Source organism: Thunnus albacares, chromosome 16 (genome assembly GCF_914725855.1).
Source record: "Thunnus albacares chromosome 16, fThuAlb1.1, whole genome shotgun sequence".
Lineage (NCBI taxonomy): Eukaryota > Metazoa > Chordata > Actinopteri > Scombriformes > Scombridae > Thunnus > Thunnus albacares.
Genome location: NC_058121.1, coordinates 14378319 through 14496388, shown reverse-complemented (window position 1 = coordinate 14496388; position 118070 = coordinate 14378319). Strand labels below are relative to the sequence as shown.

The 118070-nt window shown below is 40.0% G+C and overlaps 2 protein-coding genes across 4 annotated transcripts; one reads left to right on the top strand and one right to left on the bottom strand.

The window, feature by feature from the left end:
* Positions 1-7405: 7405 nt before the first annotated feature.
* On the bottom strand, positions 7406-106302 carry esrrgb (estrogen-related receptor gamma b). 3 transcript variants are annotated; one of them, XM_044376913.1, is made up of 8 exons: positions 105868-106302; positions 100136-100311; positions 41809-42224; positions 37195-37311; positions 23254-23364; positions 22611-22772; positions 14455-14724; positions 7406-11563 (listed from the first exon to the last, which is right to left on the bottom strand). In XM_044376913.1, the coding sequence occupies exons 3-8, from the start codon at positions 42209-42211 to the stop codon at positions 11319-11321; spliced, it is 1308 nt and encodes a 435-aa protein (XP_044232848.1). In that variant the 5' UTR covers positions 42212-42224; positions 100136-100311; positions 105868-106302; the 3' UTR covers positions 7406-11318. The 3 variants fall into 3 exon arrangements, with proteins under 3 accessions (XP_044232848.1, XP_044232849.1, XP_044232847.1); XM_044376914.1 differs by lacking the exon at positions 105868-106302 and adding an exon at positions 101205-101452; XM_044376912.1 differs by lacking the exons at positions 100136-100311; positions 105868-106302 and adding an exon at positions 54219-54746.
* Positions 98901-112556, top strand: LOC122999734 (transforming growth factor beta-3 proprotein-like). The gene is made up of 7 exons (XM_044376916.1): positions 98901-99833; positions 104193-104356; positions 107398-107527; positions 107744-107851; positions 108441-108606; positions 108912-109065; positions 110036-112556. The coding sequence occupies exons 1-7, from the start codon at positions 99488-99490 to the stop codon at positions 110192-110194; spliced, it is 1227 nt and encodes a 408-aa protein (XP_044232851.1). The 5' UTR covers positions 98901-99487; the 3' UTR covers positions 110195-112556.
* The last annotated feature ends 5514 nt before the right edge of the window (positions 112557-118070 follow it).

The window sequence follows — 118070 nt, the reverse complement described above, 5'->3', positions numbered from 1 at the left end:
CAAGAATTGACCACTCATCTTTGGACCCAACCCCTACAAATTTCAAGATCTTGACGTCCCACTGACAGGATCCAAACCATTCATCTTTGGACCCAACCCCTACACATTTCAAGATCTTGACATCCCACTGACAGGATCCAAACCTCTGTGTGCCGAATGTATTGACAGCCATCAATGTGAGACTTGATCAAATGCTACCGCACCAGTCAGAGGCCATCAGTGGTCAAGGCATCCTCATCGGCAGGATCTATCGTCTCTATTTACACTGTCCATCCTCTTTAAACTGTGCTATTGATCTTGGCCTAGGTCATGGAGGTTTGGCATCAAGGTAGAGGAGAGGGGAGGGGGGGCTTGGATGGGGGAGTAAGGACAGAGAAGGAAGAGAATAAGGACACAGAGGAGGAGGCTTCCCCTGGGTGTCCCCAGTGCCAGTTTCTTCTTATTTAGCATTTGACCCTGGTCTTGGCTTTACTGCTCAATGCGGCAGCCTTATTTTCAGCATATAGTCGATGGCTGCCAATATTTTCAATGAGGACTTGTCACTGCTCTTCAACAAAAGCTTAAAAATACTCAAAGCAAACTAACTTGATCTATCTAGGGTCAAAGGTTTGAGTTTGGCTATTCTTTTCCCCAAAATACCTTTTCTTGATTTTTGCAAACTCAATATTTGAGAACATCAAGCAACAACCCAGTTTGGTTTTTTTTTGACAGGTGCTCTTTACCTCCACACTTGCTGTTCAATTATGGTCATTTCTTGCTGTCGCCTGTTGCTGTCGTTATTTTACAGCTCCATGCTTCAGTCCATTAGCAACACTGCCACCCGAGCAGAGCCGATAAACCATCTGGCCAGGCCCCTGAAACAGATAGTAGCCTCTTAATGGAGTGAAAAAGTAAAAGCAATTAATGTCACATTAGCACATCACTAATAAGGCCTGCCCTCCAGTATGCTGTAGCGAGAATAATCGGTTGGTTCAGACTGAGATGCATCCCAACAACCCTTCACTGTTGGCGCTGAGAGTCCGGAACAAAGCCGTATTAGGAGAAACAAACAAATGAAACAGTTGCAGGTCACCTGATCACAAAGCATACATTTTACAATATTTTTTAAACCTGCATTAACTGTTTTTTTGGCCAAATGGTGGCAGCAGAAAAAAAGTGTAAACACAACACTGACATATTATCACCTTTTAAGTTGATGTTGGCTAACAGTTGCCTATTTAAACATCTGGAATTTACGAAGCAACTTTATCATTCATTTGGAGTCGTGTTTCTGTCCACCTGGTGAATGTAAGTCGAATATTCACTCTCTTTTAGCTCTGTTTTGATCTCCTCCAACTCCTGAGAAAAAAATTCTGGCTCTTTAGCTGTTAAATGCTCCAGTTAGCTAGTGGCTACTTTGTCTGCCATTTGATGCTAGCAGGTAGTGTAAAGTGGGTTTATCAGAGCAAGATCATCAGTTAAAAGACATTGAAACTTTAACATTAACCATTGTTAATATAAAAATATTGATTATAGCCACTTTAAAATAGATAAAGTGAAACACAATTATGAAATCTTGAATTACAGCAGCATATTGCTGCAAAATTTCTTTTGTATAAAACAAGGACAGATGTAGTTTTATTTTTGTTTTTTGTCTCTGTGCTGGCAGTACACAGCCACTAATCTGTACTGAAAACCTGAAATCTCAAGATCCAAGCACTCATCTTTTCTGCTCAGCACCAACAGCAGAAATATTGTTACGAAATTTACAATATATGTCGCCTGGCTCTCTGAAACAAACATGGTGTCCACAGCAGCTGCGCATGAGTCTTCTGGCCTCCCTGAATACCCGACATTGCTGTCATGACCTCCCTCACTTTCAGCTCGTGTCTTTGAGCTGTAATTCAAACTTCACACGACAGCAGCCCCCCGTCTCGAGAGCTTTTCCAAAACAATACATGTCCTCTCTGGCTTGAATGAGACTGGGGGGTTTCAAGATCTGGCTTAATTGTTGTCTTTTCCAGTGTTTAATTATAAAAACACCAAAGCGCTGTCATCGCTGCTGTCTAATTCCATAATGTTCCGCTAATTATGTTGTGTTAATAGAGGTTTTTCTGTTGCGGCGTCACACTCATTAACTTGGCAGTGACACTGCCCTTAATTGGATAAGAGGCCATTAAGTCACTTTTCTTTGATTAGAATTATTGCTTCCTTATAAACATCAACCCTGACACTAACTGGTTCAAAGCACATGAAACGCTGTAGCTTTACTAACTGCTTTATGCTGCCATTTGTGTTGGTTATACCTTTTTGAAAGACATTAGTGAGATGCGAGAAGTCCACATTAGGAAATATATCATAAATCTGCAAATACTAACATGAAGAAGTATCTGCACACAATGACTCCTTCCACATCAGGGGAGATGTGTGACTTCTGCTGTGTACTCTTGTTGCAGATTCAACACAGCTGTATAGGTTTAATAAGGATCAGTCTGAAAAGGAGAAGCTCCACAAACCTCCAAAAAATGTCAGACACTGCAGTATCACCACTCAGTAAATGGGCTTCTTTCTCCAGCTTCTCCCTTTGTCTTTTTTTGTTGTGATCCTCCTGGGTCCAGTGCACAGCGCGGTGCCGGGAACTGATATGCAATTATTTAAAGCAGCTTGTAAAACACAAGCTCGCGGGTCAACTAACGGAGCAAACTGATGTCTACTTCTCTTTCTGCAGTTCTTTTTTTTTTGCACCATTTGATTGAAATTCACCACAGTTCATTTATGTAGAACTCAAGTTATTCCATTTTTAAGGCTCAAAACCCACCACAGTTGACCATTTTTGTATAGCACTGACTACGACAATGTTTAAACGTCTCAAAGTTAATATCAAGCAATTTAACATAAGGCCCAATATAGACAGAAAACAGACTGACACCAGCACCACTTTCCAATCCCCAGCAACCCTGTTCCCACACCCACACATGCCCTCAATTACCCTATGAGCACCACATGTGCAACATCATTAATAAGATCCACTAATAATGGTGGCGAGCTCCATTGGCCGTGAGTGAGATTTGACTAATTACTGTAATTGTATTGGAGTCATGCTCATTAAATATGAAAATTGTGTTCTGTGAAATGAATGGGTTTTCATGATCAGCCTTGTATGGACAGGCAAGAAATAAATTAGAGAACAGTTTCTTGTTGTGCAATTAACTACAGCACACACAGCTACCTGCCACACCCCCCAGTCTGGTAATATAATGTGTATGTGTATGTGTGTGTGTGAGTGCATATGGCGTGTGGGTGATTTTTTGTGGATGTTTGCCAATTTGCTATTACTTGTTGCTTATGCATCTCCTTACACATATCGTATGCATGACCTGCTTGCCCATGAAATGTGGAAATGTTAATATTGCACAGAGCATAAAATTGCAATTGTAATGTGTTTTTCTTTATATTTTTTTTATAAAGAAGTTTCTCAGCTACATTTAATTCATTTTTTCACTTGATTTGATATAACTAGTAGCTTATATCAAGTGTTTTTTTTCCCTTTTCTAGTATGGTTATGAATAAAAGTCAGATATTTTCAACATTTACATAGACTAAAATCCGTCTAATGCAATATTTAATTATTTTTCAACCACTTATGGCAACCTTGAAATGTTGAACTTGTTTTTTTAAATGGCTTTGCAAACACATTGTGTAATCATTGTCATAGTTGAAAAAAAGCAAACCCGTTTGCAAACATGTACTGATATTTCACACACCTAAAAATATATACTATATGACAGTTAGTGGTGAACAACTTTGAATCCAAACCCCCTAAAACAACAGGACGTGCTCATGACTCTTTACTGTAACTTTTGTTCATTCTTCTTTCTATCATCTCCTGGGATTTAAGCAGCTGTCAGGACTCCAGAGCTTAGATGACAACGTCTGGGAGTGGCTACGTCCCCGAGGAACAGAGCATCTTTTTTTTTTTTTTTCCTCTCCTCGTTTCTGCATGCTCAAGTTGTTTGAGAAATCTTGCAATGCAAATGTAGCACTTACCTTTAACGCCCGGTAACAAAAACTGTGTCACAGTCAGAGGCTTCTGCGAAAGCCCTGATTTTGTCTGAGGAGATATAGAGGTGAGGAGAGGCAGGTAAACAAAGCATAATGTGGAGGTCAAATGCTAATGAGTGCTCCATTTGTTACGTCTGGCTCCCTCCAAAGGCAAAGTAACAACGTCAGAGGCACCCAGACATAATAAATCATCCAAATATATAATAAACTTTAAGATTCAGAGAAGACTTCGTGGTATTCATTGTGCTGCCTGGAATGAATTTACAGCCAAGTCCTGATTTCTTTCATGTGGCCTTATTTAAATTGTCCCATTTAAAGCTGCCTGCTTGAGACAGAAAGATGCTTGCAAGTCCATTTCCAGGCCTAACGCTCTATCATATAATTTCCATCTGCTCACTGGTTAATAGGGTAAGACCAGAGAGAACCCCACTATGAACTGTAATGCAACTTGCTTTACTTGGGATACAGACCATAATGCTGCGAGACTTGAACAGATGCAATGCCATGCGGGGTTTGCAGCTGTTGCGAGGCCTTAGAAAACCCACAGCTGTCCCCTCTCTGTCTGAGTCCCCAAGTAAAAGGAGACTGAAAGACGGACGTGACTGATGAGGTGATGAAATACTAAAAGAGGCTGTTGGATGAAGAATATCACAGGTAGGCTAAGTGCTCCATTTTAATGCTTATCTGATCGTTTGTTTCTTTCTTCCCTCCCCTCGCTCCCTGCGCTCTCTGTACACCAGTCACTGTGGCGACCTATAGATGGCGCTCGATTCATTTTGAAAAACACCAGCCTTTTCTTACAGGGCTGTCCATCACAAAGTGCCACAGACTGCACAGTGGGGATGAGCTGCTAGGAAAGGCACCCTTACCTGTCCTTGAGCCAGGCGAGAGAGGGAAAAAAAAGAGTAGATTCAGCATGTATGTATGCAGTAGCCGTGAGCCATAAATCATGACCTTCTTCAATTTACACAGGGAGCATATTGATGGTTTCCTATCTCCTTCACTCACTTTCACCTAGTTACATTGTCTAAGACAACACCACTCTGGGTAACCATGACTGACACTTTACAGCCTATTCTCAGTGGACTCTCACCTCAGCTGCTGAATAATCCTCACTGAAGGTAGAGGAAGCAGTGTACGATAGTGGAGCTAAACCCAGTGGTGACAGTACAAGGTTGCACTAACAGTGTGATCATAGATTTTCTGAAAGAGGTAGGCAACAAGGTTGCCTGATTAACAGACCGCAGTGTGACAGTGTCAATGCCCCTTCTTAAGTACAGACAGGCCTGACAACTGGTGACAATTTAAGGAGGATAAAAAAATGGTTTACACGATGGAAAGTCACTCTGAGGACAGTGGGCCATGCCCTAATTCTCTTTTACATGACTGAAAACAGAGAGAAAAATAAAAAGAGCGGCAATCATGAGGGAAGTTCATTAGATAGATTGTGTTTTCCTCAGTTTTTAAGTTTCATTGACTTTTTTTAATAGCATCAGTTATTTCTCAGCAGTCCTTAAGTGCACCTATTCATTGACTACTGATATATGGGTAATAATACTGTGCAGAACAATCCACAACTTAATACACAGTTGTTATTTCCAGCAATAATATGGAGTGGCGGGCGTAGCCGTGCCAAGAGAATAAATAAAAAATGAAAACGTGACAAGCCCATTTATTTGTTTAATTCAATCTTCTGTTGAGAGATCTTTTCGCCGGACATCATAGTTGATTTTGTTTAGGGGAATGGTTTGTGGCAGGCTGATTAAACATAGACTTACTCCCCAACCCCCATATTGGCTGAAGTTGAAAGCCCAGTAAATTAAATGACTTCCACAGGATTGCACCACAAAGGAAGGGAGTGTGTCAGATGTGCATTCAGCCACTAGCGTAGCCAACGCAAGGTCAAACGGGACATTGTGTAGACGGCTAACCAACTGACAGTTGGGGCAGGAGGATGCCGTTACACCCCAAGGCACCGTCTTGCAAAAACATACAAGTGCACATACAGAAGCTCACATACATGATTGGTCATGCTTAGCGCTGTCTGACTGTACATTTCTTATCCGTGGTGTGAGATCAGGACCAGTCTGTTTCTGCTCAAAGACCACACGACTCACTCGATTATTGATGCTTCTAATGACAGCATAAAATTAATATTCACTATCATTTTGTTTATATCCATTGAATGACAACCTGACTGTTCACCGAGACTTGTTGATGATATAAAATAGCGAAAGTACATTATGGCAGATAATAAATAAAATTACAGTATATTACATACAGGTGGACAAAACAACAGCCTGTCTTGCTTTTTGTCAAAGGGAAGGACAAGAGTATTGCCTGTTTATGAAACCCTTTACAATAAATATAATTTTTAGAAAGTTACAAGTCACAATGACTTAAAATCTAACATGAAAAGTGAATGAGTGGAGGTGAGTGTGTCTTGCTGTAAATTCTATTTCACTTTAGTTTCACATTATCTTTTGTAGATAATGGTAAAACTGTGCCTTTTTTCACTATGTTAAGGGTGAAATCCTCTCTCTCTCTCTCTCTCTCTCTCTCTCTCTCTCTCTCTCTACATATGAATTATATTACATTGTATAGCAAAATATCAATATCAACATTGTATGGTGAAAACCTCTTCTTTCCAAAATTATCAACTTACTGAAAACTAAGAACAACAGTATTTTATAGCTTCACATATTAAAGATTTATCAAACTAGTGCATACACATCCTGAAAACCTTTGTAGGTGCAGCACAGAGTAACAGTGTGCACAAAAAAAAGCTATAAGAAAAAACATGCACATTGTTATCTTGTTCCTAATTCTTCTTTCAATGTACATGGACATAGAAATTATTGTAACCACTAATGATCTTCCTCAGATCTGACGGTTAGAGTTGACGAAGGCCATTGTGGTTGAAAGTTTATGTCTATGTGGAATAGAAGAAGATTTATGAACAATATAGCAGTGTTTTTCTTGTTTCGTTTTTTTAAATATATCCATAGAAGACCTTATAACATGACAACTCTTTGCAACAAAATGAAGTTTACGTTGTCAGTAAATATGATCTGAACTTTATCATACTGAGTTAAGTTTTTTATCGATTGTTTTCTTCCTATATTTGTTGAATTGGACATATTTTTCAATAAAAAATCCATTGCAGTGATTACATAAACCATGTGATTTTATTGTCACTGTACATTCAGTGCACTGTTAGATCTGACTCACTCCAAAAAAAAAAAAAAAAAGCATATATTTACACATGGGTACAGTAGGCATGAACACAACAAACAAAACACAAGAAAATGCCACACAATACTGTCCAGTGAAACCCAGCTGTGGTTGGCTTTTTGCTTCTCAGTTCCAACATTTTTTCACATTTTTCCCTTTGTCTCCCCAGGACTCTGAACGTGTGTGCATAGTTACCCTGTCCTTTTTCCCGAGCATAAGGTAAGTTTATAATTAAAATGAACCAAAGCTGCCTTTTAACTTGATTCATATATCGCAATTGCTAACATATTGCTTTTGAGGGGAGTAAACCTCTTGGGTAATCACATGTCTATAGTACATACACCTAGCAGGGTCCTTTATACACCGCGGACTAGGACGGCCAGGGTGGTTCCTCCATGTTTTATGTAAATCTTGTCATCTCAGAGTGCACGGAGATAAGATAAGTCCGCAAATGGAACAACGAATAAGCAGCTTTCTCCTCCGAGGAATGTGTTCCCCAATTGCAGTAGGTTCATCTACATTTTTTTTAATACCCAGTCAGTGATGTCACTTTATTTCTGTGCCACTGATTCCCTGGAGGAACCCATGGCCCGCTTCCAAACCCAGTGTAATTTTCAAAATATGAATTGAGGTATAGGGTCTAGAGTACTTTGCTTGCTGTACGTCCTGCTGTGCCGATAACCAAAATCGATGATCACACAGAGTGTGTGTGTTTCAGCAATGAGAGACACACAAAAGAAAATAAGAGAATATCCAACGTTAAACCAAATATAACTTATTCTCACATTGACTTAATACAATGATTTACATTATACAGGTAATCAGGTGGGCTCTAAATCTGTGATGAAGTTGTTAATACATCATGAGAAATTCATTAAAGCGGGGAAATGAAACAAATAATCATAGTTACATCAATGCACAGCAGCTAAAGTATAGTATAGTGAAATATGCACAATACATTTGCACTGTACAGTATGTCCACGTTGTAAACAAAGCACAACTAAATGTGGGTCTGATTCTCCACAACACAAGGAACATAGGTGGCCATATTTGCCTTGCATAGCCCAGTGATCGTTCTGTTATGAAACTATTACAGACGCCCATGAAATCGCCTTTGTAAAGGTTTAGACAAACCCTCCCCACTGTCAACCGAAATAAAATGTCTCTTGTCCCCAAGGTAGAGCCAAAGCAGAAATTTAATTGCTCCATTTCTATTGAGAATTTCGGCTTAGGAGACAATTAGGATTAATTGGATGCAGTAGAACCGTTTTAGAACTCTGAAAATAAATTAAGCATTTTTCCCTTTTTATTTTCTTATATTAATTTGAGAGAAGGGAAAGTTGGGAAACAATTATCTGCTAACAGTCTTCAAAGTGCAACGAACGAACTCTGATGAGAGGAGGGAGGGTCGGTTTGGATGTTTTGGTCAAGTTTTTGTTTTCACTGACGCTTCACACAACCAGCACAACATGAAATGAGTTAGCTTATTGACGCGGTCTCCTTCAAATGTTTCAACACAGTCTCCAGTATTAAAAAAACATCACATTTTTTATGGTAGTTTCATCTAATAGTTGGACTACAGGGTGCAACTTCACACAGTGCCTCATATTGACAAAGAGACTGATGTGTAATCAATGCATAAATTGACTGAATAAAAAGATAAAAGATTTTCATCTTGGGTTTTGAGTATACGCACAGCTGGACACTCAGCAGAGTGAAGGTCTAACCATCATTAAAATACAACCATATTCATGTGAAAACAGCAGTCAAGTTCAGTGTTGCTGTTTTACGAGTATTACTTGCTCTGTGTTTCATTTTAAAGTATTTGAGGACACTATGCTTTGGTTTGCTACTGTACAAAGGTGATACATCCCTAATTTCAACTGAGGATGGATTAGCTGGTTACACGTTTGGGGAATTGCATCATGGGAACTGTATTCTCTACTGTATTTGGGTTATAATTATCTATTCATTACATTACAGTGAATCAATAGCGTCTGCTCCTGTGGGGATCATCTCAAGTGCAGAAACTGGCCTGCGTCTGTAGTTACTGGTCGCTTGGCTTTATGTTTTCTTTCTAGTTACCTGTTTGGGCAGAAGCTAATGGCACTTGACACTTCAAAGACTGTGTTAAAGTGTTTTATAAGGGTCAATATCTGTCTCACTATAATCCTAAGAGCAGCTGATTAATCTATTATTGTATTATTTTGATCTTATGATAACATGTTCCATCTAACCTGCTCAGGTTATCAGGACAGAAATACTGCTGATAACTGTATCACATTATTTTGATTGCTATCTTTGAATAATTTGACAACTGGCTTACAATTGATAGAAATTACTAAAACATCTGGAATATACAGATTTATTAAATTAGTTTGTGCACCTCAGTGTGTCAGAGTGTCAGCGTTTGTAGAAATGCACATTCAGTGCCAGTCTGAATGATTAGCACCTTCATTAAAGACGAGCTATAAAACAGTTATATATACAGAACATTAGTGAGGTCTGATATATTCTGTCATTATTGTTTGTTGAGTTTCAATTCAGAGTGTAATTCAAGTTATTCTCAGGAACACAAGTGTCATTATATTGACTAATATCCACGTGAACTGTTGCTAATGGTTTAATAAAAAGGAAATTATAAGAAGAAAATTCATTATATTGTTTCACACGCACTTAAATCTCTGGTGATCTGTTGGAACGCATCCGGCAGCTCACACTGAGAACAAAATACAGGCTCCTAAAATTGTTTGAAGTTCAGATGTGTGAGGCTAGCATAAAGACTTTGGTATCAACCTGGCTGGAAGTGGAAAACAAACTAATGTTCTTAGCTGCGCAACTAACCAATATAGTGACACTTGTTGTTTGAGAATACAACCTATATAAAGTTGGGCTGAATACAACAATAACAGCCACACTTGTACGATATAATGCAATCTGATACAACATCTACAGACTCAGAATCAGCACCTATCTGACACAAACTGTACATTATAAGCTTCACAAAGGTAGTATTTATTGCAGGGCTATCAGGTTGCATTAAAGGGCATATTTGGATTGCATTATATTGTATAGACAAATCTGTTATTGTGTCCACTACCTGGATCTATAGAAAATAAATACATTTGTTGTCAAGCCGTACAATCTAGTTTTTAAAAATAGCACAGAATTTAGCTTATCACTATTGTGTGTATGTTTCACAGTACGTTTAGTTGCCAATATTTCAGAACATAGAGAGAAGTGTGGAGTGAGGGGGTGGGGGGTTAGTCTCTATAAGCAAAAACCACTGACTGAGACTCACTAGTACAATACCCATTATTGCCACATTATTCATAGATGCTTAGTGCAAACTCTTTGATCACTAGCCAACCACCGTCCTTCTGTAAGCACCAAGTTGACTATAACCACCGAGTCGATGACGCTACCACGAGGTAAATATATCACGAGGAAATCGAGAATCTTACATACCCACAGTGGGTACCGCTTTCTTTGATGACGAATATAAGAATATGTCTAACAATTTTCCCCCCGCCCAGTGCAATTTCACACAATATACAGTACACATATTATATGTAGACCAGTTAGAGACTATTGCTTTAACAACTGAGATTAGAAAATATGAAAGAAAAAAACAAAATCACATATGAGGCTACGTAGCCGTACAGTTCTTTAGGACATTTATATTAACACACTTCCATTTTGAGATGAAAATAAGATAAGTAACAAATTCACAGAAGCTTCAGGTGATATAGAGCATTGGGTCTCTGGTTATAACAAGACCTTGGTTGCCTGATTTCTGTACACAACATCTTTATATACATCATCATGATCCCACACCAATCAGGTTGATATTCACCCTTTTAAAACATTTCAAGTCCTTCTTTCTTTTTGTTTATTACCGTTTAAAGGTGTTAAAATGACTCAGTAGTCCCAGCTTCATCCTCTCACTGTCAGTTGGCACACCACCTTATTTTTTTTTTAATGGGCTGTCCCTCGCCTCGCATTGGGTGATGCAGCTGTCTGTCAAACATCTGGCCCGGGTGTCAAGCCTTGGCCTCCAGCATCTCAAGGAATAGTTTGTGCATGGGGACTTTGCCCTGCATTTTGATGCTGTAGAAGTGCTGAACAGCCTTGGTGGCGGTCTGACGGAGCAGAGGCAGGGTCATTAACAGCTTGCCTGCCCGTCGAGGGTCCTCCGGATGCTGGGAGCCCTCAAAGTCCTGCAGAGCCTCGTGGAGAGAATCCTGGAGCCTTTGTACCGCCTCGATATTTTCTATGTGCATGGAGTCTGGAGCGAGAAGGGTAGTGGGGGAAAGATGGAGGGAAAAGAGGAAAAGAAGACGTTTTAAGGTTACACATTAAACATTTCTTTAGGTGTCGTTGACTGCTGTGCAACTTAAAAACAACATTTTCTGTACAAACATCTACAGCTGCAACAACTTGGCGCAGCAGCATTATCTGCTGGCTTTGAATTCTGCACCCTGTCTTTGCAAACATGCAATTTTGGAGAGAGGTTTTCTCTTGTTAGTAGTTAATGACGCTCCTTAAATAAATGCCTGTGCATGGCCAGGACTCTAGGGAGAGAGAGGAAAAGGGAGAGATACTGTAGGTCTGTATAAATATACGGTGGGACAGGAAAAAGATTCATTTCTTTTGGTATCATGGACCACATACATCCCCCCTGCTAATGAATTCAGATGGCTGCATTACTAGGATATCGTTCAGCTGAATGATGGCAGCAGATGGCCTTCATTTCCATAAGAAAGAGCAGTTGGCCCCCTTATGTATAAGCTCTAAAATAAAACCAGTTGAGACTTATTAAAAACTGCTCTCTATGTATAAGTCTACAAGTTAGAAAAAACACAGGCTTGTCCTCCAAAGGACAAGCTGACAGCAAGTGTTTTAATGGACAAGCGGTGGTTTGCTTTCAGCCAATTTCACCGCACAGACTTGCAGTGAGGTGAACAATCAGCACTGATTGTCAGGTCTAACATGTGTACGCTTCATATCCATAATTCATTAACTTATAGATAAAACTGTGCACAGCAAAACGTGAATTCAGTTCAGTATTATAATTGAACTGAAAGACTTGTTAGCTTAGTATATCTAACAGAATAAGACAGACTCGTCTCCTCCTAAACACACTGTATTACTAAAGCTAAACCAAACGGTGGCTGCTGATTGAAGTGTGTGAGTGAATTAGATCAGCTCCGCTATGTGTCATGAAAGTTGTGGAGTGAAGTAAGACTGTGTATGAACATGTAAATGAGGCAGAAAAAAGGAACGTACAAGGCTAATTATGTTCCTAACTGACTGATTAAGTCTCTTTTACCAGTCGCCTTCTGTGTAAATTGCGTTTCTATCTTGGGAAATTAACTAGGCTATGTGGACCGCACATGTGTTCCAGCACTCTTCATTTGAAACCTTCATGTTAATACTGATCTGATCCTCGTTTGGCTGCAGTGCGAGTGTGTGTGTGTGTGTGTGTGTGTGTGTGTGTGTGTGTGTATGTGTGTGTGTGAAATGGAGAGAGAGAGAGAGAGAGAGACAGGGAGCGGAGGGGAGAGAGAAAGAGAGAATGTTTTCAAATGTGTGTCAGTGTGTGTAAATGCACGGGGAGAGTGTTGTCAAATGTGTGTGTGTGTGTGTGTGTGTGTGTTCAAGGAGGTTAGGGGCGGAATGCAAAACTAACTTTGAAGAAACAATTTCCATGTAATCTGTCAGCAGCCTGGCGTCAATCCCGTCGATACTCCGCTAATTACAAAATCAATGGCCATGAATTTCCACAGCTGTCACACCCACAGGACCCCTGGAGCCGAAGCTTTCCGAGACTGTGTTCAAACGAGCCGAAGCTGCCCTCTCGCCCTCCCTGAGCCTCCCTCTCAACCCCTGCCTTCCTCTCTCACACTTCTCCCTTACCTTAACATTCCTGTCTTTCCATCAACCCCCCTGCCTGCCTCCCCCTCCAGCCCTCCCTTGCCATTTATCCTCCCCTCTCTCCTCCTGCAGATTCCCACTCTCCCATGGAGAGTTTGTCATCAGAAGACCAAAGCTCTGGGCTCAGCATTTTTCATTTTTCAGTCAGGCAGGAGAAAAGACTCCTAACAGGCATTGATTAGTGGGGGACAGGCCCAGCCTCATGAAAAGCAAACTGTCGATACGGGCACAGCATTTTCACATTGGAACAAACGAGGCCCGTCGCTCCCCAACGCTCATTCCACTCCACTTAACACATTTTATTGACAGCCCCTGTTTTCCTAATGAAATGCTAAATATATCTCCTTCGGTTGTGGCACGCTGGCAGCTACTGTTATGGAGATGGAGAAAATGAGAGCGCAATGTGACAGACACTCACACACACACACACACACACACAGACACACACATACACACACACACACACACACACACACACACGTATGTGCACACAAATTAAAAAATAAATGCACACACACTCTCACACATACATACATAGGGGGTGTTATAGGGGGTGTTTAAATTAAACAACCATGCCCCTGACCTTTTTGTCCCCTCTTATCAGGTATCCTTCATTGTGGAAGTGATCGGCCCGCGAGATAATCACTTGACATTTTTTGTTTTATTTCTTTGTTTGCTTTAATTAAATGCCAACTATCTAGATTTATTTGAGATTTAACATAGAGATGTACCTTCATGTCAAGCTCACAGCACCTCACAGCCCACAGAATATTTGGCAAAACACAAGTTATTGATGATACCTTTAAATAAAACATTTTTTTGGAGTGTGCCTTGACCAAAAGTAATTTAAAATGTACGCTCTTTTTTATACTCTCAGCTCTGAAATATTTTTTATTGCATTGTATGCCCCCTGACACCCAGTTTCCTTTTATTTCCACTTTAAGTAGATTTATGGTTGAAAAAATGGTTACTTAACATTGTCTGACATTAACATATATCTACTATTTTTTATCATTTTGCTCCAACTCTTCATTGATGCAATATGTTCTTTACATTGGGTGACTTCCATGTCTAGTAAGTCCCCAAACATTTCCCATAACATTCAGCCTGAAATATTTGATATATTGTGAAACTTTAAAATCTCTACTAGTATTTCAAAGTGAAGTTCTTGGCTTTCAACGATATTTGGCCCCAAAACATGAGTGATGACTGTCCTGCCACAGTTGAAGAAGTTAACCTTACCTGAATTGGCGAGAGCAATGGCTTTAAGCGTGACAAACTCCTCCTTATCAATGCGCAGCTTCTTGTAGCGTCGAACAAGTGGCAGGATGGCAACATGCAGGTCCAGCAGGCCTGAGATCCTCGCCTGCTCCTCGTCCACCACGTAGTCCTCTGCGTAGACGATCTCGTCCTCGCAGGACAGCGAGCGAAACACAATGCTCAGCACCAGGATCTCCATCCAGGCACTCTGCAGTAGACTCATCTGGTCCGCCAGTGAGAGAGTGGAAAAACCTGCCGGATAAAAAATAAAATGTAGGTTTTCAAGGAACTCAGTACAACCACGTGACAAAACAGGAGATCAATACATTAACGAGCCTTTACTTGAAGAGTTTACCAACTTTTATGTAAACAGTGTCACGGCTCTTGTCAATCAGATGTAATTGTCTTTCTAACATTCACTGCACTGTAATTGGCCCTCTCAAGTCCTCTATATGTTTTATGGCCTGTGTATACTATACTGCACAATCCCTGGACCAATCCAACTTGGAATGGAGGCTGATGAATGAATGTGGTGGCTTTTAAAATGTATGCATGGTTGTATGAAAGTGTATAGTTGTATTTGTAAATGCATATGTATGAGTATGAATGTATGGGTGCATGTGTATATATAGATATATTTATATTTTTATATTTTTATGATGTACAACCATGTATAGATATATTTCTATTTTTATTAATGTAAATTCTGCTTCCATTCAGTTGTTAACTGTGAGCATGAACACAATTCATGAATACTAATAAACTCAAACTCAAGAATATAAATCAGTCAAGTGTAAAGGCCTTTGAAACATGACCTAGGGTGACTTAAACCATCAACTGTCAACAGTCAGTCCCTCTGCACACACCGTACAAAAGCACACAAGCTTAGTAGACAAATCCACTTCTAACCCTAACCTTTTCACATTCTTTTTGTCACAAAAATAAGAAATATAACATTAATTCTTGTTTTTAGAATAACAACAAAAAGATTCTCTATTTAAAATTTCACTTAATAAACAGGCTGAAATTAAATTGTCTGAAGTATCTCTACCATTATTTCTCTCTATCAAAATCAAACAGGTCACATAACTCATCTCCAGTAGAGTTGGTTTCTGGTTTCCTTATATAAAGTTAGTCAATTAGCCATATCATTTTATAAGAGGGGGGCAAAAGGGAGGCAATTTGGGTTTCTAAATTGGGCACCATGAGGGACTAGATTTGAAGCCAATTTTGTAAAGTTCAGTAGATTAGCTCTCAAAAAACAAGACTTTTTTTGGAGCGATATACAGGAGATATGTTGAGGTCAATGGTAGATTTGAACCATCCATAAATAAGAGACTGTGTTTTGTCCTGACAAATGGATATTTTTTCAACCTTAAATTTTGTAAAAAGATACTCAATTAATGGAAATGTATATTTCTGTTATTAAATCAAATAAATAATTGATGAACTGTGTATAAAAAACTGAAGCAACCTCAGATAGCACCATGATGAAGGCAAGATAGCGGGAAACTTGGGGGGTATAAAGCACAGCACAGCAGAAGTATTGTGACATGTTGAATTTTATTTGATTCTTCTTGTGCTTTGTGCCAAAAAGTTATATCACTCATAAAAACAATTATTCTCTTTAAATGAATGGCTTTATTACAACTTGGTGACATGGTGTGATTGAAAAGATTTCATCAATCCATCAAAGGTAAAGTCTAAGAACAAAATAAAAAACATGACATATTCAACCTGATAGCCACCTTCTTCATTCTTTTGTCTCTTGTGTTCAACCCTCTGAACTTGGAGTAACAAATCATCCAGGATCTTGAGGTCGACCCGTCAACTCTCTCCTCTAACATTCACACACACCACATCAAACAGACGGACACCTGAAAGGACCTCAACCTCCACAATAGCTTTCACTACTCTATGGTGAATAGGAAGGTGATTGGGGGTATTGACCAGGAGCCTGAACCCACCACTCTGCTTACTTAAATCTGAGGTTGTATGGATGGGGAATGGGGCAGGTTGACTTAAAAGAGGTCCTCCCGATGGTTCTTATCAAGCAAATAGAGAAACGACGGGGAGAGAGAGAATGAGGCAGAGAGAAAAGAGTGCTGGGGGTGTCATTGATTAGTAGATTGTAATCAGTCCACCAAATGCGAAAGGGGATCGATCCAAGCCTCAGATCTGACAAACAGACAGTTGATGGAGGACATCCGGTACACGTTTAGTGGGGGGATGGGAGGACTACGGCATCACAGAATGTAGATACTGTAGGCAGCATCGAGAATTCATGAATTTACTCTCCATCCCCAAAAGACACTTTTGAAAGAAAATTAACGGATTAAGGTATATTTAGTATAATGACACAGGATCAATGACTGTACTCATAACATGTTATTTGTCTGGACGAATCCAAAGTGAGTTAGAAAAAAGGATAAAGGGGAGCTGTTATGCTCATTTTGAGCTCTATATTTTTATTTTTTGGACTCCACTAGAGTAGATTTGCATGATTCACAGTTCAAAAAACTCCTTATTTATCTTATGCAGCCCCTCAGTTCAGCCTGTCTCTAACAGGCAGTCTTAGCTCCTGTCTCTTTAACGTCCCCCTCCCGATGAGCCCACTCCGTTCTGATTGGCCAGCTTTCCCTGAAGCTTGCCGAGGGGCAGGTGTATCAGAGTCGTATTAAGTTACTACTGATAAAAACCCATTATTTCCTGCTTTACTGGATCATATTAAAAACTTATAAATGACTATATAATGGGAAATGAATTTACAGGAAATGAAACATATTCCTCATCGAATTAAAAGAGCTTTGTTAGTGGTGCTAAAAATCGGTCGACACAATAAGATATGGAGATATTTGGAGCTATTTGTTCAGCGGATCAGTTAGCAATAATGCAGGGAGGAATAGTACAAGCAGAAACAGCCACAGTGATGATGATGTTTGATGAAGAGCTGTTGACGACCAGCACACCTCCTACAGGTAAATAACTTATTTTACTTTGCAGTACTGTGTAATGGAAAAAACACTCACAACGTGCCAGCTCGACTCGAGTCATAGCTTGGTGTGACTACCCCCAAAACAATGGAAAATGCCTTAATGTTAGCGGAGTGGAGTAGTGAGCAGATGACCATTTGCGAAATCCATCACAAGCTGACTTCTGCTCAGGCTGAAAGTAGATAAAAAACATTGGAAACCGAGAATCCGGAGCAGTCTGAAGCTTGTGCTTTTTGCTCACAGGGATTACTTCTACATATGCTTACCTCATTATTTGACACTTTGGCCACATTTAATATGAATATCTGACACTGTAACACTACATATATGACTGAAAATAAGGAAAAGGATAATAGGTCCCCTTTAACCAATTATAAAGAAGAAATGATACAGACAAAAAAATAAATTAATAAATCAAAATTCTCATTTGGCTGACCATAAAAGCATTAATAAATTGGTTATTATTCACCATTTCATTTTCCTATGTTCAGCTTTTTCTCTTTTTTTTGCACTACAACATACTTTACACATTTTGTGAAAGAATTCTCAAATATCTCAAATGTCACCCTCTTCATTTGTCTGCCCCTTGATCATTCTTTTCCTTTTCCACAGCCCGTGTTTATCTCCCCTTTGCACTCAATTTACTGAAGCGATGGAGTGACTTCTTGGCTCCCTGGGGGTCGCCCTTGGGGCTTCAGGTACGTCGCCTGGAGGTGGCTGAGTTAAGTGTTGCACTGGAGGATGATTCCCCCTGATGAAATATCAATATTTCACCCTACTGATTTAATGCTGTTTGAGCAAACATGACACAATATTGAGCAAAATAGGGAATGTCTATGTCTCTGTCTCTGCAGTTTCCGCCTCATACAATGACAAAAGGCATGAACGGAGACAAGGGATAGCTTTACACTGCACTATAAGATTCATATCTAATATTCAACCCTACAAGGCAGTGCAGTAACTACAAAATTGAGAAAAAGGGGTTTAAAGTTATCAGCTTGCACTGCAAACTGAGTAACAGACAGAACAGTTGTAATGCCTTGATTTTACGTTGTCAGTCCGATTATTGAACCTAAAGATATCGTGATACCTAATAAATTGGACAATCATGAGTGAATGCAAGGGGGAAATGCAGAATCTACAAATGAACAGTGTTTTTTTGAACTTTCTCGTCATTTTGAACTAGTTTGTTACAGAAAATTTTTTAAAAACTTAGTTTTGCCTTATTCATTAATATTGGATAACCAACTGAATTATCAAACTATTGGTTCAAAATTGATACTTTTCAGTTACAGAGAAAGCATAAAAGAAGGGAAATTCAACTTTAGCGAAGGCTAGCTGTGGCTATCTCACCGGGTAACATAGCTCTTTTGCTTTAGCTGTTTAATTGGCTGAATCTCTGAGAGATTAAATTAGAGATTAAATTAGATCACTAAAAGAGTGCAGTTAACGGTTGTATAGACAACAGACTGTAAAACCACAGTGCATGCAGGCTACTACGGTTTGATTTATCCCTTTTTTGCTCAGTTTTATGGTGTTTTTACAGAAAAATGCATTTATATGAGATAATATTTTCTTTAAATAGGTAGGTGTCAAAAAGTCAGATTCCATTTTGCCCTAGTAGGGAAGATGAATCAGAATCAAAATTTCCCCTACCCAACCATACAATTTAATATTATACTGCTTGTCTATATCTATAATGTACCTGATCCTGAACAAACCAAGGGATGTTAGCAATTGTTTGCAGCCCCACACAAAAAAGAAAAGTGCTTCGGCTATGCAACAGTACAGTAGCCCACAGGTACAGATCAGATAAGTAATTGAATCCCTATTCAGTACAATGAAGTGACTGAGTGGTTGGCAGTGAAGCTTGAAGCTGTCATTGAGAGCTAGGTCTAAAACAGACAGCAGTTCACTCTCTATTCATTTAGTATCATTACAGGCCTCCTAAGAGCCCTAATGGGCCTAATAAAAAGACAGAGGTAATAATGAGACTAGAGGGCCCTATATGAGCAGGAGGAGTAGGAGGGGGAGAGCCAGGGGAACAAGAGAACAAGGAAACGAGAGACTGTGTGTGAAAGATATGACAGCAGAGAGAGTCTGTGTGTGAGTGGCAGAGCAAAAAGGGGGAAAAAAATCAAAGAGGAAGAAAGCGATGCTCTGAACTGAGTGAACATTAAATACCAGAGGGCGGTGAATGCTGGCTCGAATATAAATCTACACATGTTGTGTGCAGTTACACGTCTGAGATGGTGTGTGTGTGTTAACAGCTGCACAAATTAGTGGCCACCTCTGACCTCCTGACAACCACGCTATGATTCTGTTTCCATTTTCGTGACAGTGTGTGTAAATGTAACATCCAATCAATGACTGCCTAGCGATGAGTCACAGCCATCCACTCAAACATGTTTAACTTGGGCTCGAATGCACAGGGAGGCCAAATGTGTTTTTATATCTGTACATTAAAGTAAACTTGTCTTGAGCCCAGCTATCCACCACAAATATATAAGCTTTCAAAATGACAACATGTAACAGAAAACCTATGAAACGTTTCACATCTGGATGTTGAAGGACTTTTACATTAATGGAGCGATCCGCAGTAATGACTCTTATTACCTCATCGTTAAGGCCATTTGTGCAGTGGGCTATGAGTGTAATGGTGGGAGTGGACTGTTAAACTGTAGGGACCCCTTTTGTCTTAATCGTTACTTGGTGACACTCTGACCCGGTGGCCCCGGGTAAAATGTCCCCAGAGTGTCACATGCCCCTTTAATAACTCTGTCAGGTCTGGATTTAGATCTTCATAGCATACCAGATCAATAGTTATACATAACAAATGTAGCAGAGATTGAGGTCCAAAAATATGACAGTAAATTTCTTGAATTCATTTCCGCACCCCTCCCTGTGGCTATGATTAAATTGAGGAATGTGTATCTGGCCTCCTTTTCACTCTCAAAAAATATATACCTGAATCAGAAAAAAGAGCTAGTTAACACATATCCATGTTCTCAGGATGTTGGATGAAAAAGAGGTCATGGAAGAAACTGTGCATTTGGGTCAGGGATGCTCCTTTTGTCCCTGATAAAGATTGTTTTTTTTTTCTCAGTGTAAACTCCGAAGTGGTGAGACAGCACCCTTGCCTCATACCCCAGCATTCCTCCAAAGCCTAATCTCCTAATCAGACTACACAGCTCCCCTGTGTCTTTGCAGAGTTGATCCTTTGAGGTTACTAGGGCCGATTTGGGATCAACACACCTTCACCCACACCAAATTACATTAATTAAAGTGCCAAATGTAAATTTGATGATGAATCAGTGATTAGGGTTAAACCTGGACAGAACAGGGAGCTAAACTGCTGGTGGTTGTGCCAACTGACAAACCACAGGTAAGAAAATAATCTCTAGTTGTTATGTTTACAGATCAAAATTAATTTACTACATTACATGACATTATAGCTGAAACAATTAGTCATGATAGACAAATTATATCATTTTTATAATTGATACATAGTTGCAGTGTTTTTTTTAATTAACACCACCATTTTCTGGTTCTAGATCCTCAAATGTGAGGATTTGCTGCTTTTATTATTTATTTTATTTTATTATTCAAAATTAAAAAGCTTTGGGTTTTGGTCAAAACAAGACATTTAAGGACGTTGTGCCCTGAGAAATTGTGATCGCCATTTTTCCACTTTTTTTTTTTTTGACATTTTCTGTATAAAACAATTAATTTATACATTGAGAAAATATTAGCAACTAACATAATGAAAAAGTTAGTTGCAGCCCTATGTTGAATTCAAACATGTCTCCATTTTATCTAAAATATTTCTCTGTTTAATTAGTTGAATTGTTCTACTTGTGCAATTTTGTACATACTATATTTGATTGGATCAATGAGATGCATCTACTTTTGGTCCAACCTGTGTTCCCTTTAAACACACTGAGGTCCAAAGTGTCTGTTTCAACTGATAGAGATGAAAAGAAAAGAAGATCTGAGAACATTTGCATAACAAGTCTTATTTAAGAATTTGTCAACAAGGACTGGGGAAATCCGTCAGTATTTCCCTAAGTAAATCAATTTTACCACAGGCCCTGTGTAGTCTCCTTAAGTAAGAAAGAGGATTGCTTTCTTTAAGTCTGGGATTGAAATGGAATACATTGACATAGGGGCGGATCCCACCCCCCCGACTCTCCCACCCTGCCCAGTCAAATCAAAGGTTTCAGCTGCTCTTTATTGATTAGATTTTAGAATATGGGACTAGCTTCTCCCTTAGGTGCAGATGAGTAGCAGATGTTAATTATCCTGTGTGTGCATGGATGTGTGTGTGTTTGGGGGGGGGGGGGGGGGGGGGGGGGGGGGGGGGGGTGTTTATATGTGCTCAACAGTCATTGAACTTCTTCTGTATTCTCATACTGTATCATATCTGCAAATTAAAAAGCAAACGACTCAACTTCCACGCTTTACCAGCAACATAAAGCTAGGTTTATGCATGACACAGTGTCCCCAGCATGAAGGTGCGTGCGCCAAAAATGACATCATTGCGTCTTTCGCCTTGAGCGTGAAGGCTCTGCCAGTTGTTGCGACGCTTGGTTGTGCGCCTCTGAATTTTTGTTACTAGGCGTGTTCTGCTCACGGACATGCAGAAGTGGCTGAAGTGCATTTCCTCATTGATAGCATGCATCGGCCTCACAATATGGCTATATTCCCCATCGAGACCTCTATCTGCATGTAACAGACAGACAGACCATCTCCTCTTGCATCACCTTTTTGATGAGCTCCAGGGCAGTGCATGTTGCCATGTTGGATAATGATGTTCTTCCGGTAACACTCATTGACTTTTTGCTTATTCACAGAATATTTAGTTTGTAAGCCCCCTGACGTTTTGGAGAACAACAAACAACGCGTTGAGCAAAAACGCCTCTGTACATGCTCATAGCTTGCATGCCATCTATGGAGACCCGGATATAAACAAGGCTTACAATAAGTTGCCTTACAATAATCCTTTTATCAGAGCTCACAAATGAATACCATTTACTACTTACTGAAATCTTTTTTTTTTATGAACATAAAGCATATATTTGACAATGTTGAAGTGTTCAAGATCCAAGAAAACACAGCTGTTCATTTGCAGTCATGTTTCTTTACCTGGGATATGTTTTGCCCAGCCGATGATGACCACCAGCTCACGGTCGGCCAAGTCGCACAGCGTGGTCAGGGCCTTGATGTCTCCGTCGGGCATTGTGGGGTCAGGCATGGCATATATCTTCTCTGGCTCCACCACCAACAGATGGGAAACGATCTTTGTCACTGAGAGACAGGACGACGGATGCAGGGATGAAGAGAGAGGAGAGAAAAAAGAGAAATGTGTTGTGATTTTAGGCAACAGTATACACATATTTTTTTTAAAAAAGAAAACAATTATTAATATGTAATTATAATATGTTTACTTTTTTGTTATGATACATTTGAAAACTATCATAACAGCATGTCATAATCTATTGTGCAAAGTCTAAAACTGTTGGAAGGTTGGCCTGGTGATTAATCTGACAGCAGCATAACTTAACACAGGTTTTTTCCCCCCATGACAGAAAAAATCCATCTATGCATCTAAAAATGTCATTCCACACTGGGATATTTTGTAAAAATTAAATAAATTGCGGTATTCCGATTCACCGCTCTGAGTCCCAAAATTTGATAGATAATATCACCTTTCTGCAATGCTAATGCATCTCCCAAATTTGCATAATTAAACTGGATGAAAAAAACCAAACCAAACTGTGTGACTCACATGGCTTTTTGGCTGGAGGGGGGATGGTAAGACCGAGGTAGCCGCCATTCTCTGCGTCCATCCTTCGCTTGTACTTCTGTCGCCCCCCTCTCACCCGGTCCAGACGTACACCTGCAAAAAATATCATAAATGTGCATATGTCAGATAAACCAGATTAAAATACCAGATAAAAGGCACTTTGAAGCAAGAGTAAAACTCACTGATTATTTAGTAAAATGGAATAAAATATAATTAATCTGAGCAACCTCCTCCCCTTCTATTTACTGGTTCATTTTTATTTTATTATATCTATCAGGGTAAATCTTCATCAGTAGATTTAGTTAAAAATGCAACATGGTACATTTTACTATAGTTACAGCTGCTGCTAATGATGAAATCCTCTTTGCATATATTTTGCTGAGTCATAAATCTCTGTCAAGGATTTCAAGGACTTTATTATTTTTTTTAACTCATTATAGCACACCCTATACCACCAAAACTGAGGCTTCAGTATCATATACAGGATTGTCCAAAAATGTTTTGCTCATTACAGTACATTACTAACTGGTATACCAAGCTCATTAAGGAAACCTTTCAAAAGTAATTTATTCCTGATTATATGCATATACTGTAACTGAGACCACTGATGTTTTTATCTTTGTATTTAACCTTTCAACTGGAAAGAGCGACTATTCAATACAGATTACCGATGGAAGAGTGTAAGTATCTAGTTAGTATACAAACGTGGACATATCTGGGATTATCTCGAAAGCCATCTCAGAGGACACGGGCGACATCAGATGCACCTTATGTGCTGGATTTACACTCTTGTATTAAAAGTTGTTTGTGCATTGAGGGAGAGCAAACAGATTTTACATGGTCAAGTGGAATTGAGTCGTGTGAGATTTCCCAGTGACTCATATAAATTCCTTTGATTCCCCTGGAAACAAAAGAATCCGATTAGGATGGTCTTTCAATTTCCTGACACCAACTATCCACTAACCTAATTACCCACTGTGCCCAGAGGGAGCTCATTCTTCCCAGCAAACACAGTGAGATCATTTTATGCCTGGCAGATTGAAGCTAAATCGAGAGCCCCTCTCCTAACACAGCTTTCCATTTGTACGCCTTAAAGTAATCAATAAGGCTTGCAAATAGACTTCTTGTTCTTTGAACACATGTGGATGCGGTTTTAATTAGTCAGTTAGGCAGCTAGGAACTAGGTTTGCGATAGATGGAGCTTTAGTAGTTGTTTTTACTATTACTCTTGTTTAAGGTAAATTTAAAATGATGAATTGTGCTTCAGGAAACTGTGCGCATGTACTCCACATACTAAATCAATTCAATCGCTTCCTCTCTATTTAATGACACACATAGGCCTAATAAAGGCGTATGCAGTTAAAGGCTTTCACAACAATAAGCTTGTGTAATGCAAAAATATATTAAGGTTTATACCCTAAATTTATGTATAGACTTGTCAGACTAAGTGACAGTGAGTTGTTGCTGTTTTTGTCCCTGACATGTCCCACCATCCTCACATGCATGTACACACACTCACACACACACACTCACACACACTGGTTTCCCTGCTGCGGGCTGCAGGGTCATGTGGCTGCTACAAGCGACAAGTGACCAAACAGCCGGAGTTAGAATTCCAAGATCCGCGGGGGCTGTTTGAACTGGAACATCCAACTGGCCCATAATTAATAGACGCTGACAAGAATTAAGAGCTCAGCGCTAACCAGTTTCAGTTTACAGCTTAGCGGCGCTGCAATCGACAGAGACCAAAAGCACAAAGGCAGAGAGAATGATAAAGAGAGAGAGAAAAAGGGTTTAGATAATGCTGATGAACAGGAGCGTTAGGGAATATCACAGGAAAAGCTGCTGTTTATGGCCAAAATGTATCAGTGTTCTGCAAGATCTCTGTTTATCTTTGTCTCACTTTTTCTTCCGTCTGTCTCTTTTTCTCTCTCAGCATCGGGTATACGTCTCCTCCCTGACAGCCCTGCCTGTCCCAGCCAGTGCCTGATCTGACCAGTGCGGGATTATCTCCTCCCCATGTGATATGGCACAGTACTGAGAATCTGACCACAACAAGACAGCTGGATGAGGCCCCTTGTAGAGGGCTGGTGATGGTGGTGGAGTAACACTCCGGGTTGTGTCATCGTCAGCACCACATTCCACACCTCAGGCCCAAAACCACTGCGGCCTGCATGCTTCAAGACAATGTAGTCCAGAAGAGAGATTGTGTCCTGGTAGTGAGGGGCCAGGCACACAGATCATCTTAAAAGCATCCAGATCCATTTTTTACGGTTGCTGGGCCCTCATAAAATGTGGCAGCCAAAATATGGATGCATGGGGTGAGGTTATGGGGTAAAAGAGCATGGGGAATGAGAGGTGGGAGAAGTGTGTGTGTGAGAGTGTTATGAGCTCGGTAAGATCATACAGTACAATACAATACAGTATGCTCATAACTTATTGCAGACTATGAGAGAGAAAGGTTGAGAAGCAAAGATATTGGCTGACAGTCTATCCTTGCTATGTGTGTGTGTGTGTGTGTGTGTGTGTGTGTGTGTGTGCACATGTATGTGGATAGACGATGAGGCATGTTTGCATAGGAGCAATCTTTACCACCACCTGACCCTGGCATCCCTTTCACATTCAATATCTTTATTGACTCGTGCAACCTTAAAGCACATTCCTGATTGAAGCTGTTGTGATTTCATTTATGTGGTGGCTGCTGTGTGTATGTGTATTTATTTCATTATATTATGTGTTTATTTTTATTCTTTATATATTTTGTATCTCCATTTATTTCCACAAGGTAGTTACAAGCTAGTCTTCCGCAATTAAAAATCTGACAGTCAGGGCTGTCACAGGATTTTATATATACTGTACTGAAGTGACACCAGAGACCACATTTATAAAATGTTGTAAATATTTGGATTTGTCATATTCTGTTCATCCTGTTACCTGTTTAATTATATTTGATCACAATTAAGACCACATATGCTCTAAATACACCTTCCCCACACTGCCAGGAATAAAATCCTGGTGGGGAAATAATTAATCTTTTATTTATTCATTTTTTGTTGTTCTAAAGGCAGTGAAAATTTAAAAAAATAATAATAATTCAACAAAAATATTGAGTCTAAAAATACTGGAATAAGTCTATAAAATGCTCACATTGTGTTAGTTTTAAAGAAGGACATGAGAGGACATGACTTTAGTGTCCTCCATGGTTGCTATGGGCCTGCACACAGTATAAAAGAAATAAGAAAAACACAGAACACAAACAAAACAACAGAAATTTGGTAGGCTGCTGAAGGTAATCAATAAAAATATGAATCCAAAAAGAAGAACAAAATGTCCAGAATAAAATACTAATAATAAAAAAGTCCCTAAACGAAAAGTACCACAAGGGACATTTATGCTAGATTAATTTATGTCAGGCAGAATAAACTTTATAGACAACAGATTTCATCACTCAAATGTGCATGTGGCTCATGTGTATCAAGCTTGTGTGTTACTATGGGAACATGTGCATGTGTGTATGTATCTCACGCAACTATTTTCAGCCCCTCACCTGTCAGAGGCGCTTCTTTCTAGAGAATGTGTCAGAATTGGCTGGCTGGCTAATGCTGCCAAAGGGAGATTAGGAGCACCCTATTTTAGCTGGGAAAAATCAGAGGGATGCAGCATGTGGCCCCTCCTACACGATCACTCACCCTTTACAAGGCACAGGGACCTTGCCCTTCCAGACCTACTTCGGAGGGCCGAGTCTGCAAGCCTGCAAAGAACTAAAGGCATCGGACAGCTTTTGTTTGACTGTTCAGAGTCTGGGTGGGCTGTAGGGAGGGAGGGAGTCTAGGAGAAAATGGGTAACAGACCAGAGGAGGGGGGTGGTGGGGGGTGGTGGTGTTTGTCAGGATGGCGTCCCACCTGCTCTAACCCCTGATGAGCTGACAAGACAAAGCTGGAGTTGTTCTCCCATTACAGCGCACCCTGGCATCGCTTTCTTTATCATGTTTTACACTTTTCATAAATCTGAGCCGACATGTCCACAAGGGGTATTACTGTGTATTACAGAGCTACCCTGACCACAAATGCGCCTGTAATCGAAAACATCTGCGTGGCTGGAGATGGTCGATTCAGGATCCCTGGTGTATTGGCCTTGCAGGTGTTCAGTTTGTGGCGTTTGCACAGCTTTGTTGTGCGTTAGAGTGGGTGAAAGAGAAAAAGACGAGAGAAGGGTGCCAGCAGGTGTACCTCAAGGTCTGATTCCATGTCACTTGTAGGCGTGATATACATTTGGCATGTGTGTACATGAACGGGTGTGTTGTGTGTGAGTCTAGTGTATGTATCAGAGGGTTGTAAAGAGGTCACCACTTTGTTAAATCCCCTTCTTCAGAGAAACACGTGTTAGCCTCTGTGTCTGATATATCACCTGCCAGACAGTGAGGACAGGACAGTGCAGAGCCTCTGGGTGGGCGCAGACTCAGGGCTGTACTCTGCCAACTACTGTGACACCCCTAAAAAGCAAACAAGGCCACATACATGTGCTGTTAGATAGACAAGTTTGTGGTACAATAAAAGATGAAGTGACAAGAGGTCAGGGGGTTGGTGGTGGGAGGTGGGTTGAGCAATACAAGCAGAAGCTAACCTGGCTTTGTAGACGGTGTATCAGCTAAGACTTTAAAGGCACCCATACAGTATAGACCTTTGCTATATCTTTATTTTGATGATGTAATCTTAGTGTATAGATTGGTTTCTGATCTAAACCTATTGATTGGGAAGGGACCTGACAGTCTGTGATATTGGATATGGCTTTACTAATCTTTTGTGTATGTGGCTGGAGGAAAATAAGGCTGTAATGTTACCCCGGTAGCCACGTTCGCTCAGGAAAGACTGCTGATCCCTATCTGTGGTCGGGCGAGGGCGAGACAGCGGTGTAGGTTGCCAAAATAGTCTGGCAGCTTGTATTCATCCACCACATTACAGTGGTGTCAGAAAATCCCCCACAAGCAAAGAATACGCCACAGAAACACTAAAACCTGCAAGTATTAACTTCAGAAGAGAAAAGGCTTAATGTCTTTTAATTTAAATTGTTAACAGATTTTACATAGAAATCAGCTTGCCTATAGTGTTATTTGCTTCTGTCTTGACAGGACATTGTTTTTAAACATGCAAATTTGCTAACATGATGATGTAATTACTTGATCATAGACCTTCACAGATTTTGTTGCAGCACTAAAACTACAAAAAAGTACAAAAAACAACTTCCATCATCAGCAGAAAATAACAAGATTGACTCAAATTATAAAGAAAAAAAAAGATAATTCAACCCACAAATTCCTGCAACATTTAACACCATACAGTAATGCTATGGGGGTATTAGCGCTGCTATTAGCTGTGGGCGCTGACTCCTGGCAGTAGTGACTGACACCATACCTTCCGCGAGTTGTAATTACGTGAGAGTTTTTCCATTGGACCTGTGACCTTTTATCAGCCTCAGCTGGACATTTAAGGGGTCACTGAACGAGATGGGTTCCTCAAACAGCCTCTACCTTCCACCCAGCTCATCCAGGCACTCTGCTGTGGCACAGTAGTAAAGCCAGATCTGGAAAGAAGCCTGTCATCTGCAATATGCTTTCCATGGGTCTCTTCTATACAAAATTAATTCATTGTCACAATAAGCTATACAGACTCTCTAACTCGTGTAATGTGCACCCACACAAAAAACACACACGACTATCAAACACATAACAAACTCCTGCTTCCTGCTAAAGTGTGTCAGGCTTTTACTTTTCTGTCTATTTCAGAAAGGTTGATTAGTTTGGATCTACACTTGCCTCCAAATGCACATGAAGCCACAGAATCAGGCTTAAGAACTGAAGTCAGCTGATTAGCGGCAGGTGTTGCAGGGAGGAGGGGTTTCCCTGCCCACCAACGGTGCTGGTCTTACCCTGGCAGCTGGCACTTTATAATTCAGGATGGCATGCTTGGAGAGGACTTTAGAGGGTCCTTGTGGAATTATTAGATACTTATAGAGCAACTGATCGCACAATTATGATATTGTTGCACTAGAATGAGTATAAACATACTGTAAGGTCAGGATGTTGTGAGCAAGGGTGGGAGTCACGGCAAAAATAAGGTGCAAGGAAATAAGCAGAGGATGAAAAATTTTAACATTGTGGTCAGTATCTTTATGATAACTAGTAAAACTAGAAAAATATCTTGAAATAGAACATAAAGATTACAAAGCAACACAGGTAGTGGCTGTACCCCTATCTGATGAATAATCATCATAAACAATAAATCATCTTTTTTATGCCCAATTTATCCAGCAGACGTCTTGTTAGATTGCTTCATACACTACACAATGTGATTATTCCTTTTCCATGACCGCCACTTGTCCACTATTATGTGATCTCATTACATGAAGTAGGACAAGTTGCTGGCCCCCCCACTGATTCCATGATCAAAGCCCCCCCAAGTCTGTAAGAGGCCACGCCACAGCACTATGCCACAATTAAATGTCCTTTTGCCTTTTAATTGAATGCCATCACTTTCAGAGAATCACCGACTGTGCCACATGTCGCGGTGGCTGTGATGCTGTGTCTCAGGAGCGGCAGACTCCCCCTAACACATGCTGACTGTCCACATGAACGGTTTAGTATGGCCTGCCACAGACAATACCCCGTCGTTTTTCCCTTAAGCATGCGCTAATAGTTTCAGCTTTATTTCTGAAGCTACGTTATTTTTTCTGGCTGTAAGTCAAAGCCTTGGTGTGAGATATTTGGGATGGGATGAAGACATCAAGTGTGGGCGCATGTATAAATAGTAGTGCTGTAATGGCAATATAATACAACCCTTCATTCTGAGATGAACAAACACAGCTACATCAGTGTGCTGTGAACAGAGAGTTATATTGGTGGAAGTGTACCAAGAGCCTGACATATAATCTTGTGTTACTAGCACAGATTGAAGTTAACTGCTGCTGGTGTCTATTATGAGACATGTTTGGAGCTGGCAGAACACAACAAAACTGTATGACCATGGTTTTATTTTAGGAAATTTATGACTGTTCTGTCTCCAAGTGGAGCCTATAAACAAATTCTCTAACTGCTTCTTTTTATGTCAGGATATATATCATACAATCAGTGTGGATGGCAGTGGGCTCAACTCCAGAACTTGACCCAGTGTGATATGTCTCCAAATTGGGATGCCACATTCTAAAATGTTGTGGTTAGAAATGGCGAGCCATATAACTCTTAATGTAACAACATAGGTGACTTTTACTTTTGTGTTACCACACCAACCTCGTACACATGAACTGCCAGACAGCATATTGTTATTTCTGATAACTATTAATGTGTTGAAAAACAGTCGTATTTCAACAATGCAATCTTACATCATATGACTGTGTGAACCCCAGTTCATGCACTTCCCCCCCTTTCATAAAACTCAGGTGTGATACTCTGTCACAAAGTCATTCAAGGGTCCAGGCCCAGCTCCCACTCAGGCACCACTGGTGGCGGTTCCCTGTCTTCTATAGGTGGAGCCTGGGGGACTCGGGCTGCTGTTGTGTCCATCCATGCAGCAGGCAGTGTCTGAGGTCCTGAGGTATCGCCTGGCCTCTGTCCTAAGGTGGCGGAGTCACTCTATGGAGTTTGTTGTTGGGATTCTTACCCAGTCCTTAGTGGCAATGGTAGGTGGCTTGGCATGACAAGATTTGTCAAAGCAGACTTTCAGTTTCTCTTGCTGAATTGCTACTGTAGCAGATGCGATGCCCACTGCAGGCTGCAGCTGAGGAGGTCGAAGCTTGTGCAGGGGCAGCCAGAGTTCCTGGCCCAGAATGAGCAATGCGGGTGACACACTTGTGAGTGTTGTGAGGCCCGGTAGTGCAGGAGTGTTTGGAGCAAGCTTTCTGTGAACATGCTGTCTTGTGCCATATGTGCCCTGATGCCATTTTTGAGTGTCTGGTTGAGGCACTCTACTCCCCCATTTGTCTGGGGGTTGTAGAATGCTGTACAAATATGATGAATTCCTTTGTTGGCCAGGTAGGATGTCAAATCTTGCGAGAGGAATTGGGGTCCATTATCTGATGTGATTGTGTCTGGAAGACCCCAGCGGGCAAAGTGAGCCTGTCTACATTCACCCGAGTCATAACTGAGCCCACTGGCATGACTTCAGGCCACTTAGGGTGGAGGCCGTAGGTCACCACCAAGTAACCTCTGATGGGGGTGTACCCCATGGATTTCCCTGCAAATGTCTAGCTGCAGGTGTTCCCAGGGGCATTTTGTGGGGGCCCTGTCTTGCTGCCCCAATGAGGGCTTCTATGTTCCTGTCAATACCCGATACCTGGCCACCACACAGAGTCCCGGTACCTCTGTTTGACACATACAATGTACATGTGGCCAGAGAGAGAGAGTTGGGATTCATTGTGCAAAGGCCACAGGCCACACAAGTGTCATTCCAGCAAGACAACTCCTCTCTGACTCTGGAGCAGGGTGTGAGTTCCTCAGGTACCTTAGCCGGCCATTCTTCCCTGATGTAGGTCGCCATCTGGTGGAGGACAAGGTCTGATGCTGAGGTGTTTTAGAGTTCCTGCAGTGGAGAATGAAGGAACTGCACTAGCCCATGCTTTGTTCGATTACTATCAAGATCATCATGTGTGAGTCACTGCCAGACTGCAGATGGAATGAGATAGCAGGTCTGCCACAGCGTTGTCTTGTCTGGGTGTAAACTGAAGTTGGAAGTTGTACAGCTGCAGGAATTCTGACTAGTGATGGAGGCGGAATGGCTTATGTCCAGTGCCCGACATAGCCAGCCTGACAGCCTGGTGATCAGCTCTGATAGTGAACTTCCATTCATAAAGATACAAATGCCATCTCTTACATGCCCAGACACACACTAAGGCCTCCCTCACTCTCACTGAGTAGCCTTGCTCTGTAGGACTAAGGGCCTTTGAGGCAAAAGGAATGGGTTGTTCCACTCCATCCTGTATTTGGGAGAGGACAGCCCCCACAGCTGCAGCAGAGGCATCACATATAATGATGGTGGCGCTGGCTAGATCAAAATGGTCAAGGATAGGTGGAGAGGTGAGCTAAATCTTCAGGAGGTGCACCGCCTCTGAGCACTCTGGTGTCCAAAGTCAGGGTTCATCTTCCTTCAAAAGGTGACACAGGGCTGCAGTGGTGGCTGGGTGCTATAGAAGGAAGCAGAGGTAGTATGCTGTTATGCCCAGTAAGGAGGCAACATGAGTGGCAGATGTGGGCTCTGGTAGTCTTTGGATTGCTTCTGTGTTGGAATGAATTGGGGAGATGCCCTCGGCCAAGAGATGGAAACCCACATACTCAATAGCAGGTGCTGCAAACACACACTACTCACTGTTGAGCGTGAGGTGGTATTTGGCCAGTGCCTCCATCACCCTATAGAGATGTACATCATAGATCTTAAGGGTGGGGGCATGGACCACTATGCCGTCAAGATAAATGACGAGCCCTCAGATCCTTGTGAGGATGGACACCATTATTTTCAGGAAACAGCTGGGGGCAGACCCCAGCATGAGTGATGAAGACAGTGAGATTGTGATTGCTGGGGTGTAGGGGAACTTGGAGGTAGCCCTGGTGAAGATCCAACTTGCTGAACACTGTTGAGCCATGTAACAGGGTGGTGAGCTCCTCAGTGGTGGGGAGGTGGTATTTGTCTGGTATGATAGCCTTGTTAACTGCTCGTAGGTCTGTGCAAAACTATAGGCATCCTGACTTTCCCCTGGCTAGCACTATGTTGGAGTTCCATGGTGATGCACTGACTGGCTCAAGGATACCCTCCTCCTTGAGGCACTGCAGCTCAGCTGATACTTCATCATGCAGAGAGAGGGGGATGCGGTGTAGCAGTATGACTGGCTTGACTGTGGCGTTGATCAGCGACTGGTGAGCAAAAGAAGTAAGGTAGCCGAGACTATCGAATAATGCTGGCCATTGCTGCTGAATTGGGGTGGACATGGTCCTAATCACCACCTGTCATCTCGGGTGGTGAAGCCAAAGGCGAGAAACATGTCCAACCCTATCAGGTTAGCTCCATGGATGTGATGTGAAATTTGAACGTCAGAAAGGGGTTCCCCCTGTACTTGACTGGCAGGGGAACAGAACCCATGATGGAGATTACTGCATGTCCATGACCCAGCAGGGGAATGGATGGGGCACTGAGAGGATCTATCTACAAGGAGGGGCAGAGTCACATCCTCAACGATCACTGTGCATGTTTTGAGATTGAATCGTTTGGAGGTGACATTGTAGATGATTGTTGTCTGTAACTGTTCATGTTCTTGCTTTGAATAAGTGATATAACTTGCCAATTTCTGCAGGCCTGACCTCTTGCTGGGCAGTTTTGGGCTCTAGTTTTGTGTGATGATGAACCACAATTCCCACAAGGCCAATGTGGGCGAGGATGAGGTTGTGACACAACCTGCATGATCTCTGTGGCAGATTTAACTGGAATGCCTACCTTACAAGCGTGAGATAATCAGGTTCAAGCAACAGCTTTTCTCTTATTTTTTCCATGTTGGTGTGTTTTAAGACCTGATCCCTTATCATTGTGTCCTGGAGAGCCCTGAATTTGCACGAGCTTGCGAGCCCCCATAGATTTGCCACATACTGGTGTACTGTCACCGCCACCGACTCTTAATGTAACAACAAAGGTAACGTTTATTCTTGTGTTACTGCACCAACCTCTTACACGTGAACTTCCAGAAAGCACATTGTTATGGCTGACAGCTATCAACATGTGTTGTATTTCAACAATGCATTCTAACATCATATGACTGGGCAATCCCCAGTCCATGGACGTTAATGACATCAGAGCTCAAATAACATACTATTGAATACTACTATTTATTCAGTCTAAACCTACTGGTGATGTTTGGTGGTACAGTAAAGTGCATGTCCCAGTGAAATGTAATCAAGTAATTCAACAAATAAACAACACATTATACTCTCAGCATCGCCACTAGTGGTCAGGAGATGTACTGCAAAGAAAATAAAGTGTGAATCAAATAATTTGTACAAAAAACAACTTTACTCTCATTACATTTAAGCGTGTTACTCATTTCAAAATGTGAATGCTGCAGTATGACAGGAAAGGAAAAGTGAACCAAATGAACACTGAGCGGGAAAATATTTTATATAGGGTGACCATATTTTCAAACTCCCAAACCTTAAATGTACTGCATGTTCATGCACATGCACATGTATGCATTTATACACGTACAATAGGCGTTTTCATCAGGACGGGGGACAGTTATTTCAGTGCTTAGCACCCCTGCTGAGCGCACCTCTCAACACCATGGACAGCAGACGAAAAATGATGTTTGGTATTTGTCAGTGTGCACATGCGCCGGCTAAATGGCCGACTGTGACACATTCTCTGTCAGCTTTTTTTTTTTTTAAACAAAACAAGGTACAGATCTCTGTGGTCTATAAATAACTTTATAGGCTAAAACATTAAAATAACTTTAACTTACATCTTCACAATGCCATGCCACAAGCTGGTCGTGAGTTTACAAAGATCAAAATGTCAAAACATTAAATTACAATTGCACCTCATTAATAATAAACACTGAGAAAGAGCCTTTAAAGAAAGTTACCTTTAAGAAGACTGCCAGGTACTTTACGCTTTGCAGTCTTTCTTCTTAGTTAGAGTTTCTTTTCTGGAGCTCTCAGCTCTCAGGAAAACTACCGCTGATATTTGGCTGTCTTAATATGATCCGCATATCAGCATTTCCACTGTGCGCAACTCTTGTGGTGTGTGCAGAACGCAGCATTTTCATTGCCAGGTACTTTACGAAGGAGAGAGTAAGCCTCATGGAGCTCTTTAGAAAAGACTGATTCTTTCTTCGGCATTACAGCTAACCATTAGCATACTGACATGCTCTGTCAGAAAGAGCCGCAAACCTCATAGGCTAGCAACAGCCTTGACAACGACACATTGATTTACTGACACACATACTGACAAATCAATGTTGAATTCAGACGTGGTGCATTGCTTACGTTTTTATATTGGTTTAAGTAATAATGAGGGGGACAGAACATGATAAATGTCTATGTAAGCGCTGAAAACAAGTATAATATTATAATTATTAGATTAATTGTGGTGAAAACCGGGAGAATTTGGTAGTGAAGGTTAAAAACCAGGACATTTTAGTGTTTTACAGATATTTGTCAGGACTCTGGACACCCAGTTTGGACGTCTGGTCACCATAATTTTACAATGCGTCATCTTTGATTTTAATATTATGAGTCTCATCAGGACAGCATCAGTTTTGGTCAAAGTTTCTTTTTCTTTATCTTTGGATACACCCCGTATTGTGTGTATTGTGGTGTAACCGTCAAAATATCACAAATAAGCTCTAGTACACATTCAACACCACAGGAAAATATATTAAATTACTACTAAATGGCTATGAGTATGCACAATAATTTTTACTCATTTAATAAATTTACCATTGTTGTTATTTCCAATATTTTTACTGATCACTGATTGTTTTACGCACCTGTTAACAATTGTTCACTTTGGTGTCACAGTCATTCATACATGTCATTAAATTGGTTTATATTTTTATAACATAAGGCATTTTTTAGGTCAGGTTGAATAAAAGTACCTCCAAAAGGGAATAACCAGCAAGCACCATTGCCTAAAGTATGCAGTGATGTCCCAATTCAGTACTAGATATGATAATACTCGCTACAGTATAAAAAAACAGCTTTACTTCCTTCCTTTGTACATCCACACTGAACGGTTCTTCTAGCTAAACACACAAATGCAAAAAAACCCCTCCTCCCTCGTAAAAAAAGAAAAAGAAAATCTATCGGCTAGATTTTCCCTCTGTACTCCCAAAGGTCTCTCACTGGAGGAGAAACAACACATGCAGGAAGTGAGGTGGGATGTTCGGAAAGCATTTAGTGGATCAATATGCCAGGCAAGAGAGGGGAAGGGAGATAGACAGACAGAGAGGGAGAGGGAGAGAAAGAGAGAGACACCCAGAGCCCAGGGGAGAGAGAAGTCTTGGGGGAACAGCTTGTGCTTTTCAAGAGTACTGTTACACTTCTCATTCAGTCTTGTTAGGAACATCCAACTCAGCAGCTTTTTCCACCCGTCTGAGTAAAACGCTGTGAGGTACGGCGGTGTGAGGAGAGGTAAGTAAGGCTTGTGGGTGATGTCACTGGTGTCTCCCTGAGGCCACAGTCGGCTTTAATATCTAATCACTGACCATTTCTCTATCCCTGACTAAGACTGTTAGACCATCTAACAGACAACTGTCTGTCTTCAACATTTTAATGTTGACTCCTAAATTCAAGATAGAGATTTAAATTTATTTCTTTTATTCTAAAATAAAACCTAAAAATCTGCCTTTATAACTTAGCTTATTGTTGAAAGCTTGATTAAAGCACTTGATTAAAGCTTGACCATGAAATCTTGAAACTGTCCAGTACCTGTTTTGGTCCCATAGAACAGAGCATTCTTTAAATTATAGTAAAACACAGAAATCTTTAAGATTTTCATTAATTTGTTGAGGTTTTTTTCCTGCTACTTTTATGATTATTGTCTTGAATTGTTAAGACCAATAACCTAAATTATTTCTATCAAATAATCTTATTATTTTTCAATTAATTAAAATGAATTGTTTAATGTATAAAGCATCAGAAAATAGTGAAAATGCCCTTCACTCTAAAACCCCAAAATATTTAATTTACAGTGATTTAAATAGAAACAACACCACTTCCTAACATTTAAGAAGCTGGAACCAGATAATGTTTTTGCTCGATATTTGACTTAAATGATAATTGATTGTTGAAATAGTCGTAGTTATCAATTGACTAATCTCTCACACTCTAAATCTCACACATATATAATAGCAATAAAAGAACAAAAACAAAGTATGACAAAATCAGCACTCACCTTCTTTCAACATGCCAACTTTAAGACATTTCATGAAGCGGCAGGCTTGGCACGACTTGCGTCTCCTTTTGGTGATCTCACATTCATTGGTGGCCGGACAGCTGTATTCAATATTCCCTGCAGAAGATTAGAAAAACACATCGTCATTAACTCTGCATGCACAAAAGGTGCACATCAACAAATAGGAAGAATTTGTTTTAAAATGATTGCATAGAATAGGAGACCAAATCAAAATATTGTAAACAACAGGCACAGAAAGACAGTAAAAGACACAACACATGTATGTGCGTATATACACATACACACCTGTCCCAAGGTGACCCCATGTGACACTCCTGAAGGAGAGTGGGGTTTAGTGGCATTTTGATGGGACATGTAAAAAGTGCCTCTCCGCCCAAGAGTCCCACCCCCATTTGATTCACAGATAAATTAGCTTCATTAATGCAGAGCATCCTCTCTGCAAGGCTCACCACAACCCCATCCAGCCCATTCTTCTTCACCTAAAGGATGATGGGAAAGCTGCCCTGCCTGAACAACACAAGGACTATGAGATGGACGCACAGCCGAGTGCGCTGCATAATGTTCTCAAGTAAAGACCAAGAGCTGCTGCTAGACTGGCCGATCTAAGGCTCCCATATCATGTAGCAAAGCTTGATGTATTATTCAAGTCCGTCTAGTCGGTTGTTGGCTCACTATGGAAATATTTCCTATGCAATCTAATCACTCGGTTCCAAAAACAGCCAGAAATGCAGACATATTGAATCCGCTGCCATGTAACCGCTGCCTGTCTTTCTCACCAGGTACCACTTAACATTTTTTTTCGGACCATTACACACTCACTTCAAATAGTTGACGTGACCCCAAGAATCCAATGACAAATCCTCTTTCTCAAGTATCCAAATCCCTTGATTAAATGTTTAAACAATGTCCCATAAGTACAGAGATGTATTAATGGTACCTAAAAACAGCAAACCAGGTGTTGTCTGTTGCAGATCTGCCAAATCTAACCCCCCCCCCCCCCAACCCCCCCAACCCCCTCACACACACACATAACCCCCTGTTGGTCAAGGAGAAGGTGCCAACATTTGTCAGGATCCCTGGCATCGATGGTGCCAGCAGGGTCACATGCACAGTGAGGGGTTTGGGGCACCACGCCAGGATGTTGGCAGAGGCTGCTGCTGGTTTCAGGGTGGGTAAAGTCTTTTAAACGGCAGAGGGAAAATTACAGTACAGTGCAGTGCTTATGTGTAGAGACGCTTAAAGACTCACACTGTGTCCCAATTCCATATGACATACTAATTTCTGTACTGAAAGGATGTAACATATACTTACTGTCATATTATGTTGTTTGTGCAAGAAATCATAGATGATTTTGTGCACAAAATCCATACTAATTGAAGAACACACATATTAAAAACGCATGATTTTTTTTAAATGTATTGTTGTTGTTCACTATTGTACCACAATGCAATACTATGGAAAAATATTTTGTTTTCTTTGTGAAATTTACTGGCAGTGACGTTTAAAGTCATAGTTTGGTTTGTACATTAATTTCTTGTAGACTACCTGGAAAATTAGTAAATTGTTCATACTGCATACAACTAGTATATAGTTCATACTATATGTAGGATGGAATTGGGATTTTGTACTAACAAAAAATGATAAAAAATGTCCACTGGCAGACGTCAATAAAACTGCAATTTTGAAATGCCACTTTCAATTAAACTTCACACAGAGTAAGATTTAAGTTTTAATATTTATTTTTCTTTTGTTTTTCAAAATCTTTCTCGTGCTGTCTCACCATCATCCACAAATTATTCTAATGTTTTGCAGCTTTGATAAGCTCTTTCATCTCCTTTGTGTGTTGCATTGTGGGGAAGTAGTGTACAGCAAAAGCTCACTCAAAATAATTTGTTTAGTATCCAGGCTAACTTTTTATCAGTTTCCTAATGTGAACACACTACATACTCTGCTTGTAATTTTGCTGTATGGAATTATAGCAACTGGTAAGTTATAGGTTTCCCTCAGTTTTTTCTCCTTACAGACCTTTTCATGTATAAGTTAAGTTAAGTTTGAATCATTTTTTAAATTTATGAACATATTGTGCAAAAATAATAAAGAGGAAATTCATCAGTTTAGAAAAGGTCACATTGACTCAATAATTTTATGGTCATTAAAGAAAACATTTAATGCCTGAATGTATCAAAATAACCTGTGTGTGTGTGTTGGTGAATGTATGTGTGTGTATGAGGGGGGGGGGGGGGGGGTTGCATTGGGGTCCAGAATAGTCTTAAATTGCCTACCTCTAAAAGCTCACTGTCGGCATACCCTCTTAGTTAATCAGGTCTTGTGTCCACCTTTATTTCTCAAAGGACATTTCAACCACTCTAATATCCTTCCTTAACCTCTCTTATTTTCCCTCTAAATTTTGATATATTATTATGCCATGCTATTATCCACGCGCTCATCTCCACTCAGGCTGGACCTCTCCTTGTCCTCCTCCTTTACCGAGGCCGGGACCCCCCTTCCTGATTACCATTCCATTAAAGCGGCTTCTCCTTTCAGTGAATGACCACGTCCCCTGTCCCTTGTCCCTCTGCCTCTTATTTAGAGGACTCCTCAGTGTCTCTCTCTCTCTCTCTCTCTCTCTCTCTCTCTCCTCTCCCCTTCCTCTGTTATTGCCCTGACAACACGTGCCTGAGCTTCTAATTGGCCCCCGTGTCCTCCCCCTTGGGTGTGTGCTGTAAGGCCCGGGGGCAAAGAACAAATCCACACCTCCCACACTCCTTTCTTGACTTTCTCCCAATGAAATGCCTGGTTCTTAATTACAGTCACCCAACACTGATTGTTATTGACTGAAGCTCCCGCGGCTCAGGACGAATGACGGACAGATTAGGTTCATTTCGGGCCTGTCCTCCAACGAAGGAGAGCGAGAGGAAGAAGAAGAGGAAGGGGGGGGGGGATCTGTGCAAGACAACACAAAGTCACATATGAGCACTATTTACAGTCCGACAGTGTAGCTGGTCGGATTGAGGCGTGTGCAGCCTTTAGACTACCAATAGGTATTCAAGATATGGATAAAATGCGGAAATTAAAATTTCTCACACCAACGTAACAGCAAAGAAATGTCTAAGCTATCAAAACAACACAGAGCTGTGAGTCATTTAAAACTGTCCAACTCATTTCATTTTTTCAGAATCACTTTAAGATGCTCTTATGTTACATATTGAATGAATGAATCCCTAAAACACATTGTCTTCAGCTCGTAATCATTTATCTATAAAAAACAAAGTGACAGTGAGTGGCTGGTGTCTCGGACAATGTCCACATTCATGTAGATATATTTAAAAATGCATCTTTTCTGTCCATTTGGCCTGCCATCTAAAATATTTTTTTATTCCCACATGTTTCAAAAATGCCCTCTCATGTGAATAAATTTGAAAACACTAGCCTACAATATGCAGATAGGAAGATCAAACATTTGTTGTTGTTCTATGCTGTCCGCTTGTCCACTTATCAGTAAAGTTAATAAGAAGTCAAATTTCTGTTGCATCTAAATTTATTTTGATTGCTTATTTTCTATGTCAACACAGCAAATCACACGCTGCTGTGTTTTCACTGACATACTTTACATTTCCCTGTAGAATTTATCAATAGTTTCTGTGCAGCATCCCAAGAAATATCTTGGTTAACAGGAAACATTATCACTGTCAAACATTTCTCCTTTTGATGCTTGTGCTGTCTAACAGCAGAAACAGGAAGCTATAAAAGCTGACTGTAAAGCGTGTTTGGCTCTAGTGAAACACAAAAAGTGATTACAGAGAGTGTTGGAGGCAACAGAACGAGCTTTACTCTGAAGACAGAGTGAAATAATCAACTATGTTTATCACATCAGCCACAGTCTTTACCATATCTTACCATATGTTAGTAGCGACGCATTTTTACATTTTTTGATGTTTAACTGTTTTGTATTGATTTGGTAATTCAGAGGTGTTTGGACAAAAATCTTTCCTTTTTAAACCTTTTTCAGATTGACCTGTATTCATGTGGCCAAGGCCTCTTTAACCTGCTGTCTAAGTCCATGTCCACAGTCACAAATGATACAGATGAAATTAAAAAAAAAATCTGCATCTCAGTTTGTGGCATATTATTGCTGTCCAAGTGATTATTCTGGAACAGTTCCCGCACATGGCAGAGTCGATGCCAGACGTACGATTCGCATGCAAACACATCAAAAATCAAAACCCAGAGCAGATTTACAGTCTGGGTCTAATGCCTGCTGTAGACACTCGTAATCACTACGTCGTATTAAACCCATAAGAGCAGACAGTTGGACACCAGCTCTGAGGTACACGTGACACACATGACAATCACAATGGATTCCTTATCCGGTCAATGTACTTTCTTGGTAATCACAAGTATCATAATAAAGATAAATAGTATTTATAATGATCACCATAGAAAAATAACACCTTTGTGGCAAAAGTGACGGTGCACCTGGATTAAAGGGTTATTTTGCAAACACCTTTTTTTTCAGTTTTAACTGAGAGTGTAAAGACACTGGAGATCAGCTCAGGTGAGCCAGTGAAAGCTGAAAGAGGAGTTGGGGAATACCTTGTATCGTCCTTTTGAAAAAGGCTTTGCAGGCCTCACAGGAGGCCACCCCGTAGTGGTACCCTGAGGCAATGTCACCACACACTAGGCACAGCCTCTTGGGAATGGCATTGAGCATGTACTCGCACTTGATTGGCGAGTCGTCTACCACGCCACCGGCGCACTCCTCGTAGCGGCGTAGGCAGGCGCCACCACCTCCGAGCATGCCTGGGTTGAACATTGGCGGGGAGTCCAGGGCGTGTGAGCGTCCGCTGCCGCCGTTAATGTAGCCGCCACTGGCGTCAGAGTTGCCACTGGGACTGTGGTGACTGCCGGTGTCTACTAGCGAGGAGGAAGGACTGGAAGGTTCGGTTTTGACGTAAGAACCACAGCTCGAGGATAGGTGCCGGTCTTCAGAGGGCATTCTGGTTAGCAACCTGGATAAACACACATGAGGCCAGAGATGCAGTTAGTTTTGGTGATTATTTTAAAAGTGATACATAGTGTGACAAAAAGTAATATTTCCATCAATGTGACAGCATGAAGTAAAAAAATAGACCAAAACTGGAAATACAAGGCTTTCAGACATCAGTGATATGTAAATGGGGCCTCACATGAAAATATAATAATAAGTTATGTTTGTATAAAAGAACAGAGATACAAAGAACTTCATATAAAAGGAAATATACATCAGAAAAGAGCAGTATCAATGAAATTATCACCACTAACAAGTCTGACAAGATGTACTGAGCGTTGCTTTCCTCCATCATCGCCTGATCATCCTGTGAGAGATTCATCAGCTGTGATGGAGCACTCCGCTCCTGAATGTAACCGGTTCATCCGAGTTTGATAGATTGTGTTACAGACACAACCATTAATGTGTTGGAATGCGAAGTGATATACTACAGCAGCTTATTTCTCTCAGGCAAAATGGTAACTAACGACCATGTCAACAGATGCCCCATACATCTTGCACTACAATGCCCACAACTGGTCGGCTGCCAGAAGTAAATGAATGAATGAAACTTCAGAAGGCTTTTAATGGACGGAGAGAGGTGTTACACTCAGCATATGGAAGATCATGGGTAATACATGACCCAATCAATAGTCCCGGTTAGTTTGCCAATGAACGGTGCTGGGTTACGGTGGACTTAAGTGGGAGGTTTGGGAGGCTGAGGAAGAGGGACCTGGGATTAAGTTCCTGAATCACAAATTTCATTATAAAGTTTGGGAACAGGCTGAGTTAAAGAAAAATATTGCTAATAGATAAAAAGCAATTGTTTCAGTTTCAAAATAATTACTACATATTATCAAAAATAAAATGTTCCTGCAGATACTGCTAAAACCTTGAGTTGCGGTTTAAGAAAGAAACCTTTTTTATGGCTTATTTTATTTGTAGCTCTTGGAGGAAATACAAAATTCTCTGTTTTCAATGGAGTCTTGTAAATCACTTGTATGTGCATGACATACATAAACAACAACTACATCTCCTACTATTGTCGGACAATTATTTCTTTTCAAGGCAGCAAAGCTTTTGTATGTTGTCATACTTGCAGTAGCTTCAATAATATTCGCTGAAACAAAGCATGAAATTAGGCCTGGGTCGGTGTTAGAACTGCTGGCACTGTCTGTCACAGTTGGGGCCGATCTTACACAACTTCGGTGCAACAGTACGTGCTGGTGAGTTGTAAATATTGGATGAGAGCGGTGGAAAACCATGTTAAGAATGTCTGAAACTAACAGCAAGCTAATGCCGGCCAGATTCCTCAAAACTTTTTTGCCCTTTGCTACCGAGAGCCGTTTTTCAAATTTGGTGTTGTGGTTAGGAATGAATTTTCCCCCTGTTGCTGCTTTGCATAAGTGTTTATATAAAGCCATGAAGTCATCAGGCCCTGACAACATGAAACCTCTCTTTTAACTGCTAACGGGTAGCAGGTGGAGGGAGGGTGGAGGAGGAGATAGCCTCTACCCCTGGGTCCAGATCAGATCTATTGATCCTCTGCTTCCTTCCTGTTCCAGATGAGGCATGAAAAAATAAACCCTCCTCTTACGGGTCCCAGACATTCCTTATGCATTTTTAATCAGTCAGGACTGTTAACATAGTTCGAGATGGAGCGATACAACATTATGTTAGTCTTCATTTTGAGGCTATTGAGGTTTATAAAAGATTCACAGGACTCAAGTTAAATCATGTTAGCAATCAGAATGCACCTATAGTCAATTGGAAGATATATTTTCTTTCATTTCAGGGAATTGGAGAGAGCGGCGTGGTAACAGTTAATACATCATTGCAGCCAGATAGGGGGATTCCCTATGGAATAGTACATTGTGGCATATGTAAAAAGTAGTTCATTCCACACTTAGCACACAGTAACGCTGGGGAGATGTTTTTTGTTAGGTTTAATGGAAATTTCTAATGGGTCCTTTCAAATCTGTCGAAATGAAATAATGGCTCAAACCACCAATTCGCACAGACAGAAATAGCTTCATAGTTTTATAATTTGGTTTCCCCCTCTTATAATAAAGAGACATGGAGTTTTCTAAGCGCAGCCTGACTCTCCTCAACCCGCCCCGCTCCCTTGGCAACACACACATACACACACATTGCACCTAATATCTAATGAGGTAGTGTTTGCTCCGCCGCGCAGAAAAATGGTACAAACCGAGCAGACAAGCAAGACTCATCCGACAGACGTGAAGGTCACTTGCTTTCTGTGTTCTGCTGTTCTTAGAGGCCCAGACGGTCCCACAATGGACACCTCGGAACAACAGACACACAGGTTTCTGAAAGAAAGCGTCTAGACACTGCTCCATGTAAAAACCGGAGAGCTCTGTCCAGAATGTTCAATATGACCGACACCAAAATATCACACGCTCATAGAAGTGACCGCTGTTTTTTATTTTTTTTTGAATTTTTGAGCCAAAGTATGATGGGTGTGAAAATGTCCCACCAGAGCAGCTTAAAATCTCAAATGTTTGTGTGCCTGTGTGTGTGTATTTTGGCATTCCTCCTCATGCTGGCAGTGTTGTAGATCCCCTGCTTCCCTACATAAATCCTGAATCCATCCACCTCTTCTCTAAACCATGAAATATGTTTTCCAGCCTCCGAATTTCAGCACAATAAATTTTCACCAGCAGTCAAACCCCTCCCCCCCCAAAAAAACAAAAAAACCCCCAAACAAACCCAAAATGCATATTCAAAGCAAAGCTCCTCAATGACCTCATGCTATCCTTGAATCGACAAGTGAAAGGTTAAAAATCCAGTCCTACGTATTTTACTATGTATTTTCCCACTGAGGGGAAATATTATTGTTGAGCTCGGGGTTAAGCTTGTAGCAAGGAACACAGCGTAAATCATGGTGCTGAACACACAGTTGAACATGGAAGCGCAGAAGGACAGAGGCAAGGAGCCATGCATGAAATTAGTTCATTAATCTTTCTATGATAGGCTGTCCTTGTTTGGGGCAAACTCTATCAGCTTTAAACTGAGTGCCCCTTCCTGCCTGACACATAGATTACAATGTTAGTCCGCAGCAGAGGTGTCTGGGAAATGAATGGTCATGGCGGGCGGGAAAATGGGGTAGCGTGTGTCGCTGAAGTGTTAAGTAGTAACAACAACATGCGCGTGACATAGCGTTGGAACAAATGAAGGTCATCAAAATATGTGTGTGCGCTCTAAAAATTTAAATGCATGATTCATAAACTGCTGCTAATAATGTAGTCGGATTTTAGAGAAGAGACATTAGTCAAAATACATTTATAAGGCACATAGTTATTAAAATCCGTAAGCTGTGCATGTCTAACACTGCAGTGTCAGTTAAACACAAACACACCTGGCTCCACACTTATTTCCATTACTTAAAATTAATATATAAAATTCTAGTCAATACCTGTCAGGTTCTGAATTGTTGAGTCCATAAAGCTCCTTAAGATCTGCTAATAAGCTCTGAATAAGATAAAGGATAACCACACTTTTGCTGTCTTTGCCCTTAAAATGTGGATATTTTTACCTCAATCAATCAGTATTCAAAAAACTTTGTAAGACTAACTTATACTACCTAACTGAGGACATTTTTAAATGTTATTCCTGGCTTAATTTGTATTTTGTTATATTCTTTTTCTGTTTGTGGCAGGTTGACTCTTTGTGCTGGTTTGGTTTTATATATTTATATTATGGATTTCATTATACTTTTATGTATGTTCCAGTACATATGCATGCTGCAACAAATGATTATTTTAAATTATTGATTAATCTGCTTTTTTTTTCTTGGTTAATCAGATATCATTTGCTTTATAAAATGTAAGGAAATAGTGAAGTATATCATGTAAGAATAAGAAAACCACCAAATATTCAGATGCTGGGACCACAGAATTTTTAAATTTTAAAAATTGTTGCCTATTAATTTTCTGTCAATCAACTAATTGTATCTGCAACAAGTAAGTTAAAGCTGAAATTCATGTTTTGTGCTTTATGTGTGAATTACTTTGTCAATATTTAAAGCAGTGTAGCACTTACTTAAAAGGAAATTTCATCGCTATAAATATGATGTTTTTTTGAAACTAGGTCACCTATGTAGTAGAAATGTGCAATTATTTTTTAAATTGGTGTCCTATGACTAGAGAAAACTGATAAAAAGACCGTAACTTCCCCTTTTGCTCTCAAGGATCCTACAACAACCAGAATGCATTGCTGAACCCATTGCTGGTGGGTTTCCTAGCAGGGTGGCCGGTTAGCAAAGACAAAATTAGTGAGCAGCGTTGTATCTCTTTACTGAGGCTTATTAAAAAAAAAAGGTTTTCCTTGTCAGACTGGATATATCATACTGGTGTGTAAGGATCATAAAACAAATGGCGCGCTGGAGTTGGTTATGTTGATCATTGCAAACTTACCGACACACGAGCCAGAATGCTGCCAGACCACATCGGTGCCAGTGGACAAAAAACCTCTGAGTCTGCGGTCTCCATATCAGCTTGGTTTGGGTAACAATCATGGATGAAGGGGTGAAAAACTGCAAACAAATGCTGTTTCTTTTATCGCTTTGGACGATGAGGAACCGGGACCAGGTTGTGCTCCATTTGGATGCAGCCACATAAGTTACAAGTAACACGCAGTCGCTGTTGTGCTGTTCTGTACTCAGAGCTGGCAAAGTCCAATATAATATTCTGTGAGAAAACAAATTCAGGTTTACCGAAGCACCGTGAAGTTTGTTGCAGTGCAGAGTTTTCAGTTCTGTCTGCGTTCTTTCTGACGATCTTCACCGGGCACCGATTGATGCTGCAAAGCCGCTCTGGCACCTCTCTTTCGGCTGCTGCTGTAACTCTGCTGGTCGCTTACTTCTCCATACTCTGTTTTGTCTGATTCCACAGCATGATATTCAGCCTCATAAGTTGTAATAGTGGCGCCACATCTCTGCCCTGACATTATATTGTAAAGCTAGTTGGGTTTTTTTGTCTTAGATTCATTTTTTTGTCCACCTGAAAATTCTCCGGGTCTTTGTCGGTGGAGTCACAGAGAAACTCAGCACTGTGATGTTTGTGTGTCAGGCTATGGCTGTAGCGTAGCTCCGGTGATCGCTTCCTCCTCCAGACTCTGTTGTGTCTGATTCCACAGCGCGCTATTTGGCTGTGTATCTTGAAACTACTTTTCTTCCAAATATACTGATATTTTAAAGTATTTAGTACGATATTTTAGTGTGATATATTAGCTTTTCCCTATCGCTGGCGTAACGCGGTAGACGGAGTGTTCTGAGAGACCCACCTTTGACCATCCTTGAAGGCACCACTACTGAAAATCTAGTCTAAGGCAGATCTGCAAAGTCCACCAGGCGACAAAAGATGCATCATTTTGCAGACACACAGCTGGATGAAGAGGGATATTTTATTACGGGGGAGACAGAAAAAAGTTTAATGTCATAGGAATCAACTTGCAAATCGGTGAAGCCGTCCTTTAAGTAGCACTTACTTGGCTACTTGAGCAAATACCGTTGTTCAAGAAGGTCTTGGGTTATTGGACACTTTTATGATTGCTGAGTAAGTGGATCTTATGTTTGGAATATTCACCACAGATTTCTGTCCTCAAGGTGGAATGAACTGAACCCCAATGCTGTAAATTTAGTTGTTAATTTCAAACTAAATCTTTACTTAAATGTTGCCGCTACTGGTCAAGTTAATAAGTTCAAGTACTTTTGTACTGCACAGCAGATACACTTTGTTTCTGATTCACACACACACACACACACACGCACACACACGCACACACACAACTTTCAGCATATGGCCTCTTCAATGTCACTGCCACGAGGAGAGATTGCATAGATTTCCCACATGGATGAAGACTCCTTACCTGGAGTATCAACCCCCATCTACATACACGTCCACCACCTCCAGGAAATTGCTCTCTCTGCAAAGTCAAACACACCCCTAACTGCCTTTTAAAAAGAGACAGAAGAAGGAGGTTATGGGGGAGAAAGAATAAACGAGCAGACTTAAGCCGTCATTGGGAATCAGAGGGGGACTCATGAGGGACAGTTACGATATTGATTTCATAAATAAACAGAGATGGCCATCGATCCTAATGTTATTTTGCATTTCAATTACTGCCCAGAAACATAACCTTCAAACGTCTGCTTCTCCACACTAATAACATCCACTGATAATCACAAGCGAGTCTTGTCTGGTGCAAATTGGCTTTTCTCTCTCTCTCTCTCTATCTCTTTTTTCTTTTTTTTTTTTTTTTTTAACAAATGTGTAAATGACACAACTTTGCATTTGCCTAATGGTATTAGAGCATGGACTGAATTTCAAGTGAGACTCAAGCTGATACAGTAAGCGCTCCGGTCAATTGACACAATGCAAATTAACGTGGTGAAGAGGAATTAAGTTCACAATGTGAGACCTCGTGAAGCTACGATGAGGCCCATTAAATTAAACATGCTGGCTAACCCACACTCCATGATTAGACGCACTGCTTCTCGCGCGTGCGCGTGTGTGTGTGTGTTAATTTCATTTGATCAATAAAACAAACTCATTCTAAGAAGTCCTCTCAGAAGCTTGCATTCAGCCTGAGCCCAGGAGAGCCACATTCATGTTTTCATTGAGTAGTGGCTGCAAGAAAAAAAAAAGAAAAAAAAAAAGCGAGCCATCTACATCCTGATGAATTCAGAGTCCTTGACAGCCCGCCTAAAGGATATATCTATATCAAGAGGGGGTCATGAAATGTAATGAAGTTATTTCTCCTCTGATGCTGTCAACCAGCACCACCCTCCAATACTGCTGGGCTGCACCCTCGTATGTAGCAGCTATTGCCATTAATAAACATGTCACTGAACACTTGGGAAACAATGTCATGAGAAAATACAGCGGTGGGCTTAAATGTTTTAGAATTGTTTTAGTCTCTGGTCATTTTTTCCCTCAACGTCTTCATGAAAGCTCAATGCTGACGATTAAAGAAAAGTTGGAAGGACGCAGCATTTTTTCCCCACTATGTGAACACAACGCTGCACTGTCCCACCACCTGCTCCCTCCATCCATCAGTGGACTCTTACATTCTGTTGGCTTGCCCATTCCCAGTCGATTTTACTTGTCAACTTTAAGATGGGATACATCACACCAGGGTGTTTTAATAATTTTCATCCATTTTCAGACACAAATCAACAGTGACTGTGTTACTTAAAGTGCAGGGAAAGCTATTTCCTTGCAGTGCGGAGCGGTAAGCTGGAAGCAGTAAACTTAGTACATGAATGTTACCAGAACTTGAGTAATTAAAGCTTTTCAGAAACGTTTAAATTCAGTTTACTATTACTGACATGCTCAGAAATGCTTTTTGAAGAACATATGGAAGTAGTGATAAGACTAAAATTTATCAGCAAGAGCGGAAAATCCTATACAGATATCAAATATCACCTCATAAATCTGTTTCAAAATACTGTATGAGGCAGACATACTTAAGCAGCTACCATGTAAAATCTCAACTTTGGCACATAACAATACTCTGCATGTCAGTAAGATACATTTCAGCTTGAGGAGACCTCCAGTTACATTTTATAATGCCTGAACCCAATGCTTACTGCCCCACAGCAATAAGCAACTTAACGCCACGGGTTTAAATCATTTGCTATGATTTACTGTATTTTTTTATGATATCACACAATTTCTCTGTTGTTATTTAAAGTTTAATGTTCCTCTAAAACAGGCAATGAATAAATTACACAAAAAAACCCAAAAACAAAAAAAACCAAACTGAGCATTTTTAAAATGTCTCATTTATGAAATATAAAGTTGTTTTCTTTAGTCATGTCTCACAAAACAAGTGATTAGATTATGGTATTTTTTTAAATCTATTTATTAGATAACATTATTATATATATGTGTGTTATCTGTGGTGAGCAATGGGAACATTTCTCAGATGTGTTATGAACACAAAAGGACGATGTGCATAAGCAGTATGATAAATGCAATGCATGATAAGATTTTGTGTTTCTCTTAACAGACACAGTCAGGTGTTTCCATGATATGGCGCCGCTAAAATTAGATCCCAGGTCAGTGTGTGATTCTTTGGTCTCATCTGTATGTGCGCACACGTGTGTGTGTGTATGTATGTATGATTGTGTTTGTGTGTGTGTGTGTGTGTGTGTGTGTGTGTGTGTGTGTGTGTGTGTGTGTGTGTGTGTGTGTGTGTGTGTGTGTGCATACATTTGACCGCTTGTGCTTATGCATTCCTATTTGTTTGCCTGTGAAGGGCACCTATGGGAACAGCAGGTGGAACAACAGAAAAATGGGTCTGATTTATTGGAGCAAACTGAACCTAAACAACATTTAAACCGTCAGGAAAGTCAGCAGAATACAGATGCTGTTTGTGAAACGGTTATGACTTATCACAGAGACATACTAAGGTTCATCATTTTAAAATTAGCAAACAATTACTTGTCAAATATTTAAAGAACAGGAAAAGCTTGTATCTATTTTTCATAGTGAAGATATAAAAGGTGTTGAAGAAAAGATGCGTCTGTCATTAAAACTCAAAACCTCAAAACCTCCAGAATTTTTCTCTCTTCAGGATTTTCAAATGGTGTCAAACTGAAAACAATGAAGGCAGAGTGGCAGATTTTAATATAATATATAATATAATGGACTCTGGTCCAGTTCTTGTTCTTTAATCGACACTTAAAGTTAGAGCCTATTTTCATTTTGATTACACACCAATTCAAATTTTTTTTATTAAAATTTGGTTCACAAAAGACCAAAACATTCCTCATGTGGATATTTTATAAAGGTTAAATCATAAGTTCACAACATTTAAACAGCTTAGCATAGTATTTACATGTATATAAAATAACATTTTTCAATTATTATTATTTTGTTTTTTACTAAGAGGAAACACTGTGGCAATAACCAGCCCTCTACTGGATTTATAACCGTGAGTCATTTATGTTATCCATTAAGAGGGTCAAAAGAGGACAAACTGTCTAAATAGATATATATATGTGCGTACAGTATATTATAATTATTTCTCACAATAATGTGAGGTGCCTGATTAGCTCATTTTAGTGTGTGTGTGTCTCACACTACGTCCTCAGCAGAGATGTAGTGTGAGAAGTTGACGTTACAGTCGACAGACGTCTCACCTGGGGCCAAAAGGTTGGTCACTGAGCCAAAAGTCCTCAAGGAGTTAATTCAATCCCCCGAAGCCAAACCTAACTATGTACAGCTTTATGTGACACTAAAAGCAGAGATTTACAGCGTACAGCTACATTTACTTCCAGTTGGTAAACTGTATGATAGTATGTGGATTATTTACTGTATATCACATATTATAACCTTGATTAAAATATACTTTTGCTATAAAGAGTGTACAAGTTTCCTAAAGTTTATAGTCGTGACATGTTTTTTTTATTAATAACTTTTTATTAAAGTTTACTGCTCCGTTAATAAAATATATTCATCATAACAATTAAATAAAGAAGAAGAAGTACTTTATTGATCCCCGTGGGGAAATTGATCCTCTGCATTTGACCCATCCTACACACACACACACACACACACACACTGGGAGCAGTGGGCAGCCGCAGTGCAGCGCCCGGGGACCAACTCCAGTTCTTTTGGCAGTGCCTTGGTCAGGGGTACTGACAGGAGTATTAACCCTAACATACATGTCTTTGATGGTGGGAGGAAATAGGAGCACCCGGCGGAAACCCACGCAAACCCGTGGGGAGACCCGTGCCGCTGCATTAATCTCAGGAAGAACTCTATTATTGGGTGGTGAGTTTGTAAAACATCTGCATTTTTACTTTACTTTGTGGGGGTTTTGTGTAAAGTCGGTATTAGTGTGTCATAAAAAGTGCTGTCCTATCAAATCTGACCCAACGGTCCTCCAGTCAACAGAGAAGAACATCTGAGAGCTTCAAAACATTTACATTTACACATTCACACACTGTGCACACAGTCACATATGCATACACATACGTAACCAGCTACTGACTCGCCCACACACATGCATATTTTTGTACGCATCCATATATGCAGAGTTTACATGCAGATGTATACAAACAAACCCATCAGCAAACCCACAATGTACACACTAAGATTTGACCTTTTATCTATTTTTTTATCATTTAAATTCAGTTTAAAATGTTTTTAACATGTAATAAAAAAATATAAGCCGTTAATTCAATAGGAGTGTATTAAACGCTGTTTTACAGCTTCTGGAAATTGATGATTATGCGAAAAAGAAGAGCTCCGGGTTGTGGCCTTTTTTAAACTGCACTGCGATCTGCACAGGAGTTGTAATATTGAATGTCAAAGCCTTAAGAGGCAGTACAGGAAACTGATCTATTTAAACACATTAAAAATAAATGAAATCCAGATCTATTACTTTTAAGTGAGGGATCAAAACAACTGACAAATTCTCTAAACACGTGGTTTAACAATATACTTCTGAAACAATTTATGTCCATTCACTCAGAAATACTCTGTCACTCATTTGATTGTAGTAATTAATTTCATGTACATGATGTGTATCATACATTTTACTGCGCTGTTGAAATAGTTTGAATAGTTAATTACTCCATATGTTACTTCAGTGCAATCTTGTATGCCAGTAATCTAAAATACCAAAATAAAATGGTAATATGACAATGCTGCAAAATATAAAACCACTTTAAAATAATTATGACGTATATTTTGTAATAAAAACAGTTCCTGTTGTTTGCAAAAAGTTGTATCATTTCTCAAGTCGATACAAAAGACATTTGCAGCACGAGGCTATGTTAATTCACTTTTATAAGCTTTTTACACTTGATTTTATCTACAGTTGCAGCTCAGACGCCAATATAAACTGTACAAAATTAAAATACACTTACTTAACATTACAGAGGTTATTTTCTTTTATTTGTAGAGAGTCTAATGAAGTTTGAAATATTCCTAATCACAGTCCTGTAAAAAGTGCTAAGCAGGTTAAACCATTCCAATCCCATCTACAGCTTAACATAAAGAGGATCCCAGCAAACCGTCTGCCCGTCATATTTGCTTAAAAGAAAAGATCCTCTTTCTAGGCATGCAAGGAGTGTAGCAATGACACACGACAGTCTGGTGCTCCATTTGAGATTTAAGTTTCTTTTAGTTACTGTAAAACAAGCTGCTTAATTCCTCCACTCACTAACTAAATTATGAACTAAATGCACAATGACAATATGTGTACGAGCACTGTGCAGCACTTTAATCCTATTTAAAGAGATTTAACTGTATTTTCTTTACACATAAAGCCACTTTGGTGCATATTCCTCCCTCTCAATATAATTTCAGCATGATTTAATCATAAGCACCAAAATTAAGTAAAGTGCAAAATCACAGACCACATAGAAGAAAACAAAGCTTCAACCAAAAAGCAGGCAGGCAGTTATCTGTCTCCTCAAATATAATCTTGTTTATCTGTCTCTCAAAAACACACACACTCTCACACACACTGGGTGACACTACAGTCACAGTTTTCTTTCCCTAGGACACCGTCGGACGCCGGCTGCTGCCAGAGGATAGTCGTCCGCATTAATCTGCCTCTGGCTCTTCCCTGTGGCTGAGGTTAAACCCTGGATCCTGATGCAGAGCAAGACAGCTGTAGGGCAAGAGTCCGACCTGGACTCCCTGCGGGCTACGCTACTGCAGCCTCACTAGCACTACTGAGCTCTGCTGTCCCGTACACGGGGAGGTGGAGCTGAGATAGTGCGAGGAACTTCTTGATTTTTTAAAGTCGTTTACTTTATGCACAAAAAATAATTTACAAATGACTCACACACAGATTTATCTTCTGGTTTCTTTCTGTCTTAAATAAAAATAAAGGCAAATGAGCAAATGAAATCGTGGAATCTAAAATGGAAACAACAGTAGAGATGGGAAAATAAACACTGATGGAGAAAAGATGCAGAAGGACATGCACCTACTGGTTGTGGTAGCAGAGGGGGTCAGGGATGCACAGTTCGGAAACATCCATCAGTCCACGTTAAGCATTCCAGGTGTTGCAATAAAAAAAAGATAAATAAACAGCTGGGGAAAGGCTGGAAGAGGAGATCAGTTCCTAAGTCTCCACATATCTTGATGAAATGTTGGTCAGGTGTTCCTGGGTGTTGTCTCCCCTCCCTCCCCTCTTCAACACACACACACACCCACTCACAAAAAAATAAAAAGCTCCTGCCTCGGCCCAGCAAACTCCAGTCTGCACACACAGGTGCTGCACACTCAGGAGTACGTATGAGAGAGAGAGAGAGAGACAAAGAGTGGATTTAGTGGAGAATCAGAAAGAAGAAAAAGAACCTTGAGGTAGAGATGAAACAAGCGTAAAGAAAGGAGGAAGAATAAAGATCAGGGGAGTGACGGGTAAAGACAGAGAGAATCAAAGATAGAGACAGATGGATGGAGAGCAGCAGTGGTGAGAGCGCACTCAGGCTGAGTAAGTCAGTGAGGGGATTGAGTCTCCATTGAAGACGTGGGGGCTCTTTAAGAGGAGGAGGGCGTGGCTTGCTGCATATGGAGCAGCTGCCATTGGTCGGCCTGAGGAGGGCTGTCCTGGCAGCAGCCAATGTGACTGAAAGATTACTGTGGAGGGGACGGGCTAATGGGCAACCAGTCGGTGTCCAGTCATTCACAAGGGAGCGCTGCAAAACACAGAGACACACAGACTCCCCCCCTCCCACCCCCACCCCTACACCCCCCTTGGATAGATAGACAGATAGAGATAGGAGTTTCAGTTTCAGTGGGGTCACAGTTGGTGTTTACAGCTGCAGTACAGTAGTAATTGACAAGCAACAGAAGTAGCAGCACGTCGACTGAGGGTGATTTAAACAGGTCTGTTTACTGTGCTTTAAAGGGCTCAGTGCCAGCTTACAGAGCTAAACTGTTCTCTTTACTCTTTTATCCTCTCCACCGTGGATCTGGCTTTTCCACAGCCTGCCCTCCTTTAAAGTAATGCCAGCTGCTTCCCACAGCATTTCACCAAACACACTGTTAAGAGGAGAAGAGATCTAACAATCCCGACAGAGGCAGGATGTAAAAAAACTCTAAGAGTGTTGATGACCTCGACAGGAATGATAATAATGATGACGACAGGCGCGGTGATGACAGAGAAGTTTGAGTGTATCTTTACCATGTCTGTGTAATGTGGCAGCCATCAGAGGAGAAGCAAACTGTCCCCGTCCCCCCCCCCGACCCCCCACCTCCTCCTCCTCCTCCTCCTCCCCAAAACCCCCAACCCACTTCATCAACCCACATTTTCCTGATCGATACAAAACCCATCACACACTCTTATTGATCACAGCGTTGCCGTGTCGCCAGAAGCCTCGGGACAGACTCTGTTTCCCAACCGTCTTTTAAATAACAGGAATTATAAATTTGAACGTTTTCTTTTCATGTCAGTCCATATCAAAGTCACAGGAGCAAAGGCCCAATTGCTCTAATAACAGAGCTGTGCATTCTCAATTAAATTTTTGATCAATATTTTGGCATTTAATGTACTTTCCTGCAGAGGAAAACCAGGATATTGCACTGATCTGATTAAGACATCCAGACATAATCAATAGAAGAGATATGTTTATGTTTTTAATGAGGCAGAGAGAAAAGAGAAAAGGAGAGAGACTAAATGCTCAGATGACATGTATGATTTCACATTAGGGCTGAATATTGGAGCAGAAGTTAATCAAATAAAAAAACAAATGTGGAAATGTTTGTCTGTGCTGTTTTTTTTCTGTTTTCCATTTGAAATTTATGATGAAGTTGTGTGCAGGAGTACACTGGAAAAATCCTCAGCCTTCACTCTCTGTACTGTAGCACATTTTATATAGGATAACGTTGTTTTACAGTACATTCAGTTGAGAAATTAACTGCATTTCATTTTCAGCTCCACTGCTGTGTTTGTGTTGCCAGTTTTCTGAGGTGGGCCACAGTGTAAGTCCAGGGCTCATCCGCCTCCCTCCCTCTCAGCCAGCCGGCTTACACAGCGAGGGAACACCGGGCTTCATGGCATCTGACAGGAAATCTATTGAGCGCACAGTCTGTAATCCTACTATCACGCTATCGCCAAACGAAGAAACAGTAATCCAATCATTAAGTCTGTATTTAAGCAAAACAGATTTCCAGCTCTGTAACCAAGAGTGTCTCTTTAAGCAGATCTCAGCCAGTCTGGGATCTAACTACTGTGCATTTGCAGACAGCAGTGTATGTTTTCATAATAAATTTGCTCTCATTTGCTGTTTTTTTTTTTTTTTTATTCTCAGTGATGTATTCCCCATCTCCAGTGCCTCTGAATACTGGATTGTGGCCTTAATTTAGCAGAGAACAGATGGATGGAAAAGGGAATCAGCTTTATTTTTGGAGTAAGTTTTAAGTGAAATATAGGTTTATACAGTACAGCTACACACACAATTGAACGTACACATACACACTCACATAACACATGAATTGTAATTGACCGAAACATTTCCGACAGAAGATCAGAAACACTGAGGTTTAACGTTGCAATCAGCAGCTTGTTTCTGAAAAGCGAAAAAAGAACTAATCGTTATCTGTCAATAAATAGTAATTACATATTGTGCTGGGTTGAGGGACACACTGGGTGTATGTAATTAAATTCCTGATTCATGAGCAAACTGGCCCTTTATGTCTGACCTTCTGACCTCTGAACAGAGACAGTGTATCACGTGTGGCCCGGTGGCTCAGCAAGCAGCTCAGTGAAGTAAAGCAGAGCAGAAAAACACAACAGGATGAACTGCAGATGATACTCATGACATTTGTTGAATGTCGACTTTGAACAACAAAAAACTCAGAATTAATGTATGATTTGATGTTGCTTTTTCAATCAACAAACAAAATGACATATTTTTCAAAAAAGAATAACAGAAAGTGAAGTAGCTTCCTTAATTCGATGTGATGTAACGATCAGTGAGCTGCCACAGTAGAAGTGTTTGAATTACTAAGAAGCATTATAGTTTGCAATGGACCTGATGGCTGTAAAGTTTTATTTGGCCCATATTTCACATCAGCCACTGAACACCAGTGAAAGAGCTGCCACGCGTTAAAGATAAATCAATCAATGGCTGCTTTAATCAAATTAATGACAAAAAAAGGAAAAACTACGACAGAAGAAATTAATCAAAACTCCATTAGTTTATTTAGTAATTGTTGGTTTTTATTTACATATAATGTGTTTGTTGCATTATTAACTTTTGGTTTATATTTGAATGGTTGCAAATGACACCTTTCTCTTATAAAGTAAACAACTAAAATTATGACTGAACAAACTGTGCCGTCTTTTATTTCTCAGCTCAGTAGAATAATTAATAAGGAGAAAAAAAATCTAGAGATTGATATTTATTATCTCTCTTGTTTTGTGAAGGGCCATGATCCAAAACAGTATGTAAAAATATTATAATTATATCATGATGCATGTTTACTTGCTGGTATTTAACTAACAAAATATATTTCTATTAAGGAACAAGGAGCAATGTGTGGCGCACAACTCTATCTTCAAGGTAATTAATTAGATAAAGTAGAAATAATAATTTGGCTGAAACACAAAGAGTTTGATAATGTTTCTGTTTTGCACCTTTCTGGATGTCCTTTTCATTTAAAGTATTAATTTTATTTTCCTCTGCCAAAACACATCTAATACGGAGTCTGAACCCTAACTGTAAAAATTAAAATATTGTACACAGATAATGCAAACCAGGACAAAATACTGGATGTTTTAAGTTTTTCCACCCTCTCATTCAGCCATAACAACAGAAATATGTCGTTATTCAACTACTTACGTAAAGCTCACTATAGACACTGAATCCCACAGATCCATCATTTGCACATTTCTCTTTCACTGCCACACACTTGTTTGGCTCGTCTGCTGGAGGAGTGTGGAGAGGGATAATTACTATAGCCACAGGGCTGCGTTAATCAGCTGGGTGCATTTGTTGGGTTTTATTATGTTCCACTTCCCTCTTTGGGCCACGCTGACTGAGCCACCAGGACTAGACAGGGCTGGTGGAGGACCGCTGCCGCCCTGCTGCCCGTTCACGCTGGGTTAATAAATGCTATTAGCCTCTATCTCTTGCCTCTTAATTTCTCATTTAACTGAGGACGGTTAAAACAAAACTACACAAGCAGTGGTGTTAATCAGGGACTCGTAGCGGGACTCGGATATCTTGATTGAGAGAGCTGGACTCACACAATGAGGGAGGGAAATGTATGCTGGGATCTCTAGCATGTTTTTGCTGTGACATCACTTCATCATGTGAAATGTCCATGCGGTCTGTTAACACCTGATCATTTAGTTTAGTGGTGGTTTGACGTGTTATCACTGGTAGCAAGCAACAGGCAGAATACGTCCAAAAAGCCAAGTGAAATTCTGATTATTTTTTGGGAGAATATTTTGTATCGTCCATATTCATAGCTTCTCTTATTTGTCTATTTGCACTTTATGTAAGCACCTGCAGCACTTATAGTGTGTGTACATGTTTTCTAATTATATTTAGATGATGAATCAATACTTTTATCACCTGAGCAGTCTTCATCCAACTATTTGATTGCATTTTATTTAGTACATAAACTGCATTTTTTCTCTATTGTCATCATTTCAAAAGAACATTTCTTTTTATGAACTTCTAAATTATATTGTCCACTTTTATTGGTGCTGTCCTGTACTGTGGCACCAACACTATCCAGGTTAGGAGCTTTGTTCTCACTGCACCATTCATTATTAAAATGTTTTCAATCATGATAAGACACTTTGGTTAAAGGCAATCGCCAAATGGCATATATTACCTTGAGGACATTTTTCTAACCTGTGCTGCGTGTGGCTGGAACTACCCTCCAGTGAAAGCCATGATTGTGATTCGAGGAACAGCAAATGGCCTGCACTGTGTTTAATCACATCAAATATAAACAAAATCAATTGTACACCCTCCCTCCCCCCTCATGCTCTAATTTTAAATAGCTCCTTGACACCAGTCGAATCCTCAGCGACTTGTCTACGTCACCTGCATAACACAAGAGGGTCTGGATGGAGTCACCTCTAAACCGAAGCCAGGTTGTGTCATTGCCATCCAGAAACGAGATCAATACATTCATCTCAAGTTCATTCCAATAAGGCAGCTGGCAAAAATGGCCCGCATGGTGTCAGCTCTTTAAAGCTTTATGACGCTTATGCGTACGTAGCAAGCCTGCTGTGTCTAGACCCTGCAGATAAAACAGCTAGCGCCAAGAAAAGTGGGTAACTGTACACGGTTGCTTTGAGCATCAGCTGGACAAACAGACTGATGAGACAAAACATAATGACTTTCTCTATATTAAAATACATGGACCTGCATTTCATTTATATGTTTAGGTACACTGCTCTGTGTAATATTAGTAGTGATAAAGTTGTGCATTAGTAAGCCTTGTAAAATATGTCTGTGAGAAGAAAAAAATGGTGTGTTCATTGAATTCACGTCACGGAGCTGCCAGTTGGGCTCATACCGACTTCAACGTCTCAGAACACCCGCAGGGAACTAGTAACTCTTCAATTATCAGCTTCACTCCGAGGAACGGTTAACTTAAGTACAAAACTTTCTATTTCAAATGACTTAGAGTGTGTTTGATAAGGAAATTATCCTCTTAGCTCGTCCCAATCCCACGATAAAAGAGGCTGTTTCTGTATAAATTACCTCCACGGGCAAAAATTGTCAAACTGCTTAGTGAGTCAGTGGTGTATCTTTCTGTGAAACAACACTCCTCTGATTTCAGCTGCTAAAAAATTCATTCATACAGTCATTTTTTTCAGTGCGTGGCTCTAATAGCTACTGACCACACACACACCTGAAAGCTTCAAGCCTGATGCGAAAAGTGAAGGAAGAAAAAAAAAGGTCCACTGGATTTTAAACTGCCTGCGTTGCAATCTGTTTACACTGTGCTGATGAACATAATACTAAAAACAAACATTTATGTAAAGCAGCCTCTGCTGGCAGTAAATCTCATTTTGAGGAGAGGCTTGGTATTCCAGACTTGGCTCCCCTAAGATCCAGGGATGACTTTCATTTAGTCTCACCTCTCCATCCAACTGGGGTCACCCCTGTTGGTATAGCAAGCACAGCAGTCACATTGCTCCACCATGCGCGCAGATTGCTTACTAGAACTGCCTGGAACCTTTCATATTTCCCAGTCAGCATTTTTACAGGATAATTTTGGCAGCCTTTAAGGATATCGCTGCCTTAATAGAGGATAAAAATAAACGGGTAGTGGAAGGGCTATATCAGGCCGGTATAATCTTGTATTCTACACTGTGTGGAGCTAAACGTCTGGCTTTGGCTCCATTCAATGAGATTAAACTTCTCCCCAGTTGATTCCAAAAGACCATTTGTCCTATTTTTAAAACTAGAAAGAGTGTTTTGAGCCAAGTATATCTAAAAAGGCCAGTTAAATTGATTAAAATACTATGGTGTAAATGGAATTATAGAGCTGCTTCTAGGAATGTCTTTGGTCTATATCCCATTGAGTGATTCTGGTCAGCAGATTTCTATAGATGGTTTGTCAGATTCAGTTTGTATTTGTACATGTGTGCAATGTGCATGCCTTGATGTGTACTGTATTTTATGTGGGCGTGTGCATCTGGATATGTGCATACATATACAAGTGTGTGTGTGAGCGTGCTGTATGTGCAAATTGGTTTGGGAACGTGTAGCTATGGCATTGACTGACTTATGTGTAAGAAAAGCTTGTCAAAATGTCTCAAAGAGGCAAACAGCTTAATTCAATCAGTGCTACCGCTTTCAAGACCACAAGGGAGCCAGCTAATGGTGTTAGAAAACTTGAAAAGTTGGAAAAATAAGCTTAAGGAAGTTCTCACTACCTGGGAAAGAAGTCTGTTCCTTGAGGCTTTCCTATACTGTATGATAGTAAAAGCTCCACTCTTCTGGGCCTTGTTGCTTCTCTGTGAGCTCAAATGCTGGATTTTAGTTTGTGCTCCTCCCATGAGGGGCAAAGCTTTGCAGAAGTTAGAGGAGGGTTATATGAAGTTCAGTGGAAATGTTTTTTGAGCACTCAGCCAACTTTTTAATAAAAGACAAGAGTATGGATCGAGATGTTCTGCAGAAGCATGTTTGGAAGTGAGTGGATAGGGAGTTGGAGAATATATAGGTTTAGTTAAATGTGAAAAAAAGTAACCCTTCTTCTAAATAGGCATCCTGTGGGCATTCCCTTTCAGAATTATGAGAAAGAGACAAATGTTATGCCAGAGTCTCAAGAAAAACATTGCTTGTGACGGTCTTCGTCTCCGACTGTGCAGTGCAGTGAAAAACTGTGGGTCTATAAGGCAAGCACCTCGTTTGTTTTATGCGCCCTTCCCCCTTCTCCGACATTCACCCACATTAATTCCATGATTGTGTCTTCCTCTCATTTTCTCCCTCGTTATGCATTTAATGTTTCCAATTTGCCGTCATCACAGAAAAACGCCACAAGAAGCTATAAATTCTTTTCTAATTCCAAATAATTAGGATTACACGGACCAGTGGTTTTCAATCAGCGAGATCATCTCAATGATAGATGGTAGGATAACTGGTCATTGCCGAGACATAAATATTGTGTCGTTCAATTAATCTGGTCTAATGAGGTGTCAAAGCTGCCAGTCATCCATCAAATACAATTAGGAATAAACACATATGCATGGAGATGGGTAATTAATAATTAGCAAAGCAAAGAAAACAGTATTGGTTTCAGCAGCCACATTCACAGAGCAATTTACCACAGCTCTTTCTTCATTCGCTTTTTCGAGTGAGTGAGACAATGCCACATCAATGGAATTTGAATCAATTTTACCCATTTTCGTGTCTAATGTTCGCTACACTCTGTGATTCTGCCAAGATGTGTGTCAGTTTTAGAAAAACACATTATGAACATTAAAGAGGTCACGCCAAATCACATTAAATGAGAGTTTAACCTTAAAAAAAAGTCTAATCTAGGTGCCTTTCATCTAAATGAACTGCAACTAGACCTGGAAAAAAAGAGCAGACTTTCTGTAAGACTGCTCCTAAAACTTAATGATGGATAGAGTTCTTTTCTGGACCAAAAAAGAAGAAAACATTTATTCTAGATCTTGGGAATTAGGGACTGTCATCAACACTTTGTCTTCATCTTTCTCTAAAGCCCACAAGGCTCATTGTCCTAAAAAAGACATTTTATACAGAGTGTTCATTGTCTTCCATTTTCAGAAGGTAGTCAAGCATCCTGACAAAATTAAAGTGCAGTACTGGGATGAGACCTCACTCTTGCCACCGGTATGAAAATAATAATTTATTCTGCCAAGTTCAAAACATAATGTTCCAGCTGTCAGAAGCTTTCATCAGTATCCGTCATACGTACAAAGGTAGAAACATTTGTGACCCACCTGTGTCAACTCCCAGCCAAAAGTCCTGCTTATTAAATCCTCTGTAGCACCGACGTTGACACCTGTCAAACAGAGGCAGTGCGGTAGTTTGCCTTTGACACGGCACAATCGAGGCTTCACCTCCAGACTTTTGGTCATACTTGTTGAAACCTGAGGGGAATGTAACACTGCTAATATGATGGTACTTTAATAATTAAGGTGTTGAGCAATAGCAGTTAATTAATGTGCTGTAAATATATTAAAAAATACAAAGATTTTTTTTTTGTATTAATTTGGAAGAACCTGCGTTGTATCATGACTGTGTGACAGTTTATTAGAAGGGGAGTTTGAGGTGGAGGTTACATTTCTCTTCTGGGTGGCCCTTGTGGCCACCTTGTCACTAGAAATTATGTTAACATCCTACTAATTTGCAACAGCAAATACATTTTGGGGGAAACGTAATGCCGCCCAGGTTAAATTTTGTTATTATCATAATCAGGAAATAATTTTAATGAATGCATTTGCCAACTTGCAAAATATTCACACTGAACGTATTCACAATATGCTGACTGACAATATCAAAATTTCATTTGTTTTCCAACAATTTTCACTCTTGCAATACATTATCCACTCATAGCAACTAAAGCATGATTAACCAAGTGCTGTGACTGTGCCAGAACCACATAGGGACAGATTGTGGTCTTAGTTAAATATTGAAAAATGCAACATTACTGTATTAACATTTATGGAGTAACTTAAAGGTGCAGTGTGTAGAATTTAGTGGCATCTAGCGGAATGGACTTTGCAGAAATAGAATATAATATTCATAAGTATGTTTTAATTAGTGTATAATAACCTGAAATTAAGAATTGTTGTGTCTTTATTACCTTAGAATGAGCCCTTTATATCTTCATAGGGAGGAGGTCCTCTTCCATGTGGCACCGCCATGTTTCTACAGTTGCCCAGAACGGACAAACCAAACACTGCTTCTAGAGAGGACCTTTCATGTTTTTCCTGAGTTTCGCGCCACTGTAGGTTCTCCTACATGCTTGGAAGGGGAGGGGGAGGGGAGGTGTATTCAGTTGATTGCAATCTGCAACCTCTAAACCTAGATGCCACTAAATCCTGCACGCTGGTCCTGGGATAACTGGGATAAAAAACTGTGTTTTACTGCCCTCTCTGGCTTAAAGTTTCAAGCCTGTTCCACCTCGGCATGACCTTACCCAACAGTGATCTCACAAGGTTCCTGGAGGACACCTGAAGCAAGGTCAGACTTAATACCACTGGAGGACAGCAAAAACAGCTTTTCAGGGTTAGTGTGTATCAATTAATATGTTGATTATTTTCTCAATTAATAATGAATTAGTCGTTTGGTCTATAAAATGTCTGAAAATGGAGAAACATTTTAATCACCATTTCCCAAAGTCCAATATGCAATCTAAAATCTCTTGTTTTGTCCCGACCAACAGTTCACAACCCAAAGAGTTTACTATCTAACGAGAGAAAATATTCACATTTACGAAAATGAAACAAGTGAATTTGAATTTTTTTTCTTAAAAAATGACTCGAAACAACTAACTGATTATCAAAATTGTTGGAAATTAATTATCTGTTGATCGACTAATCAATGTAGCTCCCGTTAAATTACTCTCTAAACAAGATCTTTCCCCAACACTAACCAAAGTGAACTGTTTTACCATGATACATTTATCTCTTGTCCTATAAAATGCAATTTTTCAAGGTTTGAATAAATTTGCTGATAATATAATGGGACAGTTTTGTAGTCAATACAGAGAAATAACAGCTGAACTTGAGTGAAAGAATTATGTTTGTGTTTAATGTAATGTGTTTTCCGTTTTCTGTTTTAGCACGTGCTGAACATATACATTCACATGTGTAGGTTCCACCCAGAAAACTTTGTCAGTGTCTTACTGTAAGATGTGCAAGGTAGCTAAATGATTTTAGTGGACCCTAAATTGAGGTTATTTTAACATATTTGTCATGTAAGTTCATCCCATTTGTATAAGTGGTATAGCAAATGCAAACGCTTCATCAACCCCTCAAACTCAATCATCTCCCTGTTTGGGAGCAACATGGTTTTTCAGTGAAGACTCCAAGGAGTAGTGGATCAAATTAAATGTCCAGATTGTCGTCATATTTGGCCAAAGTGGCATCAATGTTCTCACTGGGTGTTTGACCAAAATGGTCAAAAGTGGCCCTATATGCAAGTGGATGTCCCAATCTCAGACGTCCAGTAGGCCAAATTATAAAAAGTAGCCAGAAAAATTATGGCATCACTGAACAATATTCTGAACAATTTTGTGTGTGAATGTTTTTTCATCTTACATGTACTGACAAATGTAGGTCAATAAAAAGTTTAAAATTGTATTTTAATGCAACACATCATTAGAATTGATGTTTTTATACTGTAAGTAACATTATTAATTATGTTTTTACCCCAGATATACAGTTTACAACCTCCCAGGGTACAGTATAAACTCTATGAGCTCTCCAGTTCCAATGTTACATCCTAAAAAGTTAAAGTACAGCACAGCCCTGCAGTGTCCCTACTTATGATGGTGGAGACACATGATGCAACAGAAGTCAGTGGTGTTGTCTACCTGAGTCTACATACACACTGACAAACTGAGATACCCTGATGTTAAGTTCAGCTGTGGCAGCAGCAGCAAAGAGGCAATTACCCAGAGGCATCGGGGCGAAAGACAGGAGAAAAATCAATACATAATTTCAACATTTCAGAGGGTGTTTCCTTCAACTCAGTCAATGTCTCAATTCACCAGAGTGAGTTTTTTAAATTAATCTCCTTTTGTATTTCATATTATACAGTAAAAATGTTAATAAATAATGATTTACCTATAATTCTTTAAACTATTTTGGGTTAAATAAGACAGTTTTAAGTGGATTAATGCAAATGCAGTTAGAATTTGAGTCTACTGAATGTGAGGTCTAGCATTAATAAGAACTGACAGCATACTGCCATGAATTTTGAGTCTGAAAAAGCTGATTCTAAATTCACAAAAAAGGTTACACAGACACCTCAGTGTATCCTGTGAGTGACATATTTGAGAGAAATTCACTTCACCTAACCCCGGGTTAAGTGTCTGAGGCACAGGAGTGTAGTGTAAGTTCATACAAAGTTTACAGCGACCACACAATACCATTTTGTACCCTGTCATCCTCAGTTATGGAGGCGGGCAGATGGGCAACCCCTTCCTACCCAGCACCAAGATGCCATGGCGAAGTGACAGCAGCCAGACACAAAAATGAAACAAATCAATAGTGGCGTCTCTTATGGAGAAGACCAAACCACAGCACAACATGATAATGACCACAAATCCACTCAAGCGTTGTGGCTACCCCCGGAGAGGAACTCGTTTAAATGAATGTAGGTTAGTATGATTGACTAATCGCCTACTAAATTAGAAAAGACAATATCAGGCAGCTTTATGCTGGTTCTAGGAGCTTTGTCTGCTCTGACTCGTAGAAGCACCTATGGCCCATGATAATTGTTAAACATAATGGTAACCTGGCAATTATACCGCCTGCAAAAACTTCAGGCATTATCTCCTTACAAAATAGTAAAAGACCCATTTTTAGGATTAGATATGGCTAACTTTTATGTTGTGGATTTGAATATGAAAAGCTGACTGGTGGGGAATGCAGGGAACCCAAGGGACCCAAACACAGACTTCCTCTAAAATGTTAATCGTTTGGCTAATTGAAGGTATGTTCTTTGTCGGCTCTGAGTTTTGGAGGGTCCCTTCTATGGACCGAGTGAGCACAAGGTAGCAGAGCTTTCAGATGTTATTGTATTTGACTGCTGCTGCGCTGGGGTGCCAGTGGAGTTAGGTGCTTTTAAGATAAGTTACGGGGACGCGCACGCATATCTACAGACATATATGCAAACACACGCACACCTACATGTATACCCACCCACCCACACAGTGACAAATGCACACACACACACACACACACACACACGCACACACAATAACACATGTACATGTCATCCATTTCCATTTCAAAAACAGCATAATTGCCCAGGGCGATGGCAGGGGGAGTGTGGCCTCAGGATCCAACCTAAGCTCCTCTTTCATACAAGCACGTTCACACCAACATCCTCCTGAGTAATAGGCAGGTAGAGTAGTGATACACCGTTAAACAGACGACCCATTTACCTCAGGTTTCAGTTCAGGTGAAAAGAAATTTTCCCTTTTTGTAAAAAGATTTTCCCTTTCTCTTTCTTCAAGGATAATTCTTTGCTTTAAATGTGCAGTCATTTGCAATTTTAGATTGAATCATTCTGATCAGCACTATGTTTGAAACCAGGTTTTTGGGGAAAATCAGGTAAAATTGTACTACAGTAATTTGTAAAACCCACAATTAAATGCTATTTGTGGTCAGATTTCTCCAAATCATATCATTAAACCACCAGCCAATATTTTAAAATACATCAATGATTTTATTTGTTGTTTTTTCGTTTTGTTTTTTGGTCGAAACATTTTGACTGTGCCATCAGAGACAAAACATTTATGTATAAATGTATTCAGACTTTACAGGTAGTGTATTAAACTGTAGAATCTGACTTATTTGAGCTTATTTCAATTTCATGTTTAGTTTTAGCAATGAGCAATGTTGTTTCCTTTCATGCCTATATACTGCTCTCCACACAGTGTTTCGTTCCTTCATCTAAACACTTTGACCTGTACTGTAAACATTGGCTACAAAGTGCAGTTGAGCTCATAGGACTTGGTTTTACAATACCATATTATAATCTGCAGTCATTCCTTGAGAAGGGGTAGGGGTAAACGCTTCACTGGGGTCACCCGGTGGGCAACCTCCTTCCTTAATGTTTCTTTGACAGGCCCACACAGCAACAGAACTTCAGGAGGATCAGTCGAGTCCGGGTTTCTTCTGTCAATGATTCAGCCATGTTTATGCGGACTGTAAATCATAACCAGCAGTGGGGGTAGGGGTAGAAGCTTCACTGGGGTCATCAAGTGGGCACCCTCCGTCCTTGGTGTTTTGTTGATGAGTCCATAACACCTCCAGAAGGCTCAACAGTGACACCTGGCCTCCCAGCTGCACCCGTCTCTGCTTTTACCCCTCCTGCTGGCTGGTGGTCATCTTGCTGCCCAGTTCTTGTTGTTTCCTTTCAGTCAGAGCCAGTTGCTGCTTTGCTCAGCAGCCTCTGCCAGTGAATTGATAGCCTGTTGGAGGGCCTGTCTTCGGACTCCCATCCCTTTCAGCAGCTTAGTGGTTGACATGGCTACAGCACCAGTGTTCTCCAGCCCTTTTGTTCTGCTTCAGTTGCTAGATCAGAGAACTTCAGCTTTTTGTGTTCGTATGCGTCACTAACTGCACCCTCCCATGGCACCATCAGTTCTATGATGAACAAGGCCTTTTGTGAGGCTGACCACAGGATCAGATCCAGACCGAGACTTGTTGTAATGACCTCTGTTGAGAAGTTGAGCTTCTGGTCTAGATCTACCTTCATCTTCCAATCAGGGATGGAAATTAGCACCGGCCAAATGCCAGTGAATTTGTGAAGTGGCTGGTGAATTTGCTCAACTCACCAGCCATGGCTGAATGCTGATGTCAGTATACCTGCGCAAGAGGAGAAAACTCACAAACCAAAAGTTAAAAAGCAATTTTTTTAGTTATGTGACTGGCTAGTTTTCGATGAGAGTAACGTAAATCAGTCAAAGTATAAAAGTGCGATTACAAATTGGTGGCTTGTAAAAAATATGAGTGGCTGGTAGAGTTTAGAATCAACCAGCCACTTGTTGGGTGGAAGAAAAAGTTAATTTCCAACACTGCTTTCAATCCCAGTAGGGATTGATTCTTTTCCTGCAGTTGACCTCTTTAGTACTTTTTCCTGCTGGTGCAAAGACCATGATGTTTGAGAAGCCACTGGTTGGGGGACAGAGGGCATTGTTGTTAGTCCTCCTTTCTTCCAGCACTAGTGCCAGTGGCTGAAGGACCTGGTTGTGCCTCCGATGTAGCGTCTTTGGGTGAGACTGGTCTTGTGGCTGGGGAGTATGTGCCTTATTGCTAGTGTTTGGCAAAGGGGACATGATGGGTCTTCCACAAGCCACTGGTTCAGGTTCTTGGGACTGGGAAGAACAACGTAGATGCTGCACTGCCTCAGATAGGTTCCACTTTCTGCCTTCTGCCGCTCCGGGAGCTGCCACCCATACTGTAGCATCCTGAGTCAGGGTCATATCCAGCCTTACTTTGGAGCAGTTGTATTTTTCAGTAAGGTAAGTGATAGGCAGTTCCAGAGCCCGGTTCCCATTAAATCTGATATTGCTGAGACATTGTGGGTCTTTCCAGTTTCTCCACTTTGGTGATGGGAACTTCTTAGATTGTCAGAGGCCACAACAGACAGGTGAGCAATCTTATTGCAGGCATCAAAGTTTCAACAAATTTTATGTATTTCATCAGGGATAACAGTGCTTGCACCTATTTAATTGGCCAACCCTATGAATTACAGATGATTTCTGGCTGTGCTGTAGCAAAAGTTAAGCCAAATTTTTGGATTTTTCAAGTTTTTTTTCTCTTTTTTTGTGGCACCCAGCTCTGCCAATGCAGTGGTCCTATTTAAATGAATGAGCATGCTGCATTTTTTGATGCAGTACTATTGTGAAATGAGGTTACTGTATAAAACCATTAATCAGATTAATGAAGTACCTTCACTAAACATATACTAAAATTACCAAAACTAACCTTTCCGGTCATTTCCTTTACAGGAAAATTTCCTTTAGCATCAGCTTCCTACACTGTAAATTACCAGAAACATACACATCACATAGCTTTGCACATTCTACTCAGACTCATGACAGTCCAGTGGGGACGGTCAGGGAACTATAGAAGAAGCTGCAGTGATGCTGAGTCTAGTACTACATGGACTACAGTCAACTGAAAGGAAAGCTGCCTCGTTGCTGGAAAGAGTGATGGCCTGGCAGAAGTGTTATTTGTCTTGTATTGCTGGGTGAGCCCTCACGTCCACTCAGGAAGAGATGAAAAAGGGACGGACGGTCTGTCTGGGAGAAGTGCTAGCAATGTGGTGGAGGACAATCTGTCACCAACAGTCATCACTTAACTGAGCCCAGAGCTGTACCACTCACTCAATGAAAATCTCACCAGGCTGAAATGGGAACGTTGGGCAGAGCCAGAAAGAGACATGATTAAAAATATGCATGAAATGAAATGAAATGCAAATCCTTCACTCTTTCACTTTGGTATTGGCCTCAAAAATGTGGACGTAACACAACAGGCACATTTTGATGATAAAGGAATCACTAGTGAACAAAAAAAGACACAGCAATGAAGGACATTTAAAATAATAAACTACATTTTACTTTCATTCTACAAATATTTCATGTTGCAGTATGTTCTCATCCCCTGTTTACATCTGCATGTTTCACAGAATAGCACACAAACACACTTACGCATCTAATAGAAGCTGGCATTGCACGTGGAGGTGAAGGACGTGCAGAGGGGCCGCCCTGTCTCATGACACAATAAATGACTGTGATCCAGGTTCCAGCAAAAACAAGGACTGCTTTTCAATTCCACCTCTTTTACCCGGATGAATGATGAACCCTGGGTAAGAGGTGCAGTGTTGTGGTATTAATATACATCAGGGGCCAGAGCGCCACACTAAATCAGGAGCTCCAGTGCATTTGTTATTCTAATGACATGCAATAGGCACGTTCAGGGTGTGTGGAGTTGGGAAACCCTCGACTGTGGGAGGACTCAACTAAAAAACGACTGAAACTAAAAACAAGGAGAGATCTTAAAGAGGAATGACTTGGAGATTGAAGTGTATTTTAGCCACAACCGTACGGTGTTTCAGAGTGGGATTTTCACTTTGCATTTTGAAAATGGAAAGGATGGCATATAAGGCTCCACACAGAGTGCTTTGCTACAGTATAAACATATAATTCACAAAATCAGTCTCTTTGAATGCTGAAATTTAAAATACAACTGAGATAAAGTTGCATCTTAATCAAGGCAAGCTGCTTCTTAAAATCACATTAAACGCTCTTTACTTCGGCTCACTTTTATTCATCTCCAAAGTGTTTTAACCAACAGCTGCTCATCTGACCTGTTAGATCATAAATCAGCTTTCAGAAGAAGATCGAGTGAAAAGGAGAAGAGAAGACAGACGATTCTGGTGAACTCTCTGGATTGAATAATCAATACTGACAAAAATAAATGGCCTGGCCATTTATCTAAGTCTGTGGTCAGCGCTATAGCAGAATTCCTGTAATGTATATTTCATACACTTTTATACTCATTGATTACCTGCCCTGTAGTTTGTAAATTACGTGTATATTGATCTGCTCATCATACAGTTGTGGCTTTTACTGTCGGCCATTTGCACCACTGATAAAGAGATCAGGATTGAACTCTGTAATATGAATCTTTTTGCCACTTTCTGCCTTTTATTACAATGTATAACAGACATTTATATAGAATATATTGTAATATTTTCATTTATTGCATGAATTATTATCAATACCATCTGATTGTTAGATTACTTCTATTGCAAAAACATTTAAAGAGGCCAAAATTTGCACACATCAATCAAAATTTAAGTTTTACAGTAAGCGTTAATTGGTTTGTGTGTTGTCTTGTAGTATTTAGTAACTAAAAGTAACACTCACAGAAACAAAAGAAGGTGCATATTATGCAGCATCACAAGGTGATTCCTGGACCTGAAGTCAAAAATATTGATCAAAGGTGATAAGTCGTACATGAAAAAAGAGTAGCAGTCAGAAGTGACATTTATTCTCATTATCTGGGCTTATGTGTATATTCCAGAGGGAGATTAGAGTCAAAAGATGAACAGGAGTGTCCCTGTGAATCCGAACAGATTGCACTCCTACAGCCAGCGAGGCAGAGAGAGAGAGAGAGTTAGGGTGGGAGGGAGGTTTGGATCGATGGCGCCAGATCAATGATCAATAGGCCGCTCACACCAATACACTTCCTGCTGATGCTCAGAGCTCTGGTTACACGGATGAAAATGGGTGGGCAGGGCCAGAGTGTGATGATGATTTATGTTAGCGGGGCAGATGTGTCATTTTGGAGAGAGACTGTCTGATAGAGATGCCTGAATGTCACCGCCTGGACTCAGAGAGTGAGTATTTTTAATGTTCACACCAACCAACGGACATGCTGCTGGTCTGCAGGTCATAGTACAACCTACTGGTGCAAAATGTGTAGGGCAAACTCATGAGGAAATTACAAAAGAAGTTAAGCATCTGTAGAGTGATGGTCTTTTAGTTAACGAGGGGGGCGGGGGGCTGGGACACTGTAGTATATGATCATTACTGAATAAGAGAAAGAATGGTTTACATATATGTATTCTTTGTTTACAGTTAATTATTGAATTTGCAAGAGTGTACACTTGACTATGCAATACTACTACTAATAATAAAAATATTGACGGGTAAAAATGAGGGGAAACATCCAGAACCCTCAATATACCTGTTAAAGTAAAGGTACTGTAGATATCCAGATGGAATAAAATAAAATTGTCATCTGAAATCCGACATACTTCATCACTTCGGGGTGAATACTTGACATACAAGAGGAAGACAAAGTACCTCAAGGCCTAAGCAATTGATTTGGCCTTTCTCACAAGTAATGGCAAGTCGTTTTAAACCAAAGTGTGCTGTTACAGGCCAGAATCTCCTCACTACAGACACCACACTCAGTGAAGAAGATGCAGTAACTGAAAGGCAAAAAAGATCAAAATCAATATCAAACTGGCCAGCCAACCAAGAACAAGGCAATAGATCATTTCCCTGCAGTTACATGGATGATATTTTATCATCATAGATTATAAATATACTGTAGTATCTTCATCATCACGGTTTATGTTATAGAATTTATCCACTGTAGGGGGCTTTTCTTGGAATAAGTGAAAAAGTGGCTTTTTATAATAATTATATAATAATAATTTATTAATAACCTCAAATGAAACTAAAACCAGACATTTGTCTCATGGAATTATTTTATCGTCTAACAGACCTTACTACCTTTTGAGTCTGATTTTGTTTTAAGCCGCACTGTGTACCCTTATCAACATTATGCTCCTTCTTTTTAGGTTTAAGGTTAAATTGGATTTCAAAGAAGTTCAGCAACCTTTTAATTTAATCACGTTTGTTGTCAGAAGCTATAAGCATACACACTTCACATGGTCTTCAGTGGCTAAATGTGACCACATATGACACAAAACCAAAGGGATATTTCACTTTATTTTCTCTCAATTTATGACAATATTTATATATCACTTGATGGATAAAGCCAGAAAGCCACCAACACTTTTTTAAAACTCAAAAAACAAAAAATGCAGCAGATTTTATTTATATAAATAATTGTGCATCACTGCAAGTGATATCTGGTGTCACTTGTAAATTGCAGCTGATGTCGCCATATGTCTCTTAGAGCAAAACACTTTTGTTCCTGGTTTACAAGGTTACACTAACAAGAAACAACAGAAACTACAGTGACAGAATTCACCTTCCCATATTTTTCTAACATCAGTGCAAACACACATTTCTGTGCACATACGCGGAGATGCACACACATATGCACACACACCCTGACACACAAATGAGAGCCTCGTTTCGACCTGTCAGTCACCCATGCCTCTCACAGCCAAGGTCTAGTGACAACTGTTAAATCAGAGCACGCCTTCATCGCTGCCATGGCTAATGCTGTTAAGTGTAAAGCAGCATCTCGACTAACACATCTTGGGTAACTCTAATTACCCCCGGATGAGTCCCGCTCCTCCTTCTGCCCACATGGTGCCCAAATACAGATTGTGGCGAGGAGAGGAGAGCATAAAGCACTGAACAGTTTCTATTTCTTGTCAATTTCATAGCCCCACAGTGCTAAACTCTCCCCCTCAGCTCAAGTTAATGTCACTAACCTCTGTGCGCCTGTGATGGGGTGGAGCAAATCAAAGATGTAACCCCCCCCTCCTACAGATCCCACCTTAAGTTACCCCTTGCAACTCTGTCCACCCGGCTCTTAGCCGTGGTAAATTGGGTTAACGCTCACTAAGTGTCCCATCGTTAGGGCTGTTAATTGACTACTGCGTGTGATAATTAACAGGGAGCGGACTGCCTACCTCGCTAATCTTATTTGGGTCATTTGCATTTAAAATGGTTTTGGTCTCTCTGGCAAGTTGAAAAAAAAAAGAGCTTGCTCTTGGAAATCATGCTTGATGGGCGAGTCGGACTGTACAGCCACTTAATATAAAAGCCTGTGAAATTGTGGTTGATGCATTTTGTGTGAAATGGCGTGGTGTAAAACTGTACTTTTTGATGACTGCTTACATAGAAAAGTGTGTATTACAGATTTAATACACAGATGTAATGAAAGAGTAGAACTAAATGAGAACTTTAAGATGATTACAAGATCAGAAGACTTGATAATTTTAAGTTCTGAACACCAGCCCTTGCATGGCTTTGTTTCCCAAAGGCATCCTGTCCCATAAAAAGTTCATCATATCCTATTTCTCTTACTAACTAATGTTGCAAAGTCTTAATGTATGAAGGTTGATTTTGTTGTTGTGCCGTGATACCTCCAGATAAATGTTTCCTTTGTTGAAGCACCTTCTGTCCTATTTTGGCAATGACATGAGCGCTCGGTAGCTACAGGGGAGACACACGACTGAACACTCCTCCTGATTCACACAAGCATTAACACAGCACATTAGCTCGGCGGAGTAGTGGGAATGAAAGATGGGCTAACACCGCTGCCCCAGGCAAAGTGAAGACGTACACTAAAGCCAGCTGCCATCTATTATGGATAGCCAGTGCCGACCCCCACTGTTGGTGTTACGGGGGTGACAGTACTGTCCTTGCCGAGGCGTTGACCTTCCTTCGTGGGGAGAGGGCGCTGGGCAGATTAAAAGTGGACTGGCTCACCGTGCAGTCCAGGCGTGCCCCTGATGTTCTGCCCAGATGGTAACCACACACACTCTTGAACACACAGAAACAAATACACTCACACTCACACACACACTTCTGCATCCTGGGAGGGCAGATGTGGTGTACGAACACAGTCGCTCCTCAGGGCGCTCAGCCTTTGGAGCCTATACACACACACACACAACGTCTACATTTTTTACCACATGCACTCTTACAGAGCAACACATGCACACACATACACACACACACACACACACACACACACACACACCATGCAGTCCTCAGAGGTCTAACCAACCCTCACCTCCTCCACTCTCCTTCTGAGTGTTTCTCCATCACTTAATTCTGGCTGTATGTATGTGAATCATCCATCACTCACTCAATCAGTCCATTGAATTTCATTTAGTGCGGTGTTACACAGGGCATGTGATTGATTCACTGGTACCTTTTCACTGAAGCTTGAATGACACACAATGCTGGTTTGTAGACACTCACACATACACACACACACACACACACACACACACACACACACACACACACACATCGCTTGCTTATACGCTGCTGCACTGGGTCTCCATTGCCAGGGGGAGAGCTGGGTGCCCATGCTGCCAAAGAAGACCCTTTGAGACTTACTCAAGGTCGCCATGTCCAGCTGGCTCTGCCAACATCTGTTCAGAATGGCCTCAAGACTGGCATGAGAGAGGCCTGTCTACACTGCTTGACCTTGGATCAACAGCAACATTTGGAAAAATAACTGTTACCACAGTTCCTGCCATACAGCAACACTACACATCATCACTGAACCGTCTATTGAATGGAAAATGTCCATGTACATCAGCTTCATCAATGGAATTAACACCAAGATCATAAACTTACCGTAATCGAGAACTCATGTGATGAAACCTCATGTAAAGTCATGCATTGAGCGGGGATGTCTACTTTCACCATTCCTATTCTTCCTGGCAATTGACTGGATCATGAGGGAAACAACTAAAGGGAAAAGAAATGGGATTCAGTGGACAATGTGGGAGCAGCTAGATGACCTTGACTTTGCAGATGACATAGCTCTCCTTTCACACACACAGATACAAATACAGGTGAAGACGGACAGACTCTCACAAGCTGCGACAAAGCTTGGTCTTACATCCAGTACAGGAAAGACACAGGTGATGAAGATCCACTCCAAAACCAGCAACCCCCATCCTCATGCACCACACTGCCCTAGAGGAGGTAGAAGCATTGGCATACCTCGGCAGTGCTGTGGACACTACCAGAGGGACAGATGCCAACATAAAAAGCAGGATCAATAAGGCTAGGGTGGTATTTAACATGCTCAGGAAGATCTGGAGCTCAAAACACATCTCAATCAATACCAAAATATTAATCTTTAACTCCAATTTGAAGCAAGTGTTGCTATATGGATCAGAGACATGGAGAACAACAAAAACACACAACAAACAGGCTGCAAACATTCATTTACACCTGCCTCAGGAGAATAATAAACATCTGGTGGAGAGAAAAAGTAAGCAATGTGGACCTGTAGAAAAGAACAAGCCAGGATCCCACTGATTTACAAATTCGAAAGAGAAAGTGGAGTTGGATTGTACACACCTTCAAAAAAACCTGCCACAAACATCACCCGACAAGCAATGAAACAGAACCCCCAAGGAACAAGGAAAAGAAGTCACCCCAGGAACAGCTGGAGAGGAGGTGTCAACTGGGGAGATCTTGAAAGAGCCACCAACAACCGGGTGAGGTGGGGGACATTTGAGGAGCAAAGGGCTTAAGTCAACTACATCACAGTTCCTGCTAGCTGATGATGTATAAAGTTTGAGCATGGCAAACAGAATTTCCCCTCTGGTAAAAATCAAAATAGGCTTGATATGCCATCAAAATTGAGTTGGGAAAATCAATAACGTGATTCATAGAGCACTTTTCTAAAACAAGTCAAAAGTACAAAATAGAAGACAAAATAAAAAGAGTAATGATGAAATACTACTGTAATACAAATGATTAAAAGGGAATGTTTTGATTGGGTTTTATTGAGAGATACTGATTTAGCTCCCCTGAGTTCCTCTTTGGCAGTAGTCAGGTCTTAGGAACTGAGATAACTGGCAGACCTAAGAATGCAATGTAGCACAAAAAGGCCAGTAGTTGAGGAGTTCAGGAGTCAAACCACAGACAGCTTTGTTGGTCATGAGTTAAATCTTAAATCCTGTCTTAACTCTAAGTGAAACTCAGAATCCAGTATAGAGGGAGGCTAAGGTGTGGGTTAAGCTGTATCTTAAACCAGTTATCTCTTCTCTTAGCCTTTGTTAAAAGCCAGCAGTTGTATTTTCTACAAAGTGTAGGGAAAGATTTGCAACTGATAGCTTGAGAAAAGAGAGTTACAGCGGCTCAAACAAGACGGAATGGATGGCATTTGCCAACATCACTGTAATCTTTGATGTATGTTGTAGTCGAAGACAGCATTTATCTCTGCACCAAAATCCAACTGTGAATCAAATATGTAAATTAGAAGTGTATGATTTCATATTTGGGAACATATAACACATCATTTGTCTTGCTTTCGTTTAATTGCATGAAACTCAGAAACATCCTCTGTCAGAGGCAGACTGAGAGAAACAAGGTACAGATACAGGTGTTAGTCATCTGCATAACAAGAGAGAAATGCTGTATGCTGTAAGGATGCCTTCAGTAAGAAAGAGGACTACATAATTTAAAACATATGTCTCAGAAAGTGTTGAATCAGAGTTAAATCCAGTTGTTCCTCTAATTTCAGGCATAACAAGAGTCAACAATGGATTTATAGCTTTGAATCAAAGATTAAAGGTTTCATTATATTTCTACCATAAAAAATCATCATATATTTATCATTTATTTCTCATATATTTATTTATCTGATTCTGCTGAAAAATTGATAACTTTCATGCTTGTAATTTCAGAGGATGTCAGATTTCACTGTGAATCTCTAGAATGAATACAATATTTCCTGCATTGATAATTGTACTGTTTAGTTTAGTCTATTTTCCCATTTCAGGGTGACAGTAAGTTTCTGAAAGGCAAATGACATTTATTCATCGCTGCATCAGTAAGTGTAGCGTTGGTGGACAGAAAAATGATTGACCGCCATCAACACGTTCCTTGTTTTAATTCTTCATGGAGGTTGTTCTCTGCCAGCAAGCCCATCGATTTTTCTATCAAATACGAAAACAGGCATTGTGGCGAGGCCGCAGAGGTCAGTGTGAATTAGAGCAAAGGTGTGTGTGTGTTTGCATGTGTGTGTGTGTGTATGTGTGTGTGTTTGCATGTGTGTGTGTGTGTGTGTGTGTGTGTGAGGGCGTCCCCTCCTCCTCCCCTACATCCCCATTGTCACTCCCCAAAGGCCTCTCTGTTAAATTGGCTGACAGATAATAAGATCATACAGGAGAGACACAGAGACCTTTGTCCCGCAGTCCAACAGTCTTACTTCTGCTAAAGCTCCTGATCTGCATCACAAACACCACACAGCGAGCACAGCGTGGACACACCTGAGTCGAAATTAATTCAGCTGAATTTTGATTGAATATTTTGGGGGATTTTAATTGAATTTCATTTCTCTTGATTTATTTTGTATGAAACCTCCCAGAGATTATTTCTTTTTTCTTTTGAACCAACATGATTTTAACCATTATAGCATTTTACTCTGGTAAAAACAATTTGGTCAAAGACTGACAATTAGAATTAATTACACAAATATTTAATTGTAATATCAAATATTAAGCTATGTTTCATATTTGCCTACATTTCACTTTTCATGATCTTTTTACCGCAAACACCATTTGACCTTGTGCATATTCAACTGACACGTCATAACTTTGACTCTACAAATCATATTGAAAGTAACTGATCACAAATATATGATGCATACAAGTCAATATATAATATTAGAGCAGGAAAACGTAAGCCTTTTCAGCTGATTTTCAGTGACCAACAATAATAATAGTCACCAGCCACTTTATTAGATACACCTGTGCAATCTCATACAATCCAATACAACAGCTCTGCCATAAATTCTGCTTTTACAAAGCTTATACATTTTAGGTTTTTGCTGACATTGTCAGAAAAGTGATAATTCTAGTTAATGTTTATTATTGAGGTCGTAGTGGTGGTGTACTTGAGTGCATTATATTGAAAAGTTGAAAAGCATTCCTAATATTTTGCCCTTCTTGTGTATGTTTTATATATAAAAATATATGTGTGTGTGCAATGTTTCAATAAATAATGTAGAAAACCACAAGGTGAATACGAAGTGATAAAATTTGTTTTTAACTAGAAATACCATCACATGGTTGTATGCCTCCACCAACCAGTAAAATTGCAGTTTACATCCATGTCTGTCCAGACTCATATAATATTTGTAGTGACGTTTTTGAAGGAATTTAATAAAAAGGTATGAAGTGTACTTTTTTTTTGGTTATGTATTATGTATAATTCCAGTGAATTATTTCAAGTGAGAAACATGCTGTCTTCACTTAGAGACTATTTTTACAGAGGAGTACAGAAGACTGGTGGAAAGTTTTGTCACATGGTGCAGCGATAATCACCTGAAGCTTAATATCAATAAAACCAATAAACTTGTGGTGGACTACCAGAGTAACAGGAGGCCCCCTGTCCTGCTTCCTGCTACAGCAACCATGATGTGATTTGGGTTGCTGTCCTACGAACAAAGTGACTTAGCTCATCTGACACCTGCCTTCGATCAGCTCATCACCTCTCCAGCATTTCAGCCATGGCTCTTCACCCATTCATCCCAAGATCATAGAAAACCTCCCTAGTCAAGTGTATTTGGAAAACTAGTCCTTTTGTCTTTCGGCTTGTCTCCACTTTGTTGTTCTAGTTCTGCTGTATGTGTACTAGTGTTTAAGTTCACAGAGAGAAACAAAAAACAGAGTCAGATTCCTTGTATATGTTCACATGCTTGACCGACAAAGCTGATTCTGATAGAACACAAAGTTGTAGCCATGACAGAAGACGATGTTGCTGCAAAGAAGCTACAAATTCTAAAACGTTCACACACATCTTCAACCTGGCAGCAAAGAAGATCTATACAACAAAAGTTTCAAGGTGGGCACCCAAGATTAGTGTCACCAATTCAAGATCCAACCAAATGTGAAATATGGTCATAATTCTTCTGCTCCTGAGTTATGGCGACGAAAAGTGTTTTTGCAGAACATTATGATGTCACAGTGAAGTTGACCTTTTGGATATGAAATGTCACCATTTCATCATTTTATCCTAATATACATTTGTGTGAAACTGTCATAATTAGCGTATAAATTCTTGAGTTATGGCTAAAAACATGTTTTGTGAGGTCACAGTGACCTTTGACCACCAAATTCTAATCAGCTCATCCTTGAGTTCAAGTGGGCATTTCTGCCAAACTTGAAGAAATTCCCTCAAGGTGTTCCTGAGATATCGTGTTCACGAGAATGAGACAGATGTGAGGTCACAGTGACCTTGACCTTTGACCACCAAAATCTAAGCATTTCATCCTTGAGTCTAAGTGGAAGTTTGTGCCAAATTTGAAGAATTTCCTCAAGGCGTTTCTGAGATATCGCATTTATGTGAATCAGACGGACATACAGACAGGCGGACAACCCAAAAACACAATGCCTCCAGTCATGGCTGTCACCAGCGCGGAGGCCTAAAATGCTGGTGAGGAAAAAATTACATGTAATAAGTGTTTTCAACTTTGTCTGCATTAGTCAAACAGTATAACTCGTAGCTCACCTGTTTGTGGTCCCAGTATTTATACAGTACTAGCTGTTCCCGCTACATCACATTATCTCTTTGCTAAAATCCCAAATGGGCCAATTCTATTCAACCACCATCTGCTTTACATTTATCTATAGTATTCATATTGAAATGTGCAGCTCTCCTTTTCCCCACAACACCCCTCAATACATCCTCATAACATGTCCTCGGGCCTTCTGCCCCAAGGGCTCATGGGATATGAATACTCCCTGGGGCTGCTGTTTTCACAGCCTGTGAGAGAAGCACTCCAGAGAGGAGGAGAGAGAACAGGAGAGCAGCGGCGGCAGCAGCGTTTCTCTGTTTGCTTGATGTCACTATAATGGAAATATGCATAAGTGAGAAAAGGCATAGTGGGCCTTTGGGGCCCAAGAAGTACAAATATTTTAATAACAAACACTTTCAGTGTTTGCCTCCTGTAACGGCACCTGGGTATTATTTCACACTGAATGCAGTCAGTCAGTGTTGAATTGTGTATGCATACAGATAGAGACGTTTTCTTCTTTGACTGGAAGTGATTTTCATGCCGTGGAAAGTTTTCCTGGTGATATGTCCTTTGGAGAACTGTCATTAATCAAAAGTCAAAGTCACCTCAGATCTCACATTAGAATAGACCAGTTTAGCTACGGCTGAAATTGCAGCTGACCCCTCTTGCCCTGAGCACTTATTCAAAATCAGCAACACGGCCATAGGGGGCTAAAACAACTAAATTGAGTGAGGTTGCAAGAAGCTAGTAAGAGTACTGGGGGAAAATACCCAATAAAGCAATGTCAACTGGCAATCTCAAGGGTTTCTTTGAGCTTTCTAATGTCCTGATGGGTGACTTATAGCTTTGTATACGCTATAAATGTAAATGACAAAGGGGTTATACTCAGGGCTGTTAGTGGTGGGTAAACCCCACCTTGCCTCAACTCTATCACGGGTTGCGAACGTAATGATGGAAAGGGAAATTATCAGTCTGTATCTCAAAAAAATATCTCTGGTAAAACAATCTACATGGTCCATAACTCAAAAACAAAAGCTGATGCTGAGCTAATATATTTGAACTCAAAGCTGAATCACATTCAGAAGTGAACAGCTTGACTTAAAGAAAAATCAGCATTTCGTGTTCCTCAGCTGATCATAACGGAAACTATCTGCCAATTTTACCACTATATTATTATATACTGTATTACAATATTACTATCACACTAATTAAAAGAGCCTATAGCTTTGGCAAAGTGATAATCCCTGTATTTAAATATCTGTAAATTATTTTATTATAGGTTCCACTCTTGTGTTTTGAACTTGGTTGGATTTAGATTAGAAATTTAACAGTCTTTGTACAGTAAACATCCCTCCATCACCTGACTCAGTGACTGCCTCCATACCAGCCTCTTTTCCTCCTTTATTTTTCTTCAAATCTTGAATCATCTTTACTTTCTCCAAGTTTGTCTGCCCCCACCCTTGTATCCTGTGTTTCACCCTCACTCTGTCTCCTCTCTACTCATCCCTTTCTTTAAAAGTCTCTTTTTTAAAAAATCTGAAGGTGCATGAAGCAGTATTCACACTTACATATAGCTTATCTTCACTTAATATAACTTACTATAATATAGTTGATAAGTCTACAGAGTTTACATTTGAGCTAACTTGAATTACATTCAAATGTAAAACTCATGCTAATACATGAGAGCTACAAACTTGGCTAACTATCAAGCAACAGTAAAGCAGCAAAAAAGCTAATTAACTGGACAGTTATGACAAGCGGTCTTACCTAGCTTCCTACTACATGGTCTTGTTTGACAGATATCATTTGATGCAGCATTTTTTCGAATAATATCACACGTCCATTTTCTTAACTCTGCTCCGTTAAAGCGACTCTGGTCTGTCAGCAGATTTAGTTGATGGTAACTCTGTGTTTACAGGATACAATGGTGATAATATGAAAACACAGTTTCATAGCAGAGAACAAAACGACTGATCCTAGAATTTACATAAGAAACTGAGAGGGAACCCACTTTTAGTGCACTACCAGGTGTAAAGTATGGGGTGCCGCGTAAATGTTTTTTTCATAATTAGAGAGGTGAGTATTTACGTATCTTTACCCTCCATGACAGCCCTGGTTATAGTGAATAAGGGAAAGAATGAACAAAAAATGATGCTGCTCTGTCCGGTGTAAAGCGCCTGTGGTCAATTGAAAAGCATCTGACAAAGGAGGCAACCTCGACCCTCACAAGGTGAATTTGCTCCTGACATCGAAACAACTAACCCACAACCAAACTATTACTGTTACTACTCTACCAGTGAAATTACAAAACACACACAGTTATTGTTTTCAGCCCACTAAAATTGCAGAATAAGAAATAAATGTGCAGTAAATTCTGTGGTTCATCAGAACAAAAGTAAGAAAATGCTCATAAATTGATATCATCAACAAATTTCAAAGTTATCGCTTCCTTATTTACATTGACATCATTGAGATGAAGTTCTTTTTTTAACTACAGTTATGTCTTACACTGTTCGATAAAACAGAAAACTAAACATAATAAACACGAACATTCACCTAAACCAAGAAAACAGCTTCAACTAACCTACTGCATCTTGTCTCAACAATTCTTTAGATGCCATTTAAGAGGTGAAATTAGCATTCGAAACATTATTCCTCTCTCTCTTTGTCAACAGGGCTGAAAAGAAAACTGGTAATAAAAGACAAGAAAAGGCCTTAGTATCTGCGGACATTTGTGGCTATATTCAGAGTGAGTTGGACATCAGGAAAAAGAAAAGAAAATACAGAGAACGGTGCAGCTGAACAAGTTAGACTCCCATCTTGGATTTTCATAATGAGCTGTCAGTCATTTTTCAGTGCCCAACAACTTTCATCTGCCCTGATTCCTCCCAACCTCCCCCATTTATCACTCCTTTCTCTCTTCTCCGACGCTCTCCTCCGACGCCCTGTGTCGTTTATCACGTCCGGTGGAATAGAGTTTCTCCAGCTGTCAATTTAGGAAATGGAGTGACGAGCGAGACCCCTGGGACCCCGCACTAATCTCAGACTGCAATGTTACAGAAAATGATGTACATCTCCAGTAGCCAGTTACACTCGGGGAGCCGTGTGTGTACATCAATTACCTGCCCTCACCCAAAATTCATCCTGTCAGTAAACAAACAACTTAGTACTCAGTACTTACCTCTCCTGCTGTTGTATCAATGAGATCAAACACACAAAGGTGCACTTTCAGTTTGTGAATTCATACTTAAAATTATACCAACAAGCTGAAAAATCTACTTTACTCAACTGTTCTTTCACCTCGATGATAGCGTTCAATAAACTGGTACCTGCCCCGGGGTTTTAATGGTCAGTGCTGCTGTGTGCCGTCAGAGACCGTGCTGAAAAATGCCAGTGTCACACAGTTATGAGTCCCATGGGGAACAGATATCATAGTCGGTTACATGACAGGTGTGGCGGATGAGCAGTGAGTGTGACCACTGCTCATCACTCTGCTGACCGGTTAAGACGACAGTATGCGATGCACCCTTCTCAACTCATAAACACGTCCAAGTCTAATGAAAATAAAAATCATGTCTTATTATGTTGGAAATTTCTTATTCTGTGATGAGATCTGATGGATATTGACAAAAAAACACCTTTTTACTTCCTGTAAAAATGTATCAGATAAATAAAAAATGTAAGAGCTGCTGTAAATCACATATTAATTCTATTCAAGTTTATATAATGTAAAAAATGTCCATGAAACAAATACCAGCTGCACCACAGTGTGAGCTTGAGTGAAACACTATTCTAATGGCCATAGTATAGCAGTTATTCCATTGGCCGGCCACTTGTAATCACCCTTGTGGTTTAAAAGGTCGAGGGGTCAGGGGTTATGGGAGATAAGGACCCTAGGGACTGTCATAAAACACTTGCGACACTTCAGCCCTCGTTTGTCATGCCAGAGCTCGATATCACTCATTCATCTTGGTTAGGAAAGTCTTTTCCTTTAATAGACATCTTACGTCATAATCCCACATTGAGACCATGGTCTGCACGCTTTAGGACCACTTTTCAGGTTTTATTTTCATAGTTATATTTGGAGCATGATGATGTATTTTTGCACTGTACGAGAAGAATCTCTGGTTTGCTTAGTGCTGAAATCCACATGTATGTGTTCACTTGTCTGTGTACCAAGACAGATCCTATTTAAATCTAGAGAAGCTTTATTTAATATAAAATTTCCTCTCCATGTCTTACTGTAATAAGTTTTGGATTTTCAAAGTCAAAACACACTTTGTCAGATTGGGTGGTAACAGTGACTGCTCGCCCTCATCCACATCTGCATGGTATTTTCTTGAATTTGCCAGCGCAGAAAGGCACAATCAAACGGCCGACGAAACAAATGAGATTCCCTTACATTAGGCAACCGTGTAATCACATTTCCCATGTTGTCTCTTTCCCTATATTCCACGTGCTGTCGAAATTGGAGCCAGAACGTAGGAGCTGCATCAGGAGGGTCACAGTGCATCCTGGTGCAGGCCTCCGTCCGTTAGCTCTGCATACACAGAGACGTTTGCTCCCGCTGAGACATCTCATTTAGTGCATCTGCAAACAACATTACAGGTGGAAACGCTTTAGGAGATGTCTTGCAAGCATTAATCCCATTTGTGTCCTAACCCATTTCAAATGTGCATGCCACTGCACTCATGAAATGAGAGAGATGCTGCGGCCATCAACTGGATGCAACACAAACATTTCCAAGGACTTCGGTGGACGCACAAAGGAAATGTCATCACTAAGAGGATCTGCATTCAGTGAAAGGAAAATAAATTTTTTAAAATGTTGAGCAATGAGAGCCTGATTTGATAAATCAAATGTTGAATAAAACTCAAGAGGCTCTTGTGTAATTTAGGTGCAAGAAGACAGAAATAAAGTCTATTAAATCATGAAGTATGTATTATTTTAAAATACAACTACAGAAAGAGCCTAATGGCAATGCTATGTTTCCAAAACTGTTACCGTATCACGTCCAAAAATCTTCACATTAAAATAATAGCAGCAGGTGGTGAACCAAATGGCTGTGTCATGCTTCCAAAAAGAATTTAAAGATATTAAAGTTAATCTTAATTTCAGATGTGATTTCCAAATCCATGCAATTCATTTGAAATGGTAGGTATTAATGGTAATCAGCTAAAATTCTGTATCGCAACATTTTTAATATTGTAAGTTCATGTAGGAGAGGAAAAAGCACTTTATGTGATGTTTAATTTAATCTTTTTTTAACCAGGAAAAGACAGGCAGCAGCACAATTAACAGGATTGCAGAAATTAAAAAAAAAACATATAACAATTTACAATGAAAATAAAGAATAAATTGCAGAATCATAAAAAGTTAAAAATGTTCATCGGTATTCATTGCACGTCATTAACATCAGGGATCAAACAGGGGCAATATGAGTCAGTCAAAACATCTACAGCGAGATGTGCCTGCCTCCAAGTCATTTAGAATTACTTTAAATGCTAAATTTGAAGAAAAATAATCATTACGATCAGCAGGTGGTGGTTTGATAAAATAAACTTGAATAAACAACAAAGAACTCAAACTGGAAAATATTTAGAGCTTAGAGGCTAAAAACTTTGACCCCATTTGGACAGACTGTGCTCAAACCATTAGAGATGGATGAAACAGAGAAAAAAAACTGTTCTTTTCCTGTTTATCACACAGTATAATCTAGACAATGTTATCAAGATGACTGATATCCTCTTGAAAAATGGAACAAATCATGACCATAACTCAATAAGATTTTAAATCCAGGTGTGAATGTTGGAGACAACAAATAAAAACTTAAAGCTGTAAAGATATGCAAGCAATGGATACAGCATGTATAGCAGAAAGCATGAATAAATATTAAATGCTGCCTGTAGTTAAATACTACCCTCTAGTGGGCGTTAAGCTGTTCCTGGCTGTCTAGTCATCATGATCTAACCAGAGGAAGCAAAGTCTGCATTTCATTACCTGAAAGGGAAGACAGTTCCTAACAAGTTTTCTTGGCTTCCTTGTCATCCTAAGCTCAAATATACTTCAGAACAAAAATAGAAATATGATCATTGCTAAGGTTTATGAGTCAGTCTTTCTAATTCAATTATGAGTGTCCTGGAGAGTGCACAAGCTGGTGATGTGCCCTGAATGATTAAACAAATAGGTGAAATGAATTGGGTGAGATGAATGCAAAAATCCACTGATGGAAAAAACTAATCAGATCAGTGAAATATCAAACACTGTATCTGCTGTGCTGGATTGTCAACTTTTTTTTAGCCATGTGACACGAACCCCACCCGGCCGTGATATTGATTTCATGAATTTCTTCAGATCAGTAAGACTGAAACTAAAAATTCTGCTGTTTATCAAAACATCTATACGATACACCAAACTCAGGGCATTGTGCAGGAGGAGAGCTAACGATGGTGCAGAGTCTGAACCGCTCAAGAGAGGGAAGTTGTCTGGAAACACACCTGTTCTTCTTTCCCGCTGCTCACTTTACTGTCTTACCTCCACACTCCTAGTCAAACTACTGTCAGCTGAATGACATACAGCACCCAATCCCCATCTCTGCCTGCTCTTAGCATTCTTCTCCTTGGTCACGTCCAATTAGCTATCCCCTAAACACTCTTTCTCATTAGGCTTCCCATAATCCACTCATCGGGCCTTGATTTGGCAAATAAATCACACTGAGTTTTTTTCAGACTCTTTTCCCTCCCTTCCTCCGCTGCCGCTGCTGTCTTTTTAAGCTCTATCTCTCCCTCAGCCTCGTTAACCCTGTCCAGAGTTTCTACGGTGACAGTCTCCGCCAGGCCTCTTCATTGGACATGGCAGCCAGCAATTTGCATGCCAGACTATTTCTCTTCATCATTGGGCCTCTTTCTCGCTCTCTCTCATTCTCCCTCTCTCTATCCCTCCCTCTCTCTCTCTCTCTCTATGCTAGAAGAATAGAAAATAACTCAGCAACTGACGGCAGACGGCATGCACGTCCTTGTCCTACAAGGTTACGAATCCATTTCATCTGTGCAAGAGGGGAGTGAATTAAAATAAATGATGGCCGGACATTTATTGCGTTCTGGGGGTGAAGGAGGGATTGGGGAGGAGAGGCACAAGTTGCGGAGTGAGACTTGTGTCTCATACCGAGCCAGACTGGCAGACAGTTTGATATCGACTGGCACGCAGCGTTGGCACAAAGAATGAAGACAATACGAAGACAATAAAATTATCCGCCACAGAGCTGAGTTTGAATGTGTTTGTTTTTCTGAGCCGGCCATACATACTTCTGTCTGAGCTGCTGCTCTGCTGTCATACATGTGTACACATGTTGACACATCCACAGGTCATTGCATAGCATATGCTACTAGTCAAAAGCTCAGCTGTGTTGCACGCTGCAACACACTGACAAGCAATTGTGTTATTACTGTATAACAGTGTTGAGGTACACTCAGTCATTGATTAGGCCTTCTTGACTGTTTTATTTTGATCTGAACAGTAAAAAAAATGCTTCTGGATCAGGGTTTCTTCTCTGTGAAGCTTGCTAAACGAGAACTGTTATTATTTACCCAGCATAATATTTATTATTGTGTCAGTGGCAATAATGCGGGCAGTTAGAAAAGAACTACAAGTAACCAAAAATTATATGTTTGCTCTCTGTTATCAACTGCACACATGCCCATCAGATTTTATTCTGCTTTTGCCTTTTTTTGTATTTGGCATTTGTTGATTTCTACATATTCTCATAAACCTCCACATGACGACTACAGCATATTAATTTGTAGGTTGGAAGTCTTCCTCTTAAACCACTACTGTTGATTCTTTTTGTGACATGTTTATAATATTTGTAACCTTGGAATCACTGCTTACATTTAAAATTCAGCTGCTCTGTGATGTTGTAAAAAGACAGGGATAGTGTTTATAGATGTCACTGGAGAACCACTGCGCATCACTCCAAACTGCTGCTTGTTTCCGTCTGCGCATTCCAGAAATACATCCTTGGACCCAAAGGATCCCTCGCTAAGTGACTTTTTTTCCTGTTGACCACAAAGCTATCAATATGTCTGCCTCTTGACACTGCCCTATCTCTCTCTGGACACGGAGGCCGGACTCTGAATGCTGACTCCTGCTCGCTGCACAACTCTCCTGGACCTGTTCCAGGACACTCTATTGTAATACGGTTATTTTTAGACAAGCCGACGCAAATAAATATTTATAGTTGTTTGCAGGTCAGGGGTCTCAATGAACCGCAGGGTGGACGGCAGTGAATAAACTACAGTATGTAACTACGTAAGCATGAATAAGGGTTCAATAAAGCAGAGCAAGAATAAACTGATGGGTTATGAACTGTGATATTTAAGGCTTGGCTCTTTGGTCGCTCAAACTTTAAAACAGAAAAAAAAATACTTGCATAAGAATTACAAACTATGGAGCAAATTAATCTATCTATCAATATTAATACTGGTTATGCTTCAAAATAACTTAAGTGGAAAGCTTTCCTTTGCCTTATGGGGTTATTCATTGCAATATGGTGTTAGATTTTTACTCACAGTTTCCTTGAATGCAGCTTTCTCATTTTCCCTGACATCTGGATGCCAGTGATAATAGCTCTGGCGCTGATCACTTTTACATTAAACTTTAGTCTGAATGGAGATGTGTGTCACTGGAAATTATTACACTTGTCACTTCCCTCCTCTTCCTATCAAATTTATACTTTAGAGAGGGTATTTCTATGCAAAGAGACTGGAATGACCTAGACAAAGCCTTGGCTTGGGTGATGAAGGAGCAGCGCAAAAAGGGAAAATTTTAGGTTCAAGGAAATGAAGAAATGCTGAAGAAGCCAAAATGGTGATTGAATGGTAACATTTTCCTGTGGTTTCCCCCCTGACCAGAATTTGGACAGAATATGGGGGAATATTGTGTTTCTGTCATTGTTCGTCTAGCATAACTCTGAGTCTAAATATAGGTTATGTAAGAACGTTTCAGGCCACATATGCAAGCGTACGCGCACGCAAAACACACACAAACACACATGAATTCACACTGTCTGCTTTTAAATGGTGACGTTTCTGTTTCAAAAATTAGATTAATCCCTCGGCCTTTCGAAATAACTCAGATATTTCAGATAAACTGAGTTAACATGCTATCAAAATGTAAAATCATTGCAGTAATATAACTACTGTACTGATGCTTGGATATTGATTTGATGTTTAAATGGATTTACAAAGAAATATAACATTATAAGAGAGAACATTATGTAAAATTGTTATACCTACAACATATAGTAGTCAGCCTGTCCTCACAAGATAAACAACAGTATAGGTCGAAAATTCAGCCAGCAAAAACGACTTAGAGTTATGTTACGCCATCTAACAGCCGTAGCAAGTGTGACCCGGGAAAGTGACGCCGTTCAGATGACGTCAACATAAGGTGACAATTTGTCTTATTAGGAGCAGGCCCGGTTGGGTGGATGGCTGGATAGAATGATGGCAAAAAGTGTTGTTTACTGTATAACAATGCTGAGGAGACTGCTGTTCGCTTCCCACTTCCAACCGCAAGTCGAGACGGATTTTTAACGACTGTTGTGGTGTTTACTGTTACCATGATGATGACGGTTGCATAACTTTAGTAGAAACCACGTTTCAAGTGATCATTTTAACCCAAACTATGATCCTTCCCTGACCAAGTTGTTTTTGTGCCTAAACCTAACCCGACATTAACCACAGCGTTGTCACACCATAAAACATCATTATTTTTTCAGAGTGATTTGTAACGATTTTGGAAAGCAGCATATTACGCTCCTATGGTTCATTCTGGAGCGTAGGTACAATCGACCTATGTAGTCGTTTAACTATGAGGATGTGTTTGTAGTAGTTGTTACACACAATATGAATCCTGCTTTAACCTTCACTTCAGCAATTTGAAACAAGTCAATATCTGTATAAAAAGAATGAGGCAGCATGGCTCTGAAAGCGTATTCATGCAAAAGCTATTTAAATACAGCATTTTTAAAAATAAATGATGAACAGAGTAATCTACACGTATAGATGAAGATGAATCTTGTGTCCAAAAGTTGAGTCTGTTCTGTTTCTTTCTCAGTTATTCATCATTCAAGAGATTGTTGTGAAAGTGTGCGAGTGGTCAGACAATGCAGTGAATACAAAGAAGTCGATTTTAATTTCTGAAAGTAATGGTGTACACCATCTCTGGGACCATATGTACCCATAATGGATCAGATTCCGCCAGAGCATTTTGTCCTGTGCCTTTCTCAATTTTCTGACTGTCTCGAGAAAGAAAAAAATAATAGCATGGTGGACTGCCCAATCTGCTTTTCGAAACCACATCAATATTTGCCATTGCAGTGAAATGGCTTGCAACAATTAGTAATCTGTAGTTTCAACGGCCCAACAGTCCAAACAGTGGCATATTTTGACCTTCCTACCAACCACCCGACCAGCCGTTTGTCAGTCAAAGCTGCACAAATAACCAAGCTACTCAAACACTTGTCATCATCGCTCATCAGCATCTTGATTGTTGAGGAGGACAGATCAGAGGGAATGTCCACATACATCCAGCGTCCTCTGATGTGACAGCAAGGGTTTATGGGATAGCAACGTGCGAGCTCTGCCTGCTTCACCTTGACCCCGACGGCCCGCTTCCACCGCCACCGCTCCTCCCGTCTCAGGCTCACCGGCCTGACCTCGTCATCCCAAAGCCTCTGGCCTCGCCTCTGACGGCTGAGTTATTACCATAATTACCCAGGAGGCATTGCAGGGAGCGGCCACATGGCAGAGGCCGCCCATGTTTAACAGAATATTTGGGTGTTTTATCGGCTTTAACTCAGCCCCTGGGGCAGGCGAGAGGGTCCTGGATGATAAGAAAACCACTCATGTGAGAAATGAAGAGGACCATTTCACAGACGGAACCAAGAAGAGGATGAAATATACTGTTAATGCAGCAGTGGCCAGTGCACATATGTCATATATTCTCTAAGACAAGGTGTAAATATGCTCATATATTCAAGTGGTGTCGAACAGAAGGACTTAGGTGGAGATGACTGCTATCTAAAAACAGCACTTTAAACCTTATCCAATGAAAAAGTACTCGGGTTGCTTTGTGTCAGCATCAAATATTTCATGTTTCAGGTGGAATACAGGCAGATAAAACAAATAATATATATTATTTATTTTTCACAGCAGGGATCTTCCGAATTTGACAGACTGAAGGGGTTCAGTTTTGGGGAGATTTTACTTTTTTTTTCATCCTGTTTTTTGTTCATCATCATCATCAGAATCATCATCTATGAATTTGCTCAATTCATAGATGTCTATGGGATCAAACAGACTGTAGTTCAACACACCTGCAAACTGAACACAGGGTCATAAAAAAGGTGTCTAGGAAAAACAATAAAATTCACCCTAAACTGAACTATTCCTTAAAGAAAAAATAGTTTTTCTGTTTTGACAATGGAAAATTAAATATTTTTTTTTTTAGTTTTTAAAACCACCTTACATTTCAAGACTAGCAATTTCAGCTGTATGCAAACTTTTTAAGAAAGCGCTTTATAATCCATGTCTATACTGTCATGTCTAACGAGCCAGGAGGCCATGCATATTCATACAGTTAGAGTGAAAAGTACAGCCCATCCTGCCATACACAGGGCAAAGGGGCCACTGGCTTCAGGCCAACAATGCACAGAGAGACAAAGATTGCGTACAGTAAGAACACACCTCTATTGTTATTTGTATTTACACTTAAAAGCTCAGTCAAACCCACAAAGAGAAATATAGAAGCACACACACATACACACACGCCCTCACCTGCTCAGTAAGGTCAACACATTAGCATCCAGAGACATACAGTATTCAGACTTTCCTAGTCCTATATAGCTACCCATCAAACATGTCCAAGATAGCGCTTAGCCGTGTGTGCCCGTGTCTTATTATGCAGACCCATCTGTGTGGGTTCAAAGGTCATGGCCGGGCCTGGCAGGGGCTACAGGTGAGCAGATGAGAACAGTAGGGGCTCGGTTTAATTTAGCTAAGCACTACAGGATGCGGTGCGCCCCTGTACCTGGGAAGGACGAGTTGAACTTTTCACACTGTGCCTCAGACTCATCATTTCAATGAGAGGAAAGTTGAGGAAAAATGAGTAATACAGTCAGAAAAAAAAAAAAGCTTTTGACACAGAATCTGTGTTTCGTCGTGGCTGAGTTGCTCTTTATTTTGTGTGAGGGTTGTTCAAACAAAGACAGACAAGCGAATAAACACACAGGCGCACAAATCTATGTACACACAGGGCTGTCACTAAGTCTCTGTTTTTACCTCCCTTTCTTTCTCTTTTTCTGTCTGAAACACATCCAAGCACACAATACACACAGACATATTGAAAGAAGATGACTGTCAGCAGTGTAACCGTATGTGTGTGTGCGTGTGTGTGCGCGTGTGTGCGTGTGTGTATGTGTGTGTGTGTGTGATCATGGTGTGAGGGTGTGAGGGAGAAAATCCCTAATCTGGCATGGACCAGCTTCCTGTCTAGACTCTGCATGAGGAGGCCAGCACTAACCTGGCGAGTGCTGTAAGTGTGTGTATGTGTGTGTGAATGCATACATGCACATTACCATTGTATCTGTGTGTACTACTACTAATGTATATGTGAGCACAAACCTACATTACGTCTGTGTCTTAGAAAGAGTATTTGAACGCCATCATTGTTCTTGTCCAAACCAGAAACCAGACGTTAACCTCTGGCCTTCCATATCTACTGTCCAATGTCTGTTTCTAGTTGGACACCTTCCAATAAAGCTCCTTTTTGTTTTCTCTGTTATTTTGACACTTCCTCTGCCACGCGTGCCAATGCTGCCACGATTCCAAAAAACAATTTCCTCATTATCCTGCTTGCAGCACTTACGGGAATACAGAGGTGGGGGTGTGGAGGGTTAAAGTTGGAAGGAAGTGGAAAAAAGGCCTGATGTGGTTTTCCTTGAAATTCCATACAAAGAGCAGGGATGATTTAGAAAAGAACTGAAAGACTTTTTTCTTGTTTTCTTTTGTTTTGACTTGTTTTTCTTCCTTATTCTCTGGCCCTCCTACAGGTGACAACTAGAGGTAGTAGTGAACTGAAAGTCGTATATTTTAGCCCAGACAGCATAAAAACAATGAAGATGAAGAAAGTTAATTCACTGAAACAGAATCCCTCATGGTTTGGTAACATGATTAAACTGAGCTGAATCATAGCTGAAATTGCTGACAGCCTCTTGCCATCAATCATTCGCACAAAACCTGCCATTAGTAATCACAACAAACATTACTGAGCACAGCAACTTTTGACCGTCTTACTCACACAGAGTGCTAATCAAAAAATGCTAAGTGTGTTTAGCCTTAGCTTTGACAGTATTTGTCTGGAGTCTGAATCAACATCGTGGACATCGCTATTTCATATTCATGCAGGGGCCAGCAGCAATGACACCTTGTCCTCTGCTTTCCAAAAGGCCTTAACTCAGCAGATCCCCAACCCTTTAGACCCAGATGTAAAGTGAACAGTCTTCACCTCTGTGACATCAGACCGCCACAATATGCCGTCTTATGGGAGCAAGCCATCACAGAAGCCTGCCAAAGACCACGGCCAGGACCATGGCAGCCAAAAAAGCCAGGAAGAACAAAAGCAAAGGTGATTTATTTGGAGAGATAGAAACACCCAAATAATAAATATTTGGGCCAAGTGGTTTTTTTTACAGCCCTTTTCTTTAAATATCCATAATCAATATTTTCATGCCAACATTTCATCAAATGACTATTTATAATATGAAAGGGGTCGATTGTAGTGATGAGAATTATCCTGTAGCTTTTTAGCCTCTTTTAGCTCCTTGGTTTAGTTTTACAGTGAACACATTTACTGTTATTCAGTCTCGTTCCTCTTATCAACCCTGTTTTCATCAAACAAGGTCTGATTAACCCACTATATGGTACTTGCCCAGGCTAGCACCAAATAGCAGACAGAGTTAGCAACCAGCTAGTATAGATAGTAAAGCAGCTAAAGATATTTTTAAATCTTCTGCCCCCTTGTGGGAAATTTTTTTTTAAATTGATCTGCCAAACATGATAACCCTTAAAACAAACTAGACAATTTCATGTAAAATCTATGTAATTTACGTATATTTACATTAATTTCTTTAAGCTACTATAAAAACTATACTATAAAATGACCAAATAAGTGCATTTAACATCAACAGAAACAGGAGCCAGATGTCATTATAAAATTTAAGTGTATTCCTTCCAACAACTAAGAGTGTGCAGCTACTTAATGGTTTTTTGTTTGTTTGTTTGTTTTTGTTTTTTTGGTTGGTTATTCTGAGAGATTAGGAGGCGCCAGAATGTCGTGCATCCGAAGATGTTCAGTGACTCAGCTATTCTGACTTCAACGGGAAGCTCGTTCCACCATTGTGGGGCCAGAACAGAGAAGAGCCTTGAGATGAGTGACAAAAGGGTTAATGCACTGACGGGGCTGCCAACGGTCACACCAGAATGTAGAGTTTGACCATGGCTTGGAAAAATCTTTACCTGAGAGCAAACTACAACAGGGAGCCGGTGTAGAGAAGCGGAGTGGTGTGGGATAGCCAGTCTAAATCAAGTCTAAAGATCTTAGGCCGCAACAAAGACACCAAATGTTTCTACCTCTATTGTATAATTATTGTGTATTGTTGTGTATGATGTGTATTGTCTTATATGCCAGTGCCAAAGACGAATTTCCATTTTATGTAAATTTAATGGACAATAAAGTAGTCTGAATCTGAGTCTGAAAAATCATAGCAGTTATTTTGGAGCTGCGAGCTAACACAGAAAAGAGCCACTAACTCTGCACATGACTGTCATGTTATCATATCAGGGACTGTACTTTTTAACTGGAAGATAAAGACATAAAACTCAGACACTACAATAACAAACTCACAGACAAGCTTTTGCTGACAACACGTGATCTCACCTTAAGTCATCGTCTAGCCGGAGTGGTGTTCCTTTCCTATGTACATGTATAAAGAAAACGGATGACTAACACAGATGGTGGACAAATCAAATGAGTCATTTGAGTTGTATGGCTATGACATATACACATCATTGTCTCCGCTGGTGTGGGTTTTAGGGGTCTCCTGTTAGCATTCCTACCCAACTGACTCCCCAAGTATGACTCATAGGCTTGTTACCCCCAGACAAAGCTGACTTTACTGTGCTGGCTTGTCAGTCCGCTGTAGTAGGGGAAATCTGGCAGGACGCTGCTTAGTATTTGGGGTTTGTCTGACTCTGTCTAGCCAGTCTTAAGTAGACTGACTGTGTGCATGTGTGTGTGTTTGTACGTGATTAGATGATAAAGTCTGTCTTCTCTACAGAGCCATGATAAAATCTTACGAACCGCAAAGCTGTTTTATATTTTGTAAACAAAACAGTTGCCAATCACCAGGCCACTAGAAGAAGTTAAACACTATAGTAACTATTCAGACCAGTACAGTCAGCAGGAATCTAACCTACATTACAGGAAAAAGAGGACATATTCCTCCATAAAGGCTACCAGCATATGTTTTTGTTTTCATCCTCCAGTCTGTAGCACATTCCTTTTCCGTGTGTTGCGCGAGACGGAGAGATTGCCGGAGAATGACTCACTAAAACCTGACCCAGCAGTGAGGTAATCACTGGAGGACGCTTGGAGTAAAAGTGAACTTTGACGGTGATGTCTGGGATCAGACAGTACTACAATATGTGTGTGTGAGTGTGCATGTGCGTGTGGGATGACATAATTTTTATGTACCAAACAGAGTCCCCGTGATGGTGTCAGTATGGCTTCCTGATGAAGACAAAAACCCGAAACCCATTACAGAATTCCTGTCCACAAACGTGATAGGACACTCAGATAGATACTCAGCCCAGAAGTACAGCTGGTAGTTGCTCATTTCTAATTCTGCACATTTCTTTACATTTCTGAGAGGACCAGAGAGGAAGAATTCAAGGATGAGTACTGCAGTGGTGTTGTGGTGTTGATGTTGATTTCTGATACTGGTTTTCTAATTTACAGCATGTCAGCAGATTATTATATCAATAATAAAATAAAAATTAAGTGACTCATTATTTCAAGGAAATCACAAAATAATTATATACAGTACACACACACACACACACACACATATATATGTATATGTATATATCCATACACATATATATTTTTTTATGTATTGACAGTTTTTACTCACTTACAAATACTGTAGTAGAGGGTGTGGACTCTTGAATATAGGTCACTTTTTTAAGGATTAAATATAAATTCTTATATGACACAATCCTCTGGAAATGTTTACGATGTTGAGTTTCTCTGCTCTTGCGTCTGTGTACAGGCACAGAAAGCAGACATTGTTTGTTACGCAGCATCACCTGCTGGCTTAATGGAGAACTGCCAACATTACAGTAATTGCCGATGGTGTAGACAGAAACAGCCGCAACACAGGTAACAAGGAACCTCATAAATGCCATCAAAACAACCCAAAATTTAGTTTACAAGGGAACTGTAAACTTTGAAAAGGAAACTTAAATAAGTCACATTCAGTAAAGGTATATTCACTGATGTGTGCCACACAAACTGGAAAATGGTCTACTGGAAAGAGATCATCTTCAAGAACAAAATTCACAAAACAACAAAAAATGTCAAACACTCTGTAAGAGGGAAAAAATAGAAGAAATACACTTTTCTTGTCACTTGCCAGACTCTTCCAAAACCCCCTATATAAAACGTATGTATATTCATTCAAGAGGAAGTTACCTGTGAACATAATCCAGGCAGCAATTACACTTGCCAAATCAGTGTAATTGGGAATGCAATTTAGTTGTATATGAATGTAATTTCTAGGAGACAGGGTTGAACTGTTCGCCTGCTTAAACAGCACAATGGAGCTTTTTAACAACTGGTGTTCACTTGAACTACTGATTCTGATATTTGTGCATTTTGAAATGAAACAGTGAAAAGAAACTTAAAATTCCTGAAATACCCAATAGAAGTCAAAATTATTCTATATCTTGCATGGTTCACAGATCTTTGAATCTCTGAATCATATCAAGCAGGTGACAGTATGAGACTGACACATAAACATGTATGAAACATTAATTTTTGTCCACATTGAAAGTATCATAAATTACTTTTTTACAAAATATGTAAATATAAACTTTATATTCAGCTCCAACTACAGCAAACTAGCAAAAGAAACAAAGATAATGTATATATTTCACACAGTTACCTGAATATATGATTCAAAGCCAAATATTTACCAAGTTTGGACATTCTAGGAAATTATTCTTGCTATGCAAACTGGTGGGCAAAAGCAACATGGTGAAATACCAGACCCCATGTTTGGGTATGGGGGCCTGCAGTGGTTGAGTGAGCTTTGACCTAAAATAGGTCTGAGGAATGTGGATATGTTCTATGAATAGAGATAAAACAGACTGTAGAGGGGAAAACATCAAAAAGATAAAATAGTTTGAGGACCTGCAAATAAACCGGCAGACATCACTCCAGAAAAATGATTTTTGTGTGACTGGTGGTTTGCAGAGGGCATGGGAAACTCTGCCTCGACAGAGGAGAAACTTTGGTGCTTTTGAACAGTAATGCAATCATGTTGCCAGAATGTGAAGTCTTTCTGTAATTTGAGAGCAGCATCTGACAACAATTTGTCCCATATTGTGTGGGTCTTTCTAGCATGGCTCCAGCAGAAGACCGGACAAAGGACTGAACTGTGAATCATCAGAAATTATCTCTCTGGAATGTCTACGCCTAAAATCTATAAACAGATTTATTGTCATTTTCAATGGTTTAGATTGCATATCAAAACAAATCCTCATTTTTTTAAATTCTCTTTTCTTCAAAGCAAGTTTATGACACTATTTAAGATTAAAGTGAAACAGTATAATACATGATTTATGAACTTGAGTTGGGTCACTCAGACTAAATATTTCAAACACAGATCCTATACTTAGATTTAACTGTTTTGTAGATCCACAATGGCCTTTTTGAATCTGCCTTTAAGAGGGCAATCAAAAGGAAAAGTCTGTGTTTCAGAGTCAATAAACATCTTTACAGCATAATATAGTTTAAAGGAAATCGTGCAATAAGACTATAAGAAGAATTTAATAGGGGGAAAGGGATCCTTTTAACCCTGTAAGGCAACTGCGATTACCACAACATTCCACTAGAGGGCGCACGACCCAGCCATACCTACAGTACCTTACAAACATTAACTCTTACACCTCTGCAAGATCACAACTGAAGATGCTGTTAAAACACTTTTTAAACCCCGAAAAATACCACAAGACCAGACCTTCACACTACTTTCAAGAAAGAATCCGATGAGAACATTCAATCTAAAACTTGCTCAGATGATCAAATAATAAAACAGTAGGTTATTTTACATGATTACTGTGTCACATTGGATGTCTGGTGCATGAGTGGTGCATAGCTCTGAAGCCTGTTATGATTTGGTCTCTCCCGGGTGCCTGCGGTCCCTCCTCCATCAAACGTCAGAAACTAGCGGTATAAAACACACGAGAGGCCGTACCGACCGCTCAAAGTCGCACATACCTCGTTAACTGACAGCCTGCGGTCTGCCTCCTTAGAGACAATACAGAGGCACTAGATTTTAATGAGACAGAAAAGGGGAGAGATACGCCAAGTTGTGGAGCGACTTAAACATTGCTGGATTGAGCACAAGAATGCAAAAGAAAAGTCTGTTTCTACAGAGATATTTGTGCCGGATAAATGTCATATATGCGGGAGAGTTTCTGTCGCGCTGGACTTTAAATTGAGTATTGTCTAATGGGCGAACACAAACTTGGATTTCTGCTGATAACTAAAGGGACTGCTACGAGAAAACGAATTAGGCGAGGAGTTTTTTTATAATTAGTCCCCAAGGGAGTTAAAAGAAACAACAGCAGTGTTTATCCGTTTGATTTGAAGGCTTATTGACACTGACCTTGGCAGTCCTCGCCTGTGAATCTGCACAATCAACTCCTGAGCGAACCAAATGCACAGAGAAAGATGCATTTGGGTAAGGCTTTACTGTTTGTCCTCCTCCTCAATTGCGCAACTTTGAGCTCATCCCTGTCAACTTGTGCCACCGTGGATATTGACCACGTGAAAAGGAAGAGGGTTGAGGCGATACGAGGTCAAATTCTGAGCAAACTCCGACTGACAAGTCCCCCACACTCCCTCGGACCGAGTAAAATCCCTTATCAAATCCAAGCATTGTATAACAGCACCAAGGAGCTACTGGAGGAGCTTGGGAGGGATCGGCAGCAGAGTTGCGGTCAGGACAACACAGAGACAGAGTACTACGCCAAAGAGATATACAAATTCAACATGGTCTACGGACCGACAGAAAGCAGTAAGTATTATCATTCTTCTGGCAAATGAGCCTCAATCACTTTCCCGTTTTAATGCCAGCAATCCACACGTTGGTGTGCTGCGTAATTACGCACCAAATGAGGAGTGACTCATTGTTACTGATAAACATAGTCCAGCAACTCAAAAAAAAAAAAAAAAAAACTTTAGCATCTGTGTTAAAAATATTTGTGAGTCACACAGTCTCTACTTAAAAAAAGGTTTGTTTGTGTTGTTTGTAAAAGTGAAAGTTGAACTTGCTGTGCACTTGGGAGGATGTGCTTTGTTACTGGAGTGCTCACCAACCTGTTTTAACCCTCCAGCAGTGTTCCAGGAAAGTCACTCTCCTCCTACTCCTGACTCCACTCTTCCTCCTCTTGTTTTTTTCCTCCATGGATCCTGTCCCTCTCCCCAGATGTTCCCATTTCCTTTCCAGTCAGGCCCAAATGAGAGGGACATCTGCCCAGGCGGAGGGGGGATGCCTTTAGGAGAAGGAGTAGGAAAAGTTAACAGAGGTGGACAGAAAAAGTTAGATGATGGAAGGACCTCCCCGTATGCCTGGACAGAAGGATCCCCCTCTCTCTCCTGGATTCTTTGGGGTCACATGAAGTCCTCACATATGCAGACACATCACTACCACCCTCCTCCCTAATGAGATGGAGCTTAAAGTGACCCCACTGCCTGTCTTGGCCAGTGAATTAAACACACAGGTGGCCCATGAGCATGACATCACTTACTACAGAGCTCAGGTTTAACTTTGCTAAACTGAGTGTGAAGCTGAGGCAGCATCCAACTCTGTAAACCTGAACGATTCCACTGTGCCCTCATTTTATTACCACTAGGTAACATTAGGCAACATTCACTGCTTAGTTTATAATGAGCTTTATTTTCTTTGAATAGTCAGTAAAGCTCTGTCAGGCTCACTATTTCTTTCTAGTGATTTTTTTAAACCGCCTCTTGGCACAGCTATTTCCTCTATAGACTTGAAACTAACTGGAACTGGAAAACCTGTGTCGAAAGGTACATGTGTCAGTGCTTGAGGGAGATTCATACAGCATGTGGTCCAACTGAGTCTGGACTACTGAGAAAGTAGAATAGGATAAATACTGTGCGTGTGTACGAGCCGGAGAGGGCCTCATGGTCTAGAGCTAAGCCAAGATCATTGCATCACAGTCCCTTTGAAATCAACAGGTGTTTCACAAAAAGACCTATTCTCTCTCTACAGTGTTCTGTTTTGAATCTCACAAAATGCTTTTGACAAAAAAAAAAAAAAAAAAACAGGCAGTAGGTGGCTAGAGTTGGTGCGGTTGTTTCATTGCTGGCTTCAGAGCCACAGATGGCTTTAGGTACAAAGATGAAAGACTGATTTACATACGTGTAATTTTTTCTAGCAGTTGGGGGGAGAACTTTGTTTCCCCTCCTGTAATTTCGTGTCCTTTTTTGGTGTGATCAGCTGAAAGACAGGGAAATGGCAAAAACACAATATAACACAATATATGAGCTGAACTGGCACAAGTACTATTTGTGTGGTCAACATCTGCAGTGCTTAGATACTTAAAGATCCAGTGTGTAGAATTTAGCGGCATCTAGCAGAACTGACTTGGCAGAAATGGAATATAATATTCATAAGTATGTTTTAATTATTGTATAATCCCATGAAATTAGGAATCGTTGTTGTCATTACCTTAGAATGAGCCCTTTATATCTACATAGGGAGTCGGTCCTCTTTCATGGAGGCCGCCATATTTCTACAGTGGCCCAGAACTGACAAACCAAATACTGGCTTTAGAGAGGGCCTTTCGCATTTTTCGTGAGTTTCGCGGCCACCGTAGGTTCTCCTACATGCTTGGAAGGGGAGGTTGAGGGGGAGGACTATTCAGTTGGTTGCAATCTGTAATCTCACCACTAGATGCCACTAAATCCTACACACTGGTCCTTTAAAATGTTGACAAGCTCATCTCATTCTCCATTTTTTACTTTCCTAAAACTGTGGTATTGGCATGGTAGTTTTTTTAATGTGTCCAGGATGATCTCATTCTTGGAAATATGCATTCTGTCAATAGCCTGTATATCCACGTGCATATACTTATCCTGCTCACTGAGACTGGTTAATGTGATTTTCATATGCTGGAGACGGCAGACGATTAACAATTTTCAGATTTGTGGTGCTGAACTCTCATTCCACTCTGGCACAGACAACTACTAATTTCTTCAGTTAAATGACAACAAAGAGACATAATCTGCCTTAAAAGATTATCAGAGTATATTATGGATACTTTACAGAAATGATTTAAGTTTATAGATATTCTGTATCGTCATTATAATGTTTGCATTTAGTTAAGGGTCTAAACGTTTTGTAATTTTTTCAATCAAAATTCAAAGCATGTATTAGTTTTACATATATCAGCATGGATGAGAGCCTCACCTCTATTAACAGGTGTACACATACAAATTTTGTCTAGTGCTGTTTCAACAAAACAGAAACTAAACTAAGAAACTAACACGTCGTCCCCCACAAACAATGCACTTCATATATAATTTCCTCATGTTTTCAAAATCGATTAAGTGGCGTCTGAAATAAATAAATAGTCACTGATCCAAAGCTCCTTTATATTATTCTTCATAAGATGTGTCACTTGTCACTTTAGGCCCAAAAAATTACTTCTAAAGATGCATCCTAATAAACAGTCTCCCTACTTGACATTAGAGATGATGATTCTACTATAGGAACTACTTTCTTCCTTTGATTAAAGATGTATGTACATTTAGCCTGAGGCTTGTTTGCCAAGAGCAACAAACACTTAAATGCATCTGTCCTTGCCAGGTGCTAGTGGGCAGATTTTGATACCTTAAGACAGAGCCATACAGGCCGTTTCCCCCTTGTGCTAAGCCAAGCTAACAGGCTGCTGTCTGTCCTCTCATCTAACTCTCAGCAACAGGATAAGTGTATTTTGTGAAATGTCAAGCTATTACTTTAAGATCAGTCAGAAACAGTAGATTGAGAGTGAGTTCAGTGTTAATGAAGACACAGCCACCTTAGGGTGTTGGTCCTTGTGCTACAGCATAACAGGACCAGAAAGATGGCTTTGTGGAATACATTTTTGACCTGGAGCCAGTGACATCACTCTCTTTCCTTTGGTTAATGTGGGCAAACACACACTCACTTTTTGACTCTTTTCAAGGTAAACTGTTGACCTTTGGTGGATCTGAGGTGGCTCTGTGAACCAACACAAATCCGTGACAGGTGTAAATGAAGCAGAAAGCTGCTGGAAGACTGGCAAATTACTGCATTGAGAGGCTGGGCGGCAAACATCGGAAAGATTTCCTTTTATAGCGTGGTGCGCATACAGAATCTGGCATATGTCAATGACTGAGGTTGTGGAGAAGTCATCATGGTCAGAGGGGTTTTGGGTCCAAAAAGTTGTCAGTGGGACCGGGGATAGCAGGGTTTTTGATATGCAGATACCAGGGAGGTGAAGTCATACTAACCTCAATAATAATAATAATACTTTTTCAATTACAACATTTTCATTTCCACCAAATATAGACAAAATGTGTTGGAGAAACACAGGAATTCTGATAAGGCAGGAAACGACACTAATCATTCACTGAGTAGATAAACGTTGTGCCAGCCACTAAAGAGTAAATAAACCCAAGTTCATATTTTAGGTGTAAATGGGTTTGTAAGTCTTCTTGTATATAAAAAAATGATTTTAAATCCATGCCATTATTTTCACATAACTGTATGGCTATATTTCAACACATCTGAGGCAATATGATATGCCAAAAAAGGAAAAAAAAAAAAAACTCATTGCATTGCCATCTAGAGTTTAAAATTATTATGTTTGCTGCCAACCCAGTTCATGATATCAGTTAACAGAGTACTGTACCTCTTTAGAGGATGACTGACATTACTCTGGCATCAAGTGGATAAAAGTTTAAGCATGAAAAGCATTTTTCAAAATTGTGTTATAGGTGGAAACAGGCTGAAACTGAGTGTTTTTTTTTTTAACTCATAACATATTGTTCATTCACAGCAACACCTTGTTCTTTGTTACTATTATTAAGTTATTATTTGTGTATGGCTTCTTACCACAGGTGAAAATTGTGAAAAGATCCTCAAAATAGCTTTGATGTGTTATCGGAGAAGTAATAATGAACATTATTGGCTGTTGCTACATAATCTTACTCTTACACGCACATGAAGGAGATTAAGCGACTATCAGTGATTAAGTTGTCCAGAGGTGATGTAGCAGTTGAGGTTTGTGTCTGGAGATAACACTGATGGTATTCCATCAGATCCTGATAAGATTTCCTAAGCCTGTTCTGTTGCTAAACTTTTATTTTATCCTCTCTGTTCCAGACGATCTGCCCAACTGCCCAAAAGGTATCACCTCTAAGGTTTTCCGCTTCAATGTCTCCGCCATGGAAAGAAACTCAACCAACCTCTTCAGAGCAGAGTTTCGAGCTCTGAGGGTCCCAAACTCAATTGCCAAGAGGAATGAACAGCGGATTGAACTCTACCAGGTGCGTAAAGGTACCGTTTCCTTGTCCTTCTACCAAGATCAAAGGCAGAGCTCACTTTTGAGCCAACAAGGAGCTCCAAAATCTTTATAGATTGCAATTCTAGTCTATCAACATCATCTCTTGGTTACTTGTTCCCTTTTACATGATTTCAGGCCCTAATTGATAAAGAGAGCCAATGACAACCAGATTGTGGTTGCAGTCGTGGGTTACAGCCAGACCAAAAGCCAAGAAGTTCAACAGGCCTGATGAATGTTTGCAGAACCCGGACAGGGTTTCAGATCCAGATCTAATGTGGTCCCCATTTTGGTTATGCAGATGTCTTGATATACAGTATGCAAAGTTCATTGAGCTTTTAAAAAGGGGCTCTGCTGAGTGATGAAATTACGAAACATACACATTACTATGTGTCCAAAGGTCTGTATTATTCTGTTGCAATGTCCTTGGCATTAAGGATCCAATACAAAGATGATTATTGAAATAAAAATGATTAAAAATACCACAATATACCAATCCTGTAGTCAGCAGTGATGTCATGGCAAACCCAAAAGGACATTACCAAACAGAATAATAGGCAACTGCCAACATTAACTCAAGTTTTAAGTGTATCCATGAAATGTGGTTAAACCATTTATAATGTTTATCACTGACTGTTTCACATTGTGATTCAAGAAGATTTCCAGAGAAATCTAACAATTAAGTATAATATAATATAATCAACACTAACATCTGGGCCAAACACACAACTAAACCAAAATCCATGGAGGGTTGTTTGGTAGCTATTTTTTGCAGAAGAATTTAATCTGGTGGCCCCGCAGGCGAGCAGCGGGGGCAGGTGCTCTCATTCTACCAAAGCAAAACATTTATACTGCCAGTTTCAAACACAGAGACGAATACAGGGCAGTGTGGAGGAGGGTCATACTCAAGTCAGATTTCATATTTGTTCAGATTTTTAACCAAATTTATGGGAAACAATTTAAATGTGCATTGGGGATGAAGTCGGGAGCCAGACTTACTAACTTACTTTCATTGGTGTTCCCACAGAACACACAGGATAACAACCAAGTTTCTTTTTAAACAAAGGCTATGAACTGAACATGCTCAAACATGCACAGTCTGTTTTTTATATAGAGGAAGAATAAAATGATAGGCAGATTACAGTTAATGTGAAAGGGGTGGTTTGCAATGACAAACCCAGTTAACATCCAACTCTGCAGCTCTTCACAGCTCTTTTAGCTTTTAGCTTGTTGTTTTGGTCACTAATTTGGTTGAATTGTTGAATATTACTGCTCTCACCATCAACAGCAGGAAGCTGTTTTCAGCAAACAAGCTACAATGAACTAATCTATGCCTACAAGAAATGACATAAAGAAAAAATTAGCAACTAGCTAACTGGCTGGTATAGAAAGTAGCTAACTGTTAGCACAGCTAGCAAGCTAAAGAATCAGATATTTCTCGCAGGAGTTGGTGGAGACCAAAACACAAGCTAAAAGAAGAGTGAATATTGGACTTACTTTTATCCAGTGGACAGAAACATGACTGCAGTTGAATGCTAATATCTCTCCATGCCTGCTGGATTTGTAAATTATCAGTAATGCCTCCGAAAATGTTAGCATATAGTTCTTCTGCCCCCAAATGACCGAACTAAACACTCAAACAGAAAAAAACAGCATATCTAAAGGCCCTGCAGACTCCTCAGGTGTTTTTAATTTGGCTAATTAGTGTAGATATCTGCTCAGGTTGAGGTTAGGTGTGATGTCACCGGCCTCCATGTTCCAGTCAGAATGATAAAGGTGTAACAGTCGCACCCTAACCACAAAACTAATGAGTGAGTGAGGGACAATCAATCAAGCAGTGTCTGAACTTGCTCACACTGTACCGACAAGAGGTCTAATCAGCCAAAATAAGTGAAATCACCTGGGAGGGTGTACCATGAATGTGCAGGTCCCTTAAACAATTAATTAATTAATCAATTGATTAATGATTAAAGTCCCCTTCCACTCAAAAATGTGATGTTTGACACAAGAAGGTTGTTTTCACATTCATCGGCGGAAAATGGAAAGTTTCTCTGCACTCTTGAATCCAATTTTAAGAGGTGGGCTTACCAGCACAATTTGTGACATCACAACTAGTTTGGAAGCCAATCCTTGTCCAATATTTAACTTACACAAGTGTGATGTGGAAACTTGAAGCCTCCAGTGCACAAACACTGAAAATGGACTTCACAGTGAACAAGAAGACATCCCAAGTCCAGCAGTTAAACTTCTGAACTAAAATATATTTGCATATTAACAGATTCTGTAAATTTTAATGAGGGAGAAGGAGGAGGAGGTGTCATTTTAAGGATTTTAATGTCGTGCTTATACTTTTTTTTGCAAAAAAACCAATATCAGAATCACATTATTGTTCCAAGCAGTCTATTTTTATGTCTTAATACATGTCTGGAGGGGATCTTTAAGAATTTAAAAATACTTATCTACGGACCCAGGTTATGTAATGCATTACACGATATGCAAATAACAATAACCTGGAAAAGAAACAACCAAATATGCCTGTACAAAAGGATGATTAGATAGCAGGCCCAAATCCATGTTGGGTAATAAAAAAAACATGATAATAATAATAATACATTTTTATTTATTTAGCATATTTCATAAAAAAGATGAAATGCAATACACTTTACAAAACATTAAAAAAAACTTATTAAGACTAATGCAAGAAATATTAAAAACATACCAGAAAGCATTGAAAAAGAGATATTTTGGTCACTTTATTGGACCCAATGTCCCATATATGCTACAATTTTCTTTTCTTTCTCTTTAAATCATCTGTTCATGCTCCAGTAATCACAAAATCTTAGCCCATACTGTGGCATGATTCACTAGAAGTGATTAAAGTTCTTATTGGATAATAGGAACAACGAGCCATGAATTTGACAAGTAACGGCTTCTCGTGCTAACGTCCTTTTCCTGTGTCCACTCTATTACATGTTATTTTGTTGAAGCCGCTTGAGTATTAAGAGACCGTTTATTATTGCTTTGCAGATTGTGAGGCCAAACGAACACATTAGGAAACAACGCTACATCGGAGCCAAGAATGTGCTGACCAAAGGTACTCCAGAGTGGGTCTCCTTCGATGTGACTGAAACTGTGCGGGAATGGCTGATGAACAGAGGTAAGACTGAGGTCACTTCATTTCACAAACAATCCAAAATTGTTTCCAAAGGCTATTATTAATCCAAATAATCATTCGATGTTTGAACTCAGAACCCTGACTTGCATTTTCCTACAAACATTGAGTTTTAAAGAGGGAGACTGTTGGCTTGTGCTTCTTTTTAGAAGAAAAAAAAGCATTTTGACAATCCTCTTTTCCACAATATTTTGCCATTAGGAACAAATCTGGGTTTGGAAATCAGTGTGCACTGTCCCTGCCACACCTTCAACCCAAATGGTGACATCATTGACAATGAGAATGAAGTGCTGGAGGTGAAGTTTAAAGGTGGGTTCCAACATTTTGTCATATAGTCTTTTACGCCAGGGGTTAGTTGAACTTTTAATCTAATGTCTGTTTGTGTTAATGTCTTCTTTTCATCTTTCTTACCATTTTATAATCCTTCCTAACAGTTTGGATGCAGTTCAGATCACATTGCATGCTCATATCTTACGTCCTTAGTCCTAAAATTTACAGGATTTATTTGTTAATTATTTTTCAAATATGCCTTAATTCTGGTTTTCTCACTTTGGGGAGTTTGATAGAGGATGGTTTATTTAGCAGTAGTGCTGATGATTGTTTGTCATTATATTGAAGGTGAACTGTTCCAACTTTTGCCTCAGAGGACTCAGAATAAACTTGCAATGAAAATATTAAATTTGTGCTTTTAGAAACCATGTGTCAGACTAAGATGTCTTTATTTTCTTTTTTCTTTTTTTTTGAGTGTTTTTATTTCCGCATTGTGTAAAAGAATTACAGGGATGACAGTTTCATACTCAATAATTTGGCAAATTGTATGCTCAGACACAGAAATTACAAGAGAAAAAAGCCACTAAATAGTTGGTTTAAGTGCTCCTCAATCATGTCTGTAATTAAGGCGTGGATGGAGATGAGGAGCACAGCCGCTTGGACCTGAGTCACCTAAATAAGCGAAAGGAGCAGCCGCTGCCTCACCTTATCCTCATGATGATCCCACCCCACCGCCTGGATGCTCAGTCCACACGCCGACGCAAGAGAGCGCTGGACACAAACTACTGTTTCTCGTAAGGGACACATAAATTGTCTTCAGCGATAGGTTGTAGTACTTCCACATTTAGTCTTTGTGTCATTCAGTTTTCACTTGAAATGCAAAACTGGGAAAAAATGTAATCTTTTTTTGAGCTCATTAGTGTCAGTGTTCACATGCATAACATCCCAAACATATACTGCAATATATTGTATCTGGTAGATCTTGCATGGGACCAAGAAATTATTGAATGTCATCAGTTTATATGCATGTAAATGCACCATCACAAAAATACATTTTACACTTAACTGAATACACTATTGTTGCACATCCTCATTACAGAAACACAGAGGAGAGCTGCTGTGTTCGTCGGCTCCACATTGATTTCCGGCGTGACTTGGACTGGAAGTGGATCCATGAGCCCAGTGGTTACGATGCCAACTACTGCTCCGGGCCCTGCCCTTACCTGAGGAGCTCAGATACAACACACAGCTCGGTAAGAAGACCCCCACAGGGAAACAAAACAGGACAGTTTGTGAGAGACTCTACCATAGTGGGAAAAAAAGAACAAAAACATATTTATTTGCTTCTAGCCATTTAGATAATCTGTTTCATTTGCCCAGATTTTGAGATGTCCACCTCTAAGACTGACCCATCAAAACCCTACCTGAACTTTGCATGCATGAATTAATTTTACCAGATCCGAAATGGCCCTAAGGGTTATTAGACTGAATTAATAACGCAGTTGACTAAAACAGACCAAATCAGAGAGAAAACACTAACACTGTCAGGAGCATCATGTGCCACTAATTGAAGAGCAACTCGAAAAGAGTAGCAATACATGTAATTTTTTACTCCCCTTCACAGTCCACACTGTCATTCACACTTATGATGCACCACATGATCAGAATTGATAGCAAGATCCACTCTAATCCACTTGTATCAAGCATATTAACACAAATAAGCAATGTTTTACAGAAATAATGTCCAAGTCAAGTTACTCTGGATAATCCACAAACCTCCTGTGAGAAGTTTTCTTTGGAACTACTTTCTTCTGGAGAAATAGTCCCTATAAAAACTGTCAACATTGTTGAGTATGAGGTTTTATTCTTGACCATGGTAACAAGGTCAACATTTTTTCTCTTTTAGCTTAATGTTTTGAGTTCCAACACCACCCTGTAAAATGGTATAGGCAACCATGTCCAGCAAACCATTTTCAGACAGGCAGACAGCATTTTGTAGACCTTAATCATACCAGAAATTCTTCGTTTTATTAATACATCTTCATGAATTCTCAACAGTGTGTTAGTATTCATTGAATTGTCAGTCAGTCTTGCTATTACACTGATTTAAACCAGCCACCAAATTATCAAGATTCCATCTCTAGTGAGGCCCTAAATATAATACAGTTTACAATACGATCTGTAAATACTCTTTTATTAAATCTCTTGTGTGCTTTCCAATAGCTGCTGAGCCTGTACAACACTCTGAACCCGGAGGCATCGGCCTCCCCCTGCTGTGTCCCTCAAGACCTGGAACCCCTCACGATACTCTACTACTCTGGACGAACCCCCAAAGTGGAGCAGCTCTCCAACATGATTGTCAAGTCTTGCAAGTGTAGCTGAGAAGACATGAAAGGCGAGGTAGTATGGCAGGATTTTCTCGGCACTGACCAAACCCATGCTCATTGACTTTTGGACTTTTAGCTGTGACAAATACTTAAACTGACCCTGTGGCCTCAAGGCCTCAAGATCTGAACACCACTCTGAAGGTCACACATTTTTAAGGATGCAGATTTTCTTTAAAAACTTGAGGTCCTCGTTTTGTTTTCCTTGTTCTGTATTTTTTCCTCCCACTCAGTCAGTTCTGGATGACAATTACTTATTTTAATCTTAAAAGGTCTAACCAAAACCAAACTTCATCTTTCAATCAAGGTATGATCTTAAAATATTTCCATCTAGATTTGTGAAGATGGACAACACAGTCCTAAGGCTAGATTGTGGAGAGCCCTGTACAAATATATCTGTGACAAAAAGAAAAAAACAATGAAAGAGACACGTGCTTTATTCTGCACTTCAGAGCTCAAGCAAAATATTCCACAAAGTTATACTGTAGTTTCTGCTAAGGGTGGAGCCAAATCCGAATACAGTATTCAGAAAAGCACAAATAGGGAGTTTTACGAATATTTATTTCGTATAAATATTTTAGAAATTATTTGTTTTAGGGAAGAAAAAAAACCATGTCAGATAACAGCGTGCAGGTTGGTTATGTCACTGTCTCTGTCTCTCTCCTCTGCTCCGCTGTACCGTCTGTATGTCATGGTTGTTTAAATGGCTGCAGGTCTCTGTGTATAGCAGAGCTAAGCTTTAGCTGAGCAGTCAGCCCAGTCATTCATGGCCTGGGAGACCTGAGTTTGAGACCCAGTGTGGAGACCTACCTTGCAAAATAGTTGAATGAAAACCTATTTTGACACTTTAATATCCTAAAATTGGAAGTGTAATAAAAACAAAAACAGGATTTTTATGCCTATTTCCACTTTCATCCGAATACAAGTACAGAAACAAATAATTTTGCTGCCTCAACAAATACAGATACAAATACAGATACTGGGCTCTCTGCAAATCCCTAGCTTCTACATCTTCGGTAGAGCAATTTTCCTGTTTCTAACCTTGGGACGATATTGTTAATAATCACAAATATAGATCGTGCTCTCTTGAATGGTTTGAAGAGTCCTTTCGGGCTGGATTTTTTTTTTCCTTGAACTTGCCTTAAGTTCCCTTCCTTTCAAACAGTGGGCATTATCTTCAAACACAAAAGGAGAAAGGACAGACTTGCTGCTGTATCCAAAGCCATAGCTGTGGTCAGGGAAAAGGAGAGCTGAGAGAATGCCTTTTGGATTTGCAATGGAAAGTGAATGAACAAAGAAGTTGAGCCAAGCTTTTCTTTTTTTGGCCAGCCAGCAGCAATGGCCTTTTTTTCCCGGTGCATCTATTAGAATGGATGGAAGAAGAGGAAGAAGAAGAAGAAGAAGAAGAAGAAGAAGAAGAAGAAGAAGAAGAAGAAGAAGAAGAAGAAGAAGAGGGGACCTGTATGGAAGGAAAGAACTGTGATGGAAACTAGCCACGAGCACACTGCCATTCACTGGAAGTTTTCATCCCTAACAGGTTCAAATTATTTTTGGGACATCAAAGAATATACTGGAAAAGAACAAGTGTTACGCAACAGGTTTTTATGAGATTTCTTTTACATTAGTAGCAGATTTGGTCTGTTATGCAACTTGTCATATAGTGATTGTTTCACTAACTGGGAAGAAAAGTGACGAGTATCTCTGTTTTTCTATTCTACTACGGCTACTGTTACATTTCCTTGTGGTTTAGACAGAATATGCTACTTTTTTTTGCCCATAAACAAATTAGTTTGACCTGTTGTATGTGACCCACTATATGTTTGACTAAAGTCTTTGACTTATTGTATTATGAGGCGACTATCTCTAGAAAGTTAAATCAGAGCACTTTTCTCCAGCAATAACAAAACAGGAAATGTAATGTAATTTAGAATACAGTTGTTTACTTCCTTTTTTATCATACTATCCTATCAACTCACCTGTCATCCTCCACTCCAGCCAGCTGACAAAGAATTGCATGTGCAGTCAGGACTCTGGTGTTTGTGCTCCCGAAACACTGCAGTCTTTCATTCCCTCTGCTCCGTCTCTGTTTGTTTTGGTGCTCTTTTACAGTGTGAAGCCCTCATGGAACAAAAATGAAGAGGGAGGGGGAAAAAAGTCATAACATGACAGTGGCTGGATGTACAGTAGACCTCATTTTTCTCCGAGTCAGGAGAACAATTCTGAATCCCTGTACTGTTTTGACATTTGCCCAGTCAGAGTCATCTAGCCTTTAGATGACAGTTAGGTGACATTTTTGGCAGTGATAATGTTTCATTGATTTGTTGATCATGATTGTTATTAAAAAACACAACAAAGCAAAACCTGTACGAGCCCTTTTTAAATCATAAGAATGCAAAACTACATTTTCCTAGTATTTATGAAATAATCAAATGCAATGGATCTGCAAATACATTTAACTCCAAATTAGGAAATAATGATTTTACCCACTGGTCTTGTCTGCCATATTGAAATGCCATTTAAAATGCTATTTTCCCATAATGTTTTGGTTCCATATGAACATAATTGGAATCTCACCAGTCCCACCTGTTTCCTCCCGGCGCATGCAAAAGGCTTTTTTTTCTACCAAAGTAATAAATCCAACTTCTCTTTCTCTGGGATTGTTGCTTAACAGCTTTCCCAGGCGAAAAGCAATTACTCTTATTTTCAGTACATATCAATGTGCAGACATCTCTTTATTTTCTTATTTGTCATAAAATGGTTAGTATAAATCACATGTAAATCTGAGAAATGGATTAAACATTTGGTTCCACCTTCTAGGTATTTATCTTCCACCAGCATGACATTTTTACACTCTTTGTCTTTTTAGATTTTTAACTGAACTGTGAGACCATTCAATGAACCCTTTGACCTCTGACCCTCTGGAAAGTAGCTGCAGAGCATCTGGACAAAATGAATTTATTAGCAATTTATAAACATTTGAAAATGACTTGATGGTTTATTAGAAATTTAGACCCATTACACTTTATTAATGACTTTAATTACAATGAATTACAACATGTGAAAGTCAGGCACTCATTAGACTTTTTGAGGTTTTTTGTAGACATATCAAACATACATTAACTTTTATTAATGAAGGGAAAAACAGCTTGTCCCGCACTAACTCTAACCCAAAAGTTGTTCTAATTAATGGCTTGTAGCTGATCTATAAAGCGTTACTAAATACTTTATTAACCATTGATAAAGCTATTAGTTACACCTTATGAAGCCTTTATTAAGAGTGGCTTATTAGAAAGTGGTGCCGCACATTTGAATGTCATCTTCAGTTCTTGACTTGTAAGCAGTCACACAGATTTTGGGGGGGTGGGCGGGCATCTGGGTGAGCTAATATGGACTGACAAGTAGTCAGAGAGAATTCCCTTTCTCTGTGTGCCCGTTATTGTTCCCTGTCACAATCAATCAGAGATGAACCATGATGCAAGCACAAAGACCAGAGGGCATGACAAGGTCTAAAAACACAGGGTTGGGGCTTTAATGGCTTTGCAGACAGCCTTGAACTAACAAATACCCATTACTGGTAAAGAGCAGCCATGCCCCATGCATGATTGACTTTTAACCTTCGGTAAAAGTAATGTCACCTACTTACATTCAAATCCACCATTTGTCTGCGCTAGAAATATTTAGTAATACAACCCTGTCAGGCTCTCACAGTATCTCTCAAGTATCACAACTGTTCTGATCACTTTGTGTTTCAGCGATTATTACTTCTTCATGTCAATAAATGCAAGTAAAACTGGGTGTTTGTTCGCTGGTTGTACTCCGTAAGTAAGAGTAAAATAATATAGCTGATTCTTCCAAAGTGTCTTTTCCCATGTTGGTGTAATGGGAGCAGGCTGAGCAATGGTGAGGTGTCTCCTAACAGAGGCAGTAGCTTGGCTTGGGTCTTTCTATTCATGCAAGGAGTCATTTTGGCTCGCACAGCGGCTAGCCACATTGTTCAGCAAAAACACCACACAGACAGTGAAGCACAGACAGTGAGAGACATACTGTACAGTAAAGCTTACGCTGCAGTGATGTGAGGCTACATGTCTTATTCAGTATTTGGTGCAATCAAGGTGTTTAAGGTGAACTACACAATTACACTGAGGAAAACTGACAAATAAAGGTGGTTGTGATAGCAATCATAAGTTGCACTGCCTAAATGGATCCAAAAAGAACTTCAGCAGGTAATTTTGTCTCGTCTTGCCTCTCTTCTTTCTTCTTTTCTCTCTCTGCATACACCTTTTGAAAATTATATAATATTAAAAAGACAAGGGAGTAAAAATGGTTTGGATTCTGCTGGGTGTGGACTTTCATTTGTAGCAGAAGGGTGGAATGAAGATGCAGATAAGAACCTTCTGGGAGAAAGCTGACCACCTCAACCCCAAACCTGCAATAAACCTATTTCCAGCTCCCGGCTACTGGATGAGCAAGCCATAATCTGATTCAAGATCAGGGTCCATTTCTGGGTTGGAGCCTGACTTTCTCAGAACTTGTGCTCTTCCAAGACTTACCAATGATGAATTGCATGACACGTAAATGCACAGAGGTTTGGAAAACTCTGTCTGCTGCTATTCCCTGAGCAGATTAACAGATGTGGAAGGAGAAAAAAAAGAGGGGGAAGTGAGAGACAGAGACAGAGGGGGAAAGTAAGTGTGTGTATGTGTGTGTGTGTGTGTGTGTGTGTGAGAGAGAGAGAGAGAGAGAGAGAGAGAGAGAGAGTGGGAGAGAGTCCTCAAAAGGACTGTTGCTGCAATAAAATCATCAGGTCACATCAGACCAGTTCTCAGGCCCCAGGGTGGAAAGAGTTGTGTAATTCAGCAACGGAGCACGCACGCACACACATGCATATACACACACAGACACGCACACATGCACACTCACACATATATACAAGTCAAGCCAGCGGCCATAGTTACTGGAAAAGAGTGAAGGGGTGAACAAATATGTAAACACATATCAACTTCATAGACCTTTATAGCTAAACAAATGAATGGGAGGTCTGGATCAAACTACAGCATTATATTACAGCAGAGTGTGTGTTTCCGTGACAGTATTCCAATAATAGAGGAATGGTGTGTGCGAGAGAGAAAGAGAGAGAAAGAGTTTCCCTCTTTCTAGAGACTGTGTGTGAGAATGGGAAATAGACAGAGACAGTGTGAGATTATAATTTTTACACCCTTCAAATCAGGATACAACATTATGTAACATGTATTACTCTGGGATAAAACAAGAGAGGGGTAAAGAAAAAAAGTAATAATATTAATACAGAGCTTATAATAAATCCAGAAGGGAAAGCCATGGCCCTTTAAGTGAGAGTATGTAACTTTTTTCCTCTTACAAATAAAAAAGTTTAATTTGTCAGCAGTAAAACTAAACTTAGTTCAATACACTGAAGGGTTTAACTTGTACAGCCTCACCTGGTCTTGGATGACCAGTAGCTTATGGTGGCTAGTGTTAGATAATGTTAGCAAACTTTAGATAGATATTTTGCCACATAAAGCACATTACTGAATTACTTTAATGACTGTATGATTCTTCTGTTACAGTAGTTTTTAGTATACTCTTATTCTGTAATTGTGATTTTTAACTCAACCCATGTCTCCCAAAACTGATACCAACCGGCAACAACTTCAGGCTGAAGCCAAAGCGGAAGTACTTTAAAGTGCACTGCCACTGACAGCTACTAGAAATACTAAGTCAACAATTTTTTTTCAATGAGTCATCATAGTCTCAATCGCTATGTTCGGCCCTCTAATAAGTTTGCTGGTGGTCATTTCGGAAATTATTGCTCTGTTAATAAGATTTGAAGACTTATAGTAGCTTTGATGCCTGCCGTGTGGGCATTGACTGACAGCTGTGATTACTTGCTCTGGCTCTCGGCTCCAGGACTTGCACTAAGTCAGATTATTGACTTATTGAATTCAATGTTATTTGATTATGAAACCTCTCCAAGACCCCAGGAACAGCGCCGGGCTTTGAAGCCAATTTGACATAGTGGCCAAACTGTGTAATTACATATTCTGCATCCGTCACGTGATGCATACTGACTTTTTCCCATAGACTTACACTGTAAAAGAGACATCTGTAAATCAGCGGATACATTTTTTTGAGCGTTACAACCCCCACAAAATGACTCATCTCACTATCAGAATTTGATCCATTCAGTTCAATAATATTTGTAAAGTCTAGAAGAGCCACACGATTGAATTGTTTTAACCTTATTCAAGTTAGCAGAGGGCTAAACCAGAAGTTAGCCGACTTTCATAGGAATGAAGGGAGCCCCACCTCCAACACTGTGTCCAGCTTTCTTTATACATCCATGTACCTGCCATGTTAGCACAATTTAGCTAAAGTAGCTAACATTAGCCCAAGTGTGCACCGCTTGGTGTTACCAGTAAGCTAGTGTTCACTTTGGTTCGAGGTAGCAGAGTATGTTTCCAGAGTGTGAAAGTCGACACTCCACACTCCTTATTTGGAAGGCCCTGGCTCCAACTGGAAAAGATGGCGCTGACTACAAGCTTCAAATGCCACCAAATTCCATTTTTTATATCAACAATATGAGGAAACATTTTTAATTGACTTGTCAACAAAGTTGCAAAATGTTGATTTTTTTTTTTAAATGCACAATGCAGGCAGCAATTACATTTTGCGTACTAGGCAAAACCAATTAGTTGTATATGAATTTAATTTCTGGGAGAAATAAACATTATATATAGTGGTCTTGCTGGAAGTTTGATGATGTTATCCTAGAATAAAATACCTTCCTTTAACAGCTTTCATTTTTAACTAATCCTAAAGAAATATGAATGTCAGTACTCACATCATGTAACACACAGGAAGACCCAGTCACATACATAAACAGTTATATGGTACAACGTCCTGGCAATAAAACAATAAAACGGGCTCCTTTGCTTGAGGAATCTGTGTAACACTGCCAGCAGTGGGGTTTAGGTTTCCTATAGCTCATTTATTTTGTCTCTGTATAGCTGTAAACACCTTCTCCATTTACATCAAGTTATAGGCCCTGATGCTTTACTCGCTACTATATAAACTCTCAGAGAAACATGAGGACTCAGGATAAAGTGGGGCGTCTGTGTGGCATTTAAAGCATCCTGTATGTACAGTACAGTGTGTGTGTTCAGCTGCGCTGCTGTGTTTCTGTGCTCATGCATGCACATATATGGGTTGTGACAAAAAGAGGATCTTAAATCATGTGGACACCTGAGCAGTAATACTTGGTAGATTGCCCTCTAGGTAACGGTACCACTGGCTTTCTCCCTCATGCTCATCCCAAAAGTGCAAACCAGATTGATGAGGGGAGTCGTCTCCTTAACAGCCTTTTTATATAGCTGCCTCCACTCAAACAGGTAATGGAGACAGAGTCAGCGGGGCGCTTTCTTCTGTACAAACTCCAAAATGAGGACTTGAGTGGTCTTGCTAAGTTTATTATCTTTCTGCCTGTCTGGGCATACTGTATGTTCTTACAGTTACTGCGGATCAAACTGGTGAAAACAGCTACAGTATGCAGCGCTCTCTCCACAAAGAAGAGGAGATTTATACCACTTGGATAAAAGCTAAGGAACACAAAGCTTAAAGTCACAGCAGATGTACAAAATGCTGGAAATAGAGCCTTTCTTCATATAACTTTCACCATAAGGCCTTGCCTTATAAAATACAAAAGCAGTCCAAGCTCAGGTACAGTATAGTGCTACACTGTGTGTAGCCAATAGTCATTAAGTCGATAACACATAATGTTGGTCCATAGAAAGGAAAATTAGCAGGTGTTTCATATAGAGTGTGGTTGAATATAATTGAATAAATGAAAAACAGCTTTT

Excerpts from the sequence above, each read along its gene's own strand:
- esrrgb (XM_044376912.1), bottom strand. The coding sequence starts at position 54,268 with ATGGATGTTTCCGAACTGTGCATCCCTGACCCCCTCTGCTACCACAAC. Across the intron at positions 42,225-54,218 it reads CCCCTCTGCTACCACAACCA|GTTGCTAACCAGAATGCCCT; the intron begins GTAGGTGCATGT and ends GTGTTTATCCAG. Across the intron at positions 11,564-14,454 it reads CATTGCTCTCGCCAATTCAG|ACTCCATGCACATAGAAAAT; the intron begins GTAAGGTTAACT and ends TTCTCGCTCCAG.
- LOC122999734 (XM_044376916.1), top strand. The coding sequence starts at position 99,488 with ATGCATTTGGGTAAGGCTTTACTGTTTGTCCTCCTCCTCAATTGCGCA. Across the intron at positions 107,528-107,743 it reads GGAATGGCTGATGAACAGAG|GAACAAATCTGGGTTTGGAA; the intron begins GTAAGACTGAGG and ends TTTTGCCATTAG. Across the intron at positions 107,852-108,440 it reads GCTGGAGGTGAAGTTTAAAG|GCGTGGATGGAGATGAGGAG; the intron begins GTGGGTTCCAAC and ends TCTGTAATTAAG.